The sequence below is a fragment of the Cynocephalus volans genome, chromosome 2 (assembly GCF_027409185.1).
Source record: "Cynocephalus volans isolate mCynVol1 chromosome 2, mCynVol1.pri, whole genome shotgun sequence".
Taxonomy (NCBI): Eukaryota; Metazoa; Chordata; class Mammalia; order Dermoptera; family Cynocephalidae; genus Cynocephalus; species Cynocephalus volans.
The window spans coordinates 193565321-193687216 of record NC_084461.1 but is presented as its reverse complement, the minus strand read 5'-3'; the positions used below and the strand labels follow the sequence as shown (position 1 = coordinate 193687216).

At 45.1% G+C, this 121896-nt stretch overlaps 3 protein-coding genes across 7 annotated transcripts; 2 read left to right on the top strand and 1 right to left on the bottom strand.

The window, feature by feature from the left end:
• The first annotated feature begins 561 nt into the window (after window positions 1–561).
• On the top strand, window positions 562–837 carry HRK (harakiri, BCL2 interacting protein). The gene has a single exon (XM_063085312.1). The coding sequence runs from the start codon at window positions 562–564 to the stop codon at window positions 835–837; it is 276 nt and encodes a 91-aa protein (XP_062941382.1).
• A 24347-nt stretch (window positions 838–25184) lies between these two features.
• On the bottom strand, window positions 25185–92461 carry RNFT2 (ring finger protein, transmembrane 2). Its single transcript, XM_063087894.1, has 10 exons — window positions 92438–92461; window positions 91888–91946; window positions 86063–86529; window positions 83975–84051; window positions 80858–80958; window positions 74476–74629; window positions 36343–36492; window positions 34898–34963; window positions 34656–34757; window positions 25185–25319 (listed from the first exon to the last, which is right to left on the bottom strand). Exons 1-10 carry the CDS (start codon window positions 92459–92461, stop codon window positions 25185–25187), a joined length of 1335 nt encoding a protein of 444 aa, XP_062943964.1.
• A 2086-nt stretch (window positions 92462–94547) lies between these two features.
• Window positions 94548–113661, top strand: SPRING1 (SREBF pathway regulator in golgi 1). Of its 5 annotated transcripts, none has more exons than XM_063087010.1 (5): window positions 94548–94762; window positions 106920–107076; window positions 110647–110798; window positions 111170–111283; window positions 113129–113661. In XM_063087010.1, the coding sequence occupies exons 1-5, from the start codon at window positions 94649–94651 to the stop codon at window positions 113210–113212; spliced, it is 621 nt and encodes a 206-aa protein (XP_062943080.1). In that variant the 5' UTR covers window positions 94548–94648; the 3' UTR covers window positions 113213–113661. The 5 variants fall into 5 exon arrangements, with proteins under 5 accessions (XP_062943080.1, XP_062943081.1, XP_062943082.1 ...); XM_063087011.1 differs by having other exon boundaries at window positions 94548–94826; XM_063087012.1 differs by lacking the exon at window positions 111170–111283.
• Window positions 113662–121896: the final 8235 nt, after the last annotated feature.

Genomic DNA, 121896 nt, shown 5'->3' with positions numbered 1-121896 from the left:
CAAACAAAACAACAGCCTCGGAATATTTTTGAATAGCGCAGCCGAATTCGTTATCAGCTTCATCCAAAACGGCAAACAAGCCTGCTTCCCTCGCCAAATCGGAACCGGAGCTGGATTCAGGAAGAGAGGAAGGAGAAAACCTTCCCTCGCGCTGCACGCCTCCGCGGGGGTCCCCCGAGACCCCTAAAGCCCGGGACCTCCGCCGCAGGCCGCCGTCTCGCGTCCCAGCACGCCGTGCTCCTCGTTTCCCAAACCGCGCGCCCCCTCGCTGCCGGCGCGGCTAGGGTTAAAAGTTACCTCTCGGTTTCTTCTGCCTGCAGCCCCCCCCCCCGGGGGCCGGATGATGTAACCCCCCTCCCCGCGCCCTCCCCGCCCCCCTCCACCATGTGACACTTTAATTAATAATAGCGCCGTCAGCACAACAAACGCACAACACAAGGAGAAACTTGGTGTCCAGGGGAGGCCCCCGGCGGCTGGAGCGCAGCGGCGGCGGGCGCAGAGGCCGGAGGGAGAGGAGGCGAGGGGCGGCCCAGGCGCAGGGAGGGAGCCAGGCGAGCGGTCATGTGCCCGTGCCCCCTGCACCGCGGCCGCGGTCCCCCGGCCGTGTGCGCCTGCAGCGCGGGCCGCCTGGGTCTGCGCTCATCCGCCGCGCAGCTCACCGCCGCCCGGCTCAAGGCGCTCGGCGACGAGCTGCACCAGCGCACCATGTGGCGGCGCCGCGCGCGGAGCCGGAGGGCGCCGGCGCCCGGCGCGCTCCCCACCTACTGGCCCTGGCTGTGCGCGGCCGCGCAGGTGGCGGCGCTGGCGGCCTGGCTGCTTGGCAGGCGGAACTTGTAGGAACGCAGGGCTTCTTGGTGGGGCCGGAGCCGAGACCCAGCCGGAGCAAGCAACAGGTACGCGAGCGAGCGGACGAGCGAACCAGCGACAGCCAGGGCGCGGCAGCTGGGCACTGGGGGCTCTGGGCTGGCCCATGAGCGGGAGAGTGGCAAGTTTGGCTTTCTCCTCTTCCCTTCTCTTTCTTCTGCTCCTTTCTCTCGCAAGGATCTCCGTCGCTCTCTCCTATTCCGTCCCTATCTCTCCTTCCAAGTCCCAGGTCCACCGTTTCTGTTCCCTTCTCTTAGGCCCCTTAAGCGCATCCTGCCATTCCCTCCAGCGCAGTGGCTTTGGGAGGACTGATCCCACAAGTAAACACACAATGCAAGTAAAAAAGTGTGCTTGCTAGAACAGAACTCAGTTACAAGCCACGCCAAATAATTGTAATTTATCGCGGTTTCAAGACAAGTCCCCATCTCCTTTCAAGCCGCCTGCCGTTCCTGAGTCGCCAGCGTCTCCATCACCTCTGCTCTCGACTCCCTTCTCCCTGACACTTCTCCAGTTTCTAATCCCCATTCTCCGGAGCTCCGAGCGCACCTCGCGACTTCCTGTCCCTCCAGGTTCTGGCTGGCCGGGTCTTTATCCCTAAGGCCCGTGCGTTTCGCAGTTTTCCTCCTCGCTGCCAACTTCTTCGCTCCTTCTCCGGTGAGGTGTCCCGTTTAAGGAGCTTGGCCTCCTTTTCGCCAGACGGTGATAGCGGTGATGAGGAGACACCCTCAAAATGAGCTGGAATAGAGGCTCTGAGGCAAACTCCAAGAGGAACTCTTAATGAAAGAGCATTTTTTGATCTTCTGGGTGCTAGGCACTGTTAAGGGAGATGTTTGAGAGCTTGCTGTATGCTAGGCACTGAGCGGGGGTGAGGATGGGAAGCAGGTATTGAGCGCTTAGATGTTTGGTACTAGTGGGAGAAAGGTGCTAAGCCCTTGGGGTGGGGGAATTATTGAGTACTAGCTGTGCGCCTGGCACGGTGCTAGGCTCTTCGGGGAGATCGCCTTTCCGGGTTCTTGAGCAGAGAGGGGAGCTGCAGAGAATAAGGAAGGACGAAGAGAATCAGGCTGAGCTCACCATAGGTGGGTCTAGGGCCGCAAGGTGAAGATCGAAGGTGAGATAGCCAGTGGCACCAGGGCGCCCCGGCCCACGGATGCCGCGCGCTCGGGTCCAGCCCCAGCCCCGCCATGCGCCGACACCTCGAGAAGCTGGCGCGGCGCCCGCAAGCGAGGCCCGAGCGTCTGTGCCCGCGGGGAGAGGCGGCAGCCGGAGCGTGGGGGGTGGCAGCGCCCGGGGAGCTGCGGGGGTGCGAGGGGTGTGAGCCGGCAGCGCGGCGACAGATGTCGCGTGGGCCCGCGCAGCCCGGGCGCTAGCGAAGTGCGCGCTTTGGGGCCCTCTCCTCCCGGCTGCCGGGGGCCGGAGGTTCCATCCGCTTCTCCTCACATTCTCCTGCCCGGGAGGAGAGGCTGGGGTCTCAGACCCTCGGCCGAAAGGGGCTAGGCTGGAGCTGCCAAATCCCAGGGGCGGGACCAACATTTGGGACCGAGCGCGGGGAGCAGAAAAAGGGAGTCGAGTGACAGACGCGACGTCCAAAGCATGGAATCTGGGAAAAGGCAGAAAGAAAGCGGAAAGAGAGGGAAAGAAAAAACGGGCGACCAGATGGGGAGGGAAAGGAAGGTCGGGGGAGCTGGACGAAAAGAGAAACTGCCTGGAGAACAAGATGCGAGATAGTGGGAAAATGAACTTGACGGAAAGATAGGGTGGAAACGGGGAGGGGATGGGACCCGGCTTCCTCCGGTCTTGGGGTCCAGGCTAGATTGGAAAAGCGCTCACTTCCTGAGATCGGGCGGTGCAGGATGTCGGGCGCCCCGCCTAGGACGGGGAGGACTCCCGGCCAAGCCCAGCTGTGTGCGCCTGTGTAGATGTGCGTGTCGGAGGTGGGGGTGCTCCAGGGGCCCTGGAGAGGAGGCTGCCGGCGGGGCGGACAGGGCGTGCCTCTCTATGCCCCGAAGCGGGGCAGGAGTTGGAACCTGGGGACCAAACCGCCGGGGAAGGGGGCGGCGAGGAGTTTCGCTCCTCATGGACTCGGAGTTTCGCTCCTCATCGGCTCGGAGTTTCGCTCCTCATCGGCTCGGGGGTTGGGGGGTGGGATGGTAGCGGTGAGGTAAATAGTTGTCAGCATAGTTTATTTCTCCCTCCTAACTCTGTTTTTGCCCAGAGTTAGTTCCGTGCTGCGTCCTGACCCCGGGCCACCCCCTCTCCACACCTCGGGTATCTCCTCCCGCCTGCTGTGTCCCGCCAAGGCGACCCCAGCAGCCACACCCTCCGGGGTTCTCCGGCCTTGGGCGCCCTGACCCCAGGATGCCCAGCAAGGCTTTCCTCCAGCGCCGCCCTTCACGCCCTCGGGACACTCACTCCCTTCCTGCGTCCCATCCCGGGCTCTCTGCCCCGGCCTGGATCGAGTTCTCTCCCCGCCGCCTACATCCTGACCTCAAAGTACCTGCAGCTTGGGCCTTTCTTGTGCTTTTGGCTTAATTTGGGGAAACTCATCTTTTACCAGCACTGGTAAGTTAGGGAGAAGGGAAAGGAAATCGACCAGAGAAAGACAATTTACTGAGTTCTGTGCTGATGTGGGGTGCTCTCCACTTTTCCTACCCTGGTGGAGAAATGGGAATGCTCACACGGAACCTTAGGTTTTTCAGGGAAGCCTGTATCAACCATGTAAGGCAGGAACCACCACTTTCAATTCTTCTCTTAGGTGTTAAGGGTGAGCTTAGCTATATGCAGGATCAGTAGGTCCGACAAACTTGTTTTGAGCTTCTACTGTCAGCCAGCAGTACTTTTCTCAGAAGTTATCATTAAAAAGAAAAACAGAAATAAAAACCAGACTGAGTTTTCCCATGTATAAAATGGGGACAGTAATAGTACTTAATGCATAGGTATTGTTGAGGGTTAAATGAATTCGTATGAAGAAGCTCCAGAACAGTGCCTGCTGTATAAGAAGTGGGTATAAATGTGAGCGATCATGATTATTATTGTGCTTTCAGTATCTTTCTTTCCCAAAGTAGACAACATTTTACCATTGTCATTGCTGGCAATTCCATGCTGTTCCTACCTGCCCTCTTGGGAAATCAGCCTAGACGAGTCAGGATAATACAATATAGTGGTTAAGAGCGTGGGTTTAGGAATCAGATGGAACTAGATTTAAGTGCCCAGCCACTTGCTAGGCAGTGTGACCTTGGGTAAGAGCCATGCCCTCTTCCAGGTTTGGGAGGACACTTTAAATGGGAGCATCCATTTAAAGTGTCCAGTGCAGTGGCTGACTCTTAGTCATTCAACAGAGGATGTTATGAAATGGTTAGTGTCATTCTTATTATTTCAATGGGGAAACCGAGGCAGAGGGCGTTTGAGTTATTCCAAAGTCAAAAGCGGATTTGGAATTTCTGTCTTTGAGGGCACGCAGCACCGCATCCCCCCCCCATTCCCTATGACTTGGGGGTTGTAGGGGAAGAGTAGGTGCGAGGCTGCATGCAGAGGGGATGGTGCACAGTGAATTCCTGCACTAGTGAGATTACCGTTCTAAGAGCCTCGGGAGACGCTCCTCCGAGGCTCTAGAGGCCGGGAGGAGGATGGGTGTGATTTAACCAGTCATTGCTCAAAGATACAGAGAGGGAACAAAAGACGCTTTATGGTGAGCGCTGGCTGGCGGAGGCGTGAGAGGGAGAAGCTGTCTTGAGAGGGGGCGGAGAGGGAGAGAGAATGGGGCGGAGGAATCTGCCTGGGAGAGGGGGCCGCAGTGCACAGAATCCTGCCTGGGGACCCCGGAAAAGAGAGAAAGAGCGACTCTGCAGGCCGGTAAGGCGACGTGGTCAGCGGCAGGGAAGATAATGGGCCAGCGGGAGCCTGCTTTAATGAATAAATGACGGGCTGGCCCGCCAGCCAGACACGCTAACTGGTTCTTGGCAGGTACTTTGGGGATTAAGTGGTTAAACCTGAAGGCGCATCCCGCAGGCCGGCCTCCCAGCCCGCTGCACCCCTGCCAGGATTACTTTTAGAGCTTGAAAGCCTGGGCTTCTGCTTGGCGAGGGTAGGCAGGACAGCTGTTTGGGAGGAACCCCCCCGGGAAGGAGCCAGATGTGCTGGACGAGGCAGCCTTCCTGCCGCACTGTCCCTGTCTGGAGTCATCCGCTTGCCTAGTGAGAGGCCAGGGCACAAGTGTCTGAGCTGTGGATGTAAAAACAGCCACACCCGGGGATAATTAAATACACCCGAGATGTAGGCTGGATGGATTTGGCAATCCCGCCCCTGGTTTTTGAAAGTCAGGTTTTTAGGCTTACTTTGGAGGGTAGGAAAGGGTCGTGTGGGGGCTTCCGTTTCTCCTCTGGCCATTGCAAGTGTTTTCGTGATAGGATTTCACAGGAACTTTGAGCTACCCCTCGGTGTCCCTAGCCCCTGAGGACTTGCTTATCACTTAGCAAGTGTGCAAAACTATGTGCTGAATAAATAAATCAGTCAGAAACCGTGCAAGATAGTTATTATTGTTTCCCAAATTCAGTTTTACTTATTCAACTATTAATTATTGAGTGCCTACTGTGTGCAGGCCACTGTGGATACAGGAATGCCCAAGACATAGAAGCCCTGGGTCTCATGGAGCCTGCATTTTAGTGGGAAGAGACAGAGAATAATAAATAAAGATTGTTACTATTGCTGTGCAACGAATGACTACAAAAGTTAGTGGCTTAAAGCAACTTTTTAATTTTGCTCATACATTCTCTGGGTTAGGAATTTGGTTAGGGCATCGTTGGGGGCAGGGGGAGGGGTGTGTATGCGCCTGTGACTTGTCTCTGCTCCAGGATGGCTGGGTGCTGGAATCATGGGTGGAGGGGCAATGCCACTTACATGTCTGGTTACTCCACCCCATGGAGGAGTGGCAAGGTTCTAGAATAGCGTGTAGGACAGGAATTACTGTTGTGGCCATCTTTGGGTTATGCGATCTAACATAGAGATAATTTCAGAAAGTGCTGAGGGCTCTGAAGGTAATACACAAAGGTAACATAACAGCGAGTGCCCCGGGGACTCCTTGCCTGCAGTGGTTAGGAAAGGCCACTTTGAGGAGGAACCATGAGAGTAGTGGACTTGAATGACAAGAAGGAGCCAGCCATGTGAAGACCTGGAAGAAAGGAGTTCTGGGAAAACAGATAGCAAATGCAGTGGCCTGGAGGTGAGACTTGGTGCAGTGTGTTTGAGGAAGAGAAAAACAAGCAGTGTGGCTTGGTTGGGGAGCTGGGCAGATGAAGGGGTACAGAGATGAACAAGTGCCCACCCCTGCCCTCTGATGCTCCCACACTCATTCAGAGATGGGAAGCCCTGGTTCTGACCCTCCCCCAACCTCTTAGTAGATGCAAACCAGTTCACCTCCTGCCAAGATCTGAGAGGTCTTGACACCTGAATCAACTCACTGATGCCCAACCCTCAGTGCTCGTGGGAATGTTGTGGACAACAGTTGGATTTCCATTGCCCAATAACTTCCACCATTCAACTCACCATTGTCTCTTGTCTCTCCCTCTTGCCCTAAACTGGTGCCCCTGCTGTTAGGTGGGCTGTTTTAGTCCACATCAGTAAAATGCATCCTTTCGTTACTGTTGGATGCCCAGGAAGCAGAAAGCTCTTTTCTGGAGAGAATATCGGCTGATCCAAGATGTGGCTGCCCACCAAGCTTTAGCCACATTCAACCTCTGTTCCACAAGCCAGAGACTTGGGCAGGATGGAATTTTAATTGCTTTGGGAAACTTTATGTAATATTCCTTTAAAAAAATAATAACTTTTTCTTGATTATAAGAAACATTACAAGTTCATTGTCAATGACTTGAAAAATGCCCAATGAAAGAAAATTGTAGTCTCACCTCCCGAGAAAGGAGGTTTGGCTTTGAGCAGAGGGTCTGAGTAGCAAAACATTGCAGTCCCCCCTGTATAAATGCCAGAGAGCTTCTAACCCTCTCCATTGGATTTGATTTGACCCTTCTATGGTGTGGTTTTCTGACCACCACCTCGTGTCATCACCATGGGCTCCCTAAATGGGAGCTGATCACTTTTTCCAGGTGTTGCATCCTCTTCTTGCTGGATGAGAATTTTGGGGAACCTGATCCCTCTATACATCATCCCTGACCCATTCTGAAAGAGACCCATCCCTGGGGAATGCTCCCTAGAAGACTCCAAACCTCCTAAGCACGCCACTGACATTGCCATGTTGACAAAGCACATAGAAAACATGTTATTCTGCAACCTCACTGGACTTTTCATCTCTGACTTTTCATCCACAGGTTCAGTGTTAAACGTGATAAATGCTGTACTTTGTATTGTTTAAATTACATCTCCCAGATAATGTGAAAATGTTCCATGAGAAGGCAGTGTGATTTTTTTTTTAAAGTAATCACTCCTTTTGAGAAACAACCGTTTCTACTTTAAGTCATATCAGTGAAAAGGTGTATGTGAGAGCACTTCAAACAGTTCATGGAAAAATCCATATTATCTTTCAATTCTCTTTTTCCATGAACTTTTTGCTGTATCCTTGTATGCACCTACAATTTTCCTAATAAAGATCAGTATTCAAATTTAAGAAGAAAAAGAAAATTGTTGTCAATTGTTTTTATCTCACTACCCATTGTTAACATTTTGGTATATTTCTTTCCATTTTGAAAAATGCATGGATACATACTTTAACAAATGGAATCACTCTAAATACATTCTCTGTAACTTGGATTTTTCATACATCACAGACATTTTCCACGTTTTATATTTTTCTACCGTACACTTCTGATAGGTTGGTTAGTATTGTGTTATCTGGCTGTTGTACCACTGACATTCCCAATCCACCGTTGTTGGGTATTTAGGTTGTTTCCGACGTGGTAAAGTGCATCCTTGTGGATAACTCTTTGTGCACATCACAGATAATTTTCTTAAAAATGCCCACAAGGGCTGGCCAGTTAACTAAGTTGGTTAGAGCATGGTGTTATAACACCAAGGGTAAGGGTTTCAATTCCTGTACTGGCCAGCCACCGAAAAAACAAAAACAAAAACAAAAACTTAGAAAAGCCCATAAGTGGAACTTAGATATCAAAGTATATGTTAACATTCTGTTATTAGAAAGGTTGTCTAGAGACCATAAAATTGCATGCTAAAGACCCACAAATGTTCCTTTCTTATCCAGGTCTCAATCATGTCGCTGACCTCTATGCATAATGTGCCTATCAGCTTCGCTCTTGAGCTGGCTGTTACTGTCCTCAGCTAACTCTGTGTTGCCTTTCTGTGGAATGTTCTTCATGCACCACACCTCTAGCCAGTGTGGGAGTGCATGAAAGTGCAGAAGACTCCTATCATGACTGTCCCAACTTCAGAGAAAGGCTCTAAGCCTCAGCAATGTCACTAAGACTTTGGAAAGCTTCCCTACCTGCCTGGCTGTACCTTTCACCCTGGGGGCAGGAATCACATCCATCGGATATGCTTAAATCTAGTGTATGGTAATAAATAAATCCTGTAGGATGCTAGCACACTGAAGATGGGGAAATTTAGACAAAATGGCTTTGGGGGTGGGGGGGTGTTTTCCAAGAGTGGAGATGTGTCGGGGTCATTGAGATGGATTCAAGAAGAGGTACCATTTCCAAAGACAGCCAGACTTAAAATATTTTAGCCTGTTGGCAGACTATGGGCCTAATTCTTGAGTCAGAAAATTTACCCACTAGCAACTTTATCTTATTCACTAATATACTATGCTGAAGCAGGGCAGCTTGGTGGAAAGTGACATGAATCTTGGAGTCAGGCTGACTTTCAGATAAGGTCTTGATCTGCCATTTACCAGTTGTGTCATCTTAAGCAAGTCTCTTTACCTTCTGAACCTCAGTTTCCTCATCTGTAAACTAGAATAAAAACAGCATCTGCATTGGAGAGACATTATATATAAAGGGCCCGGCACGGAGTCTGCCCTCTCTATGTGTGAGTGACTGAGAGAACTGATCCTGTCATATCTCCATTACTGGACAGAGCACTCCTAGGGTAAAAGAAGCATGCTGTAAAGTAATCTAGTACAGTACAAGGCATGTGGCTGATGCTCAGAAAATGGTGAATGACAGTGCAGGTTATGAGTTGTTCTTATTTTGTTATAAAGTTCAGTCCATGTGCCTGTATCCATGGTATGGGTGGGACCTCTTGGGGCTTTTCTGAGCCTTTTGCTTAAAACAGTTGCTAATCCTGCCTCTCCCAATCTGTGGCTCACCAACGGCATGTTTAAGCCAGTCTGCCAGGGCTGGGAGAACCTCCAGGACAAAGCTTCCCAGCCTGGGCAATACTGGCCTCTAGGACCCATAAGGGTGTGACCACCAAGGTCTGTTTTGCTCATCACAGAAGCTTAGTGTGGTGACCAGCACAGAGTAGACATTCACTAACTACTGACTGAATGAATGAATGTATGAATGAATGAATGTGGGGAGGCCTTGGGGAATTTATGAACCCCCTGAAATTAGACCACAAATTGAACTTTACAAATTTTACTTTACAAAAAATTGGCTCATTTCATACTCCTCTGCTTCCTCCCAGAAGAAAGAGAAACCAGAGTTTTGATCCAATACTCAAAAGATATGTGACCCCAAAAGATCACTGTTCTAGGAACATAGCCAAAGCTAGACAGGACTTTAGAGACCATCCCACCCAACTCTCTCACCTTACAGATGGGGAGACTGAGGCCCGGAGATAGTTACGGAGGTGGGCTTAAATACCAGCTAACTCTAAGAGTGAGTGTCCAAGACAGAGGTTGAAAACAGGTAGTCTCCAGCTGAATGCGGCCTGCTGTTGAGTTTTGTTTGAATTGCATGTTTTTTTCCCCCAACACTTAAAAATCTGGCATTTTTAGGTAGAAGCCTGTATTTCCAGTTTTTCTTGAAAAATGGAAAAATTTGACAGCACTGCGTCTGTATTCCCATGTGGAAACAATAGGCTGGAGATGAGTGTCCAAACCCCTTTAGATGGGACACAAACACTCTGGTTACCGCAGTCCCTCCTGGGTGTACTTTATGAGGCCCAATGCATTTCACTTTATAATCTGTGATTTAGGGGACCCTCTCCCAGACATCCTTCCATGCATGCACACACCCACACTTGTATTCTGTTTTCAGTACATGAGCACATACTGTTCATGCTTTTTTATAACCCACTTTTTCTCCTACTAAAAGTGGGTTGTTGAGATCTCCCAAGTCAACACAGAAAGGTTTTCAGCATCCTTTTTAACGGCTGCACGGTGTTCCATTGCTTGGATGGTCCATGATTTACTTATTTGGTTACCTCCCCAGGGACACTTATGCTGTTTCCCACTTTCTGTAATGTAAACAAGGTTGTAGTGAACATTCTTATTTGTAGAACTTGGCAAACAAAAAGTGAAATTCCTAGGTGTGAAATTATTGCTTCAAAGTCAAAGAATGTGCATATGATAATGTTATACATGGGGTCTTCAAAAAGTTTGTGGAAAGACGTTATTTTTTAATTCCACTTTCCATGAATTTTTTGAAATATCCTCATATATATGGGCAAGATTGTGTAGGCCACAGTTTGCTTTATGAAGGGTCTGCCTGTTTTACTTGGTGTCAATTCTGTGCTGAGCTACTTACTTCTGACTCTCAGTATTTACTCTTCTGAAAGTCAAGTTAGTTTGGCATTCAAGGCTCACCTGCCATAACTTCATAGTGGGTAGGAACTATGAGTTCTCAGATGTCTCTCCATAGACCTTAGGTAATCAATAACTATTCACTGATAGCATTGATAACTATTTACTGATAGCAGGGGGCTGGGCCAATGGGAGCAAATATAATACTTCTTCCAGTGGCTCCCAAATGGCCTCTTCCTTTCTCACATACCCCAAACCTAGCCTTCTACTTTTTCAGTGCCCTTACCACAGTCTCCTCAGTGCCCAGCTTCCTAACTAGCCAGCATGAATGACACAGATGGAGATTTAAGTGAAAACACGGACCAGGGCCATCTTCTTCCCTCTAGGAAGATTTTTCCTGGAGAGCTTTTCTTCCAAGCCTTAGGCGCTAGGACCACTGATACCAACTGAACTCCTTGGGCAAAATCAACCTGCTGAAGCCAGTGATGGAAGAGCTGGGAGCTGCCACCTTTATTTACTTCTCGCTTATTCACTGACACTTGACAGATATTGAATTGCGCACCTACTATGTGCTGGGCATTGTGCTGGGCTCTGGGGACATAATGGTAGGAAAAGACATGGTGTCTGTAAATTTACAGAAAATATTCTGGGAGGCTACAGAGCCAGCTGTTAACACCAGCTGCCTCTGAGAAGGGGAGTGGGGCTTAGAGGTGGAGTGAAGGGGGCTTTCCTTTTATTTTTATATGATTCTCTGTTTTGAATTTGTAATTTGTCACTCGTGCAAATAACATGAGCAAAGAAGGTATTTTTAAAAAATTAAAAATTGGGGCCTCTTAGGGAGGAATCCAAGAGTCCTAACTCTTCTCAAACATAGGAAAGTAGAGAGTAAGCCCCCTGCCCATGTAATGCTGCAGTGGAGTTCATGGTTCACAGCTTTCCACCTTCCGTGCCCAATGCAACGTGATGTCCCTGCAGCTCAGGGAGGCGGGACCTTGAACATTCAGGATCTCCCCTCTGCCCGCCTCCTCCCTCCACAGTGTGGGTGAAAAGTGGAAATGGACATTGTTTTCAAAGGCGTTTCATGAATCTCTTCAGTCGTGAGCTTGAGTTGTGAGTCAGCATCTGAGAAAGTTCTTTATGAGCCAGGCTTGAGAGAACACATCCCAGGGGCAGGGCAGTGGCTCACAGAGGGTGGTGGACTTGAAGTTTTCAAAATAGTTTTAAATTGTACAATTACTACTTGCAAAAAACCCCCACAAAATGGAAACTAAAATTAATTAATTAAAAAATTAATTTAAAAAATGGAAATCTAAAATTAAGAAGCGAAGTATATAAAAGTAAAGCACTGTAGGTGCTCTTTTACTCTGTCCCCAAATCCACTACCCTGGGGTAACTTATAGCCTGGAGTAAATAACAACAATAACAAGAATAATAACAAAAAATGCAAACAAATTACTATGTGCCATTACTTCTAAGTGCCTCGCATATGTTAGTACTTTCAGTCCTCACATCAACACTGTGAGATTTGCACTATGATTGTCTCCCTTTTCTAAGGAAACTGAGGCCCAGAAAGCTTTGATAACTGGCCCAACTCATCCAGCTCCAAAGCCTGTGCTCTTAACCATTACACTATTTTGCCTCTCTGTCATACCTTTTTATATGCGCGTGTGCATGTATACACATACACGTGTTCATTCAAGGAAAAGAGATCTGGGATCATGCTATTTGGCCATTTGTTCTTTTCAACTATGTATCACAGCCATTGTCCTGTCTCAGCACATTTAGGTCTATGTCTTTCTAATATGCATGTAGCTTAATTTAATCCACTTTTCTATTGATGGACAGACACATGGGTTGTTTCAAAATTGCTGCTTTAACAAATCAAACTGGAGAGAACATCCTTGAGCACTTTGACATGACTACTACTGTGGTCTAGAGCCTAGGGTAGGGTGTGCAATTTAAGATCCCTGCAAAAGTGTATGCACAGGCCTATTCTTTGACTGTGGGACTTAGTTACACGGCGACCATGGCATGGGAAACACATGCTCGCTGGTGCTGTGCAGAGACGTATTTCCGATGCTCGGGCTTCACTGTGGATACCAACCTGTCACTGACATGTAAGTGAGTTCAGGAATTCATTTAGCAGCCCCAGGAAACCCTTAGAAAGATTCACTGTAGGCTCAATGATTTACAGGTAGGAAAAGTGAAAATTGCTTGCTCATTTTACCTAGTTTTGCAAGAAAATGCCATTCCTTTCATGGATACAGTCAATTACAGTTTTAAAAATAGCTTGTCTCCTCTCTCCTGAGGCTGTTGTTATTTTCCCGTCATCATCTGCATTCAACTAATGAATCTGACACAACCTTAATTCCTACAACTTTCTGATGCAGTTCCCTGCTCATCAAGGCCGCCTGTTTGAGCCATACTCCCCCCTTGAGCTATCCTTCCATCTTTCAAATGTGGGGGAAAATGTATGTGTGTCTTCAAGGCCCTGTTCAAATCCTGCATCCTCTCTGAAGCTTCCCTGGTGAACGTAACACCATCCTGACTTCTGGGCTATAAATACGCTTCCAGACAATGGTCATTTGCAGTACTGGCCTCTGGCCTGTGATGTCTTCACCCGTAAGATTGCAGGCAACCTGAGGGCAGGCACCTGGCCTTATCTAGTGCAGAGAACAATGCTCCGCACAAAATCAACACACTCTGTAGCACATAGTAGTTGCTTAATAGACATTCTTTTCTCTCCCACCATCCCCCTTTTTGTACCTGTGCTTATGGCAGCATAATTATCTTAGGCTAATGCTGCAGGGTTCCACTGTCTTTCATTCTATAAATCAGTCTGGCTAGAAACAACTAAGTGAGAATTTTAGGGGTTACAGAAGCTGTTTTTTCATAAGCTAAATTGAGTGTCTTTATCAACTGAGTTGGCTGATGACTGTAATTCAATATTCTATGAAAACACAGGTTGGCTACACACCATTGCAGAACTCCTGCTCTGCTTGTGCCCTCATGGGATAGGAGGGGAATCTGGGGATAGGCAGGTTGCAGAAGTCATTCATCTCCTCCCAAGCAGGTCAAAAACAACAGCTTTGAAGTCACTGATTTGCGTCCTTGTGACTGTCAGCTAATATAGATTGTGGGGTCCACGTGTTTAGGACTCATCTCTTCCATGCAGTCAGATGTGTTAGTTGGGGTCCAAGTAAGAGGAAGAGAGTATCCCCAAACTGAATGATCAGAAGAGGCTTTAGTAAAGGTTCAATGGCAAAGGTGTGGGCAGGGTTTAGGAAACCAGTGAGGGATAATGCAGTAACCCAGGGTTTGCAATAGAGGGGAGCTGTTACTACCGTGACCTGAAAGGGCAAGGGAAGGGACTAGGACCTGGAACCCCAAGGGGGGGCTGTAGCTGTCCCGAGTTGCCTGGCAGGAGCTGTGGCTGATCTGTGACCAGCAGGAAGGGAGCTGGGGAATAAATAACTGCATCTCACATTCCCATTCCCATTGGGTTTGGCCAGTTTCCCATTTACCACAATAAAAACTATTTAAAATTTCCCATTGGCCAAACCCAGCAGGAAGTCAGAGACCAAGGGAACCTGTTGGTACAGTTCATACAAGTCAATATCCCAGACTTTTTCCAACCTGGAAGTAATAAAGTGATCTTTCTCCCACTTTCTCTCCTATACCACATGGTTTTTATTACTCACGTAGTAGTTCTTATACCACCTGCTTTAATGTGTGAACTGTTTTTATGTCTCTTACAAACTTGTAACTATAAAAGTCACCCTTTTAAGGTATACAAATCAATGGTTTTTAGTATATTCATAGAGTTGTACAACCATTCCATTACAACGATTCATAGAGTTGTACAATCAATTTTGAAACATTTTCATTTCCCTGTGCCCATTAGCAGTCACTCCCCCATTCCTCCCGTTCCCCCCAGCCCTAGGCAACCACCATTTCACTTTCTGTCTCTAACTTTCTGTCTATTGTGAGCATTTCACACAAATGGAAGCATACAGTGTTTGTCCTTTTGCATCTGGCTTCTTTCACTTAGCATAAGGTCATCAAAGTTCATCCATGTTGTAGCAACTATCAGTACTTCATTCTTTATTATGGCAGAATAATATTCCATTGTATGGGTAGACCACATTTTGTTTATCCATTCATCAGTTGATGGACATTTGGGTTGTTTCCACATTTTGGCTATTATGCTGCTATGGATATATGTATACAAGTTTTTGTGTGGACATATGTTTTTGATGCTCTTGCGTATGTGCTGTTTTTTCTGGCCCACCTGTAGTGCCTCGTCTTCTCTTTCTGGCTAGTTCCCTGGCACCCTTCAATACCCAGCAGCAGCTTGCCTCTCTCTCTGAGGAGCCTTTTCTGCTCCCCCTGTGCTTCCTGAGCTGCCTCTCCCCTGGGTTCCCACAGCCCATGGTCCCCCAGGTTGCATATGCTCTTCACACAAAACTGTCATTATCAATTTTTTTTCATCTTCCCCTGTTGGCCTCTGAGCCCCTCAAGAGCAAGAATTATGTCATTGGATCTATAGCACCTAGTATGGTGCTTGACATGTTTGGGAATGAATGAATGAATGAATGGACAAATGAAAGAGAGCAGAGACTCTCCTACAACTCTGCCTTGAATATGGGTCTAGGAAATGAATAGATGAAGGTCCTGTTCCTAATTTGGAGGAGCAAAGACGTAGTGTGGCTCTAGATTCTGCTTTTTTTTAATCTCTGAAGATGCCCGTGTAAATAGTTAGGTCTGAAAAAAAAGGGGTGTGTGTGTGTGTGTGTGTGTGTGTGTGTGTGTGTGTGTGTGCAAATGCCTATCTAGGGAAGGCAGCTACACGGACAGAGCTTCTGGTGGGGGGAGGAGCACCAAGACTACCTTTTGGAGCACCTTTCCTCCAAAATCAGAGCTTTGCATTTGGCAGCTCTTCCCCTCCCCCTCCCCCTCCCGACATCCGGGGGACTGGCTGTGCAGAGACCACCCCCCCGCGCTGACGTCACCCCCATCAGCTGTCTGCACTGACCAAAATACAAATCTTTATTTCTGCAGGTTGGTGAAAACCCTCTGTCCTTGGAGAAAGCTGGTTCCCGTTTTCCCGAGGGGGAGCCCAGAGCTTGAAAGGCCGCAGTTGGCACTTCGAGAAGGAAGTGGAGAATTAAGACGGCACCTGGAGCAATAGCAGAAACGTGGAATGGGGCTGGGGAAGCCCTTTGGAGATCCAGCTGCAGAAACAGACACCCCAATGCTATTTACATACAGCTCTCTCTATATATAAAAAGAAAATATGAATATTACTTATCAGTGCATGCCTGTCGAGGACGTGGCCCCCTCCCTTTCCTGCACCTTGCGATGTGAACTTTGATACTCTGTAGTGTCTTGGGCACCAGAAGAGAGATGCCTGCTGTGTACCTAGAAAATTTGCAAAGACTGGTGGGAATTAGCCTCAGTATCCACCGCTGCCTGGGGATAGAGGCTGGCGGAGTAAGAGGTAAAATTGCAAAAGGCAAGATAGAAAGAAAAGAAAGTGAGAAGGACTCGGGGCTGATTTTGTAGGGGCAGTCTGGGATAATTCCATTTCTGGACCAGTCCTAGCCTCTCTCTCTGTACCTACCTAAATAGATCACTAGATCCCACAGTCACATCAAGAGAAAAGGGATTTTTCCCCCTACCAATCTGGTGTCTCTCTGGTGCTTCACTTAAATTTTGCTGGTGCTAAGTGTGTTCTTGCTGGTGCTGCCATGGTATTCTGTTGAGAGACTTGGAAGGCCAGGGGACAAGAGAGATTTCTATTTTGCTGTTTCAGATTCTTTTTTTTTAATGGGACGAGTCGCAAAAGTGCCACTTGAGAGTCTCTACTCTTTCTCTATGTGAGGACGAATATCCAGAGGTGTTTTGGAGCAAACCTTGGGGTCTGGGAGGGAGAAGGGGAGGGGATGGCTGTGAGGGCTACTGGTTATGAGGTGGAAGCTGACATCCTGTGTGACTTGGTTGCTGTCTCCTCCACCCCCACAAAAGTATCCTGAGAGTTCAGCCCACTGCCTCCCTGACTCCCCAAGGGGATTTCAGGGCTTAGGTTTTCTGGATTACAGAGCTAAGAAATGGCTACATTCTGGTCAAGGGTGATTTATAAGCAAGGGACGTTGGTGGAGGGAGCGGGTCATTTAATTGAAATGCACCAGCATCCCACTGACAGAGGTCTGATTTTTACCCCTGAACTTATTGTCAGAAGTTTCTAGAAGGGCTAAAAAAAAAAAAGGTGTGTGTTGGACTGAGGCTTGGCTGCAAAGACTCTTCAGGGAGCAGTGGTTATTTTTTCTGCTTTCATTTTAAAAAATCCAACAAACACAGGTATTATTCCTCTGTGCAGGGTATCCCACACTGCCATTTTCAAAGCTGAGGTGGTGAGGCGTCCGGCTGCAGATTCGGACAGTCATTCTCCAAGGCTGGATTTTGCAGGTCACCACCACCCAGTACCTATGGATGGAGGAGTCCAGTGGGCTGGTTAGAAGACACCCCTCCAGTTCTAAGAAGCCAGCAGCAGGATCAGCAGTTGTTAAAGTGCATGGGCTGAAATAGGAATTACGCTCCATGCACTTTGCTGAACATTATCAGGTGCTTTAGAATGCACAACCTCTCAGTGCTGCTGCAGGCTAGAAGCTGGGTTTCTTTCTTCTTTTTTGTAGTATATGCCTTATGTTTTCCTAAACAGCCCTTTAAAGAAAAATGCAATGCAGAACTGCTGAAGGCAAGGGGAGCCCCCCCCCCACAGTTCTGAACTCAGCAAAGCATAAAAGAAAGCTTGTTTATGGAGAACTTGTTTCCCTTCATCACTTGAGCCCTCCTCCCAGTTGATGTGTGCAGGGGACCAGTGCATAAGCAGGGACTGCAGACAGCAGCAGGTGACATCCCCACTAAGCCACGAACTTAAAGAAGGCAAATTCATTCAAATGGTGTGAAATACAGTCTCTGATTCTATTTAGTCACTTTCCTATTTTGTCAGTGCATCCATTCCATACACATTTATTGATACTAGTGTTTCCAGCTCACCCCATTTTCTGGGGAGGGGGTTGCCATTACTACAGTCATATGCTATCACAGTTCTCTGCTTCTTTAAGGCTGTACCTTCAAGATCACAATGGGGACATGCTAACCACCTAGACACAGGGGAAGGGTGAAAGGTCAGACGATCCCTTTTTTCGATCCTGACTTGCCTACTAACTTACGACATTTACCTTGGAGGACCCAAACTCCGAATGCTGGGGTTGGCATTTTGTTCAATTTTGATTCCAATGAAGCCACCTTGCTGAGAGAACTGGGCACCTATGAACTCCTGATGGAGCTTTACAGCCAAGTCCCTTGTACATATTCTCATGTATTATTAGAAACCATGTATTTATCTAATCCTGGCCTTTTCTTGCACATCATTAATTTGAGTGCACTTCTCAACTGCCCCGATTTTTGACAAGGGGTTGTTTTTAATGCTTGTTTTTATATGAGATTTGACTTCTGGATGGACATTTGTATTAGGAAATTGAAGCATGATATCTATGTATATATTGTCTCCACCGTCTCTCCGGTTACATTACTTGGATTGCACGAGATAGTGGGGTGGTTTTGTTTTTTAAAAATATATCCACAGTGTGCAAAGTGCTGGCAACATCCCTCCCTCTCTCCCCCCACCCCTTTTCTCCGGCTGCCAAGGAGTCATTGATTTTGATTAGCTTCACTGCAGAGCGTCTGTGAAGAGAGAGAAAGGGAGAGAGGGAGGCTTTGAAATAAATTTTAAAAAAGACCTCATATCAGGTTTCAGCAGACAGCAGAGCGTGTGTGTGTGTGTGTGTGTGTGTGTGTGTGTGTGTGTGTGTTCGTGTTTGTTCGTGCAAAGCAGAGGGAGGCCTCTGAGATCATCATTTAGGTAGCTCACTGCATAATGAGGTGAGGAGCTTTTGCTTCCACATTCTGGATGGCGCTGTTTGCTTTCAAGGGTGGGGGTCCCGGAGTCACAGGGACTGGAGCCTCCTGGGACTTCAACTTTACAAATTAGACCCATTCCCTTCTGGAAGCTTCTCCCCTCCACCCCAACCCCCATAAGCAAATAAGATCTCTTTTCAAATTTGGGGCTCCTTTTCCTATTCACTGTGTAGTTGAAGAACAACTACACAGTGTGCTGTAGTTGAGGAACAACTTTCTTTGGGGAGCCCATGAGCCCCACTGGCTGCTGTCCGTGGTTCTAGACTATGGATAATTCCTGTCTGTTTCTCCCCTTCATTGGGGTACTGGAAATTTCTTTTCTATTTCTTCCACTGGTCTCATTTTGTTTCTTTTCTATTTTGATGAAAGAAAATTGGTGATTTAAACAATACTGTCACAGAGCAATGAAGCTGTGACTGGTTTTACAGTTTATGTAGTTGATCTCGTACTCCTAACTGTATTGTCATGTTTCTGACAGTGACACAATAGCACCCTCCCTTACTGGGAAATTGGGGGAGTCCTCACCTATCCACCTCCTACAGAAGTATCTTTTAGGGACACTGGCTCACTATTGTGGACTTTTTGAGTGTCCACCTGGTATTATAGCCTGCAGTGACCAGAACACAGGTTTTGTTCTTCTGTGTTGATACCAATTTCTCTTCTGAATGTTCCCTTAAGTCAGCCTGGGGCAATTGGGGGGTCAGAAGTTGGTTAGAGAGGAAGTGGGACAGGCTAGACACTCTGCCTAGTCTCATGGGAGCTGATTGGCAGCTCCATGGAGGGAGGAAGTTGATGTCAACGTGTCATTTTAAAGCTTACACTGAAAGTTTATTTTCAGAATGTCCGTTCATTCCATACATATTTATCGAGCATCTACAATGTGTGCCAGATTGTAGAATTTTATCTCCAAAGAGACTTACTTATTGATCGTGGAGGGGCAGCCCTGCTTGGAACCAGATGATGTGAAATGTCCCTTTCCAGTCTGGTTCACAATTTTAACAGATTTGTCAGGTCACCACAGGGACCCCAAACCTTGGTGGCAGATTGTCATATAGTATTTACTGAATGCCACACTATCAGCTGAAGGCGATTAAAAAGCCTGCAATTTCGACTCATTTCAGCATGAAAAGACTGATCCTTGATGCTTTGCACGATAATCAAAGCTGCCGTTTATGGAGTGCTCGCCATTCCTGAGCACTGTGCAAAGTGCTTTACACATCTTCCCCTCCGTGATTCCTCATGCCCCCTCTAGCAGATAGTACTGTTATTATTCCCATTTCACAGCTGAGGAAGCTGAGGCTCAGAGAAGTTAAGCAACTCAGCCTAAGGCCACATAACTAGTGAAGAGGCTGAGCCAAGATTTGGACTCAAGTTTGTCTGACCCCCAAGCCATGAACTGACAGCTGTGCTATAGTGGATCCCTTCATGAAGTGACCTCACAGCACTGCTAGTTCAAGGCCAAGCACATGCGTGTGGCCCAGCAGGGAGCTGGGGATCCAGTCTTAGGTCCTTTGGAAAGAGAGTCACATCTGGGGACACTCAAGGGCAGTTTGGATGGCTTAGTTGGGGATTTTATGTGTTCATTCCCTACCCTTTGTGCTCCTGGTTTCTATAAAGTCACAGGGGGGAGCATTTAATATGCAAACAGGGCCTGTCTGACTTATTTCCTAGGATATGGGAAGCTTTTCTTACCTCCTCCCTGCCCTCTTTCCCCTCCTACACTCATGAATTACCCCCCACCCCCCAAGGTCTTTTGCACTATAAGCGCCAAGGAGCCTGTGTGCATGGTAGGGTTGGCTGTGAGGGTATCTGGAACCTCAGTGAGGCCTCTGGCCCAGCCAGAGGGGCAATAAGCTTGGGGACATTCCGTTCTGGGTTCTGACGTTGTTGGTTCATTGTGCTCTTTTGTAAGAGGAATTTCATACCTTGGAGACGCTTTGTACATATTTGTAATGACTTTATTAAAGAATTGATTGTGCACTTCTAGCCAAAGGCCTTTGTGTTTTCATTTCTTTTTGAAAGGGTGGTCCTCAAAGACTGTGGGAGTGTCTGGCTACACAATAGAGAGAGAATCCCTGCCCTGGATCCTGCACACCCCAACCACCCCCGGGGCAAAAGGCCACACACTTACCTCCCTTCTCTAACTCCTAAGTACTCCCCAAGGGAAGGGTTGGCCTAAACAGTACCCTTGGGTTGGGCAACAGGTTTGGGGAACTTGCCCAACAGTTCAAGGTCAGTGAACAAAACTATAATTTATGCATGGCATCATGGGGATAAACTAATGAGCCTGCAAACTGGTGTCTCTAACTATAGGCAAACAGGCCACTCTGAGTTGGGTACTTTTACCTGCATTTATCTGGTCTGAGACATACCAAGAGACCAGGTTCTAGTTTCTTCCTAAGAATGGTGGGTTGGGGGCAGGTAGTTTTTTAAGATATCAGACCTCTTTTCCTTTGGAGACCCACTCCTTCCCTCCTCTCAGTCCATGGGACTTAGAGGGGCCAACTCCATCCTCCCCACCCACTTCAATCCCCCCTCCCAGGCTCAACACTTGACCCAGAACTCGCCATTGTTCTATATCCCACAGGCTAATGTAATCGGTTTGGGGACAAATGAATGAGTCAGCCTTAGGACTCTTGCTGGAGGCTTTGAGGATGTGGAAGCTCTCTTTGCTGGGGTTGTTAAGCTGGTAGAATATAAGCAGAGCTTCTGGGGCCAACTTACCACCACATGGGATCCAACTGCCTGAAAATCAAACTGTCTCAGGAAAACAGAATTGAGGGATGGAGAGACATGATTCTATATCACCATTGGAGCCTCTGAATCCAGCTGTACCTGAAGCCCATACTATTACACAAACCAAATAAAGTCCTTTTATGTAAACCATATTTGAGTCAGTTTTCTAACAATGGCAGCCAAAATGTTCTGCCTAATGTGGTTTTCATGGCTGGCATCATAAAGTTGCTCCAAGAGGTATGAATTGTCACCTAATGCTATTAATTTGCATTTAAATACCCATCATAATCTGGCATCCAGAACATCCAGATATCAAACCCTTCTTCAATCAGCCTCCACATCTGGGTCCACACCACCTATAGTTAACCCCTGTAGGAGTCACTGCAGGTGCCCCACCCAGGTCCTTTTGGATCTCTTCCACCAGTTCTGTGTTCCCCTCCTGCAGCTTTGTGTGCCTTGCTGACACCTGAGACCTTCCTAGGTTTGCCCTTGGCCAACTGGGGCCTCCTCTGTGGAAAGCCTGAAGCGCCGGGAGGTCCCCCCATCAACCCAGACCCACGACAGACTGGTGTGTTTCTGTGAGTACAAAAACCACGGGTTGGGCCATACTCTGAGATGCACCTTATTTTCCAGAGCTCCCTGCGGGATCAGGCTGAGGCTGGGACTTCACCTGAAGTCTCCCTCTAGCTTGGCTTCTTCCCTTTCTTGTTCTGGTTCACTCCTGCCCTTGCTGGTTTCTTCTGGGAGCACTTCCTTAATAAATCACGTGCACCTTGGCAGGATCTGCCTTGGGGAAACCCACAGAAGAGAACCACACCCTCCACGAACTGCTTCTTCTCATTTGACCTAAAACAGTTCCACATGGCCTCAAGAGTAGAATCAAGACCATGAACATAAGTTGATCAACAGATGATATTTATTGGCAGAAGAGTACTTAGAGACACATTAAAAACACCAACGGCAGCTGTCTGTCCCAGAGCAAAAGTACTAGAAGATTCTGGCACTTGCTTTACATTTCCTCCTTTCAGGCCCATATCCTGGCAGTCTGGATGTCTCCCTAATGCTCTGCACGTTCTTCTCTTTTGAAGTTGATGAACCAGGTACAAAGTTTGCCTTTCTTATTACTTCATATTTATTACTCTCAAGATCTTTTACTTTAAGAAGACAATATCTAAGGACTCCGTGGAACTTGAGTCAGTGAATCATCAAATATTAAGAGCAGGATACTCTGAACCCGATACTTGATTAATCCTGTTTATAACAAAGGAGTTGCAGAGCCAAGCTGGGTAAAGGAGAGTGGTGTTTTTCTTTCCAGTGGGGACTCTTGGCTGCATTTACACCAGTGTTGGAAAACTCTGCATTAGCCACTGTTCCCCCCTAAGGCTGAAGTTAAATCCTCCTACCCAGAAGAAAACCTCCAGATGAGATGTTCCCCTAAGGGTAGGGAATGAATAAATAAAATCCTAAACTAAACCACCCCACCCTCCCCCGAATGTCCCCCACACGTGACATTCTTTATAGTATTAGAGGCATGGCTTATTATTTGCATAATGTTAGAGCATTCTTTTTTTTTCTTTTTGGTGACATGGGTATAATTGGCAAAATCATTGACATATTCATCAATAAGCTACATTGTTAGTTCCCTTGGTTTCAGTAGATAATATACTAGGTTTTATCACCTGCTCCATCACACACCAGTACCTTATAAGTCTTCTCCAGCTCCAATTTCTCATGCATCTTTGATGGCATCTGCAGGCAGGGAGATCTTTCTGGTAAAAACCTGTTCCATGGGCTGGCTGGTTAGCTCAATTGGATAGAATGCAGTGTTATAATTCCAAGGTTAAGGGTTCGGAACCCTGCACCAGCCAGCCACCAAAACAAAACAAAAAATAAAGAACCAAAACACAAAAAATAAAAAGCCAGTGGCAGAAGTTCCCGTTGCTTCCCTTCAGTTCTTCCTTGAGGCGGGGGGAATGCAGCAGCCACATCCACTGGCTCTGTCTCCTTCTGCTTCTCCTTCCTACTTGATTATCCAGACAAGTGGGATTGTAACATCATGGCCATTGCCATAGTAACAGAGCTTGAAAGATGCCATGCTGCCCTGGAAGGGATGTTTTGCTGGGTACCAGGAAAGAGCCAGGGATGTCAAGCAAAGAAAAAGTCCTGGCTTACTGGCACACAGGGGCAAATGCCCCGAATCTATTGTTGGGGGCGGCGGAGGGGGGGGGACAGGACATGTTAATACTGGCTGGCCGAGTTGGCAGCAAGGCTCCCCTATTTCTCCCAGGGGTTGCATGCTAATCTGCTCACTAGCCACACAGATTGCTTTCTCTGTCATATCGCCAGTGCCAGACCATTGTGCTGAGGTTGACAATAAGAGAACAGAGTTGGGAGAGGGGTTGGGTAGGCAAGATTCCAGGGGCTTTGATGTGGTCACTTGTGCCATCTCATCCCAGATTTCAAAGCGGAGAGTTCCACTGGTGGAGAAATAGCTGTTACAGAGATTACAAAAACACAGTTGCTACACTGCCCTATGTGACCACGCTGGCTCATGGAAAAATCCATAACATGGATAATCCCTTTTGCTCTGAAGGCTACCAGGGGAGATGGCAATGTCCACAGGAGCTGTTGACAGGCCTGAGATTTAAGTGAGGGGGACAGAATAGAAGGAGGAGAAGAGAAATAAAGATGGGGGACCAGGTGGTACCCACATCTGGGCCAAAGTTTACATTTCTCGATACCCAAATGGGATTAAGCATCCCAGCCAGAGACCAGGAGAATAACAATTTTAAGGGCCAAGTCTTTCTCTGGACACAAACAGCAGATTTCAGGAGCTAGCATTCACTGTATTATCAATGCAGTTTGTGTTGAATAAGCTATGCAGCTGGGCCACTGGTTCTCAACCAGGAATGGGTATCGAATCACTTCTTGTGCTTTTAACAAACCATGTCTGCTGGGCCCCAGGCCTGGAGTGTCTGAGCAGCACACCAGCACGGTGGTTAGGAGTGCAGGCTCTGAAGCCAGACCAGGCCAGTGTTAGAAACTCCATCCGCCATTGCTAGCTGGGTGACCCTGGGAAAGTTGCCACACCAAGCTCTGTGCCTCAGTTTCCTCACCTGTAAAATGGGGGAACCAACAGTACCTCTTTCATATGGCCGTTGTGAGGACAACAGGAGGTAATCCAAACAGGGTTCTCAATGCTGTGCCGGTACTCACTATGTGTTTGGTACATTAAGTTATTATAGGTTGAGCCCCTAATCTTGGAATCTGAAATCTGAAATGCTCCAACATCCAAAAATTAAGCAGGGAAGGGCGAATATGTTCACAGGTCATGCTCAAAGAAAATGCTCATTGGAGCATTTCGGATTTTGGAATTTCAGATAAGGGATGTTCAACCAGTAAGTGTAATTCAAATCTTCCAAAATCTGCAGAAATCTGAAATCTGAAACACTTCTAGTCGCAGGCATTTCAGATAGAGGGTACTCAACCTGTATAGGTATAGGGTGGGGCCCAGCATTTGTATTTTCAAAATACTTCACAGTGATTTTAATCTGCAGACCTGGGCTCTTTGCAGGGAGGGAGTGATCTCCAGGCTCTTCCGCAGTTTGCAGCCTCAAGTACTGAGTACTAGTGCTCAGTTAAAATAATCAACAGGTGGGAACTTCATGAATTACCAGTTCCTTGACTTGGAGGGGGAATGGAAGAACTATCTGGGAGAAGATCAAGTCTGAGTCTGGAGGACTTCCCTATTCACAGGGGAAGGGCACACACACTGTACAAAGAACAAGAGAGGAAGGTGAAGGTCAGGGGGACAGGGGCCTGGCTTTGGGGTTGGAGGAGCTGGAAGGCAGGAGGCAGGATATCAGTGCTTGAGGTTTTTTTCCAGGAAGCCCCCATGGCTGGATCCAGGAACACTCACTTTCCAGCATCTCCCACGTGTCCTCAGTGTTTAGCCCTAATACACCTGGAAATGTGCCGAGGTGGCCCCATCCTTCCAGCAGCGCAGGGTATCCACGGCAACCGAGCGGCAGAGTGGGCAGGTGCGCTCACGATCCAGCCACAGGCAGAGGCACTCCTCACAGAACACGTGCTGCGGGAACAGCAATTAGCAGGACTGAGGACTCTTTACTGAGCATCCGCCTCAGTCCTAGGAGCTGGAGACAGCAGCGAACAAAATAGACAATCCCTGTCCTTGTGGAGCTTGTACTGTAGTTGGGGAGACAACTGACAAAAGGAATCTTTAAAATACGGAATATATCAGTAGTAAGCACTGAGATGGAAAGGCAGGGAGAGGCAGATAGGGGGCGCTTGGGAGGGTTGTGATATGAAACACTGTGGCCTGGGAAAACTTCCCTGAATGCTGACATTTGGGTAAAATCTGAAGGACAGCACTCCTGGCAGAGGGGACAGCATGTGCAAAGGTCCTGAGGCAGGAATGTGCCTGGTGTGCTCGAGAAACAGCAAGGAGAGTGTGGCTGAGCCAGAAGGTGGGGCAGCGGGGGATGAGAGAGGGAGAGATGAGGTCAGAGAGGCAATGATGCGGGGAGGGATGCAGATCATGTAGGGCCTTGTGGGCCATTGTGAGGACTTTGGTTTTTACTCTTAGAGAAGTAGGGAGCCATGGCAGGGCTTTGAGTAGAGGAGTGACCTGATATGATTTCCAGTTTTAAAAAATCCCTTTGCTGCTTGCTATCTGAGAATAGAACACAGAGGTCAAGAGAAAGACAGGGAGCCTTGAAAGACCAACAGGTTCACCACTCTCTGGCTGTATAATTTGGATAAGTGACTTAACCTCCCCAAGCCTCAGTTTCCTCATCTGTAAAATGGGGATAGTACCCTCCTCATAGGAATATTTACTAATATGTTAAAGCACTTAGACATGACAACCAATTGAATACATAGTTCTTGATTGGATCCTAGATGGGAGAAAAACCCTAGCTATAAAGGACATTCTGAAGGCAACTGGAGTAATTTGAATATATTACCATATAATAGATAATATTTTACATCAATTTTCTATTTTCTGGGCATGCTAGTGGAATTGTGGTTATGGGACAGCATGTCCTTATTCTTGGGAGATACACACTGAAGTATTTAGGGATGAAGAATCAAAATGTGCAACTTTCAGCTGTTTTAGGGAAAAAATTTTATATCAAGAAAAGGCAAATGTGGTAAAATGATTAGTGGATCTAAGTAATGTGGTAAAATGATTAGTAAATTAGTGAATCTAGAAGGGTGTTCATCCTACTATCCTTCGACTTTTCTGTAGGTTTGAAGTTTTCAAAATAAAAAGTTGGAGGAAAATGGTAATATAAAAACCTAAACAAAATGTTTCTTGAAAAGTGAAAAAAATAAAATAAAAAAGAAAGTGCTTAGAATAATGCCTGGCAAATAGTAAGTGCTCTATAAGTGTTAGCTATTATTATAGTAGTAGTTATTATTATCCTATGTCTATTTATTATTATCTGTCTCTCCATGCCAGACTGTAAGCTTCTTGTAAACTCATTTATTCCCTAGCATGGTGTACAGTAGGTGCTTAATTGTAGACAATGCTCTACAGGAGAGCTCCATGGTGCTACGGGGGTGTGTAAGAGAGGGACCAGTTTGATCCAGGGGTAGTCAAGGAAGGCTTCCTGGAGGTGGGGACACTTGAGTTGAAGCCTGAAGGATATTTAGGAGTTAATTGGGTGAAGAGAGGGAGTGGGAATAGAAAATTCCAGGCTGCAGGAAGCCTCATGTGCAAAGCTCCTGAGATGGGATAGCATTTAGTGCGCTCAAGGATGGATGGCCAAGGTAGCTGTAAGAGGGGGGTGTAGAGGAGTGGGAAGAGGAGGACAGCAGTCTACGCAGAGCCCTGAAGACCATACCGGATCCTCACCACAGTCTGAAGGGCAGGACCCTGGGGTCAGCAGGCCCAGTAGCTTCTAGAGATTCTCACCATGGCACCCAGGGTCCTTTATGATGGTTCCCTTTCCCCTCCTTAGCCTCATCACCCAGGGGTACCTGATGTCAGTGATATGCCAAGTGACCTTCAATGCAAGGCTTATTTATGGCTTTGTACAAGTTGTGATATCTGCCTGGGATGCCCTTTCTCCACCCTTAGCTAGGCAGATGCCTACTTCTTTTAGAATACTTGGTTAAGCAATCACACCTTCCCTGTTTTGTGATGTCTCCTCGATTCCGACCCTTTACTGTCTCCTGCAAATGTAAGTGTTGGTCGTATCTTCCCTTTTACCGTATTCCTCCTGGTGAAGACCTCTCTCACACCATCCTGGAATTCTCTGCAAAATGTTCATGCTTTTGGAATTATCTGCCATTTTGTGTATCTCATTCACTAGATTAAGAGCTTTCTGATGGCAGGGATCAGGTTTTATTCTGAGTGTGGTTCTTGCTCACATACTTAGTAAACGTCTGTTGAATGAATGAATGAGACTTAACCATGTTACCATGGGAAAAAGAGGTACTTACATAGAAGAATGCAACACAACCCCCATTCACATGAAGCTAAACTTGAGTTAGGTGAATGGGAAATGGTCACTACAGGGAGTAGTTTTTAAAATTTATTCATTCGACACACATTCATTGAGGTTCTTACACTTCTAATTCAAACATTTTGGTCCCAAGAATCCTTTACATTCTTTTTTTTTTTTTTTTTTTTTTTTGGTCTTTTTCATGACCGGCACTCAGCCAGTGAGTGCACCGGCCATTCCTATATAGGATCCGAACCCGCGGCGGGAGTGTCACCGCGCTCCCAGCGCAGCACTCTCCCGAGTGAGCCACGGGCTCGGCCCAAATCCTTTACATTCTTAAAAACGACTGATAACCTCAAAGAGTTCATGTGGATTAAATCTATCTATACTTACCATATTAGAAATAAAAATTGAGACATATTTAAAACATAAGAACACACAAGCATACATTCCATTAGCCACCACAGCAATGACCTCATTTCAGGTTGTGTAGTTTCTGGAAAACCCCACTATATAGTTGGAAAGAACGAGAATGAAAAAGGCATCTGATGTCAGTATTATTATAAAAATATTTTTGACCTCCTAGACCCACTGAAAGGGACCCCCAGGGGTACCCTGGCCACGCTTTGAGAACCACTATTCTTATTGCTTAGTCAACATCTGCCCTACCCTCTAGGTTTGGTAAACCCCATGACGGCAGCAGCTGTTGTTACTGTATTCCCACTGCCAGCCTTGCCGGCACAGAGCAGGGGCTCTGTCAATGGAGGTGACAAATGAATGAAGATCAGGTGCAGAATTTGGGGATACCAGGCTGACAAAGGCCTGGTCCCTGCCCTCCAGGAGCTCACAGTCTCCTCCTCAGAGAACTGGGAGGGACAGAATCTGGTGCCAAATGAAGGGGTTCGAAGAACCAGGTCCACCCAGGGGCCCAGCTAAGGAGTTCATGACCCCGGATTCCCTCCAGCATCTGGAAAAAGGGATGAGCCCTTGCAGAGGGAGAGGAAGGAGGGGCCCTTTCCCGGCTGGGACACGTAGGATCTGGTGGGTTTATGGCAAGGGGGATGCAGGTGGTGCTGGATTGTTAACTGCTCCCTGGCTGTGCTCCTGGTGCACAGAGCTGGGTGAGGAGCCCTAGGGGTTGACCGACCTCCCTAACCTCATCCTGAATCCCATCCAGACTCCTCACATTTTGCTAAAAGATTCAGAGAAGGCAGGAGAAATGTGAGCTTGGATCAGAGTCCCCACAACCACAGGAGCCAGCCCTGGTGTGAGAGAAGAGGCTTTCAATGCGACAGAGGGGTATGTCTTGACCTGGCACTTGGTGTTTGGTGTGGGCTGAGAAAGAAGGAAGCATCCAGGCCTGGGTCCAGGTGGATGGATGAAGGTGAGGAGGGGAACAGGTAATAATCAGGACCCCTACCCCTTATTCAGTATGAACGCTGGACCAGGCACTGCTAATGTCCTTTATGTGCACTATCACATCCCAGTCACATATCAGCAAACAGATGGATCAGTGAGACTCAGAGAGGGGAAGCCACGTGCCCAAATGCACACAGCTGCTAAGTGGTGGGGCTGGAATTCAACCTTGGGAATGCGGTAGGCAGATTTCTGTTATGGCTCCCAGTGATCACCTCATCCTGGGATTCACATCCTTGTCCCCCCCCTTTGAGTAAGGGCTGCACCTAGTGACTCGATTCTAACCAGTATAACGCAGTAAAGGTGATGGGATGTCACTTCCAAGATTAGGTTACAAAAGACTGTAACTTCCAATTTGCTCACACTCTGTCTCATGCTTCTCACATGCTTGCTCTGATGAAGCCAACTTGGCAAGGAACTTGGGGTAGCTTCCAGGCACAATAGCCAGCAAGGAACTCAAGCCCTTGGTCCTACAACCCACGAGGAACTGAATCCTGCCAACACCCACATAATGGAGTTTGGAAGCAGCTCCTTCCCCAGTTGAGCCAGGAGATGACCATAGCTCTGGCCGATACCTTGATGCAGCTTATGAGAGACCCTGAAGCAGAGGACAAAACTAAGCCATGCCTGGATCTTGATCCATGGAAACTGTGAAGTCATAAACATTTGTTGCCCTAAGCCACTAAGTTTCAGGGTAATTTGTTACACAGCATTCGATAACTGATACAAGAAGTGTCTGATTCCCTAGTGAAAACTCTGGCCCATGGTGTTCTACTATGTACAGTGTTCACACATGGAAAGTGTGGGAAGGGATGTTTGAAGCACTGGATTATGAATGGAATGACATTATTGAAAATGTGACTTCTACCATACAGGGGATATATAGATGCACACCCCTAACCCCAGATCCTCCTTAATCACACAAACCAGCCAGCCATGTCTAGACTTAGAATTAAACACTAATACTGACTATTGAATAACATGCTAAGATTCTCAAAACCCATACATAGCCATACACATCATCACATATGACTGTATTAAAAAATCTGCAAGCTGTCCAGGGCAAGCATTTTCACTCTTGGGTGACAGTTGATATGGAAGGTCAGTGTCACAATAAACTGTGTTGCTCAGGACTATATAGTTAGTGCTGGGGATGCTGTCAGTGCTCAATAACTACCTGATGCATAAATGAATGGACGGAGGAGTCAGAAGCAGGTGGTAAGAGCTCTATCCCAGCTCAGCCATTCATTAAGCCAAAGAGGCAATGTGCACAGGCTTAGCACATTCCCATAGATTTCCAGGAAAAGTGCTCTAGTCTTAATGCAGTGTTTAGGACATCCCAAAGCAAGACGCCAAGCCTTGTGGAAGGCATGGCCGATGGCATGAGAGACTCAGGGTTTGAATCCTGGTTCTGCTACCGAGGAGCAGCAGGACCTTGGGCATGTCCATCTCTTTGTCTTTCTGAGCCCAAATCTTCTCTATAAAACGGGGCTACTATTTCTCTCCCAAGGTTTTTATAAGAAAGGAAACAGATAAGGCCTATAAAGCACAAAATCAAATAGGAGTCACTGTTCTCTTGTCCTCTTTATATCATACAACACACAAAAAACCAAACGCATAGTGACCAAGGATTGGAGGGCACTTTGTTCTCTAAATGTACTCTCACTGTTTTCTTTGGCAAAGGAATAAACCAAGTTTCTGACTTTGTGTTCAAAATGCCCTTTCCCTGACCCCCTGCAGCCTCGCAGGAGGCAAACCATAAATATCTGTGGAGTGACTGCCTGGGCAAGTGGGCTCTGTCTAAGAAGAGTTCTAACACTGAGACTTGCTCAGTGGCTGCCTGAGTAGCTTCAATTGGCAATCTGCCTCCTAGGCCCTAGCTCGGGGGGTAAGGGTGTGTGTGGGAGCAGTGACACACTGGGCTTAGTTTGATGAATCTTTGAAGGGGAGACAGGATGTTGCTTTAGCCTAGTGGGTTATTTATTAATCCCCTCATCCATTTGTCCTTCTGTTCATCCATCCATCTTCCACCCATCCATGCATTCATTTACCCATCTACCTACCTATTTACTCACCAATCTATCCAGCCATTTGCCCATCGCACAGTCACCCACCCACTTATACCTCTATCCACCAAACTTTGTTTTGTTTTTTTGGAGGCTGGCCGCTTTCTGCTTACCTTTGCACTCACCCACCCACTCCTCCACCTGGCCATCACCCTATGCATTCATTTATCCATCCATCCATTTCATCCATATCCATCCTATTCATCCATCCATCCAACCACCCAATATCTACTAAGTCAGTACTGTGGCTCGGCTGCTCAACAAGACAGACATGGTCTCCACTCTCAATTTGCTTGTAAGTTGGCAGAGAAAAGATAGATCTTACACAACCCAATGAACTAAAACACAGGGATCTCTGACCATATAGCTGGGAACATGACTAGTCTGGGGAGGCAGAGCCAGGGAAGACTTTATCGAGGAAGTAACACTTAAGCTGAGTGACTCCTTCATTTGTTTATTCATTCAGTGCACTTAGGAATCAACAAGATCCCTTCACCTGTGCAAGCCATCTCTGCCTTTCCAGGCCCAGCTCACAGGGGCAGGGTAAGGCTGAGATGTGTGCTCTGCCTGGTCACGTTTGTGGTCTTCAACCACCACTGGGTGTGGCTGTTACTCCTAGATCTGGGATAATGGTGTCTTGTCTGACTCCTCCCAAGAATTTCTAATCCACTTGCGGGAAGACATAGTGGTACCAGGAGAAGATTGAAAGAGAGACAACAGACTGAGGCTTAGGGAGATTGCCAGGAAACAAGAAGAAAGACTTTCACCTTGACATCATGTTCAAATCATCCTTGCTACTGAGAGGGAAATACAGATGGCTCTGAAGCAAATGAAAAGATGCTCAACCACACTCATAATTAGAGAAATGCAAATTAAAACTGCGCGGAGATAGCGTTTGTCACCTGTCAGATTGGCAAAGCTCAAAAGAGGCTTGATAACACTGTGTGTCGGTGAGGGAGGGAGCAAGAGGCCGTGTCTTACTCTTCACTGGGAGCATAAGTGGATACACTCTTTATAGAGGGCAATTTAGCAACATCTGTCAAAACTGTGTACCCTCTGACCTCAGAATTCCACCACTAGGAATTTATCCTACCGGGAGCTTGTGCATGTGTGAAATGAAATGCATGCCCCTAAAAGTGAATATTTATTGAACCCTGACCATGTGCCAGGTGCAGGTCCAAATGCTTCACTTGAATTAACTCATTTAATCAAACACGATGGGCCCAGATAGGTGTGATTGATCTCCCCATTTCAGATTGTTTGTACCAGCCATATTCGTAATAACAAAAGATTATAAGCTACTAAATGTCTATCAATAGGAGAATGGTTCAACAAATTGTGGTCTATCCATAAAATGGCATGCTATGCAGCTATACGATGGAAAAAGGAGCGATCCCTAACGCGGAGTTTCAAGTTAAAAGTGAAAGGTGGAGAAAGCAGCTTGAGTAGAATATGCTACAAGTTATGTTTTTTTTAAAAAAGATATGTTTGTGTGTGTGTGTATACATATATACATACACACACACACACACACACACACACATATATATATATATATACACATGAGTTTATATACAAGGGTACTTCAAAAAGTTCATGGAAAGATAGAATTGAGAGATAATACAAATCTTTCCATGAACTTTTTGAAGTACCCTTGTGTATATAAATATGTTTAAATTCTATAAACCATCTCTGGAAAGATACAAGGAAACTGGTAACAATGGTTGCCTGTGCGGGTATACAGGGGATTCGGGAGCTGGGGGACAAGGTGGTGGGCCTACATCCTCCTTTTTATATCTTTCAAAAAAATTTTTTTAAATAAACTTTTAAAATTGGAATAATTTTAGGCTTACAGAAAAGTTGCAAAGAACAGAAAATCCCCATACACCCCTCACCCAATTTCAGTTTCCCCTGGTGTGATCATCTTGCATGACTGTGACACATTTGTCAAAGCTAAGAAATCCACATTGATATGTTTCTATGAACTGAACTCCAGACTTCATTCAGATTTCATCAAATTAGTTTTTCTCCTAATGTCCTTTCTCTGTTCCAGGATCCAACCCAGATCCCTTACTACATTTAGTCGTCATGTCTCCTTAGTCTTTTCATTTTTTTTCTTTTGAATTTTGATTCATGCAAAAATTTACCAGTTTAAAAATAAACAATTAAAATTACTCGCCCCCCCCCCCCGCCAAGTCCCAAACAGCAATAACAAAAAACATTTTGCTGATGCTAAAAAAGGACCCCACCTCCTGTTCCCCCACCCCTGGAAGTGGTGATGGTGGGGCCATAAGCCTTTCCATCACTTCTGGTCTCCAGCTTATGCCTCCTCCAAAAAGCCTCTCCAACCTGGAACTCATCGCTCTCTGTTCTGGTCCCCTGGGACGATGCATGAATCTCTCTTACACAGCACTTATCACCGCCTGCCTTGTTTCATAGTTATTTATGTATGTGTCTGTCTCCCCAAGGAGACTATGAGCTTGCAAAGGAGGGGACGGGATCTGTGTGCCCTCTGCCTCTCCTCCCCAGTGTCTGATAGGATGCTTTGACCCAATACACATTTGCTGAATTGACGCCTAGCCCCTGAGGTCAGGAGGAGGAGGAGGAGGAACACATTTAGGGAGTTAAAGGGGACTGATCAGCCATGGGTTGGTGATCCATGACTAATAATGAAAACAAATGGTAATAATAACTATACTGATAATAATATAGTCATCCCTTGGTATTCACAGGAGACTAGTTCCAAGACCCTGTGGATACCAAAATCTGAGGTTGCTCAAGTTCCTGATATAAAATGGCACAGTATCTTCATATAACCTATGCATATCCTCCTGTGTACTTTAAATCATCTCTAGATTACTTATACCTAATGCAATGTAAATGCTATGTAGATAGGTGTTACACTGTATTTTTTTTGGGGGGGGTAGTATTTTCTATTTATGTTGGTTAAATCCACAGATGTGGAACCTATGGATATGGAGGGCCGATTGTAATTATAATACTAGGAATTTCCATGGTTGAGTAATTCAAGTTTAGCTCTTTCCATAGATGATCCCATTTAATCGTAATAATAGCTTGCTGAAGTAGGTATTATTATTATGGCCATTTTATACATGAAAAAAACCAAGGCTCTGGGAGGTAGAGTGACCCACCTGGATCAAGAATGCTGCTGGAATTCACACTCAGGATATTCTGATGCTATGCCATAGTGAATTTGGCATTTCTACATTTTACTGCTGAAACCAAGGCTCGGAGAAGTGAAGTAGTCTGCCAAGGCCACCCAGCTAGTAAGAGTCAAAGCTGAGATTTGAGCATGGGTCTGGCTGACTCCAGTCTTGACCACATTGCCCCCAAAGACCCATGCCAGAGCCCCAAGATTTGGTCATGGGACAGACTGTTCCATCTTTTCCATGGGGCAGGGCCCTGCTGTCCCACCACCTCAGTTTCTAATGGACCTGCCCGAGTCCTGCTCACCTGGCACAGGAGAATCAGAGGCTCTCGGAACTCGGCCTGACAGATGGCACAGATATCACCGGCTTCTGTGCACTGTTGCCCAGTGGCTCGGACTCCATAATTCTGTTTGAGGGAGGGGAGAGACAAACACAGCTATGGACACTCAGAAGCACTGCGAGATCTGTGGGGTGAGGGAGGGGCCACTGCTGTTTCTGGCTCCTAGTTCCTGAGACATCAGTAGGGACCACCCAAAGCCAACTCACCTGAGAGGTGCACAGAAGCTTCAGGGCTTTCCTAACTCCACCCACACGGCCACAGATGTCGAATGACTGAAAGGAGAACAGGGTGGTGGCTGAAAGGTATCCAAGGTTGTTCAGGATCTCCCACTATCCCTGAACAACCTCCCTTCCCCTCCCAACCCACCCCCTCACTCACCCTACCCCTGTCTTTGACTCAGAACATTTTCAGGGCACTTCTTCCATTTGGAACTCCTCATTCCCATTGGTTTGGCTTAGCTTTTGTCTTGCTGCCTGATATCAGCAGTCTCCCCTGCTACCTAGGCCAGGATAGCAAATAAAGGGCACGCATACTGCACTTTCCCCTCCCATGCCCAGAGCAGGCATTGCTAATCGATCCCAGCACTCTTCCTCTGAGCCCAGCCCGGGCTAATAATCCTTCTCCATCCAGCAATCAGTTGGCCACTGACAGTCGATCAGAATCAGCAAGCAGTAGAAGCCCCAATGGCTGACACTGTGTGGATGGTCTGGCTAGTCCAGCTGGGAGGAAGGAAAGAGAAACACACGCATTCCCCCAGGATTCTCTAAAGCCCGAATAGAGAAGAAAAAAGAAAGTGGAGGATATATTTACTTTTAGGGGAAAAAACCCTGATTGTACTAATGATGAGAAGTGCTGTGTGCTGATTTGAGATGTTCAGGGTATACGATTTAAAAGGGATAATATTTCTGAGGTAAGAGGGACAGAAAACAAAGTCAGTGGCAGTGTGGTTAAGAGCTCTGGGCTCTGGAGGCAGCCTGCCTGGGTTTGATGCTTATTCTGTTACCTCTGTCTGAATAACCTTGGGCCAGTAACTTCATCTCCCTGAGCCTCAGTTTCCTAACCTGTAAAATGGGAGTAATAATAATGGTATGTATCTTGAAGAGTTGTTATGGAGATGACTATGCAAAAGAATAGCATATGGTAAGCTTCACAAGCAAGAAATTAGGGTAGATTCACCATAAAAAGTACTGAGATATCCCACAATGTGCATGAACCTAAAATATATTACACTGAGTAAAAAAACCAGACACAAAGGTCACATGTTGTACAATTCCATTTATATGAAATATCCAGAATAGGTAAATTCATAGGGACAGAAAGCAGATTAGTGGTTGCCAGGGGCTGGGGGAAGGGAAGGTAGAGGAATGAGGAGTGACTGCTTATTAGGTACAGGGTTTCTTTTTGAGATGATGAAATGTCTTGGGACTAGATAGCGGTGGTGGTTGCACGACACTGTGAATCTGCTAAATGCCGCTGAACTATAGCTTTTAAAATGGTTAGTGGTTAATTTCATGTTTTTAAAATTTTATCTCGATTTAAAAAAAAAAGAAGAAATTAGTTTGGGTATTCCAGGTTCCCCAGTAGTATCCCAGGCCTGGCTGGTGAATAGGGCCTTCCTGAGGACAGCTGTCCAGCCCTGGGGCCACCTCACCTTGCAGAGGCTGTAGAGAATGATCAGGACCCCTCCCAGGAAGTAGCTGTTGGAGGACTCATCACCCATGATGTATTTGTACCACAGCTGGATGGGGACGAGTGACCGGAACAGCTGGCTCAGCTCCTCGATGACCAGATAGAACTTTCCCTGCAACCACACAGAAAGCATCAATTATTATTAGCAGTAAAGACCCAAAGGACCAAGCTGGGGGGCACTGGCCTCAGGCAGTAATAACATTCCAGGTCACGGGCAGGCCATTAATCAGCTCTGGAAAGCACTCAGGCCAGCTCCTAATGGGGCTGCAATATGGCCAGGAGATGCGGCCCCTGCCCACTGCCCTCGCCTACCACCCACCAGCCCAGAAGATCAAATAGCCAGGATTGTGTTTCAGGGTGAGAAACTCTACACCTTTGGCAGAGGGTTGGAGTGTGGGTCACTCTCTGGTTCTTGCTGTGGCTTGGAGGGCTCAAAGCCAAATGTGGGGGCACAGTCCCTGCCCCTGCGTCCAGATCACCCTTGTCTCTAGAGGGCTGACTGAGGCATCACAGGGGCACGGGCAGGATGGCCACAGGGTGCAGGTAAGTCCAGGCCATGACTCTGAGAGCAGAGAGACGCTCACCCTCCCCAGCTCCATCCTCGACTATCTCCAAGGTGGCAAGATGAACACCTGGTGAAGCAGACTTGGATACTCATACTGGACTGGGTTTGAATCCTATCTTGCTGCATGGTCATGAGCCTCAGTTTCCTCATCTACAGAACAGGAATCATAATTCCCACCTTATGGGGTTGCTTTGAGGATTAAAGGAGACGAACAGGAAAAGCACCTAGCATTGTGCCTGGCAACGAATTCTATTTCCCTCCCTTTGCCCTTGGGCAAGTCCCTCAAGCTTTCTGTGACCTGTGCTATAAAATGGAGATGAAAATAATCACACCCTGTCATGTCTAATAAAGTTAAACATATACCTACTTTATGACCCAGCAATTCCACTCTGAGGTATCTACCCGAGAGAAATGAAAACATATGTCCACATGTACGCAAATGTTCTTAGCAGCTTTATTCATAAAATCTCCAAACTGGAAACAGCCCAAATGTCCATCAATGAAAGAATTGATAAACAAATCATGACATATTTATACGATAAGATACAACTCAGCAATAAAGATCAACAAATGGCTGATATATGCAGCAGTGTGGATGAATCTCACCAATATTATGCCAGATCAAAGAAGATAGACATAAAAGAGTGTGTATTGTATAATTCTGGTTTATATGAAGAAAGTCCTAGAACAGGTAACAGTAACCCGAGGTGACAGAAATCAGGTCAGTAGTTGTCTGGGGTGAGGGTCGGGGAGACCTACTGCAAGGGGTCATCAGGGAATTTGGGGAGGTGATAGAGATATTTTACATCTTGATTGGGATGGTGGTTACATGGGTGCAAACATTTACCAAAACTCATTGAAATATTTGCTCCAAATCTGTGCATTTTCTTGTGTTTATATTATACTTTAATAAAGATGATTAAAACCAAAAAAATACAAATAACCGTGAACCAGGCATCCATAACCTTAAAAATATAAATAATCTTTGCTCCATCAATTCTACTAACAAAACAATCAGGGATATGTGCAAAGATGAACCAACAGAAATGGCCACTGCGACATTTATAACAGTAAAAAAAAAAAAAAAGTATACTAAATGTACAAAAAGAGGATCTGATTATGTCAGAGATCTTTAATGGAAAGCCATACAGCCATTAAAAAAGTTTCCTAGAAGACAGCAGGTTAGCTCAGTTGGTTAGAGCACAGTATTGCTAACACCAAGATCAAGGGTTTGGATTCCATACTGGCAAGCCACCAAAAAAAAAAAAAAAAAAAAAAATTATCTTGAAAAATAGCAGCTTTATGGTGAGGAAACGAAACACATGCCACGTTAACCAAGTGATCAAGGTTAACATTCCCAGTTAATAGGTCATATAGACACCCTGAACCCCCTGATATGATACACTGAGAAGGACACAGAATCACTTCTGTGGTATTCTGGCCAAAAAGTCATAACCTCAATCTAATCATGAGAAAATAAGAGACAAATCCAAATGAGGGACAGTCTACAAAACAACTGCCCAGCATTCTTTGAAAGTATCAAAGTCATGAAAGACAAAGAAAAGACCAAGGAAGAGTCAGATTGGAGAGGATTAAGGAGATGTGACAAGTAAATACAATGTAGGATTTTGGATTTGATCCTGGACTAGGAAAAAAATGTTAGTGGGGCACTTGGCAAAATCTGAATAAGGTCTGTATAGTAATAGTATCAATGTTAATTTCCTGACTTTGCTAATGGTACTATGGTTATATCAGATGTTAACATTAGGGGAAGCTGGATGAAGGGTATATGGATACTCTAGTACTATTTTTGCAACTTTTCTTTAAGTCTTAAATTATTTCAAAATTAAAAGTTAAAAAAAATCAAACTGATAAAGGATATCTTTTGATGCAGAGAAATGCTCCTCTTATAGTTTCAAGTGGAAAAAATGGAGAATGCAAAAAATACTAGTTTTCTTTGTGTTTTTCTGCTTTTTTCATTTTTTTTGTACTGAGAATGTGATATGTTTAAATTAGAGGGAAAAATGTTATCAACACATGTTGCATAGCTATCAAATGGATGATGTGGGGCATGTGGATAGCAATGTTATATTTATCCCTTTATATTCCATCTTGATGTCCCGGCACAGGCCACTCAGAAGGGGACTCCTTGAAGTAGATGTGCCCACATCTGCCAAGGATCAAGAAGGGCATCCTATCATCCACTTGCTTTTACCTTTGTGACTGTTTGGCTGCCTCCCCGAAGTGAGGTCATTGTTTCCCTAAGGGCTCTCCTCTCCCCACCGACTCCCACCAGTCTGACCCCAGAAACACCTCCCTGGAGGGAATTGCTGGTTTCCTTCTGGAAGCTGTGGGAAGGTGGAGGTGACTCGAGAACAGATATGAGGGTGGCCACCATGTTTGTTTTACATGACCAATGGTACAGCAGCTCAATAGATGTCAAGCTCTGTCCATATCCTGACAGCAGGCCCCAGGCTCTGCAGAATACCCATGTTTTGAACTTTGTTTTCCTGAACCACCCAACTTCAGTTGCTCCATACTTCCCTCATGTCTCCCAAATTGCTCTCGCCCTGGATCTCTCAACTCTTGCATGTTTCATCTCATCCTGGACCAACAGCTCAGTCTCTCCCAACTTCCAATCTTAACCTGCTTTTGTCACTCCTCCTTGAATTCAGAGCACCCCTAGAGAATTTTCTTTTCCTTTCCTTCTTTCTTCCTTTCCTCCCATCCATCCATTCACCCATCTATCCATCTTCCTTTCTTCCTTCCCTCTCTCCCTTATTTCTTCCTTCCTTCCATTTCTGGACTCCCACTATGTACCAGACACAATGCTAGGCTCTAGTGATACTAAGATAACTAAGACCTCATCCCTGTCCTTGGGAAGCTCACTATGCAATAAGGAAGACCTAAGCAAATTATTACAACATGAGGGTACTTAAAATAGTTTGTGGAAATATAGAATTAAAAGACAAAATGAATTTTTCCATCAACTTTTTGAAGTACCCTTGTGCAGTATGATAGAACTCTGCTGGAGGTAAGCAGTAGGGTGCCCCAGAATTGAGGCATGGAGTGGGGGTGGGGGATTGATCAGGAAAGTCTAAGAGAAGGTATCATCGAGGTGTGGTCCATGGACCAGCAGCATCAGCATCACCTGGGAGCTTGTTAGAAAGGCAGAGTCTCAGGCCTCACCCCAGACCTCCTGAATCAGAATCTGCAATTTAACAAGGTCCCCAGGTGACCTGAGTGCACATTCAAGTTTGAGAAGCACTACTTTAATGGTGATTAAGAGCCAGACTGGTGAGGAAATGCAAGCAGAATGAGGGAGGAAGGGGTGTTCCAGAGCCCAGAGGCAAAGGGAAGAATGGCCAATGAGCCCAGTGCCATCACAGTAGGCAGCCTCCTGCTTGGTCTGTCTGGCCTCACAGTGGGGGAGGACACTGCCACCCCGTGAAAGATCCCTATGTCTCTGGGAGCCCCTACCTGCTGGCATCTGGCTGACTCTGGTCCCCTCTCTGCTGTTCCTCATTAGGCTTATCTCCAACAATCAGAGTGGCTTGTGGTTAAGAGCACAGCCTCAGGAGCCAGATAGTCTGGGTTCAGACACCAGGATCATCATCTCTCACCTTATTAATACTGTTCGTGTTTAGTCTTGGTCACTGTCTTTGGGTCCTCCAACTTCTCAGGCCCCCAAGCTGCGGGCTGGTCCCTGGTCCAAACCCCAAACTTCCCACTTGCTATTGAGCAGGTTTAGAATACTTTTTCCACAAAGGCCCAGCTAGAAAATACTTTGGCTTTGCAGGCCATATATTCCCTGTTGCAACTACTCACCTGTGCCATCATAGTGTGAAAGCCGCCTCAGACAACAGGTAAGTGAATGGGTATGGCTGTGTTCCAATAAAACTTTATTGACAAAAAAAGGTAGCAGGATGTATTTAGCTCACTGTTTGCTGACCCTGGTCTAGAACATCAGAACCTAGGTAAATCAAGTCACAATGGGGCCTCCAACACATCCCCAGGATCCCCCAGGAGGCTTGGGTACCAGCTTCTTTGCCCTTCTTTCTGTTGCCTGACTACACCAAGCTCTTCTTTTGCAGGTGGAACAGTGGTCCTCCTGCTCTTTGCTGGGCTATTCATCTTTTGGGTCTCAGCAAACCTCCTATGAGAAGCCTTCCCCAACTCCTTAAATAAATCAGGTGCTCCAATTGTACCCCTTCAGATTGCCTAAATCACTCTCAGAGCATTTCTCACAATGTTTAAAAGATTATTTTAGTATCTGTCTCTCCCACTGGACTGTGAGCCTCATCTTGGAGAAGATCATTTGGCTCTGGGTGTATCCCCAGCATCTAGCACACAGTAGGTACCCATTTAGTAACTGGGGACCTCTGAAGCTAAAGATTCCACCCTTGCTACTCACGTCAATGTCCTAGAGTTTGCTGATGGAGAAGGAGAGTTGGAACATCAAAGAGAGAACTTCTCTTTATAAGCAAGCACTGATGTCACAGAAAATAAAATTAAAGGAATAAGTGCCAACGTGGTACCATGTTAAAGGTAGCAATTAGCTGCCGGGGGGTGGGCCACTTTGAGAAGGAAATCAAACCTCCGGGGAAAATGGGGCATATCCCAGTGAAGCCATCTCTCCCTAATTAAGCAGTTTTTTAATTCCAGGTTTCTTAAGCATGTTATTTCTGACGACCACCAAATGGAATGTGTGGTTTCTCTGGGGTGTCAGAGAACAAGGAAAGCGATCAGATTCTGAGCCGTCTGGCCTCCCTGCCACCCGTGAAGGGGGAACGGTGGCAACTGTTGCAGGACTTGCTTGGCTTCTGATAAAGGGGGTGGGAGCAGTGGAGTTGGGAAGGCGGATTCTGTTCTGACTCCTTCACTGCCAGGATGGGGTGTGGGACAAAAAGCCAAATGAGAAACAACGAAACACAGAGCCGGCTCTGGAAAGGGTTGGAAAATGAAGGAGAGTGGGATGCAGAGAAACAGAAGAAATGAACAGAGAAGGAGAATTTTTGAGAGGAATTCACCTACATGGGAAAGATAGTTTGAAGAACTATGGGGGTGAGGAAGGGAAGAGAGATATAATCAGATACTTGTCAGCAGCTTAAACGTAGAAAGAATGTGTAGACAGAGATGAAAGGTTTTTTCTGTATCAAGATTAATAATGAATACAGCTTTGCCTGTTTATAAATCTCTTTCATATACATTTTCTTATTTACGGAGGCAAGAAGCATAGTGGTTAAGGACACAGGATTTGGGATTCCACGGTCAGATCTGCTGCCTACTAAATTGTTTGATTTTGGACAATTATTTAACCTCCCTGAGCCTCAATTTCCTCATCTGTAAATTAGATTGAAAAAATACATACATGCATATATACACACACACACACACACACACACACACACACACACACACACACACACACACACACACACTTATATTCATACATACATATATCTATGGATGCAGTAGTGTGTTGGCAAACCAGGTCTCTGGGGGAGGGGGAGAGGTCCTGATTTGTGTTTGCCAATTGCTGTGGTGTAAATACTCCCACAAGGCCAATTTCAAGCTACCAAGGTTAACAACTGCTTACAAATTTCCTGAAAATTTAACCACTGACTATCACAAGTCAGTGCAACCTGAATCCAATACACCAGGGTGATAGAAGATGAAATGAGCCAATAAATCTGAAATACAGTTACACAGGAATGGCCCAGGACATGATAGCAGCTAGTACTGAGCCTCCTAATGATCCAGAAATGTGGGCATTATGTTACTGCCACCTTATTTTACAGAAAAGACTATGTAGGTTCAAGAGAACTAAGAAGGTATGCTAGAATTGAGGCAGATGTGATATCTGGGACTTCCAAGCCTAGGGCCTTAAGAGACCTAGTGGCTTTCATGTCCTCCTCTTGCCTCTTCTGCCTTCTCCAGCTGCCACATTGGGAGGAGCCCAGGCTATAAGGAGAGACCAGGTGAGGAGGCTATGTGGGGAGGGAGTGGCTCTGAGACTACATGGAGGACAAGCACAGAATCCAGCCAACAGTGAGAACTGAGGCATCACATGTAGGACCTTAGGCAAGCCATTCACTTTACCTCAGGTATAAGATCTGAGAGTAAAGAAGCCATCTTAGACTGTCCAGCCCCAGCACACATCTTGTGGGGAAGAGATGAGCTCCTGACCCACAGAATCATGAAAAGAAAGAATTAAGATACTTGTCTGAGGCCACACAGCTTGTGCTATGGACTGAATTGTGTTGCCCTCCAAATTCATATGTTCAGGCCCTAATCCCCTATGTGATGGATTTGGAGGTGAGGCCTTTGGGAGGTGACTAGGTCATGAGGGTGGAGCCTTCATAATGGGATTAGTGCCCTTATAAGAAGACACACGAGAGATCACTCTCTTTCTCTGCTGTGTGAGAGCACAGTGAGAAGATGGCCATCTGTAAGCCAGGAAGAGATCCCTCATCATGATCTTTGATGTTGGACTTTGCAGCCTCCAGAACTGTGAGAAATAAATGTCTGTTGTTTAAGCCACCCAGTCTATGGTATTTTGTTGCAGCAGACTGAGCTGACTAATGGAACTGGCATGCAGCCAACCTGTGACTGGAATGTAGGTCTTCTGTTCTGTTCTACTCACTGGGCTCAAATCTTGGCTCTGTCACTTTTTAGCTGTGCAGCTTTGGCAAGTGACTTCCCCTCTGTGACCAAACCCCTGCAAATCACCCTTGAACCTCCTCCTCTCATAACCAACATCTAATGTGTCTACAAATCCTGCTGGAAACAGCTCCCCAAGTGTCCTCCTGGTTTTCTCCTTGTCTCTCTGTGGTTTATTTTTCACATGGCAGCCAAAATGGGCTTTGCAAAATACAAACCAGATCAAATCATTCCTGGGCTCAAATCTTCAAATGTTTTCTATCTCACTGAGAGTCACATCTGAAACCCTCTCCATGTCCTACAGATCCTATATGATCAGCCCCCTCTCTGATGGGGCTTGTTTCTCATAAAAGCCAAGCACAAGTCTACTGCAGGGCCTTTGCACCTGCCCTGTGCTATCCCTGAAGCACCCTTCCTCCTGATATTTGCTAGGCTGGCTCCCTCACTTTCTTTGGGTCTCTTGAGAACCTTTGAATTGTGCAAAGCACCCAGCACACCGTAAGTGCTCAATAACTTTGATTATTATTATCTGTTTCCTAGACTACTCTGTGAGCTTCATGAGTGCAGAGAACTATGTCTTGTTTAGCCATCTTTCTCCTGTGCCTACTTAGTGTGTGTCCCTAGCTGCTGGCTGTCATTCCATATCCCTTAACCCACTGTTAATACTGGAGTCCTCAATTTTTCAGTTGGATGCATAGCTACCTCAAACAGAGACTACATCTCTCCACTTCCTTTGCATCTAGGTGCCACTCTAGTCACTAAGATATAGTATAAGTGTCAAGTAGCAACTTCAGAGAAGCTTTCACCTTAGTCTTCCCCCTTTCCTCCATCCTATTGCCTGGAACTTGGATGTGATGGCTGGTGCTCTCATTACTGTCTTAAACCACGAGGAGGAGTCCCACACCCTAGGATTGGTGAAGCAGTGAGCTGGAAGGTATCACATTCCCAGACTTGGACTACTTACCTTAGGGCTTTACATGAAAAAGGAATAAACTTCTTTTTTATTTAAGCCATATTATTTTGAGTTCTTTGCTGTTACAGTTGATTCCAATCCTAACTAATACAAAGGGTTTGGCACTCGGCAGGTGACCAACAAAAGTTTGTTGAGTGAATGAATGAATGAAGAGATGGAACCAAATGACCCTGTGGTTCACACACCTAGGTGTCCCACAGGCTTGGCTTATGGGAACCCTGATGCTAGGAATGGAGAATGTGCACATAAGTTTAAAACATAGCAAGGCTAGGAGTGAGGAGGGGGAAGGTTGGACAGTGACTGCTGATTTGGGTACAAAGCTACCATGGGAAAGACAGGCTGTGTGGAAGGAAGGAAGGAAGGAAGGAAGGAAGGAAGAAAGAACTGTGGTGTTGGGTGCGAGTCTCAGCTCTGCCTCTTCCAAGCTGGTGAGGCCCTGGAGTCTTAGCAAGTACAATGATGAAGAGCAGAGACTTTGGAGTCAGATGACCTGGGTTTGAATTCTGATTCTATCACTGCTGTGTTACCTGGGGCACCTCACTTCGTTTTATTATGCCTCAGTTTTTTCATTGGTAAAATGGGGATAATAGTAAAAAAAAAAATCCTCCTAGGGTTGTTGGGAGGATACATGAGTGAATGCATGTAAAGTGTTGAGTTCAATGTCTGGCATATGATAAGCAGTCATAAGTGTTAGCTGTAGCACTGCTAGCAGTCTGGCGAAGATTAAACATCTTTCAGACAAAGTGATTTATGCCTGATTAGAGAGGATGGCAGCAGACTAGAAAGGCAGAGTGGGAAAGAACTGATTTTTACATTTCACTTACAATGTGAAAACAGTGTTAAAAATGTGGCCTTTGAAGTCGGGTAGCTAGACGTGAATCCTTGTAGCCGTGTGACTTTGGGCAAGTTCTCCCTCTCTAGGCCTCAGTGTTCTGTTCTGTGTGATGGGGGTGTTGACCTAGCTCTCACATTCTGGGCCTCTAAACACCGTTCCAACTACAGTGTCACTTTTGGCTGTTAGTAACAGCTTGAAGTAGCTTACAAAAAGAAGGAAATGCAGTAGGTCACAAAACTAGGGAGGTAAGGGGTCATTCTGGCTTTAAGTACACCTGGATCCCCGAGATCAAACACTGTAGTGAAAGATTTCTCTCATGTTCTATAGTTCTATCTTTCTATCTCTTGGCCTCTTCCCCATCTCTCAGCTCAGGTCGTCTCTGTCCCTCTGAGTGAAACCTTCTTTCTCTCCTGCCAAGGATGAGCTCTCTGCAGATGGTGATGATCATGACAACAACTCCCTAGCTCTTACTATGTGCTAGGCACCACTCTGCACACGACACTATGAAGTAGGTCCTACCAAAACTCCCATTTTAAAGATGAGGAAACGGAGGCACAGAAAGATTAGGTAACCTGCTCCAGGTGGCACAGCTACAAAATGCTGGATCCACCTGTGTCTGGTAGGAAGGATGGCCACTGGAGGCCCCAAGCCAGTACTCTTACAGCTTCAATTCCCATAGAAAGAGAGACCCTGTTTTTCCCAGGGTTCATGTGCAGGACTTGGATAGTCCTTGAAATCAAGCCTCTCCCTTAGATCCAAGCTCTGAGGCCAACCTTGGTCATAGGGCTCTATGATTGGCCAGGCCTGGTCACATGGCCACGGGGTGGGCGGGGCACCATGACTGACAGTCTCATTCACCACCAAAGGGAGAGGAGGGGCGGTCCCATAACAGAAAGTGGGTATCAGGAAGAGGAGGGCAAAGCTTCACTGGACTGAAGCTAGCTCAAAGCCCTCCTTAAACGTGGGGACAAATAAGCAGGAATTGCTTCCAGCCTCCCGGGCCAGAGGGACCCCTCCAAATTGCAGAGGGCCCCTCGGCCTCCACGGTGATTCCCCCTCTATTCGCTTTTCTTCCCCTGAACTGCTTGTTAGCTCCCGACTGCTACAGGGGACAGGGCCACACTTCCTGCTCCGAAATGGGCGGGCAGGGTCGGCGCTAGGGCCTGAAAACAAAGACTTGTTTTCCTGGCAAGGCGGCCTGCGGGTCTGTTATGATTGTAGGGCTGCGCGGGGACCCCAGCTGACAGCCCGGCAGGACAAAACAGTCCCAACACCGACCTGGGGATGGCTGAGCTGATGAGGCCCAAGCCGGATCTTGGGGATTGATAACTAACTCTAGAGCGGTGTAGCCAGGAATGGTCGGAGAAAGAAATGCTGCTGGGGGGGCGGACTGGGAACTGAAGGAGGGCCAGAGAGGAATGCGGGGGGACCAAAACCGGGAGGAGGGGCAGGGACTGTGGGCAGAAGAAAAGCACAGATAAATGTAAAGGTGAGAAGGAAGGGAGAGAGAGCGCAGGGGAGGGGAAGAAAGTGATATCTTTAAGCACATATCATAGGCCACGAATTGCACATCAAATGCTTCTCTTGTGGGTAGTGATGATCAATTCCCATTTCCCAGAGGGGAAAACTCAACCCCAGAGGCAGGGGAGGAACAGAGAAGAAGACTAAGCAAGTTAGAGGATTACAAGAGGGGAAAGAGAAGACAAAGAGAAGGACTAGGTCTGGCTCATAGTTTGGTGATGAAAGTTTCTCTGTTGAACATTTTGTACCTGCACGCTGCCCCCACACTAACACCACCAGGGGATGGACGCTCTCATTACTAGTCCCGGCTAACAGGTGAGGAAGGGGAGGCTCAAAGAGGTGAAACACATTTTCCAAAGTGGCTAGACAGTTGGTAGACACAGGATTTAAATCCAGTTGGACTCCCCAAAGTCTGCTGCTTTGAGCCACTGTGAGGGACAGAAAGGGAGACCGTAGGAGATAAAGTGAGATGTGGGGAGAGAAAAGATACAAAACGTGTGTGTGTGTGTGTGTGTGTGTGTGTGTGTAGGGGGAGAACTGAAGAGGTATGATAAATGGGTACCCTTGGTGGGGATACTGACTGGAAGGAGGGACGAAAGAGCCTTCCAGGTGTTGGAAATGTTCTATATCTGTCTTGCCCAATACAGTAGCCACTCGTCATATGTGGCTATTGAGCACTTGAAATATGGCTATTGCCAATTGAGATGTAAGGAAAGGATAAAATACACACAGAATTTCAGTCTCAGAAAAACAACAGAAAGGTAAAATATCTCATTAAAATTTTATATTGATTACACGGTGAAATTATAATATTTTAGACATATTGGGCTAAATAAAATATATTATTAAAATTAATGTCACCTGCTCCTTCTTATTTGTTTAATGTGACTACCAGAAAATTTAAAATGGTCTATGTAGCTTACGTTATATTTCTATTGGTCAGCGCTGTTGATATCTTGATCTGGGTGGTTACAGACGTATATAAAATTCATCGAACTTCTATACTTATAATTAGAGCAATTTACAGTATTTCATATAAGTTATGCCTCAATACAAAAAAAAAAAAAGAAAAGAAAATGGAAAAAGAGCGAGCCATGACGAATAGAGGCTGAGCTCGCGGCAGGTGGGGGGCGGGACCCGCGGCCGCGCGTTGCTAGGCAACGGGCGCTGCCGGTGACGTCACCGGCCAGCCGCTGCCATTAATCCCCCTCCCACTGGCGCGGGCTGGCCCGATCGCCAGCCTCCCCCTCCCCGGGGCCCGGATGAGATCACCGCGGCGGGCGGCCGGCTGTCCCCGCGCTCCCAACAACAAATCGACTCCACGGCGAGCGCCGGCATCTCATGATCTCATGGCCCCGCGGGACGGCGCCGGCCGATGAGGTCACAGCCCCGCGCCCCGGGCCGCCCGGCTCTGTGCGCCGCCGGCTCCGGCCGGACCCCCGGGCGCCCCGCCGGCCCCAGACCCCCAGCCTGCGGCTCTTCGGCCTCGGCGGACAAACGAGGTCGCAGTTTGCGAAAGGCAAAGCTGCCTTCTCCATTCTTTTGACGCATCTTCGCGCGCCCACTGCCCGCCCTCTTATTTGAACATTTCACCCCTAAAGCCACCAGTCCAGCAGGGAGTGACCGCAACAGCTCCGCTGAATTGGAGGTCAGGAGCGGTGCGAGGCAACTTGCCTGCATGATTTCACAGCAGCAGCGTGAAGGAAGTTCTATCCTTAGCCCAGTCCTACGGGAGAACTGAGGCTCCGAGGGGAAAAGGGACCTGCTCCAGGTTAACAACCTAGGTGGCGCAGGGACTTGAACCGAGATGGTTGAATGAACCCATCGAGCCTTCCTTTCTTTTCCTTACCTGTACCCCAAACCTCTGCACTTTTCCCCCAGTTCCTCCGTGCTCTGGTGGGAACAGTGATAATGGCCAGGCTTGCTGAGTGCCCACGATGTGCTGGGCACTGTTCCACATGACAAACTCACCGGAGAAGGTATTATATGGACCATTTTACAGATGAGAACAGAAGGCTCAGAGAGGTGAAGTGACGTGCTGCAGAGCTGGGGATTTGTACCCAGGTCTACTTGACTCCACAGCAGAACCTTTCTATTCCTCTACACCACCTTCTCCAGAAAAAGATGAAGCCTTCCTGTTGACAGTGGATACTATACTGTCTCTTCTCTCTCCCTCTCATAGGATCAGCCATCAAACCCAGTCAAGCGGGTCAGTGAGACCCTATTAGAGAGCTTCATAACTCACCGTCACTAACCGCTCACTCACACAGCTCCTCAGCAGATCTCCAGCAACATACACAGCCAGAAACGACAGGGAAGAAGGGAAATTACTGAGCGGCTGGGCTGAACCATGCACTGAGTCAGGGCCTGTTACTAAGGGCAAAGCTGGAAGGGGATTATAATCAGCCCCGTTTTGCTGATGTGAAAACCGAATTTATTTTAACCAAAGTCAGATGGCAAGGAAGTACAGGTTTCAGCTCAAATGAAAGCTTTTCTCATTTCCCTAAATGAGTCCTCCATGAATTCGGGTTTTTTTCTTCCTAGTGTTTATCAAAATTTGATATATTTGTGTATTTATTTGTTTAATGGTGATCTCTCCAACTAAATGAGAACAGGGACTCTGTTTCAGTCTGTCTGTTCCATCCATCATTGTATCTCCACACCTATGCAGCGCCTGTCATTCAGTAGACAAATATTTTTGGAGTGAATGCAAAGAATTGGCGGCTCAAGCTGGTGGGCAGTGCTGATTTTCAAAACCGAGGTTTGTTTGAGTGTAAAGTTTGGGCTCACTTTGCACTTTCTAGGAAGTCCAAGCCTTTTGGTACATGTACTTTATTCACAACAGAGTCCCTCTGGTGCTTACTCAGAGCCTATTAATTCTAAGTTTACAACAGTACTGACAAACTTGATGTCCTGGTTTCCCAACCAGCAGTGTCCTTGCTTAGTAAAAGAGAGGAGAGGGCAGGAGGAGGACCTTGGTAGGTAATTAGGTATGGGAGGTGAAAGGTTATACATCCTTATGCTTGCTCTGGTCTTTAATTATAGCTCAGCAAGGAAAGAGACATAAAAACAACAAAAAGCAGACACAAGGGAAACAAGGGATTGGTAACCACAAAACTCCATGGTTTCTTAGGGGCAAAGGGAGGGAGGGAGATGGCTAGAACCCAAGAGGTGTGCACAGGGGCTTCTTAGGCACTAGTGCTTTTTATTTTTTAAGCTGGGTACACTGGTATTTGTTGTTATTTTTTAAATACCTTACACATGTTACTTATTTATTTTTTAGAAATAGCCTCAAGCCGAAAATTTGCTTGCCCACTCCTTAAATTGACTATAACAACTCCATGAGGCAGGGGGCAAATTATTACCTCTGCTTTGTAGACGAGGGAAGTTTAGTCTCAGTTTCGGAGAAGTTCATCATTTTGCCTAATATCCCAGAGCTAGTAGGTAGCAGAGGTTGGATTGGGGTCAGGTCCTGATGACAGCTGAGTGTCAGCTCTTACCCACTACCACATCTACCTCCTCATAAGCAGACTCTCATCATTAAGGTCCAGCGCTGGTGAAAATGTGTCACCTCCCTCCCCCTCCCCCACACTCCCAATTTCCTATATGGCTTCCATGCCTAGGGTGAGGAGGAGGCCAGAAAGTATGCAGATGGCTGGGATCGCCTCTGGTGCTGTGGCCCCAGGGACTAGCTGACAGAGAGTCCTTGGGGCCTGGCTGAGGCCCAAAGGAATTGTTAGGCTGTAAGTAGAAATCTGCCTGTCAACAGCAGCAGTCAGGCACCCAATTTCATTGGCCATGGTTTGGTTGATCTAAGAGCCTGGGCCCCATGAACAGGAAGGGCCCAGCCCACGTGCCCCAGCAACTGTGTGTCAGGAGCTTCCTTCCAAACAGGGCTCTGCTCCCGAGACCCAGGAGAGGCCCAATTATAAGATGATGATTAAGACCGAAGTGGCCTGGGACCCGTTAGCTGCGTAAAGGAGGCCTCATCCCTCTGTCCCAGTCCCAGGTGGAAAGATGTGCTTATCTGTCCCCATGTCAGCTACAATCTTAGGCACAAGTGCTGTGGATTGCAACTGCCTAAGACTGGCTGCCTCCCAAAGCACTAAGGGGGGCAGGAGAGAGTTTCGAGGGAGGGAGGGAGACAGAGATGGGCAGCGGGTGCCTCCTTTCCTGATGGTCTAGAGCCCATGACACTAAACTAGATAGACATGGGCCCCAATGGTGGATCTGTCCTTTTGCTAGGAAAGTGACTCTGCCCAAGTCACATCACCTCTCTGGGCCTCAGTTTTCTCATCTGCAAAATGGTCAACGTGGTAGCCTGAATAACAGCCCCTCAAAGATGTCCATGTCCTGATCCCCAGAACCTGTGACTCTGTTACTTTACATGGAAGAAGGAATTTTGTGCATGTGCAGATGTGATTAAGTTAAGGATCTTGAGATGGGGAGATTATCCTAGATTATCTGGGTGGGCCCAATATAATCACAAGGGTCCTTATAAGAGGAAGGCAGGTAGGTCTGGGTGAAAGAAGGTGTGACAATAGAAACAGAGGCTGGAGAGATGCTCTTTGAAGATGGTGGAAGGCCAGAGCCAAGGCACACAGGGAGCCTCTAGAAGTTGGAAAAGGCAAGGAGAAGGATTCTACACTAGAGCCTCCAGAAGGAACCATCTTGATTTCAACCTAGTGAGACTGATTTTGGACTTCTGATTTCTAAAACTATACGGTAATAAATTTGTGTTGTTTTAAGCCACAAAGTCTGTGGTAATTTGTTACAATAGCCATAGGAAAGTAACGCCGGGAAGAAACAGTCCCCACTGTTGAAGCATTCCTGCTGTGCTGGCTTCCACGGCAGGATGGGAGGAGGCCATAGCATCCTGGGGCTGGGAGTAGCTTGTAGTGCTGTGGTCCTCTGCCACCTCTCTGACCGTATCTCCTACCACCAGGACTGGCTACATAATTTGTGATGCCCAGTGCAAAATGTAAATGCAGGGTCCCTTGTTAAAAAATTAAGAACTTCCAGATGGTGACAGCAGAGCATTAAACCAAGTGTGTGGCCCTTCTGCACAGGTCACATGCCCATGAAGCTGGCCCTGGACCCTATTCTGCTTCAGCCACACTGGCTCACTGCTCCTTGAATTTGCCAAGCCTGCTTCCACCTCAGGGCTTTTGCACATGCTGTTTCCTCTGCCTGGAACACTCTTCTCCAGACATCCGCATGGTGCACTCCCTTGCTTCCTTCATGTCTTCCCATGAATGTTACCTTCTCAGGGAGGCCTTCCCTGACTACTCTGTCTAAAAGGGCAGCCCCCCCACCATGGCAGTGTTATATTTTTCTCCACCTGACATAGTGCTTATGTATTTCAGCATCTTATTTATGTAAGTCCCTTGAAAGTGTATACTCTGCTTATTCACTGCTGGAGTCCCAGGACCTAGTACTGAACCCATTACAGAGTAGGCAGTCAAAAAATACTGGTTGAATGAATGAATGGATGGATGTAAAGAGCCTAGGACAGTGCCTGGCATGTAATATGTGTGTAGTGATTGGCATCTGCAATATTGCCATGACAGTTATTAGCATCATTTGCTCCTAGGAAATGACAGGGGAGGGGTGGCTTCATGCCTCCCAGGGCCCCTTTCCTCTGCTTTCTTGTTTTTTCACTAAGTAATAAATCATAGCTACTACTTACTGAGCTGCAATGATTGAAAGACTTCATTCACAGGGATGATTTTATTTAATGCTCCCATTGGTAATGATGACTATCCCTGTTACACAGATGAGGAAATTGAGGCTTAGAGAAGTCTACTGACTCACCCAAGGCCCATGGCTAATAAGTGGAGCAGTTGAGATGGAACCTGTTTGTTTGACTGCAGCTAATAGACCCTCGCAACTGACTTCACACTGCCTGCTTCAGAGAAAATGACTTTGCAACCTCTCATTAATTAATTTCAGCAAATGTGTTTTGCTGAGTGCTTCCTATGTGCCATGTTCTGTGCTAGGAGTAAAATGAAATGTACAAGAGACCTGGTCTCTGTTCTCACCAAGTTTGAAGTCTAGTGGGGAAGACAAACCAGCAATCACAACATCGCAAAATGCCTTCAAAACAGAAGTAGCGTAAAGACCGAGGGAGCACACAGGTGAGTCACCCAACCCCACCTGGTCCAGGAATCCTGGTAGAAGTGATATCTAAACAGAGACCTGAGGACTATTAGGAGTCAGGCAGATGGGGCTGCAGGATAGGGAGATGGTATTCCCAGCAGACTGAACAGCCACTGAACCTGGAGGTGAGAGAATGAGAGCATAACACAGTATGGGTGGACTAAGAAATTCAAAACATGTGACAAGTGATGGATGGGATTCAGGCTGCCAACAGAGGTGAGGGTCAGGCAAGCATTCAAAAGGACTCCCTTGCCTCTGGACGGCTGCAGGATTATGGACAAGATACTAAAACTCTCGGGATGATGGTTTCCTCCTCTTAAAATAAGAGCAGCCTAGACACAGAAGCCTGGCTACAGGAAATCCCCCGCTTCATCTAGCGTGAGGACAAGTCTTCTCTGTCAATACTAAGTCCCAGGGGCTTGCAGCAACCTGATCAAGCTTTCGAGGGAACAGAGAGCACGCCCCTCCTCTCCTCTGCTATCCCCTTCCTCTGTGCATGTCTCTGCTGCAGCTGTTCAGCATGTATTTACGTAGGGTTGCTTTGTGCCAGGCACCATGAATAAGGACACTGCAGCGAATAAGTCTCTGTGTTCCAGGGCCATCTCCCTCTGTCCTGTCCTTGCTCTTTTTTGTGTCTCCCCCTCTCCCTGCTCCTTCAGTCCCTTGCAGGCAGGGCTAGGTCTCACCCCTAACAGCTCAGATTGAGCAGGCACTGAAAACTCCGTGCTAAACCTTCTAAACCCATGACCTCATTTGCTCCTCACTGGCCTCCTCCTTGAGATAGGTAGTATCATCAGAGGTGTGATGGACAGATGAGGCAACAGAGCTCAACCTGGGAACTCACTCACCTGGGGAGACACAGCTAGTGGCAAAGCCAGGATTCAACCCAGGCCACCCCATGACCCAGCCTGGTCTGGGCACATGTCGGTAATTAGCAAGGATAACATTTTCTTCCTTCCTTGGCCCATTCAGTGTTTTTACCTTGGCACTTCTGGGCCCTGAGGAGAACCAGAGGCCTGCCAAGCCTCTGTGGGCTGCTCAGCCCCCAGGTGAAAGGCCCTGGCTTTTCACATGAGGGTCATGAAGGAGAACACACAAAAAGAAAACACACACACATTGAGCATCTACACATGCCAGGAAATGCTGAAAGCACCTCCACCTCCATTGCCTCAATTTATTCTTTAGCTCATCTCAAATCTCGCCAAAACCCTGAGAGGTAAATAGGATTATTTCCTTTTTTACACATGTGGAGACTGAGGCACAGAGAGGGGAGGTGACTGGCCAGAGGTGATACCGATGGAAATGGCAGAAATAGGATTCAAACTCAGATCCACCTGATTCCAGAGCCTAAGCACGCTCTTTCTAATCCACTCTGGAACCTTTTTGGACAAGCTGAAGGTTGAGAAATGTCATGGGTGGGCTCCCTTGGCCAAATCTCAGTTCTGACTCCCTATTTTCCCCCTAGGGGAAGAAGAATATCTGGGGGAAATATGGGAGCCTGCCCCACACACCCACATGAGTGGAAACAACAGAAAACCCACAGAGCAGCAGCCCCCGGTACAACTCCAGGGCCCCCCAGGATAGGAGGTGAAGCCAATGCCTCCAAGGCCACCTTGGGGAGCCTGGCTGCCTCCCTAATAATTTCTGAAGAAGAGCAACATAATCAGCACTTAGCTGGCTAATTAGTCCCAGCAGCACCCCAGAGTAGGGGTTGGCACTGCATACCCATAATGTGGTTTGTAACGGTAGAAGAGGGTGGGTCTGGAAGCCAGCGATCAGGCCTCCTGTCTTGCCCTGGAATGTAGATTCATACCAACCACTGACATTCACTCATCCCTTCACTGGAGAGTTGCTGCACACCTACTAAATGCCACTGTGCTTAGCTCCTTGCTCTCATGGAGCTTATAGTCTAGTGGGGATGAGCCGTTCCACAGTTATCTGGAAAAACGCACATGCAAACTGTTTCCCACTTCCATGTGTGGCCCCAGCTGTCCCCTCTCCTTGGCAGGCCCTTTGGCTGTGCGCTGCCTGGCTAACTCCCACCCATTAAAACTCAGTTCCAAGGTCACCCTCTCCAGAGAGACTCTGCTGGGGGCTGGTTTAGGTGCCTCTTTTCTGTTTCCCCAGCAGGACCTAGAGTTACTGCTTCCCTGCCTGCTGCCCCACTGGACTGGGAGCTTTGAGCTTCAAAGTCCTGGGTCTGGGAAGCCCCTATGCCTAGCACAGTACCTGGTATGCTATTGTGTCCAACAAATTTTTGCAGAATGAATACATGAGAGGATAAGTCACGTGACCTGGAACCGGTCACTTCAGGGCCTTGGTTTCCTCATCAGTAGAATAAGAAGGTCTTTCTGGGTCTAACAGTCTTTGAACAAGAGGGCAGGGTGTGGCCCAGCCTTTGAGGAATTGGAGAGGCCTCTGGAATGTCCAAACTGGGCCTTCATCATTCTAATTTGGCTCCTGCCAAAGCCTCTCCCGAAGGGGCTGGTTATACAGTAAATTTCTCTTTACCTGCAAGAACTGAAACTGACTCTGGGTCATGTCAGCAAAAAGAGATTTTGGTAGAATTCTGGATTATCTCAGGCTTCAGAGAAGCACTGAAGGCCAGTTCCAGAAACCTCAGAGCGGAAGTGGAAGGACCTCTCCTCTTGACCAGCTCTTCTCCAACTTTCATAAGCGCATGAATAACCCAGAATCTGGCTAACATGTAGCCTTCGCTACAGCAGGACTGGATGAAGGCCACGATTCCACTCCCAGGTGCAGAAAGACTGAATGCACTCAGCTCTGTGCCCGGCCTCTGTGCTCCTCAATTCCTGGGAAGAGGGCACTAGATGGGTCCTGCTTGGGCCAGGTGCCTGCCCAGAATTATGGGTGATGGGCAGGGGAGAAGTGGCACCAAGAATAGCCATGTCCAGGGCCCCCATTCCTGGTATCCAGTTATTCTCAGAGAAGGGTGGGCCTCAGGACAATACAGGACAGCCACCCTAGGAGGGGTTGACAGCAGCTGGGGTGGAGCCAGGCCCACTCTCTAGACAGTGACCATCTGAGCTGGTGAAAGCGATCATCTTTCAACCTGGAAATCGATTTCCAAAGACCCAGTGCTGGGGGTGGGGGCCAGGGAAGGGCAGGAGAGGAGCGAGAATTTAAATAGCAGCTGTGTTCCTAATTTCCCCAGAAGGAGGCCTGGCTGCCCCTCCTCTGTGCTGAGTGTTTGCCATTAAAAACAAACAGTATCATTTGGTTCAATATAAAATGAATTAAGGGAAATTAAACTGCGGGGGCCATGTGGCGAGCCTTGTCCTCCATTGTTGGATGCCGTTTTTCATCTTCCCCAGCAGGGAACAACAGCTTGGGGGGTGTGGGGCTGGGCAGAACTAGCAAAATAAATAAATAATGCCAAAGCCCCCACCCCCACCCCCCGGTGGAGGCTGGGGTTCAGGAAATCCCAGGTGCCTGCTCCACTTGGGCCCTGTCCCTGCTGTGTCCCTTGGCACCAGAATGTAAGCTTTGAGGCTCTCCCAGGGAATGGAGAGAAGGGAAAAAAACAAAACAAAACGACAACAGCAAAAAATGATGTGTGGCCCCTGAGACAGAAGAGGAGGGTGCTAGGGCAGCTGAGGGACGAGGATGTGGGTCTGAGGGGTGGGTGGGGAGCGGTTTTGACTGTTGTCTAGGTGAGCAGAGAGAGTTGCTGTGGCCACCTGAGCTGTGGTGATTGGTTGGGAGGGAGGGGCTGGGAGGGTGGGTGCAGAGGCAGGAGCAGGCAATGGTTGCAAGTGCGGTTTTTGAAACTCAACTGCCAGAGTTCAAGTCCTGGTCCTGCCACTTGCCTGCCCTTGGCAAGTCACTTACCTTCTCTGTGCCTCAGTGTCTTCATCTGCAAATTGAAGACTTAGAACAGTACCAGGCACAAGAGCTGTTTATTATGACTATATTGTATTATCATATCATATTTATTATTCTATTATTATTGTGGGCCCCTGGAGGTATCTCCCTTGGCATTTGGAAAACCTGGCCTCTCAAGTCATAGCTCTGACATAGACTTGCTGTGTGACCCTGGGTAAGTGAACACACCTTGCTGAGCCTCGGGTTCCTCATCTACAAACAAGGGATAATTATCCTCGCAGAGACTGCTAGCACCTCCAAATATCCCTTCTCCCCTTCCTCTTTTAAAATAAGAATCTCGATTTTTGCTTAGGTCCATTGGTACCCCACTACAAGATGATACTCCCCAGCCTGCCATGCAGCTGGTGCCACTGGGTGGTGGTCAATGAGATCTAAGTGAAAGTGACAGGAGCAATTTCTGGAAGTCACCTTAAACAGGGAGAGGAGCACTTATGAATATAGATGCAAAAATCCTAACAAAGCAATAGCACACAGAATCCAGAAGCATATTCAGAGGATAATACATCATGATTACATGGGGTTCATTCCAGGAATGCAAGGATTAAATAGGAAATCTAATAATGCAGCTCTTCACAATAACAGATTGAAGGAGAAAAATCAAATGCTTTCTGATCACATGGTTTTAAAAATTTCAATAAGTTGGACTAGATGGATACTTCCTTGACATGATAAACATCAGCTTCAGCCCCAAAGCTGGCATATTGTTTAATGGGGGAATGTGATGGTTAGTTTCACATATCAATTTAGCTAGCAAGGCTATAGTAAGCAGTTAAGCAATCAAACACTAATCTAGGTGTTGCTGTGAGGGGATTTTGCAGATGTGGTTAACATCTACAATCAGTTGATTTAAGTAACAGACTGTCCTCGACAACCCAGATAGCCTCATCCAATCAGCTGAAAGGCCTCAGGAGCAAAACTGAGGTTTTCCCAAAGAAGAAGAAATTCTGCCTGAAGACTGCAGTGTCAGCTCCTGCCCGAGAGTTTCCAGCCTGCTGGCCTGCTCTATAAACTCCAGACTGGCCGGCCCCCACAATCATGCCAGCCAATTCCTAGAAATAAAATCTCTTCATGGACATATATTCCACTGGTTCTGTTTTTCTGGAGAACCCTGACTGAAACAGCGATCCTAGAAACATTCGCATCAAAATCAGGAAGAAGACAAAACTGCCCACTTTTAATTATTAGGCAAAGACAGATCAAATATCAAGAAGTGGCCTGCTGAGCACCCGAGGCAGTGAGTGACAGCAAGTGATGGAGCCGGGCTCTGCACCCACGTTTCAATCCAGAACCTCCAAAAAAGGCAATTTTTAATCCTTTCTTCATAACATGCTCCTGGCCCACCTTGGAGACAAGTAACGTTGAAAGCTTGAAGCAAGACATGGAAACACAGAAACTTGTATTCACCCTGGAGCAAGTGTAAATTGCTCTGGCCACTTCAGAAAGAACTGTCTGGTGATTCCCAATAAAGCTGAAGATACTCAGCCCTAAGATCCAGGAATTCCATTTCCAGATGGCTATGTGAGAGAAACTTTTGTGCACATGCACAGAGATGTTCATTATTGTGCTATTCGTAATAGTAAAAAAAATAAACAATTACATAATTGTTTAATCTAAACAATCCCCTGCTCATAAGTAGGGGACTGGAAGAATAAACCAGGTAATACTATACAGTACTTAAAATGAATAAACTGAGAACTGGAGCTACACATATTAATAAAGATCAGTGGTTCTCAAACTTCAGTGTGTATTCAAATCACCCAGGGGCTTGTTAAAGCACAGGCCATGGGCCCCACTTCCAGAGTTTCTGAGTCAGTGAGCCTGGGGCGGGGACTGAGGATCTGCATTTCTAACAAGTTGCCAGGTGAGACTGATGGCTGCTGGTCCAGGAACCACACTGGAGTAGCACGGATATACACAAACCTCAAAACCACAATGTTCTGTAACAGCACAAGTTGCAAAAGGATGTGCACAAAATATCATTTATGTTTATTTGTTATGCACAAAACCAATACTATAATTTTGTTTATGGATGTATACATGTGTAGTTTATAAACTACAAGTGATTACCACTAGGGTAGGAGAAAGAATAAATAAATTTCAGAGGATGTGGCAGAGATACTGCCATGAGTTCCCCTAATCTCATTTAATCTTCCCCGGGTCCTCAGGAAGACAAGTTTCCCAGATTCCCCTGCTGTTAGGTGGGGTCTCCTGACAGGGTCCTACCCTGTGGAGGAATGTGAGTACAACTGACCTGCACCACTTCCTGGTGCTGAAAATCTTCCATGCAATCCTCCAAGCTTTTTCCTCACTGTTCCTCTGGGTATCAAGGTTCCAGTGAGATTACTAGGGCTCAGCCCTTTGCTACTCAAAGTGTGGTCCGTGAACCAGCTACCAGCCTCACCTGGCAGTTTGTTAGAAATCAGAATCTCAGGCTCTTTTCTGGATCTAGTGAAATCAGAATATCTGGGATTGAGACTCAGGAATCAGTGTTTGAATAAGCTTTCCAGGTGATTTTTATGTACATCTAAAGTTGAGAAACACTGTCCCAGGCTTCTTGCATGGAAGAAGCCTGGATCCCTAAATGCCACATGGCTGAGAGGCACTGGACTATGACAAGCTGGAAATAAAACCTTGCTGGGCCGTGCCATTGAGACTTTGGTATTGTTGGCTACAGCACCTGGTCCACCCTAATTAATACAGAGGATGCAAGTGTGGGCAGTTGGATGGGCTTTTATTTCTTTAAAAGGAAAAAGATCTGAAGCAAATATGGAAAAAGTTAACATCTTTTAAATATGAGTAGTAGGTACAGAGATCTCTGTTATATGTTATTTTCTGCACATTTGAAATATTTTATAGTTTAGAAATATTAAAAAATAACCTAAAAATGAAAAATCCCAGATTTTTACAGGCAGTTAGCAACAATTGAAACAAAGATGGGGAAAATTATAAAGCACCACCTAAGAGGCAGGTGATGTTAGCCACATGCCAGGACTTTATGGTTTCCACCACCGGCATCGCAAGACCAGGTGTTTCCTCTACTGTTGTGACCGTTGCTGATGAGAGATGCACCAGCTTCCTTCTCTGACAACTGTAAGTGGCATAACCATGTGTGTATTAGTCTCTTGTGGCTGCTCTAACAAACTACCACAGACTTTGTGGCTTACAACAGTAGAAATCAGGCTTGGCTGGTTAGCTCAGTTGGTTAGAGTGCAGTGTTATAACACCAAGGTGAAGGATTCAGATCCCGGTACAGGCTATGCACCAACCACCCAAACAAAAACAATAGAAATTTATTCTCTCACTTCTGGAGGCTAGAAGTCTGAAATCAGTTTCTCTTAACCAAAATCAAGGTGTTGGATGGACCATGCTCCCTCTGGAGACTTGGGGAGAATCCGTTCCTTGCCTTGTCCAGCGTCTGGTGGCTGCTGGCATTCTTTGGCTGGTGGCCGTAACACTCCAATCTCTGCCTCCATCTGCACACTAACTTCAAGATTAACAATCTTTTTCTTAAAGGATCAGACAGTAAATATTTAGGTTCTGTGAGTCATACAATCTCTGGCACCACTACTCAACTCTGCCACTGTAGCATAAAAGTAGCAATAGATAATACATAAAGATATGAGCGTGGCTGTGTTCCAATAAAACTTTATTTACAAAAGAGGCACTAGGCCCACAGGTTGTAGTTTGCCAGTGCCTGAACTAGGTTCTGCAGCATATTGTGCTCCTCAATAAAAGGGTTTCATGGTTTAATAAGTTGGGAAAATGTCAGAGAAGACAAAGTGAAATGAGTTTCTTAACTGCAGGACTTCTCAGAGCCTTTACTAGGTTAACATGCAAGTGATAAGGTACAAAGCATTTCCCAATGTTATTTGGCCACAGAACACCTTTTCATAAAATGCCTATTAACATCTCCCTAATGCCCTAGAATCATAGTTTAGTAAATGGTACTTTGTTCCATCCTGATTTTGGTTAGATTCTTTCTTGCTTGCTTTAAACTATAAAAAGATGACTGCTAATGCTCTCTATTTTCCTTGAAATAACAATGAACTAACTAGCCAGCACTTGACCTGTGTTATTTTATTTAATCCTCACAACAGTTTTATGAGGTAAGTCGTGCTGTCCCCCTTTTAAAGATGTGGATACCAAGGCTCAATGAGGTTAATCAAAGTCGTAGAGGCAAAAGGTGGTGGAGCTGGAATTTGAATCTAATTTCAGTGTGTGCTCTTTCCAAGATCCCACAGTGCCTCCAGAGAAAGACAATTTCTTGCTTGTCATTCTTGCTTACATGCTCTAGAATCTTCAGAGAGGGGGGGTAAGAAAAGCGTAAAACCCATTAAACATTAGTTAATATCGATATTGCTAACAATTGGTATCTTTGTGGCTGGCTTTCTGTTCTGTTCCAGTGAAACCCGATAATGGCAAAAGGATCAACATCTCCAATAACAGCTGCAGACAGAGAACACCTTCTGGGCTCACACCCTGCCTTTGCTGCTCGCTGGCTGGGTGACTTTCCCTTGCTGACTCTCAGTTTCCTCCTCCATCGAATGGGAATGATAACAGTACCTATCCCACAGTGTTGCTGAGAAGTCCAAATGCGGTCATGCAAATAAAGCACTTTGCACAGTTTGTGCACACTATACACAAACAGGAAGAAAACCTGAGACATATTAGCTGATATTCTTCTTGTTAAGTCTTAAGTGACCCCATCTAACTGGGTTTGAATCCACTTTGCCACCTACAAGCCCAGTGACCCTTGACAAACTGGTTAGCCTCCCCAAGCCTCAGTTTTATCTATAAAATGGGTTTAGGCAAACTTGGCCATCCACTCACAGGATCACTGCAAGGAGTTTTATGAGGTGGGCTACATCAGGGACTGAGACAGACATGTATACGCCCCTTAGAACTTACAGTGCAGTGGAGGAGACAATGACCTGGATAATTACAGAGTAGTAGGCAAGTGCTAGGAGAGAGGAGCCTGTGGGAAAATAAATGAGGTGAACAAACACTGTCCTAAGGGAACCTGGGGGGAAGTGACATTAAGCTGAGTCCTGGAGAACCACAGAGTCAAAGAGGGCTATGCAATCCAAAGCTGACCCAGTGTCTTTAGAAGAATCCCTGTAAAAAATCCTTAATAAATCCAAACAGCTTCCACAATATGCAAACCCAGCTGTTTAAAAAAAAAAAAAGCTAACTTTTCTACATTGCATACAACGAGATGTGCAATTACATCCTTTTGATAATCCTCAGAGGTCGTGTGGTAGGAACCCTCCCCCCCAATTGTCCCACCTTAATCCCCAGGTCTGTGACAATGATGGAATATCACACCTGGGTGATGTTATGGGTCACATAACAGAAGGGATTTTGCAGATGTAATTAAGGTTACTAATCAGTTGACTGTGAGTTTGTCAAAAGGGAGATTGTCTAATCACTTGAGCCCTTTAAAAGTAAAGAGTTTTCTCTGGCTGGGGGCAGAAGAGGAAGTCAAATATGAAGAACAACAAGGATTCAAGGATTCAACACACTGTTTCTGGCTTGAAGATGGAGAGGACTAAGTGTAAGGACCAGAGACTGGCTTCTAGGAGCTGAGAATAACCCCTGGTCAACAGCCAGCCACAAAGCGGGCACCTCAGTCCTACAACCTCACAGAACCAAATTCCGCCAATAATCTTAATAAGCTTGGATGTAGATTTGGCTCCAGAACCTCCAGATAAGAGTCCAACCTGCCTGACACCTTGATCTTGGCCTTGTGAGACCCTTCCCAAAGAACAGAATAAAGCCCGCCTGGACTTCTGACCTACAGAATTGTGAACTAATAAATGAGTGTTTTTTAAGTTGCTAAGCTAGTGGTCATTTGTTAGGCAGCAGATGAAAACTAATATAGGTAGGTGCTATTATACCATTTTATAGATGAGGAAATGAAAGCAAGAAGCGGTAAAATACCTTGCCAAGGTCACACAGCTGGTAAGCAGCAAAGGGTTTTTCCAACAGGATTTGAACACAGGGAGTCTGGCTCCAGAGTGCATGTTTTTAAATATGATGCTGTATTTACTGTATGTATTTACCTGGGACAATCTCAAGATAGATGGCTAAATAAAAAAAAGCAAAGTGGGAGCTGTGTGTAGAATATTACTGTTTGAATACATAAATTTGAGTACAAAGAACATATGTGTTTGTGTCTATATGTATACAACAGCTATGAAATGATTCAGGGATAATATTGTATCTTCTAGGAGGGGAAATGGATGTCTGGGGGCAGAAGAGGAAAGACTACCTTTCACCTTATACTGTTTTTGATGTTTTGACCTTTGAACTCTGTGATTGTATTACCTGTTTAAAAAAATAAAGTACCCTCAATAATTTGATGGTGGTAAAAAGTTTGGGAGACATCTGAATGGATGCAAAAACCATCTCAAAAGATGAAAGATCTGTAGGCAAACTGGTCTGTAGGTGTATTAGTTGCTAGAGCTGCCATAACAAGGTACCACAGGCTGGGTGTCTTCAACAACAGAAGTTTCTTTTCTCACAGTTTTGTAGGCTTGGAAGGCTGAGATTGAGATGTAGGTAGGCTCGGTTTCTTCTGAGGCCTGTCTCCTTGGCTTGTGATGGCCATTTCCTTCCTGTGTCCTCACAGCATCTTTCCTCTGTACATGTCGATGTCCAAATTTCCTCTTCAGATAAGAATACTGGTCATATTGCATTAGGGCCCACCCCAGTGACCTCATCTTAACTTAATTAACTCTTTAAAGACTCTATCCCCAAATATAGCCACATTCTGAGGTACTTGGGGTTGGGACTTTAAATATGAGTTGGGAGTGCACAAGTTAGCCTATAACATTAGGGGAGCTGACCCAGGGCCACACGGCAAACATTTACACAGAATTCTCAACCTCACCTCTACTGACATTTGGGGTCAGATAAGTCTTGATTTGGGGGGGTGCTATATGGGATATTTAGCAGCATCCCTGGCCTCTACCCACTAAATACCAGTAGCACCCTCCCCAATTGTGACAACCAAAAATATCTCCAAAAATTGCCAAATACCTCCCCTGCCCCTAGTTGGGGATCACTGCTTTAGCCCCATCTGGCCCCCTGTGCAGGGAGCTGGGACAAGTGTGGCTGGCTCTTCACCACGTTCTCGTTCCAGGATGGGGCACTGCACCTTTATATGAGGGTACATCAAAAACTTTATGGAAAGACTTGTTTTATCTTTTCATGCTATTTCTCCATGAGTTTTTTGGTTTTTGTTTTTTTTTTTAAAGATAACCGGTAAGGGGATCTTAACCCTTGACTTGGTGTTGTCAACACCATGCTCACCCAGTGAGCTAACCGGCCATCCCTACATGGGATCTGAACCTGTGGCCTTGGTGTTATCAGCACCACACTCTCCTGAGTGAGCCACGGGCCGGCCCCTCCACGAGTTTTTTGAAGTGCCCTCATACACAGGAGGGTGTGCAGCAAGAACCACAGCTTAGGCCTAGGAAACTCAGACCTGCCCTGGCTTAGATAGATGTGTGCTTGGGAGGTGGGGGGAGGGGAATGCTTGATCTCCAGGAGGGAGATGACAGCCACTCAGGGGGCAAAAGTGCTAGACTCAGGGCCCTGAAAAGTAGGGGTTTTAATGGCACAAAAAGCCCCACGAATCCTCTTGGCTCTCACACTGGAGAAAACCACCTTTCTTACTTTTGTCTGCTCTCCCCCAGCCTCCCCTGAACTTTGAGTAAAAACAATAGGGCTGAGAGCTCATGGAATCTCGCCCGATTGGAACTGCCTGTGCAGGGTTATGCAGGCTCAACCAGAACTTTGTGAAGATGATTTAGAACATCTTTTATTTTTCCTTATGGAAAAGACAGCAAGTTCTTTCTTTTTCTTTTTTTTTTGGTGACTGGCTCATATGGGGATCCAAACCTGTGACCTCACTGTTAAAAGGCTGCGTTCTAACCAGCTGAGTTAACCGGTCAGCCCTGACAGCCAGTTTTTTGGAGACGACACCTCATCTAAGCCTTTCCTTGTTTCTTACACAGCTTGTCCTGTACCTTATGATAACCTTAAAGGGAAAAAGAATGGCCATTTTAGAGATGAGAAAGCTGAGGGCTCAAAAGAGTGTCCCAGGTCACCCGGGTAATAAGTGAGGGAACCAGGATTTGAACCGGTTTTGGTGACTCAAGGACCATGTTCTCTGTAATCTGTAGTGCTGCCTCCCTTTACCAGTGACCCGCCGGAGAGTTCTTAGAGAAGTGCCTGCTTTTATGTTTCTCCATCACTACCTATACTTTTGGGAGACTGAATTAAACTGTCCGAAGAATGTTTGAGAACAGTGCTGTCCAATTGAACTTTCTGCATTGATGGAAATATTCTATACCTGCGTTGTCCAACACGATGGCTATGAGCCATGTGTGCACTTGAGCACTTGAAACATGGCTGATGCAACTGAGGAACTGAATTTTAAATTAATTAATTAATAATTCATTCAAATTTAGAGAGCCACATATGGCATGTGGCTCTAGAATCCTGGGCCAAGAGGAATCCATTTTCATAAAGGGAAGGGACAATGTGGACGAGTCAAATGTTTAATTAATACTACTATCAACAGTAGGAGTTGCAGTGTATGGTATGTATGTTTCTGAGATGACACTTGCCTTCTTAACTAGGTTTGGGTTAGGTTAATATAAAAAGTTTCATTTACAGAGAACTGAATGAGTAGAAGAAGGTTAGGATGATGTCTTACTCATTTTTATATTCTCAGCATCTAGGATTGCCCCGAAAGCAAACAGGCCCTGAATAACATCAGTGGAATGGGAGAGGGGAGCAGAGGTGGAGGAAAACTCTGTGTGGTGGGATAGATGCAGGCCTAGTTTTAACCCCCTTATAGACAATTAACATGAGGCTCTTCATTCAGCCCATAGTATCTATGGTGTGCTCCCTGTTCACATGAGTTCACATTCTAGTGGGGAGGAGACAGAGAATAAAGCAAGAAAGACAAAACAATCTTATATTTCAGATACAGATCCATGCTAAGAAGGATATAAAATGATGCATGTTGGAGAAAACCACTTTCAACAGGGTGGTCAGGGAGGACTTCTCAGAGGAGGTGACATTGGAGTTGGGATCTGAATGATGGCAAGAAGTCATCCATGGGAACATTGGGAGGAAACTGCTCCAGGCGGAGGGAACAGCTAATGCAAAGGGCCTGAGAAGGCAGTGCTCGGTGCGTTGATGGCACCAGGAAGTCACCAGTGTGGCTGGCCCAGAGTAAGCAAGGGACAGGGTTGTGTGTGGCAAGGTTGGAGAGGTGGGCAAGAGCCACACCAGTCAAGTCCAAGACATATGAGTATTATAAAAGTTATCTGATTTGTAATGACAAGTGGCAGCTCAAGATACCTGGCCAGTGTGATGGTTTGGGGTCATGATTGAAGATCACTGGTTGCCATCTTTAACCATCTTGGCCAGCCAACAAGCTCTCCTAGGAGGCCCAGGTGAGAGGATTCCCAACAGACCCTCCTGGTTGGGAGGCATATGGGTCTTGGCATTGGCAGAGGGATGATTAAGGAAAGGAGGAAAATGAAGAGATTCCCAACATCCCCAGACAAGGTGGCTCACCCAGCCTCACACGTCAGGACCATCAAGCACATCCAAATACCAAAAGCCCTTCCAAAATCATAATTATAATATTAAACACCAACCTACCCTCTCAGTGGGTGGTGTGGAGGCCCAGGAAGGAGCATCTGTGCTGTGAGCCATTAGAGGTCCCTGACAGATGTGTCTCCCCCCCACCCCCACCGTAGCTGCAGATGAAGACCCGTCCTTTTCTTCTCCCCAGACAAGGATTGATGAGGCATCTCGAGAGCACTCAGACAGGCAAGGAAAGGCTGTGAACCTTTTCCAAGCCTGCAATTTATCTTGAGGAGACCATTCACATCACTTTTTACAGGCTGGATTATGCTCTGACCTGGCACATTAATCTCGCTGAATAAAATAATAATAATCAAAAAAAGGGAGCTGGACAGTTGCCAGGGAGGCATTAATAACTGTCTCCCACACCTCAGTGGTGCAGGGAAGGGGTGGCGGGGCCCATCCCCAGCCCCTCACCCCCAGCAGTGCCTGTCTGTAGAAGGAAGTAAGGTAGCTCTGGCCTGGACTTGGGGGAATTTTCTATAAATGGTATTTGGGGACTTGTTTCCTCAGTGAATGCTGAGGAATTTCCCAAACAAATTCAGGGAACTCACATGGGAGGGAGTATGGGTTAGTAACTCAGAATGGGGGTTCTGGAGTTGGATTGCCTGAGTTCAAGTCCCTCCTTAGACACTTACAAGCTGTGTGACCTTGGGCTACTTCCTTAACCTCTCACTGCTTTTGTTTTCTCCTGCCAGGAATGCAAAATGGTTCAGCCACTGCGGGAAAACAGTTTGGCAGTTCCTCAAAGAGTTAAACATAGAGTTACTGTTTAACCCAGTAATCCCATTCCTAGGTATTTTCCTAGAAAAACTGTGTTCGAACGGATACTTGTACATAAATGTTCACAGCAGCACTATTCACGGTAGCCAAAAAGTGAAACAACCAAAATGTCCGTCAACAGATGAACAGCTAAACAAACTGTGGTCTATCCATACAATGGAATATTATTCAGCCATAAAAAGGAATGAAGAACTAACATACGCTATAATGTGGATGAACCTTAAAAACACTATGTAATTGAAAGAAGCTGGATATAAAAGGCCACATATTGTATGATTTCATTTATAATAATGTCCAGAATAGGTAAATCCAAAGAGACAGAAAGCAGGTAAGTGGTTGCCAGGGGTTGGGGGGAGGGAGGAATGGGTAGTGACTGCTTAATAAATATGAGGTTTTCCTTAGGGCTGATGGAATGTTTTGGAACTAGATAGAGGTGGTGGTTATACAACATTGTGAATGTGCTAACTGCCACTAAATGGTACACTTTAACATAGCTAATGGCTAATTTTATGTTATGTGAATTTTACCTCAAACAAACAAACAGAAAAACAATAGCACTTGTCTTGTGAGCCTGATGTCACATGGAAATGAATTAGAGCCGTGCCCGATCCCACACTGCTCCTACTGCGATCAGTATTGTTACTACAAGGTTTGCAATCTTTGCCAAATTATTTAACTCAGTTTCTTCTCCAGGAAAAGAGATATCAATAGCATCCACCCTTCCAGTACTGTTAGGATAAAATGAGACAATGTCTTCAGTAGGCTACAAACAACATGAGTAAGGAGATTTTTGTCTACTTTGTTCATGGAGGTATCCCCAGTGCCTAGAACACAGCCTGGCCCATAGATGGCATTCAGCAAGTATCTTTTGAGCAAATGGCATTGCTTAACATACTGCCTGGCTCCTGGTAATTGCTCAGCAACATTTAGCTGTTTGGCTGCCAGACTTCTTTGAAAGTCCCTACATGGTCTCTTCTAGCACAGAGACGTGAGTATGCTTGTGGATTTCTGTGTCTTCACAAGACACAGAGGCACCTACCCACCTACCTGTCCATCCATCCACCCCCCCCACCCATCCCCTTATCTATCCTTCCACCACCCACCAACCTTCACATGCAGCCATCCAATTCCTCTACCTATCTATATATCCATCTACCCATCCATCCATCCATTCATCCATTCCCTTATCCATCAATCCACTCATCCACCAACCTTCACATGCAGCCATCCAATTCCTCTACCTACCTATATATCCACCCATCCATCCATCTCCCCAAACACACACATACATACATACAATGAATGCTTCTGAGTGCATAGCAGATGCTGGGGATCCATCAACCAACAAGCTAGATGCATTAATTCCCTTCCGTCACAGAGGTTACAGTTGAGCCGCGAAGGCAGACAATTAAATAAGCAATTACAGTCAGGGTGGTGAGTGCTAGAAGAGGGGAAGTGTGGGGTGCTGTGGGAATCCTCAGTGGGAGCACCATCCCTAGCTTGAAGGAGCAGGGAAGGTTCTAAAAAGAGGGAGATAAGTGAGTAAGGATGCCGGACAGGTAGGTGGGACCGGCGGGGAAGGTCTGTAAAGCCTCACGTGCCTCTTCTCCAGGCAATAACCAGCCCACCCCTCATTTCATCCATACACATTAAGTTTTTTATCTTTGCAGCATTTCAAGAAGCATATTGTTAACATCTCAATTTTCTGCAGGAGGAAACACACTCAGGAATGTTAAGTGACTTGCACAAGGCCTTGTGGCTGGAAAGTGGCAGGTTCAGGAATGGCCCAGGCCCTTCAGCATCCGGTCCATCTGGCAGATGATCTCCTGGCCCTCAGAAGTGGCTGTGGCCTTGGCAGTTGGAAGATTTGGATTTTTATTCTGATTTTGAAACTGACCAGCCTTAGTGTAGTAACTGAAATAAAATGGCCACCCAAACATACCAGTTCCTAATCCCTGGAACCTATGAATCTGACCTTATTTAGAAAAAGGGTCTTTGCAGATGTGATGAAGTTAAGGATCTTGGCATGGGAGGTTATCCTGGATTATCCAGGTGGGCCCTAAATGCAATCACATGTATCCTCATAGGAGAGAGGCAGAGGGAGACTTCATGCACAGAAGAGGAGAAGGCCATGTGAGGATGGAGGCAGAGACTGGAGCAATGCAGCCACAAGCCAAGGAATTCCAGCAGCCACCAGAAGCTGGTCAAGGCAAGGAACAGATTCTCCCCAGCACTCTGGAGGGAGTGCAGCCCTGCTGACAGCATGATTTTGGCCAAGTGATACTGATGTTGGACTTCCACCTTCCAGAACTATGAGAGAATAAACTTCTGTTGTTTCGAGCCACCAAGTCTGTGATAATTTGGTACAGCAGCCACATAAAGAGGAGATAATAAATTCTATCTCACAGGAGTGCTGAGAGCTTTAAAAGAGTCTGGACATGGGAAAGAATGTATGCAGACAGAGCCCAGAATGTAGGAGGTTAGGAGGAACCGTCAAGTGCCTGTCTTCTTTATCTTTCTCCTGGTCCCACTTTGAGGTGGAGCTTGAGTCCCGAAGCTGTGAAGACCCGGGCTGGCATCCCAGCTCTGCCATGTGACAGCCATGCGACTCTGAAAAGCACCTCATCTCTCACCCTCCACTCCCTCATCCATCTGTGAAAGTAATGGTACCTACTTCTGAGGAATATTGAGAGGCTGAGTGAGGTAATTCATACACGAAGTGCTCTTAGCACAGCATCTCGGGTACACAGTTGGTGCTTGATAACTGCAAGCTATTACTGTTATAGCTATTATTATTCCAGGTAGTCAGTGCTCAGCTAGCTTCCTCATGGGCCAGGATTCACCTCTCCTGCCCTCAACAGACATCAAAAAGATTTGCTGTCTTACTTTTATCTGTAGACAGTAAGCCAGAAGGCACAGGGCAGGGACTGAGTCTTACTCCAGTTTCTCCATTACACCACTCTCTCACGCATTCATAGAGTTCTACACTACGACTGATACTGTGCTGGGACTTGCAAATATACTGGTGGGTCAGAACAGACTTTCAGTATAGTGGGAAGGTAGAAGTGGATCTAATAATCACACAAAATAGGTAATCACAAAGTGTCACAAATGCTATAAAGGAACACGACTTGGTCAGGGGGATCTAGAGTGACTTTTGAGCTGAGGCCTCAAGGGTTAGTAGCCACTGGAGAAGCAGCATCTGTGGGGGTCTGAAAGGCATGAGTAAGGGGCTGAGACAGGAGGCAGAAGGGCACAGGAAAGAAACAAGGGCAGAACAGAGGAGTGGCATGGTGTCATGCTGGCATGGTGGGCAGGGGCAGACTGGGCAGCTTTGTAGCCGGGCCTGTGGAGCTTGGTCTTCGTCCTGAGTACAAGGGGCAGCCTCTGGAGAGTTTAAGTTGGGTGGAGGTGACGGGAGGGGACGATCAAATTAGTTGTGTTTAAAAAGACTGCTCTGGTTGCGGGGCAGAATGGAGGAGCCAGAATGGACAGACACCAGGAGACCGCTTTGGTCTCACGGTGGTGAGGACTAGGGTGGTGGCGGTGGACATGTGGAAGAAGGACTGAAAGAAGAAGGACTCCAGAGTCATTTCAGAGGCAAAGTGAACAGAACACGGTTACTGACTGGAAGAAGGGAGGAAGAGGAAGGGTCAAAGTCACTCCCCGGTTGTTGACTTGAACAATGGGGCAAAGGGAGGTGGCGCTCTGAGATCCAGAACAGTGAGAAGAGGTCCAGCGTTGGAGGAGATCCTGAGTTCATTCCTGTCAGTCAGTCTGTTGTGCGCCATTACCTCGTCGGCATCAACCCCCGCCGAGCTGAAAGGCCTCCCTCAGGCGGCCATGTTTTACACGCCCGACGCTGCCTGCCCCTGCGACAGCTGATTGGGTGAGGGGTAGGCACATGACCCACCGCAGCCCATTCATTGGCCAGCCGCTGAGCTATGAGCCGGCTGCTGCCGGAGGTGCGCCGGCCGCCGAGACCCCTCCCCCAGGAGCCTGCACTGGAGAATTCCAAGAGGACAAGGCGCTTGGCAGCGGCAGGCGCTGTAGACAACGAACCATGAGCTGCAGTTATAGCTGCGGAGGCCCTAGGAGGCCTTGTTCGTCTAGCTTTACGTTCTCGGCTCCGAGTCTACTTACGGAGGTGCATTTGAACACTGTCCCTTCTTGCAGTAAGTGGACGGTGCCTCTGTTCCGACTACAGCCGAGAGCCTAAGAGCTCGGACTCGGGGGCTTGCCTTTGCTCCTCTACTTCTAGCTGTGTGGCCTTGGGCTAGTCACTGAACTGCACCAGCTTTAGTTTCTACATGTGTGAAAAGGGGATGGTACTAATCACAGGACCCAGTTCACACGGGGTGTGGTGACGACTCAGTGAGTTACTGTGTATAAAGAACTCAGGACAGTGGCCAGCACATGGTAACTGCCCTGCAAGTGTTTGCTGTTCAGTTGTTATTCCTGGTCCTAACTAGAACTGGTAGAAAAATGATTCATTGTTGATGTGTTTTCAAGTGTCATTTACCACCAACTACCATGTGTTCCAATGTGGGGTCTGCCTCTCTTGCCCCTTTAGTCTGACCCTGCTAAGTGTGGACAGCCAACGAGATCCCAGCAGCTGACAGGTGCTAAGGTAAAGGGGGGGAGGGGTCAGGGGGCACTGCCATATCTCAGCGCTGGCTTCAGCCTGAGCTCCTCCCCAGCCTGGGCTGCTGTGGTCAGGGCTTGGGTCTAGCTGGGTGCAGCAAGGGGTATTATTGCTCAAGAGGGGGTGATGTGCCCTGTGCCTGCAGATGCCTGGGGCCTGTGCTCCCTGCGGGGAGATGGCCCATCTTGACTAAGGTGGCTGCAAGCTGTGCTTGGTCAAGGTATGTGGCCCCCATGAAGCTGACAGTGTAGCTGTTGAACCCTCTCTGGCCAGACCTGCCACTATCCAACAATGAAGTGAGGCCTGCACAGGTACTTGGAGAAGGAGATCAACTGGAAGCTTCTCCCTGCGGTTCCCAGCCCTAGAACATGAAGCTAGTGTAAGGGTACATGAAGCCTGTGAAAGTAATAACCTGGCCCAGATTCTCAGAGTAGACAGCCAGAAGAAACCCCTGGGTTTGGCATCTGGTAAACCTGAATTCAAATCCTGGCTCTGACAAGTGTCCACAAGGGATCTCTGAGCCTCAATGTTTTCGTCTGTAAAATGGGGGTAAGAGTGCCTACCTTGAAGGTAGGATGGTAGTAGCAGTAGGAGGAGGGGTAGTGGGCAAAGCAGTGATTAAAAATGACCATTGTGGTAGCCAGCATTTATTGAGCACTACTACGGGCCAGGCCAGCCCTGGATATTCATAAACTCTTTTCACTCTCCAAACAGCCTCATGAGGGAAGTCTCATGGGAGGGTGAGTAGGGTCCTGGCACACGAAAACCAGGTAACTGAGAAGAGATCAATACATGTGCTATTTACGGAGGTGTGGGCAAGGTTTAGAGAAAGCAACAAGGGATGGTCTAGACTGGAAGGGGTGAGGGGAGGGCATAGTTACCAGACCCGGACAGAAAGCTGTCTGGACAAGCCATCCATGATAGGAACTGTGTGTTCAGACTTGTTTTCCATACCTGATAAAGGGGATGCTAGTAATAACAGTGCCCACCTCGTGGGGATGTTATATGGATTCAATGAGTTAACAAGTATAAAGCACTTAAAACAGTGCCAAACTGTGGTACCCAGAGGGGAGGAAACCAGGTGTGGCATGCAGAATAATGTCCCCCCAGGCCTCCCAAAGAGGTTCATATCCCAATTCCTGGAGCCCATGAAAATGTGACCTTTTATAAAAAAAAGGGACTTTGCAGATGTGATTAAGTTAATGATCTTGAGATGGGGAGATTACCTTGGATTATCCACATGGGTGGGCCCAGTGAAATCACAGAATAAGAGGAATGCGGGAGGGCTAGGGCCAGAGAAGGAGATGTGAGGATAGAAAGAGAGGTCAGAGAGAGAAGAAAGTAGAGAAGAACTTGACCTGCCACCACTGACTTTGAAGATGGAGGAAGGAACATAGCCCTGCTGTCTTTATGCCACTTTTGGACTTCTTGATGCTGCCTTTGGGCACCAGAGCTGTGGCTTCATCTAACAAAACCTCAACAGCTTAGGATTTTGGCTCAACCAGAGAAATACATGGTGGGGGAGGGGAGTGGTGCTAAGGGGTGGGAGGACAAAAATGGGCTGAAAGATTACCCTGGCTAACAGGTTGGATCAGCTGTTACTCAACATTGACGGTCAATTCCAACCTGCTCTTCTGCCAAACGATACCTGGGACAAATTCTGAGCTTTCTGAACTTGAAAGATGGCTAGAAGCAGAGAGTGAAAAATGAAAAGCAGAAGTCTTCAGAGATTCTCCAGTCTGTTTATTTCTGTCCAGATTCCCTTTGGGTGGTCTTATAGAGGCACTGGTAATAATTATATCCTACAGGTGATGTCTTGTCCCAGCCCTGCTCGGTTCTCTGAATTCCAATGGCTATTCCTCAAGACCTCTTTATGCTGACCCCTGTTTCAAGCCTTTCCCTCGTGTATATTACAAAGCATCATTGCTACTGCTCCCCGTCCTGTGTCCATGGCAGACATCAGTAATCGATCATGGAGGTGGGCCCCCTTCACAAAATGACTTCCTGGAAGTCACAAAGAGTCAAAACCTATTAGGGCCATCATCCAGGGGAGAAGCAGAACCCAGGGCATGTTAATATGCTTTCTGCCTCTCAGGTGAAATGCAGATGAATATTGCATTATGGCAACTTTGAACAACAAAACTTAGGAAATGTACTTGACAGATAAAGGTGTGACAGAAAGGTGGTGACAAAAAAGAGCCGTGCTCAGCTTTGAGGAATGACATGAGGTGGTTGGCAGGAGCTACTAGCTCTGGCTCTATTTTAGACTCTGACATCAGCTCTGCCCTCACCCATTCTTTACTCCTTCAGAAGGTGCCTGAGTCCCCTGCAGGTTGGCGTCATTGGGACTACCGGCTGGCCACAGCCATTGCCTACCTTAGACTTGACGGCCAGGATGATCTTGGGCAGGGCCACAATGAAGCACTTGAGGGCGATGGTGATGTACTTCAGCACAAAGTCTGCGATCCCCACAATCCACAGCAGGTCGAAGAAGTCCAGAGTCTCCAGGTTGGGCTTCAGGAATATAAGGCTGGGGAGGGGATTCAAAGAGTCAGGATGTTCACTTAGGGCCAGACCCTCAGGAGCTTCTTCTACTCACTCAGGAGCCTTGTAAATAGTACCTGTAGAAAGAGCACTGGACTGGGAGTCAGACATCTGTGTCCTGTTCTGAATCTGCTACTAACCTGCGGTGTGACCTTAGGTGGGTCTCTTAACCTCTCTGAACGTCAGTTTCCTTCATGGTTAAATGACGAGATTGGCCAGGTGCATCATTAAGGTCCCCTCTAGTTTTATGGGTCTCCAACAGGCTTTACAAGAGGAGGCAAAAGGAGGGAAGGAGGGAAGGAAGGCAGGCCACAAAGACTGTGAAGGAGGGAGGGAAATGGATATGTTCCAGGCATTGTGTTAAGCTCTTTAGTCACTGGCTCTCACTGAATCCTCACAACAGTCCTTTGCAGTGAGCATTGCTTATGTCCACTTTATAAATGAGGCACTGAAACTTGGAGGTGTAGTTGCCCAAGGTCACACTACAAAGCAAAAGGACATTAGTATCAGACAGACATGAATCTGAATCCAGGCTTCTCCATCTGTTGGACCCTGGGCAAATGAAGTATCTCTGTAAGCCTCAGTGTTCTCATCAATAAAATGGGAATCATTCCCTCCCTCGTAGTGTTACTTGCAGGACTTGATAAGAGACATACTATAGACTCTGCCATGCAGCAGTGATGATAACAGTAACTAAGAGGCAGGCACTTTTATCCACCCCATTCTGCAGATGAGAAAATTGAGGCATGGAAAGGTAAAGCAACATGAACAAACATGAAGGGACAGAGCTGGGTCTGAACCCAGGCACCTGGCTGCAGTTAGTGCATTCATCCTTACCCTACAGCAGTGCTACTTGGAGCATGTGAACCTGTTTCACCTGTCCCTGAGCAGGTAAGTTACACTTCATGCTCACTTTCTGTCCTTACCTCCTCGGAGACAGACAACAAGCAGTTCTCAAGCTGACACCGGTCCACAGACCACACTTTAAGTAGTACTGCTCTCCACGACCTCTGAGGATAAGGGTGTTATTCATAATAGTAGCTAAAATACCCTGGCCTCTTACATCACGCTGGGCCTGCTCTCTGTAGTTATGTGTCTTAACTCGGTTCTTTTCCCCAAAGATTCTGGGGTGCTAAGAAGTGGAGTCATATGCCCACGGTGTCTTGGCTGGAACGGGGAGCTAGGATTGCAGCCAGCACCCAGTCTGTGCAGGACATTCTCCTTTCTTCCCACCAGATTACAGGCTCCCAGCAAGGGCCAGACTGAATCCTATCTGTTTCCTCCAAAGCAGAGAACAGTGCACACAGCACAGGGAGGATGCTTTCTAAATGCTTCTGTAAGACTCCACCTGGCTGGGTGCAAAATGAGGCCTCTTGCTTCTAGCATCATGGGAATGGTTTTTTTTTTTTTTTTTCTCTACTGTTATATTTAAAGAGCTGGAATAGGGCGAAATCAATGAAAACTATCTATTCTGGCAGTCGCTCACACCACCTTCAGTGTCCCTCTCACATCCCAGCCCTGTCCCAAGGGACCATTCCCACTATAACAGGGAGGGGCTGGTGGCCCCGAGCTCCATTCTTTGGCCCTGCCCTCACTCTTCCCCAGGATAGCTAGCGCTAGCAGGTTGACTTCCACACTCTGCCAAACCTTTTATGCTTCTGTGATTGCAATAAAATGGAGATCTGCCTTGCATTTTTCCTTGCACTGGCATCTCACAGACACCAGTTGGTGTTGATTCACCCATCTAGGATTTATTCCATTTCCTTAGTGCTCTCTGTTTTTGCCTTTGGTGGGGAGGGGGCGTGGCAGTACCAAAATGTTTTTCCACAGATTGATCCTTAATTCCACTTGTTTCTGAAGTACTCTATGAACTTGAACAGAGTGATATATTTTATTGTCAGTTTTCCTCCTCATTAGGCACTCGCAGCCATAATTATAGTAATTAATCAAAAAAATAATCATGATATGACTATAAGTAAATGTCTTATAGTTTACCCAGTACTTTCTTGTGTATTATGACCTTTGGGCTTCCTAATTAGCCTGTTCAGGTGGATAAGGCAGGAATTAACTTGGTCCGGGTTTCACAAATGAGGAAACTAGCTAGAGAAGGCTCAAAGAGGTGACATTATTTGCCAAAGGGCGCAAAGCTGGTAAGTGGCAGTGTTAAGACTCTCTGCTGTTGGTCATTAGACTTGAAATCCTGAGAAAATTCAAGCTCACTGTTAAGGGCTGCCTTTGAGGCTAAGACTCCTTAGAAAAGGCTTCCTGAAGTTTTGGTTTTCTCATCTGTGCAATGGGATAGCGATACTCTGCTGGGTCACTAGGAGGGTAAAATAATATAATGGTTGTTGGTATCACTTACAAACATTCTCTAGGCTGGTGACATCAGTAAGGACCAGGACTCAGGTCTGTTGCTTTTCTCTTTTTTTTTTATTTGACTGGCCAGTACAGGGATTGAACCCTGGACCTTGGAGTTGTAAGTACCACTCTCTAAGCCAGTTTCTCTTTCTGTACTGTCAGTTTGACTCAGCCCTGCTTTGATGGGGGCACAGAGGTCTGAGCCTGGAAATAGGATCATGCCCAGGAAATGCACGAGCCATAAATTCATCCAGGGTTCTGGGAAAGTCCACCTACACCCTCCACCAGGACCTTAACATTCTGGACCATGCAACTAATGCAGAATGTGAGATGTGTGTAGGTGCCTTGGAACTTAGAATTGCTTTTATGGGAAGACCTCAGAAAGTGGTGAAACTGCTCACTCCTCAAAGTCCATTTTCTAAACAGATGGACATAATCTGAAAGCTTGACTCGAGTTTCACTCCTGTCCTAGAGGCCCTCAATGGCCAACCCTCCCCCACCATCCACAAAAAAAACCCTCCCCTCATTTCTAACAGCCCTGATAGCTTCTACATAGAGTGAAAACATTCTGGTCACATTCTCTTATTCAGTGATTTCCAAACACTTTTTTAAAAATGAAGCTAAATTTATTCCTCTTATGGGGTTGTTCTGTATTTCTAATTGATTCTTTGGTGTTAAAATACCCATTTTAAAATGAAACACCATACTGGCCAACTGCCAAAAAAAAAAAAAGAAAGAAAGAAAGAAAGAAATGATGTAGTGGTAGATGATCATTTTTTTCTAATTATGGTAAAATACACATTACATAATATTGATCCTCTTAACCATTTGTATATACATAGTTCAGTGGTGTTATGTTTATTCACATTGTTGCACAAACCGTCCCCACTATCTGACCACAGAATTCTTTTTACCTTGCAAAACTAAAACTCTTTACCCATCAAACAACTCCCCCTTTCCTTCACCCCCAGCCCCTGGCAACCACCATGCTACTTTCTGCCTCTATGAATGTGACTACTCTAGGTACCTGATATAAGTAGACACATACACTGTTTATCCTTTTGTGTCTGGCTTATTTCAATTCACAAAACGTCCTCAAGATTCATCCATGCTGTAGCATGTGTCAGAATAGCCTTCCTTTTTAAGGCTGAATAATAATCCTTTGTATGGAAATAGCATATTTTATTTATCCATTCATCTGTCAGTGGTCACCTGAGTTGCTTCTACCTTTTGGTTATTGTGTGATGATTGTTTCTTTAGATTTTTTTAATTGCGAAAAGCAAGTTGGCATATACTTGGTGGACCCCTAGACTTTGTTTTGGGCATGCTTTACTGATTTGTGAAATCTCCATGTCTGGGATTTACAAAATTTTGTGTCCGATGTGGATCTGTGACTCTGGTCACCCATAGACCCTTCTACAAACAGTCCTCAAATTCTGTAAAGTAGTTGCCTTTGAAGCATCTGTCCAGCCTGTGACCCTCTGTTCTGAGACATGCTCACCACTACCATCCTCAGGGAAACTGTTCACATTCCCACCGGACCCTGTGACCGGGCCCTTATGGCTACAGCTGCTTGGGACGGGTGGATCCCTGACCCAGGAGAAGCCAATCAGGGGCTTTCTCTCTTGAATCTGAAAAGGAGACTGCCAGTGAAAAGCTAAACCATGCCAAGAGCTGAACATCAGAGTAAATGTCCATGAATTCTGGCTGTCAAATTCCAGGAACTGGGGCTAGCCAGTTATTCAGCAGGTTAGAACATGGTGGTGATAACACCATGGTCAAGGGTTCATATCACCTTACTGGCCAGCCACCAAAAAAACCTCTGAACAACAAAAAACACAACTTCTAGGAACTTCCCCGGTTTCTGCCCTTTCTCAGGCCTGGTTGTCCAGGTATTCTTAGGATTGTCTAAACCCTGCCTGAAGTAATAATGCCTAAGGTAAGAATGCCCTGTTTGCTTAAACTAGTAACCCAAAGGGCCCTAATTGATGTTTTTTTAATATAGTTCTGGGGACATGTGTAGGAAGTGTCAATAAATGCTACTTGCTGATTTAAAATGATATGCTGGTAAAGGAAAAAGAGTTATAAAATGGCATGTTCTATACACTACAACTTCTGTAACAAAAAAGCACATATATGCAGAGAAAAATGTTAACAGGGTTGCTGTTAGGTAACAGAATTGGAAGTGATTTTCATCCTTTTTGTTTTTAGTTGTTTTCCAACTTTCACCATTAAAAATAAATTACTTTTGAAATTACAAAAATATATTCCTTTAAAAATTCTGAGGTACTCATTTATTTATTGGACAAATATTGACAGGCAACTGCTCTGAACTAAACACTGTATGGGGCACCAGGGAAAGTAACTCACTAACAGAAAATGGGAGGCTGGCAAGCAGCCCTGAAAGAATTTGGAAAGGAAATTTTTTGACTGTTCACCATGCTCACTGCAGTGAGTGAGGTTTCGCCTGCTCCGTTTATTTGTTTTTCTTTCTTTCTTTTCTTTTTTTTTTTTATTGCCCACTCCGTTTATTCTGGCAGATCTGTGAAAAAAGCTTCTTTGCTTCAAAAGATTTTCCAGGTGCCTGGCTGCCAGGGTGATGGGAAGGAATATTTCAAGGAAGCTTATGATAAATCAAGGCTACTTAATCCATTCAAGTTCTTTGGCTCTGCTTCCCTGTCTGCCACCATATTGCACAGAACTTGGAGTCAACAGGTCACAGAGAAGAGCATCCCCAATCATATGACATGTGTTTGGGGTAGGGGGAGCAGGGAGCCCGGTATCTTTGTTTCTGCCCAGTCAAACCAGATGGGGTAGACATTTTTATCCCTTAACATTAAAAAACAACAACAACAAAAACTATTCCTATTATTATGTAAAAAAAGCATCCATTACAAAAAAATTGTAAAATACAGATAATTCCAAAGAAAAAATAAAGTTACCCACATATCTAACATCTAAATTTGTTAATATTTTTGGTCAGGAGTCAGCAACCTTTCCTGTAAAAGAATAGATAGTAAATATTTTTGGCTTTGTGGGCCAAACAGTCTTCATCACAACTATTGAACTCCATCATAGCACAAAAGTACTCATAAATGATACGTAAATGGATGGGTGTAGCTGTGTTCCAATAAAATGTTATTAGTGAAAATAGGTGGATGGCTGTGGTTTGCCAACCCCTGTTTTAGTGTGTATCTTTATAGATTTTTAAAAATGTAGACATATATACATTAAAATAACGTCAAAAAGCAATTACATTCATAAGGTAGGGAAAAAAAATCAAACAGTACAAAAAGCCAAACAGTGCAAACTAAAAGTTTCTAATCTTCAGTGCCCACCCCAAAGACAACTATTGTTTCTAGTTACTTGTGTGTCCTTCTGGAAATATTCTAGAACTGCACTGCCCATCCAGTGTCCACTAACCAGTCTGAGCACTCGAAATGTAGTTGGTTGGAACTGACGTGGGCTGTACATGTAAAATACTATATTACAAAGAACGTGAAAAAGAGAATAAAAAATATCTCATTCTTAATTTTTATACTGATTGCATATTGAAATGAAAATATTTTGGATATACTGGTTTAAATAAAATGTATTATTAAAAAGGAATTCACCTGTTTCTGTTTAGTTTTCTTTATGTAGCAACTAGAAAATGTAAAATTACATATGTGGCCTGCACTGTATTTCTACTAGAAAGTGCTGTTCTAGGCATATGTGTATAATAACAGTGGGGTGGAATTTGAAAGTCTCAATGTGACAGAGCTGGTGCATCCTTCTCAAGTGAAGGGGTGTGTGCCCCAAGCCCCACAAAGCCCCCTACTCTCCCACTGGGGGAGGGTCCGACTCCCCTGCTCACCTGTTGTATAGCTGCTGGGAGCTGAACGTGTAGAGCACATATAGAGTGTTCCCAGCCAGAAAGGCCAAGATCCACAAGATGACCAGCACCGACCTCTTCTCCTGGAGACAAATCAAGAGATCTGTGAGGATTCTGTGATGATAAAGAAGCACATGGCAGAACCTTCCAGAATCTTCCAGAATGTTCTCTGATGAGTGGCAACTTTTCACTTTCTCAGAGTTTTGGAGGAAGCGGGGCTGGTCACAGAGAAAGTGACAGAATGGTGGAAACCTGCTTGGAGAACTATCCAGAAAGGCAGGAGAGCACTGTGGTTTACAGCACAGACTTCAGAGCTGGATGACCTGGCTTCAAATCCTTGGTCTGCTACCTGGGAGCTGTTCAACCCCAGGCAAGTTACTTAAACTCTTTGTTATTTCCCTTTCCTAATCTGTAAAATGGGTATATATTAGTATCTACTTTATAGAGTTGTGAGATTTAATGTACATTAATGCTGAGAACAATGCCTGGCATGTAGTGTTAGTTTATTGTTAGGAACTGAGGCACAGAGAGGTAAGTAGCTATTGCTCACAGGCATGTGTTTTAAGCCTCGGTGTCCTCATTTGAAAATGGGGGTGTTATTAAGGACTAAGACAAATTTGTAAAAGTAAACATTCAGCCTGGTACAAACTCATATTTCAGGCTTGGTAAGGAGTAGGACCTAGTATTAAGACTTTATAACCCAGCTAGGTTCAGATCGAGAGGTTGGAGATTTCTGCTCGCTCTTTTTCTAGCATGGACCTCTGGGCTACTGCCATGGATTGACCGTTCAATGTAGGGCCACACTGATAGTATTAAATTCAAATTCATACACACGGCCATCAAAGCCCTTACTATCCAGCCCTGTTTCTCTTTCTTCAGCTTTGTTCCTTTTTAGTCCCCAGGAAAAAAAGCATAAAACCTTCTTAGTTTTTTGTTTCCCAGCATCTTCTCAGCCCGAGGGCAATCTTAGGAAATGTCCAGAGAAGGGCATGTTCCTGCTTGTGTACCCTGGGAGACATATGCAGACCCCGCTACTGTTGATTCTCAAAAGCTTGTCTTTTCCTGGACCAGGCAGCTGCATTGCTGGAATAAGATGAGGTCATAACTTTCCCAGTGTAACCTTCCCTGCGGTTTCGGTAAATGCTCAATACACACTGTCTCCAGACACAGCTCAGCGCCCCACGCACTATTACGACGACGCACATTTCCAGGGAGTGGACGAAACAAATGCATCTCCATCCACCCATTACTCCAGGAGTGGTCAAGGTTAACGACTCAAGAAACCACCTCCAACCAACCAGCTGCTCTTATCAATGTGATTAATCCACTCGGCAACTCTTTTTACTCCAATAAATAATAGATCCCAGTTTAATTCCCTGTACATCCAAACCAAAGGTGGAATAGAAAGAGGGAATTAGCAATGCCCCGAGAAGACATCATCTGAAGGGCAAAGGAGGTAGCTCTCTAGTAATAAGCTGAGACTCTTAGACCATGCAGACCCTTGCTCACAGAAAATATGTACACATAGGCAAAACGTCACCTATCTTCATAGTGTTCAAGGACCCCTGGAGCCCTGTCCATGGATCTAGACATCCTCTCAGCAACTAAAATTCAAGTCAAGGCACCACTGGGATGTTACTGCATTTGAGAGAGAGCCAGCCCCAAAGCCTCCCACTATGGTGCTGAGTCAACCTGCTGTTTTAATAACAGCAGAAAGGGGTTTGCATGAAGAAGATGAGACTAAGGGTCAAGAAGAACCTCTGGCTCTGTCTCCAGCCCTGGACCTCAATGTGCTCATGTGCAAATGGAGACTGAGCTGCTCTCTGTGCCGCATGCAGGCCCAAGTGCTTTTGAGACAGCAGATGACACTATAGAAGTGTCAGAGAAGATGGTGATTGGTATGGGGTCACCTGCACAGTAGAAAGCACAGGCTTTTAAAAAAATAGCTCAATTAAATGTTTCCTATATGCCAGGCACTACACTAACACCTTCTATGCACTATCTCATTTAATCCTCTCCATGGGTCTCTGCGTATGAATAGTCCCTTTACCAGAGGCGGTGCCAGAGGCTGAGATAACTGAAGTAACCTATCCCAGGGCCTGCAGGTGGGTGGAAGAGCTGGCATTTGAACTTAGAATAGGCTCTGGGCTCAACTGCCTGGGTTCAAATCCTGATGCCACCACTTGCACTCACTGTGTGACCTCAGGCAAGGAAATTAAGTGTCTCTGAGCCACTGTGTCCTCATGGGGAAAATGAGATGAGAGTGATTTTGTCTCCCTCTCAGGTTGCTGGGATGAGTCTGCAAGATGAGTTGTGCAATAGGCTGTGTGCTGTGCCAGGCACACAGTGCTAAGCAGACATTAGAGGACCTTCAGGATGCTGGTGGTGAAGCTCTGCGTCCACCCAGCAGCATCAGTGGGATGGCCTTAACTGTGAGGGTGGGTTGGGAGTGAACTAATGGGCTGCATGCCAGGAGAGTAAAAGGACTGGACTAGGGGCATGTAGAAGAGATGCTGCTGATGGAAGGGAGGAGGGCAGAGGAGAAGGGTGGCACATCTGGGATCTGCCCAGCAGTGGTAGCCTGAAGAACAGTCTCCTAAAGATGTCTATGTCCTAATTCCTGGAACCTGCGACTATGTTAGGTGGCAAAGGAGAATTGAGGTTGCAGATGGAATGAGGCTGCAAATCAGCTGACCCTGAGATGGGGATGGTCTCCCGGGTTATCCAAGCAGGCCCAATGTAATCACAAAGGACTTTAAAAGTGGAAGAGGAATTCAGAAGAGGGAAGTCTGAGGGAGATATGACTACGGAAGGATGGTCATAGAGATGCAATGTTGCTGGCTTGAAGAACGAGGAAGGGGCCATGAGCCAAAGAATGTGGGTGACCTCTAGACTCTGGAAAAGGCAAGGAAAGATTCTTCCCCAGAGCCTCCAGAAGGAATGCAGCCCTGTCAACACCTTGATCTAGGCCTAGAGAGACCCACTTAGAGTTCTGCAGATCAGAAGTGCAAAGACAATAGATTTGTATTGTTTTAAGTGACTAAGTTTGTGATCATTGGTTATAGCAGCAACAGGAGACTGATTGGCCAGGTGACTCACCTTGAGAGAGACCTGTTCTCGGAGTGTGGAGTTGGCGTAGGCGAAGGTGCTGGCCATCCCGATGCACACAGCAATGCCTGCGGGACAGAGGAGGGTTCAACACCACCCACTCAGACTCGTCAGGCCCATCCCAGGACCATGAGCAACTCTGGAAAAAGTCACATCCCTGTTCCCCTTGGAGTTGACAGGCTAACCACAGAAGAGAGAGAAAATCCCACTTCTGGGGGATTTAGGATGCCATGTAAATCATTGGGAACCCTGAGCCATTCTGACTATACGCCTCTGATTTAGGGATAGGATTTAGGCCATGGTGGAGATATTTTACAGCACTGAGCTAGGAGAATGGGCTGTGCAGTCTGGTAAGACCTGGGTTCAAATCCTGGCTCTGCTTCCTCCTCTCTGTGTGAGCTTGGGCAAGTTGCTGCACCTCTCTGAGCCCCAGTTTCTTCTGCAAAATGGACAGAATAATAACAGTACTTACCTCGTAGAGGGATAATGCTTATAGAACACAATCTCTAGCAGTTACTAAACGGCGCCTATTATTTCTACTTTCAAAAAGAACCTGAGGTGTGTTATTTGTAATAAAAGCATACATGGAAAAAGAACACAACAACATAAGGAATAAAAGTTTCACGTTAAAGGGGAAAAAAAATCCCAGCTAACAGGAAAACATGACCCAGGCAGATGGGAGAATGGAATTGAATTTAATCCACAACTCATTTAATTGTCACTGTTTGCCAAGCTAACATCTTGGAATTCTCCCAGAATAATGATTTTCAAATCCTACTTTTTGTTACTTGTAGACAGGATTCTGCTTTGACACAATGTGTTTGGAGTTTGTTTACTTTTTTGATAGTATGTGCACTCTAGGTATTTCTCCAGATCTACTTTGAAAAAGATACATTTCTTCATTGAAAACATAGAAAATAAGAACCAGTAACTCCCCAATCCTTTTTCCTACTCTCTTCTTTGATGAAAAAAAAAAAAAAAAAAAAAAAAAAACCAACAAAAAATCTGCCAATGAAAAAGAAAATAAGCATACTGGAGAATAAAACTTAGCTGTGAGTTTGCCAGATTTCAGGGTAAGAGGGATCATGCTGGCTTCCGTGTCTAGGGATAAAAAGGGAGAGGCTTGTACGGTAGCGCCCCAGCAAGGAAGGCGGAGTGGTCCCAGTTGCCTGAGCTCACAAAGAGGGGAAAATAAGAAACAAAGGACAGCCTAATCCCTTCCAGATGTTTCCTTATGGGAAGTGGTGGGCCATGAGATAATTCTTATCCTTACTCCTACCATAGGACTAACACAATACCCTACGAGCCCGGCAGGGCACGGCAACATCATGATCTAACAACAGTAAGAAACAACAACAATAATAACAACAACAGTAAACACAGACCATTTATTGCATGTTAAGTATGTGTCAGGCACAAGGCTAGGCACTTTATGAATCACTGTCTTACATCCTAATAACAACAACAGGTAGCATTTACTGAGCACTTGCTATGTGCCAGGCTCTATGTTAAGTATTTTAATGTGTGTTAATAATGAGTAAAATAAAAATAACAATCTGCACTTGCAAAGCACTGACTCTCTGCCAGGCACTGTCCAAACTGCTTCACACATATTAACTCAAATTCAACCTCACTGCCATCCATGAAGTATATACTATCATAACCCCCAACGTACAGATGATGGAGCTGAGGCACAGAGAGGTTAAGTAATATACCCAGCAGCACACAGCTAGTAAGGGACAGAGCTGGGGTTCAGACACAAGCAGACTGAGCTCTTCATTATTACATGCTACTCCTTCACGTCAAGAAACAAGCTGAGGAAGTCTGTATCACAACCCCCATTGGACAGATGAGGAAACTGAGGCTCAGAGACCAGGTGACTTGCCCAAAGACACACAGTGAGTTGGCCAGGATTTGAACCCAGGTCTGACTCAGAATTCCACACCCTTAAGCACTTTGCACCCTGCTTGCCTCTCCTTCCTTCCCCGGCACCTTGGATGAAGAGCCCCCCACCCCACGGGCTGTGGGGGCTCCATGTTTGAAGCCGTAGGCTAGGACACCACGTCCCCAAGGACTCACCGAGCTTATGCTGGAAGCACACTTTGGCCAGGAGGATCAGGATGAAGGGGAGTCCTTTCTGGAGCCAGCAGATCACAGCCTTCAGCTCGGACAGGGCAGGGGCAGGTGTCCCTGGCTGCTCATCACCCCCCTCCTCCGAGTGTCCTCGGTGGTCCCCGCCCACATGCTGCAGCAGGGAGCTCCCACGGTGGCCGCCATGGTGGAAGTGGTGGTGGGGCTGGCGGTGGTGGTAGGTGCCCCCCTCACCCCGGCCCCCTCCTTCCTCCCTGGACCCTGGCATCTGGATGAACACGTCCCCACCGCTGGCAGAGGACCCCAGCACCAGGCTGGTTGGGAACGGGCTGGCAGGAAGGTTGCCTGTCAAGCCGGAGAAGAGTGTGGGTGAGGAGGCTGTTTCTGCCTTCAGGCTCTCAAAGACCCCGCCTTCGTCCACACTGGCCTCGGAGCTGAGCGCCTGGCTGCGACTTCTGGTGACAAGGGAAGAGAAACCCGACCAAGTCAGGTGGCTAGAAAGACAGAACCCCAGCAGAGGATGGGGGACAAATACTACCAGTGATGTTATGGGCTGAACTGTGTCTCCCTCAAATTCCTGTGTAAAAGTCCTAACCCCCAGCACCCCAGAATGTGACCTTATTTAGAGAAAGGGTCTTTAAAGAGGTTACAAAGTTAAAATGAGGTCACTGGGGTAGGCGCTAATCCAATAGGTTTGGTGTCCTTTTATAAATGAGGACATTTGGACACAGACAGGTACAGAGGGACAACTGTGTGAAGACACAGGGAGAAGACAGCCATCTGCGAGCCAAGGAGAGAGGCCTCAAAAGAAACCATCCCTACTGACACCTTGATTTTAGGCTTCCAGCCTCCAGAATTGTAAGAAAAGAAATTTCTGTTGTTTAAGGCACCCAACCTGCGGTACATGGCAGCTCTAGCAGACTAATACAAATAATAATAGCGATAGAATCATAACCTTTATTGAAAACTTAACTATGTGTCAGACACTTTTTCTAAGTGTTTTTCATTGATCAACATTTAAATCCTATCAACCTTGTGAATTAGGTGCTAGTAATATCCCCATTTTACAGATAAAGAAACAAGACACACAGAGAGAAAGTTACTTATCCAGAGCCGCATAGCTGGTAAGGGATGGAGCAGGGGGATTCAAATCCAGGCAGTGTAACTCCAGAGCCCACGTTCTTAAACACTATACTTCGCTGAAAAGGGAATGCAGAGTTCTATGATTCTAGAATAACCTCAGGAACCCAAAGACCTCTGGCTCTGGAATCTTCAAGTTTAATGACTCCCAGTTCCCCAGAGGGGCGAGCCTTGGTACAGCTGGTATTTGGTGGGCAGCAGACAGTAATGGAAAGACTTAGTAGAGATGCCCACATTTGAACCCCAATCTCTGCACCTGAAAAATGGGCAAAAATACCATTGAAGCATAGAATTCCTGGTGGGATCAAATTCAAAATACCCTTGGAAATGTACCTGACACACAATAGGTGCTCAATACATGGGAACTAACTCTAGTCCCTATGGAAGACCTCCAGAGCAAAATTGCTTTTTCTAGTTCCAAGCACAGGCCTCTTGGGTTGGAATCAGGCAAAGGATTTGGTGGCTCTTTCAGAGCCATTCCTGGAGGAACAGAGATCCCAGAGTTCTGGCTGCCAGTTTCTTCTCTTGAGCTTATACCCTTTGCAAATGGAATCCCTACGTGGAAACTCAGTCTCCACCACAGACACAGTGGAGCTGATTTCCTCAATGTGAATGTGTTGGGGAGGAGGAGGGAGGGCGAAGAGCCCTCCCACTTCTCTCACTCTGGGGTGGGACCCTGAGGCACCTCCACAGACCCTAAAGCATTCCAAATACATCATGAGCTTACTGAAAGCAAGAGCTGAGTTTCACTCACCCTCTGGACCCCATGACCCAGGGCACACAGTAGATGCTTAATGTATGCTAGACATCATCCAGTCACCAAGTAGCAGCAGGAGGGAGGCTGCAGGGAGGTTTTATGCAGCTTTCACACTCGATCCTGTATAATCCACTCAGAGGCCTCCACTCAGAGGCCAGGGTGCATTTAAAAAAACATATATTTGATTATTTCACTCTCCCACTAAAAGCCCTCCAGGGGATTCCCATTTGGCACTCCTTCCTGCAGTCTCAGATAAGCCCTACAGATAGATATTTATGTCATTCTCATTTTACAGATAAAGAAACTGAGGCTCTGAGAGATGAAGGTGCCAAAGGCCCTGGATTATCTGGCTTCAAACTCCAGCCTCATCGTGTACCCCTTTCTCACTACTCAAAGTCTCCTTTCTATAGGTTGTCACCTTCACTGAGATGTCCCCCGAAATTTTCCACCCCATCCTACTTAGGTAACATACACTCATCCATCAGATTTCAGCTACAATCTCTCTTCCTCGGTGGAGTCTCCCCTACCTACCAGACAATGGCAGTGCCCTGCTTCTTGTTCTCACTGCACGCTAACCACACCTGCACAGATGGATGACAGTTGTCATTTTGCTGCTTATCTTTCCCTTGAGACCTGTGGCTCTTGATCTTGACACTGGCCTCACGTTATAATCACTTGTGGGAGCTCCTGAAAAACCCAGGTGCTCCGGTCCCATTGTAGACCAATTGAATAGAAGTCTTTGGGGGTGGCTCCAGCATCTTGAGTTCTTCAGAGTTGCCAGGTGACTCTAACGTGCAGTCAGTGCTGTGAACCAGTGCTCCATGAGGTCAAAGACCATACCTGTTTGCCCCTCACTATATTTCTACCACCTGGCAAGATGTACCTGGCACATAGAACATGCTCAGTGAGTGGTGTTTGAGGGAATGAATGAACGAGCATACTAAAGGCTTTGACAAGGCTGCAATTGAAAAAAATTAACACTGTTTAAAGCTGGTGTTTGCCCAGATTTATTCAACCACGGAATTCTTTTTATCCATGGAAAACCGATTACCACCCTGCAGAACACCTGTGAAACACAGCAGGGGGCATGCTGGTCTGGAGAAGTCTCAGGGTTGGTTTCTCTGGCCTCACAAATTGGGCCTAGGGGTATGTTATTATGAACCTGGTGCAAGCGACAAAACTTGAAGATGGCCACCTTCTCCCCCTCCCCCACCATGCTGCGTCCTTGCTAGCTCCAAAGGCCCAGGAAATGTGTGGTCCTCCTCCCTTTGCCTCTGGATAATAATAATGGCAATATTAATAATGACAACAACAACAAACACCATGGCTATGATCCTTAAGGGGCCTTGAGCTTTTTCTACACTTCAAGAAGCTGAGCTCAGAAAGAGTCCTGGCAGGTGCCCATATTTGCCCATGCGGAGGCCACTCTTTCTCCTCTGCTGCCCCTTGAGACCCTGGAGAGCCCTCCCTGGCCTCTTGAGCTCACCAGCACTCTGAGTTTACTGGGCTCAGGGGGCTTCCAATACAACCAGGGAAGTCTCAACCCACCGAGGGGCTTTTTATAGCTGGCCTCCCTTCCCTGGGCCTCTCCACTGCATCCAACCGGGATTTCAGCCTAAACGGGAAAGAATATTCCTTGGGGGGACAGAGGCTGCACTTCCAACTTAACCACTTAAGGGCAAGAGCTTGAGGCAGCCCAGGAGGAGAAGTGGATTCACCCAGATAGGAGGCAGCTGAAATGTGGTGTCTCAAAATTGATTTTCCGTCCCTGAGCCTCAGCTTCCTCATCTGTAAAATGGGTATAAGAATAGTCCTGACCTCATTGGGCTAACGTGAAGGTGGCAGAGAGTAAGCACTCAATACACAGTGGCTGTTATTTTTTTGTTGTGATCTCTGCCCCCAAAAGATCTCATGGTTCACTTGAGAGCAGATGGCAATGCTGTCTTCAGAGGCTGCAAAAGCTCCAACAGGCACACTTATTCTAAGCTGGATGCTGTGTTTGTGCACTGTTACACTCATTCCTTCATTCATAAGCAACTCTGAGTTTTATCTGCCATTTATGGATGGAGAAACTGAGACCGAGGGGTGAAGTCTCTTGACAAAGGCACTATAGTAGGAAATGGATGAGCTGGGATTTTGGCCAAGGGTTGTGTGACTTATGGCCAATGCTCCTCCCTGCAGAAGAGTCAGGCTTGATACAAAACTTGGTCCAATGTTGGGACTGGTAGATATTATTTGTGATTTTGCAGCCAACACTGGAGTTGCAGGGGACCCAGAATGGGATGTGAGGGAAGAAAAGCTTGTCTGCCTGCTCGTTGGATGTATGTGCTAGCAAGGGGGTGGGGGTGGGGGTGGGGCTGGGAGACACTGCCTGAGAATAGGCCCCAAAGGTGTGCGCTCCCTTGGGTTTAAATGGATAGAAATTCTAGCTCATGAGTGTTTTTAACTGTAGTTTTTAGATTCTGTATTTGTCTGTTTGGCATCCATTAATCACAGAGTGTATTAGTCCTTTTCTGTTGCTTACAACAGAATACCTGAAAATGGGTAATTTACAAGAAAATGAAATTAATTTTTTTCAGTTTGTAGGCAGGGAAGTCCATGGCCTAGGGGGTGCATCTAGTGAGGGCCTTCTTCTGGCTGGGAACTCTCTACAGGGTCCCCTGGCGAGCAGGGTATGGCATGGTGAGAGAATGGCAAGAGCGAGAGTATTGACCTTCTCACTGGCTCTCCTTATAAAGCCACATCCACGACCACCCATTAAACCATCAACCCATTACTGCATGAGTGGGTCAATCCATTCAGGAAGGCATGGTCCTTTTGATCCAGTCACTTCTTAAAGGCCCCACCTTCCACCACTCTATTGGAGGTTAAGTTCTAACATGAATTTGGGGGTTCATTCAAACCACAACACAGGGTCACACTAATAGCCACAGTTGTTTACATCCCCTCTGTGATCCAGAGCCCATACCCCAACCACCTCCTTTATCTAACTTTCACACAGCCAATATTTCCCCTGCTCTAAATCACCAGGGCCAGACACCACATAATCAGAGACCACCCTTACACCCCAGAGCCTACCGACATTACTCAAACTAGCCAATCCTAAGCTGTTTCCCCTGCCTTGCCCTGCCCTGTCTTTCTTGTGGAAAACACAACCAAGCTGTGGCCTCTGCTCTTTCCTTGCTCCTTTCTGCCTGCTGACCAACACTGGTGCTTCCCCACATGGTGCTGTGTGGTGTGGTGTGTTCCCTCCTCTTGGGAAATGTAAGCAATAAAAATCATCTTCCACTGTCATTGGCCCCTCCATGTTGTTACTCAGTGTGATGGTAAATGTTTGTGTTCCATCCAGATTCATATATTGACATCCTAACCCCCAATGTGATGGTATTAGGAGGTTGGGCCTCTGGGAAGTGATTAGGTCTTGAGGGTAGAGCCGTCATGAATGGGATTAGTGTAGTTCTCTTATAGAAAAGGTCACAGAGAGCTTTCTCACTCCTGCACCATGTGAGGACACAGCTAGAAAACAACCATCTATGAATCAGGAAGCAGGTCCTCATCAGACACCAACTCTGCCAGTGCTTGGATCTTGGACTTCCCAGCCTCCAGAACTGTGAGAAATAAATGTTTGTTGTTAAAGTCACTCAGTCTATGGTATTATTGTTACTGCAGCCCAAGTGGATTAAGATATCTCTATAAATTAAAATCCCATTGGTACAATCATTGATACAATGAGTAAAGTAAATCATCTGTCACACTGGCTTTGAGAATTACCATAAAAGCAATAGCCAGTTATTATGCCTTGAGTATTTAGTATAAAGCCATCACTGTGCAAAACGCTTTCCAATTGGATCTCCTTTATGACTCTAACAACTAAGTCTGAGAGCCCTCAGATGGAACAAAACCAGGGGATGCCTACCTTTCAGGTGGAACGTTATCCGTGTTGCTGCTGTGGCGTCTCTGCATTTTCCTTAACACCTGAAAGCCAACACATGGGTGAGCCAGAGTCTCCAAACACTCCCATTGCCTGTCAGCTTGCCAAGGTAACTGTAACGAGTATTTACTACCCGGATCTTACATCCCTAGAGCTCACTGACATATTCCAAACCATGTTTCAATCTTTTACGCCATTCAATCCTCAATTCAACATTCAATCCCATGAGGAAACTGTTATCATCCCATTTCACAGATGAACCTGAGAGGTGGAGGCAGTCGTCATGGTGACCTGTGCTGCAGAGAGGTGCTGGATGAGATGGAGTGAGCAGTGAACTGGTGTTAGGAGACGTGGATTCTGGACTGATGCTGCATGCTTGCTGTGTGACCATGGACAAATCAGTAACCTCTCTGTGGCTTCAAATTCTCATATATTAAATGGGATGAGGTGGAATGGTCAAACCCAAAGCTTCCTTCCAGCTCTCACATTTAATAAAGTGGTAATGAAGATGTGAATTCTCATGGAAACATGTCACCTGGTTCACTGTGAGGAGCCACATGGACTTCAGAACTCCATGTTAACAACACCTGAGGTACGCATTCAGGACTCCTGATGGGGAGGTAAGCACCAGTTCCCAGAGACAGCAGGCCTCTCCCTCTTCTTCCTCTCCAGAGGGATGCACAGGTCAGGGGAGCTCACCAGAGGCTCTAAACCCTGGATAGAACAGAATACTTGGGTGAAGAGTCCACAGAATGCCTTGAATCTGATAATAAGTCTTGAGGCATCCCTGACAGCTATAAGCAGATGATTCCATCTGCTCAGTATTTCTGGGCAGCTTCTTATTGATCCCTCTTTGAGACACTTAAGGATGGTGATAATCTTAATTTATTTTGTCCTGTGGTCAAACTATGAGTCCTATTTGGGGAACACAGAAAATATGTTTTACAGCCCACAATGGCTTCCCATTGCAATCAGAACAAAATCCAAGCTCTGTCCATAGCCTACACGTCCTGCTTGATGTAGCCTCACCTCTTTCCAACATCATTTCCTTCCACTTTCCCTTCTATCACTCCCCTCCACTCACCATGACTCTTCTGTTCCTCTAATATGTGAGCTTGTCCCTGCCTCAGTCTTTGTACTTGCTGTCCCTTCACCCTGGAATGTTGTTCCCTCTGAACGTTGCATAGCTAGCTCCCTCAGGTCAAATGTCATCTCCTCCCAGAAGCCTTCTCTTCTCACCCTCATGACTTCCCATAACATTGCCCTGTTTTATATTCTTCACAGCACTTATTTACATTTTATTTATTTATTTACATGACCTGTCCCCCATTAAGAATGTGAATGTCACAAAAGCAGGGATCATGTCTACCTGGTTCACCCTTCTACCTCAGCATCTAAAATACTGCCTGGCACAGAGTAGCACTCAATAAGTATGTAATGAATAAAACGTCTGTGGCTCTCCCAGTTACTTCTTCTACATCTCTTGCTCCCTGTCCCACCTTTCACCCTAGGGAAGAAATAAAGGACATACACTTTCCATGAATAGGTTCGGCCTTGAATATTTTCTTGTACTGGGACCAAACATGGCATCTGACTCTTAGTTCAGGGCACCACAACTAGCTGTTGAATGACTTCCTGATCCCAATACTCGGGGCACTGATCAGAGAGACAACCCACCAACTAAGCCTCCTTTCTCTTGGAAAATCAGCTAAGAAACGGGTCAGCAGCACCGTCTTCATATACAAAGAGAAGCTCATTACATAAATATTTTTTTAAAACTTGCTATCTCAGCCTAATGCCCTCTCTCAATTATCCTCCAACACGTGCAAATACTTGGGAAATTAAAATACAGTATCCCCAAATTTCCATCCACAAATTTGACACGGCCTCCTAAATGATATGCCCAACACTACTTTCGGATGCTAGCTTTTGAAGGGATTTCAGATGCTCTCTTGGAAGCAGGCCGTACATAATTATTCCAATAGAGAAATCTGGAATAAATCTTTGCACGCGGGATGAATCTGAATGACCGATGCATCTGAACGCCTTTTAACCCTCTGCTTAAATATATCCCACCACATCCCTATGAAGAATCACACAGAGACTTTTCGAGGCTTGCGATGTTCTAAGTTGCGCCCCCAGGCCGTGACATGATTGCACCAAAATGCATGAAGGGGAGCGTCTGCTTGCACTGGAAGCAGGCAGGTGCAATTCTGATACAACATCTCGAGTGCTTTTCACTCTTGCAGCCAACGCACAGCACAAAACGCTCTAAGACTGCAAGAGGAGGAGACGACACAGACCATACCGGGGAAAAAAAAATCGCGTTCTCTTTTTACCTGCCCAGACAATTCAGCAATCACAGCAGCACCATTCGAGTCCAGCCAAACCAATCACTCGCGAGGCCGGGGCAGCATGTGACTTCCGAGAGCTTCCGGCCTCTGGTTCGGTTTATCCTCAAGATTGTCCGGCTCGGCGCTAGGACCCGGTCGCAGCTACTCCAGCCGCACGCACATAATTGCCCGCCCCCTTTCCTAGCCTCAACCAATAGTAGGCCGCCGCTCCGCAGGGACCAATGGCGAGAAGGTCTTGCAGGGCCGGCCGGTGACGCCAAAGCAGCGGAGGCGGGGCGTGGGGCGGGATCACGTGGGGCGGTGCGCTCCGGCGCGGGGTAGCTGCCGGAAGCTGGCTGGGCCGTGGGGCCGGCGCCGCCGCCAGGGATGGGGCTGCGGGGCGCTTAGGGGCCATGCCGCCCGGGTCCCGGGCCTGCCCCGCTCCGCCGCCCGGTCCCCGCGCCCCGCGTCCACGTCGGGATGGTGAACCTGGCGGCCATGGTATGGCGCCGGCTTCTGCGGAAGAGGTGGGTGCTCGCCCTGGTCTTCGGGCTCTCGCTGGTCTACTTCCTCAGCAGCACCTTCAAGCAGGTCAGTGGCCGCCCGCCCGCGCTCCCCGCGTTCGCCTCCCGGCCGCCCGGCTTCTGCAGCGGCGCCGCCTGTGTGTCCCAGCGTCCCGAGAGGGGCATTCCTGCCCCGGCGCTCAGGACCTGTGAAGGGACCTGCCCATTTCGTTGGTGCCTGGAGCGGGAAGGCGTTGCTAGGCTGGGGGCGGAGTTGGACTCGAACCCAGTACTCCGGGTCGTTCAGCTGTGGTTAATGACATTGATGAACGCCTCCGCGCCTTTCACCTGCAGGATCCAGTGCTAAGAAAGGGCGTGCATTTTCTCACTTCATCCTCGCAGCTGTCCTCGGAGGGGTGGGTCTCGCATTACAGCGAGGGAAACCAAGGCTGGGAGACATGGAGGTGGCTGGGCCAGGAAGTGGCGGCCCTTCGTTTAATTTGGGGGCTCCGTGGTCCACCTGGGTGATTCAGCAGGACCCACGAGGTGCCCTTTCTGTGCATAACTTGGTTGGGTGGAATTTTCTTTTCGCCCTCCTCCCCCATTCTTTTTTCTTCCATGTGCAAATTTCTGGGAGAAATGGCAGGGAGCTCTGGTGGGAAATGTTACCCAAGACATTATTAGTAAGTTTGTTCAGAAGTCCAACGTGAGCGCTTGGGTTTTTAGAAAAGGTGAGCATACCGCAGAGTGACCTAGGGATAGCCCTGAATAATGCTATGGTCCTGATGTGGTTATTATAAGCACCCCTTTTCATGCTCAAGGGTTAAGTTCGTAAGTAAAATGTATTTATGAATAGAACATAAGTAAAACTGTGTGGTCACCCCAGCTTTAGCGGATGGGCACGGGAGTTATGAAAAGGGAAGAGAGGGAATTGTATCCCACCTCCCACCTTAGGCAAACAGAGAGGCCTAGTGTTATAAGCCTCTTTTGTTGGCCGGGATGTTTGTGTGATCATGTGAACTACTGGGCTTCTGTGACTTGTGTTTTCTGCCACCTCACAGACACTTCCTCACAGTCACATGTTGTCCCTTTTCAGTCTGGTGGACCTCTGAGTGGTGCTGTGCACCAGGACTCTGTCTTCTGCCTTTCTCTCTACCTGCCCCAGGTGATCTCTGGGGCCATCGTTTAAATACCAGCTGTGTGCTCTATCCCAGTTTACCACTCCAGCCTAGACCTGTCCAGAAAACCCCGAATTCTTATATCTGATTGTCTACTTGATGTCTCCTTTTTTTTCATTTTTTTTTATTGTGATAAAATATTCATGACATTAAATTTACCGTCTTAACCATTTTTAAAGTGTGCAGTTCAGGGCTATTAAATACATTAATAATATTGTGCCACCATCACCTCCATCCATTTCCATAACTCTTCATTTGGTAAAAACTAAAACTCTGTACCCCTTAAACAGTACCCATTTCCCCTTTCCCCAGCCTTTGGCAGCCACCATTCTATGTGAGGTCTATTTTGATTGTGTTGTAGGCTTTTTATGCTTGGCCGAAACACTCTTGATTCTCTTCCCTGAGTCTTCCCAGTCTCACTAAGTGGCATTACTGTTCACCAGGTAGTTCAAGCCACAAATAATTTATTCTTTTCTTTCTCTCATTCTCTACATCCCCAACATTGGCTCTGCCTCCACAGTGTTTCCTGATTCTGCTTATTTCTCCTAATTGTCACCACTGCCACCCTAGGCCAAGCCACTGGCATCTTGTCTGGACTATTGCAGTAGCCCGACAGGTGTCTGCTCCCTTTCTTGCCTTACAGTCTATTCTGTATCCAGCGGTAGCATTGATAATCTTTAAAAAGATGGGCTAATGGTACTCCCCCAGTATAATTCTCAGATAAAACTTCGGATTTCGTTCCAAGATCTCTGCATGGTTGAATCTTTGCTGTCATTTCAGGTCACGCTGTTATTGCCTTAGGCCATAAATGGTGACACGGTGTAAATTACTTCAATTCCTTGCCCATAAACCTGGTTTGTTTTCTTTGTGGTAAGAATCACTAACTGAACATTTCTTGTTCATTTACTTGTTTATCTGTCTTGCCTCATTCTCCGTTTTAGAATATAATTTTCTTGAGAACAGGGACTTTGTCTGTCTTGTCTGTAGATTCTCCAGCCCCTAGAATACTGCTAGGCACTTCATGGGAATTCAAATATTGGTTGAACAAACAAGTGAGCCTTTTTAATTGGGGTGACTTTTCCTTTCTTCTCAGTCTGGCATATTTCCTGCTAATTTTTCATGTTTTGTCTCAGATGCTTTCTATTCTGTGACCTTCCCTACAAACACCTTTTCAGAACTCTGGCACACCATCTTCATTTTTTAAATTACAGTATCTTTTTTTTTTAAAACCTGTGATCTGTGGCCATATTTTTTTTATTGGGGGGGGAATGATTGTGAAGCCCTAAAACAGTTGGTAATATTTTTATTTTGTAAATTTCTCTGAGTCTAATTCCCTCAAAGCACAAGAAACACTGTTCTGTTGTCTTGCTGCATTGGATCATTGCTGTGCTAGGCTTTCTCCCCATTAGATGACTGAATTCATCTAATGGAAAGGGAGAAACAGCAGAGCATTAAACTAAATGCAGGGCTTTTTAAAGGTGAGTTGGGGGAACTCATTTAGGCTGCTATAACAGAGCACCATAGAGTAGATGGCTTAAACAACAAACATTTATTTCTCACAGTTCTGGAGGCTGGAAATCCAAGGTCAGGGTGCGGGCAGATTCAGTGTCTGGTGAGTCCCCGCTTCCTAGTTTGTATCCTCACATGGTGGGGAAAGAGCTCTAGTCTCTTCCTCTCCTTATAAGGGCACCAATCCCATCGTGGGGACTCCACCCTCATGACCTCATCTAAATCTAATTATCCTCTACAGGTCTCCACCCCCAGATACAATTACATTGGGGATTAGGGCTTTAACATATGGATTTTGGGGGGACACAAAACATTTAGTCCATAGCACTGAGTGACCTCACGGATCACCTGCCCATGAAGCCAGCTCTGGTAACCTGTCACATGCTGTTCTACCTTGCTTTTTCTGCCTGTATAATATAGGTCTTGAAAGTTACCCCTTACGGTCATGTTGGCAGGTTATATTGATTTATATGCCTAACAGGTAACAGAGCGCTTCTTTCCCCACACCTCTACTAATAGCATATTACTAACCTTTTTGCTCTTGCAGCTTACTGTATGAAAAACGGTACTTGTGTTTTGTTTTCACATACTTAAGGCCAATTGGATTGCCTTTTCTAAGAATTACCATTTTATATCTTTTGTCTATTTTACTTTTCATGTTTAAATCTTTGATTCATTGGGGATTTATTTTGGTGTAGGATGTGAGGTAGGGATCTAATTTCATTTCCCCGCCTGCCAATTGACTATTAACTCTAATTATTGAGTAATTTTTTTTCACCGATTTGAAATATCACCTTTGTATGCACAGTCCTGCCTAGTTCTCTCTTAATTTGGGGGATATTTTTGGGTTCTTTATTCTGTTCCATTGGTTTGTGTTTTCATATACAGTATTTAATGTTAATATTTAAATTTTAGATAAGGATTTTTAAAATTATGTGTTTAATATCTGATAAAGCTAGCTCTGACTTGTTATTCTCTGTATGTTCCTAGCTATTCTTCCTTTTTTTTCCCTTATGAAGTTTAGGATCAGCTTGTTTAGTATCAAAGCAACAATGTCGATGTTTTTATTGAGTTTGCATTACATAATGATTAACGATGGGAGCTTTGATATTTTATGATGAGTCCTCCAAACCAAGAATATTGTTGTAGGTTAAATTGTTGTTTAGCAAATGTCTTCTCCACCCCACTTGCTTCCGTGGAAGAAATGTATTTTTCACCCTTTTACTAAGAGGCTTGATCGTGTGACTTGCTTTGGCCAGAGGGATGTAGTGGACGTGATCCAAGCACAAGCTGAGCAGTTTGGCTACCCTCTTGTCTGCCTTACTTTCGTTATGAGAAGAACATGCCTCAGTTAGTTCTGGCCCAAGGATGATGAGAGACACATGAAGCATGCATGAGCCCAGCCCTCAGCTTTGCCTAACTGCAGGTGAATGAGTGAGAAATAATTGCATATTATTTTATGCTGCAGAGTTTTGGGGGTGGTTTCTCATGCAGTGTTATTGTGGCAATAGCTAACTGATACAAACATGAATTCCTTTCCACTTGTTTGCCTTCTTTTGTGTTCCTCTGTGGCATTTAAATATTTTCCTTAGATATTTTACAGATTTATTCCTAGTCCTTATTATTTTGCTTTATTTTTCTCTAGCTTTTGGTGAAGTTAAATATCTTACTGATTTTTGGTAATTTGACCATTCAGCTTATTATATTGCCTTATCATATCCTTTGACTATTTAACTATTGGATGTCTTTTTGTCACTTTGTGACAAAAAGGAATTCTTTGTGTGTGATTAGAGATATTATTCCTTTGTGAAGGCTCAGGTTGGGAATCTGATTCAGGTCCACCTGATTTTAAAGCTCACATTCTTAATTCGTGACCATTGGGACAAAGATGAAACAGGTAATGTGCAGTATTTAGTTTTGCTTGCACAGTGTTTTTTAAAAATGGGATTAAAAATGTATAAGATTTCATATAAATCTTTTCTCCTGGCTTCTCTTGAAAAAAGCAGGAGATTTGACAGTGCTAGGTCTATGTTCCAGTCTGGCAGCCATCAGTCTGGGACAACTGAGCTGAGTTGCATCCTTTAGATCCTGGGATCTGCTCTCTCCACTTCCACTTTCACTCACTCGTATGTCTCCTGCCTGACCTCCTGTGGTAGTCATCAGGGTTGATCATAGGTGGTTGGTCATCACCCTTTGGGCACTTGCACGGTGGAATGGACTCTAGCCTTCTTTGAAGGTAGGAGTGGCAATGTGGCCTGCTTTAGCTAATACAACATAAACTGTCATTTCCAGGCAGAAGCTTTGGGTCCTTGTGCCACAGTGATCTTGGAGGCCATGTGTTGAGAAGGAGCCTCCTTCAGCTTTAGAGACAAGAATGAGCCGAACCCCTCCAGTCACCCCTGTTGGACCCGTAGTATGAGCAAGAAATAATCTTGTGTTGTGTTGAGTGTTAACTTCACCTCGGAGGTTTAGTTTTTTAGAATAACCTAGCCTGTCAGTTTCCAGAGTGTGGTCTGTGGACCCCTAAGGGTCCCTTTCAAAGGATCTGCAAGGTCAGAATTATTTTCAAAATAATACTAAAATGTTATTTGCTTTTTTGCTGTGTTGACACTTTCACTGATGGTGCAAAAGTAGTGGTGGGTAAAACTGGTACCTTAGCACCAACCAAAGCAGTGATGTCAGATTGTGCTAGTAGTCACTGTATTCTTCACTGCCATACTTGTAGTTCAAAAAAAAAAAAAACCTTACTCATTTCACGTAAGAATGCAGCTGTGAAAATTACTAATTTTGCCAAATCTTGATCCTTGACTACATATCTTTTCTGCATGATGAAATGGGAAATATGCATAACAAGCACTTTTCTTCATACTAAAATGTGATGGTTGTCTGGAGGAAGAACTCTTGGCAGTGAAGCTGCAAGCTAAACTAGCCACTTTTTCATAGAACACTATTTTCACATGAAAGAACTACCGATAAATCAGTTATTCAGATTTGGGTATTTGGTAGATATTTTCTTGAAAATGAATGAAGTGAGCCTGTTCACAAAAAACATCTGATATTATTTGTTGCCAACGATAAAAATTTAAGCTTTCAAGTGAAAATTAGAATTTTGGAAAATATGTATCTGCTACCCTGAGCTTGATAACTTCCCAACACCCAAAGATTAGATCACTGGTGATATTAACAAATGTGATTTTTTTGATATTATGTAGAGAAAATGTGTCAACATTTGGAAAATCTGCATAAGGTCTGTTCACAGTGCAAGACAGACTTGTGGGTTTTATTTAACAGTGTATGAAAAATTCATTGATGTGGTTTCAGATTCCATATTGTGCTGAACTGGTTTTTTTTTTTTTTTTTTTGGTAACAGTTTTATTGAGATATGAACTCAATAAAATACATGCCACACAACTCACCGGTTTAAGGTGTAGAACTCTGGTTTTTAGTATATTGACAGTTTGGTAGCCATCACCACAGTCTTAATTTAGGACATTTCCACCACCTTCCTACCCCTGCCCCTCAGCAGGAAGCAATCACTAATCAACTTTCAGTTTCTGTAGATTTGCCTATTCTGGATATTTGATATAAATGGAATCTTATATGTGGTCTTTTGTGACTGGCTTTTTCATTTAGCATAATGTTTTCAAGGTTCATCCATGTTATAACAGGTATCAGTACTTCATTGTTATGTCTGAATAATATTCCATTGTATGCATCTATCACATTTTGTTTAGCCATTCATTGCTGATGGACATTTGGGTTGTTCCCGTCTTTTGATTATTATGAACAATGCTATTATGAACATTCGGGTACAAGTTTTTGTTTGGATGTATGTTTTCATTTCTCTTGAGTATGTACCTAGGAGTGGAATTTCTGGGTCAGATGGTAACTTTTATGTTCAACTTTGTGAGAAACTGCAGGGCTGTTTTCCAAAGTGGCCGCACTATTTGCAATGAACTTTGAAGAAATTATACTTGTCAAGTTTTGGTGTAGTATTTGTCAAGTATGCAGTAGTATTATCCATGATTATCTGCAAAAGCTATCATAATACTCCTTCCCTTTCCAACTACACATCTGTGTGAGGTAGATTTTCTTCATATACTTTAACCCAAACAACATATTGAACAGATTGAATGTAGAGGTAGTTGTGAGAATCCAGCTGTCTTCCATTAAGCCAGACATTAAAAAATATTTGCAGGAATATAAAAATATTGTCCCTCTTCTCACTAATATTTTTGAAAAACTGTTTTTTCACAAAAAAATATGTTAATGTGTAATGAGTTCATTATTATTTTAAATGAATAAATACTTGATTTTAAATGATATTTTAAGAATTTATGTTTTAATTTTTATCTATTTATCTTTTTGTCTGCTAGCTGATATGGGGATCCAAACCTTTGACCTCAGTGTTATAAAGCTGTCCTTGTCTTAATTTTTAATATGGTAAATATCCATAACCCAAACTCACATAAACCCACATGTTGGGTTCCTCAATAATTTTTAAGTGTAAAGGGTGCAGGGACCAGCACCTTGAGGCTGTCCCACGAGCACTGGAGCCTTCTGCTCTTGCTCTGCTCTGGCCCCAGTCTAGGTCATCTGCCACTCACTGGCCACATTCCTGGAGGTGAGTATGCTTCCTTTGGCCTAGCCTCAGGTTCTGCATCTGTAAAGTGGAAATGGTGAGGTGGACTGTTTGGAGGGGTGTGGGGGGTGTTTATCGTTAATTGAGGACAGGCCATGGCAACTTTAAGGCTCCATGTGATCCTTACTGTTTCAGGGAGACTGAACTCATGGAGCAGATGTGAAAGCTTTTTGCCTAGAGAATAGTTGATTGTCCTCTGCTGCTTTGAATTCCTCTTTTCTTTGGTTTTCCTGTTAATTAATGCTTTGGGGGATAATTTAAATTGTAGAGATGGGAGTACAGGAGAAATTAGTAACAATGGTGGGGATGCCATTGGGGGAGAGTCTTGGGATTGTTGAGTGGTGCCAGGTGACCTGGGCACACTTCCTTAGGAGCTGTTTAGTGACTACCCACTGTGTACTAGGTGCTGGTCTGCTGGCCGTGGTCGAGAGTGTACAGCAAAGCAGGTAAAGTCTCTACTCTCCAAGACATTGGGGAGTAAGGAGGAGAGAGAGAAAGTAAGCAAAATGATTTCGGGTTAATGATATATGATATGAAGAAAACAAGACAGGACAACATGCTAGAGTGGCAGGGTGCACCTAACTCTGTGAGGCATTTGGCTTGAGATTAAAGAAATTCCAGTCTTGGAGTCAGAAGTGTCCATAGTGCTCCTCTGGTGGAGCTAATTGTTCTCACACTGTTCAAGTGGTGCAGCTCTTTAAAGTCTCAGGGCTATTTGCATAACTCCTTGAAAATATATTAACATCTTCAGCCTTAAAGTAGTTAAGTATGTAAATTGGTGCCAAGTTAGATAAATGTCTCAAGTTAAGTGTAATAAATCATAAGAGAGACTTGCTAATCTGTTTTTTTTTGTTTTGTTTTTTGCTGATTACCAAGATACATATATTTTCTAGAAAGTTTGCACAGCACTGCACAGGGTCGAGGAGGGGAACAGTTACCCATAATCTCACCACTTAGAGGGCTGTACTTTTTACATTTGGGCATATTTTCTTCCTGTTATTTTTCATACTATTTTTTGTTCATATAATTGAGGCATACTATTTCTTCACTTAACATATAAGCATTTCTCCCATCCTTTAAAGTGCTTTGTAAGAATAATTTTTCATAAATAAAATTCTCCATTATCAGGCTGCATTGAGCCATTCCTGAAATATTAGACATTTGGGGTGCCCTGTGGTATTCCCTCCTCCCCCTTTTTTGGCTTAATAAGCATATCTGTAATGATAACAATGCCTTAGGTTTAATTGCTTTACTACTTACATGGGACATTTATGTCATTTGACCCTTAGGGTAACCCTTGAAAAATATACTGCGCAGTTGTTAATATACTAACCTTTTAAAATCAGAGGCAAACTAACATACATTAGCAATAAAAACATTCCTATAGCTCCTTACAATTATGAAGAAAGTTCTCATGTATTTTTTGCTCCTTTTTGTTCCCTCTCTTTTCTTTGTACCCTAGTGTCCCATGTGTGCACATCTGTCATGGCAGTTGATTGCACTGATTATTTATGTGCATACCTCTGTCAACAGCTCTGGAGGCTCTTTGAGAATAGAGAACCTGACTACCTTGGTCTCTGTATCCTTAGCATTTTATAAAAATTCAACATCTTTGAATGAATCTTGACCCAAAAAACCCATATATATCATATATATATGAGGAAAAGCTTAAAGTTGAGACAAACTAATAAGATAAGTGGAGCAGTTTGGGAAAAGTTTAAAACCCCCTATCCCTTGAAGGAATGCCTTCAATGCCCCTTCAACACACCCTTTGCAAGACTGGGCCTTCAGAAAAGCAGCATGTGCTAATTCATTACATTTGCTGTTATGTCATCTGCTCACTTTTACTCACACAATCCTTTTGGCAGAGTCTTGAATATTCATGTTAAACAAGTTCAAGTGCTGTGAGAATTGCTTTCCTGTTTACCAGGAACATGGTTATGTGGCAGAGATCCTTCTGGGATGCACTTGTCCATGAACTCCTGTTTTCTTTCAGGAAGAATAACAGGATAGCTTGGGAGTAACGTTAAGAGCACTTTTAACCTTGTAAGATCTAGTTTACTGCACTTTGACCAGCCTCTTAATAGTTTTTATGGCTATTAATTTATCTAGGGTAGCATTTGCAGCTCAGTTTAGTTTGCACATAGCTTGATTATGCAGTTAACTGATATGGTCCCAGTGGAGCAGAGGAGTAGGAATTTGCAGGTAGTTAAGCAGTATGCACCTAAGTGATTTGTCCCGTATTCCCAAGGCTCCTGCACTTAGCTCCTCTTCTTGCACTAACCAAGGAATACAGATGTTGTTTTTGTATAACCCATCCTTCTCTGGCTAGTGCCAGTTCTTTCTTTTCAAAGAAACAAAAGGGAGTGGCAGAATAGAAATTGAAGTCACCTCAAAGGACTATTTTACACCTAGTAAACTGAAGAACAAATTTCAGTAGTGGTGGGGTTGTGGTGAAATTGTAAATGCTGTTATTTAAATGCTGGTAAATTATAAATGGTAGATGTAACTTTTGGGAAGTTATTTGTCACTCTATAGTATTTACTACTACAAATAATTCAAGAGAATATGTAAGTCCACATTTTCATTGTAGTGCTATCTATGATAACAAAAACCTGGGCCTAGTGTTGAGCTATAGAGGATGTGTTTACTAAATTATGGCACATCAACATGATGGATTATTATATAGCCTTGAAAATGTGATTATCAAGATAATGTAGGTACTTGGAAATGTTTTACTATCCAATTAGTGTCAAGAAGAGTTGAATGCAAAGAATCCTAATTTGTAGTATGTATGCCAGAGTCACAGGCTAGAAGTTAATATGCAAAAACAAATAAGAGTTTTATTTAAGTGATGGGATTATGGGTAGTTTTTGTCTTTAATGTTGGTAATCGTGTTTTTTTTAAATAAACTTTTTATTTTGGAATAATTATAGATTTACAGAAAAGTTGCAATGATGTACAGATTTCCTGTAGAATCTTCATTTAGTTTCTCCTATTGTTAGTGATAATCATGTTTTTAATAACATTTTCGTCATTTTATTTTAAGTTAAAAAGATGAATATTCCAGAGATGATTAAGGGTAATTTTAATAATCACCTATGTTCCTCCCCGGTTAATAGTCTGTAGTATATCTTTCCATACCTTTATTTCAGCTCTTACAAATCTATATGTGTATATTATTATAATTATTATTATAATATAATGTGTGATAATATGCACATTATTCTGCAACTTGCTTTTTTTTTTTTTTTTTTTTGTCTTTTTCGTGACCGGCACTCAGCCAGTGAGTGCACCTGCCAGTCCTATATAGGATCCGAACCCGCGGCGGGAGCGTCGCTGCGCTCCCAGCGTCGCACTCTCCCGAGTGCGCCACGGGCTTGGCCCTGCAACTTGCTTTTTCTTTGAATAATACAGTGTGGACATTCAGTGGTCTGCAACCCTATCACCTGGGTACTTTAAAAATGCTGATTCCTAGGTCTCATCCACAGAGATTTTTCCTCAGTCTGGAGGTGAGCTCAGAATCAGAATTTATTTTAAGTTCCTTATGTAATCAAATGTGCAAATCGGATTTAAGAACCACTCCTGTAGATAAATAGATATTAATTGTATCTACGTTTGGTTGTAATAGTATGGCTATACCAGTATTCAGTCATTTCTGTTGTTGGGTTTCCAGATTTTTTTCTGCCATTTAAACAATGCTGTAGTAAACATCCCTGTGCGTCCTTATACATTGATGTTTTCTATAGGATGGGCCTCAAAAAAGAGTTTGGGCCAAAATGTGTGTGGATATGTGTATTTTAAATATTAATAAGTCTTCCCAGATTACCTTCCTAAAGAAATCTTAGTAACTATAAAGATCTTTTCCATTTTTAAAAAAGTATGTAAGCTTTGGCATCAAAATTTTAAGGTTATTCCCTTTTGCTTAAAAAGTGACATATCGACAGATCGTTCTTAATAGAAAAGCCATAGAACTCTATTAGAATGGCAGAGTGATTAAAGGACATAAAAAGCCTTTGGGAGGGAGTCTTTTATAATTGTTTTGTTTTCCAGTAGTAAATTGAAGCATTCAGAAGATGGCTGTCTCATGCTTGGCTTATTTCTGGCACTTGGGCACTTTCTTCCTTAGTTTCTTTAATAGTGTAGAAAAGGCAGTTTTGGAAGCTCAGCTACTACCTGGCATGGCTTCAGGGCAAGAGAAATGGTCTGAACGCTTGCCTCCGGGGCAACTCTTCCTGTTACATGTCTGGGTAAAGTGCTGGCTGGCCAGGATGTCTTCTGTAAAGAAACATGTTAATAAGGGTTGCATACTCCATATTCTTTCATAGAAGAAATCTGCGAGTTGACATGCTTCATCTTGCCCTAACATCATCCTTCTGGTTCAGTTTTCCTGTACATGTATTACCTAAGTAAATGAAAGGGACCTTATATGTCCAGCTGAGATGGCAGTCACGAAAAAGTTTCCTCTTCTATTTTTAAAAGTGCATTCAAATTTTACATTCTGTTCCACAATGTATTTGTATTAACATAAAAAATATTTTAAGTGATTTGCCATCAGAAAGAAATTCTAAGCTTTTCCCCTTCAAACTTGTTAATAATTTAACACTTTTATACACATTTGATAGTTGCACGTCATCCAGGGGCCGTGCATGGTAAATATTTCAGTTTTGAAGCATAGGCCTAAGTTATTTTATCACTTTTTCCTAAAGGTTCTTTTTATGATTTTGGCTCAGTGCAGATTCCTATAGTGCAACCTTTTTGTAGTCTTTCTGTCCTCTTGCTGTAGTTTCTTTGAAAAATTGGTGAAATTGCAAGAAAAGATACATATACCTTCTTTATGGTCTCTTTGTAGGAAGAGAGGGCAGTGAGAGATCGGAATCTCCTCCAGGTTCAAGACCATGATCAACCCATTCTGTGGAAAGTGCAGTTTAATCTGGGCAATAGCAGTCGGCCAAGCAATCAGTGCCGTAATTCCATTCAAGGGAAGCACCTCATCACAGATGAACTGGGTAAGGCTGAATTCCTGGTGGGGCCATTTGTAGGGTTTTTCTTTTAATACGGATTCCTCTACAGTGCGTTTTCCCTTCTCGCTCATTTCCAACATTTCTCACATCTTCTTTGTCTTTCTTACCCTACTTACCACTTAAGGTTCCCTACAACATCAGAGAAGCTAGTTTGATAACTCTAACTCTTAAAAGCTCTTGTGCCTGAAACTTACAGTGTTAGCATTTTGTCATGCATCAGCCCCTGCAATGCTTCCTGCCGGTCTCTCTCCAGCCCCAGTATTTTATGATATTGCCAATCTTTTTTCCATCTTGATGGTGAACTTTATATAGGATAAGAACTCTGTTTTCCTCCTTGGTAACCTGAATAAAATCTTCATAGTGTTGACACTCAGGAAATGTACTGGTTGACTGAGTAACCAGGTAATTTCAAAAGAATTATAAACACATTCAGAATATGTTATTCTTCCAGTGAAAACATCAGTGTTTGATAAGGTTTTCTCACTTCCTTTTAAGCTATAAGAAAGGAGGCTCCTGCATGGGTGAGGTGGTTAGGCTAGACACCTGCTAGAGCTCTTACCATTTTAATGTTGCTAAGTCTTGTCAAAGAAGGAGTCCTGCTAGTGCTTAATCTACACTGATTATGCTCTTACCATGTGCTGGTCATGGGGCTAAAAGTATTCCTTGAATACCACACTCAATTTTTGCAACAGTCTTGTGAGGTAGATGCTACTATCCTCAGTTTATAGGGGAAGACATAGGCACCAAGAGGATAAGGAACTTGCCCAAGTTGCCAAGGCCTCTTTTATGGACCGTAAACACAATACCATATCACATCAAAAAAAGTAACAAGTTCTCCTTAATGTCAAGTATCCAAACTGTTGAAAGTTCACTGATTGTTTTACAAATTGCTTTTTCTTTTTCGACTGGTGGTTTGCAAATAATGTGTTTTTTTGTTTGTTTGCAAGAGTAAATTTTACCCTATTTTAAAGTGTCTCAGAACAAGTGGATTATAACCATGACAATACTGAAGCTGCTACAGGTAATCTTATATTAGAATCTCTGTCTATGCATGATGAAGTTGAGGTAAATGAAGATACATGCTGTCTTTAAGATGAAAACCATGTGCATTATTGCTTTAAAAAAAAAAGTTTGCATTCTCTACAAAATTTAAAAAAAGTTTTCAAAATGATTCCAGAGTCATCAAACTAGAGATGAAATTATTTGGAAATGAAGAAAGGAGTCAGCAGAAAACTACCTACTTAATGTAGAAAAGCTGGAAAATTTTGCACAAAAATGCACTCACTACCAACTGAGCCATAATGCCAGTGACACGCTGTGTTTTTAAGATCACGTTGAAAAAGCAAATTATATTGCAAATAAATTTTTTTTTTTTTTTTTTTAAGCAGAGTGAAGTTAGCAAAGTGAAGTTTCTAGATGATACAGCCAGTCAGTAGGCTGACCTGTGACTAGGACTGGGTGCCTTAACTTGGAATTCAGGGCTTGTTTCTTACAGACTGTGCGACATTCAGTGAGAAAATATGAAATTTTGTGCCTTGATTTTAATATTTAGCATTAAAACAAAAAAATAGAATAATGATAATATTGAGCATTGAGTTATGAACAGGATTTGTCATTTTATTTTATCATAGCTAGCAAAAGAATACTTTTCTTCTGATTAATTTAGGTTAGACAGACTCTCAGATTCCTTGAGTAAAAATTTCCAACAATCAGGTAATAAATAAACATTCAAGAGCCATAGGTTTTGTTTTACTTCCGTGAATATGGGAGAGGAGTTAAGTACTTTAAGAAAACTTGCAACAATGTATGCCTTTTAGCAAGCAGATGCCACCATGAATATTGCCAGGGTAACACATTATTAAATAAGACAACCAATTAGAATTACAAACTTTTCAAAGGTTGGAAGTTAATTTCCCAGGCAGTATCAACACATTTTGAGGTTGTGATCTTACAAGACTTCTTGTTGGAAATAATGTTTGCATGAGTAGATTGATGATGCAGAATGAGAGATCTTGATGAGCTTGCTTTCACCAGAAGTTGGAAAGACCTACAGTTTCAAGGCTAAATACTGCAAGTTGGCTCTGGGAAGAAAAAGAACACCAGAGCTGTTGACACTTATAATATGAAAAGGAATGGGACAAAAGAAAATTTCAACAAGTGGAGTTTAGGCCACATAATATTGTACATCCTCTTTACATAGGGATGGTAGAATTGCTGTGTAGCTATCATTTTTGGCAGAATTTTGAGAAAAATGCTGACTTGGATTTTTTTTGTTTGTTTATATAATCCCTGTAAAGAAAACAAGTAGGAATAGTTAGGAAGAATCCCAGAAACATTTGCTATGGCATTAGAATCATCTTCTTTTTATTTAGAAGACAGAACACTACAGTTAAAAAACAACAAAAGTCACTAGTCCCTGGGTAACTGGGATATGGTTCTTTGGAGGCCTCTGTTTCCCAAGAGTTAAGTGAGGCCCCTTTTAGTCTCGTCCATTGTCATTATTCTACTGGTGCCTCCTGCTTTTGCACAGACTTTGTTTTCCAGAGTAGTTTCTGAAAACAACCTTGTACTTCACCAAGTCTAACTCTCTGAGGATTAAGAAGCTGGGGCATTTGGAATGGAATGATGCTAGGAACAGCTGCCATGCACCTGTGAGCACCTATGGGCCTGAATGTGCACCTGTGAACTTGTGCATACATCTGGGGGTTTCCCAAAGGCCAAGTGGTGGCCCTTGTGGACTTATCGTACATTTTTCTGTCCCGCTCCCAGAAGGATGTAGAGAATGTCTGTTTAGCAGCTCTGAACAATAAATTAGCTCTTGTAAGGAGATTCTTTTAAAGTTGGGCATGAGTTAACTGGTTTGAAGGGGATGTGTTGATATAGATGATAGGATTTATAAGGCATGGAGGGAATTATTAGGAGGTTTTCTCTTCCTTGGGTATTTGAGAACTACATTCCCTAATGCAGAAAGGTAATTGAGTCCCTGGCATGTACATGTACCAACAGCCTAAATCAATTTATAAAGGTTAAGTGTGAGTATTTCTATTTTAAAAATCCTCCAAATTACTAAATAAATAGCAAGCACTTAAAAGATATTTGTAAAGAGTGGTTTGTTTGTTAAATCTAGAAGGATCTCATTTTTGTGAATGAATGCATTGGTTTTTCCTATTTTTGATTTTTGTTTGAAAAAGAATGACCTTTTTCTTCAGCCGCAAATGAAAGATTGGCTTGCCTAGGTTAGAATAGGAAAATGTAGGTGTGACTTGACATGGTGATGAGATCAAATATGGGACAGCAGACTAAAAGGTAGCTGTAGGTAGATTATGACGCCCATCCTCGTGATGGTAGCCGAGTCCCTATGTCCTGTAAACTGCAAGGAGGGAAAAAGCCCTAATCACATTATGTCCAATTTCTGGCTCTTTGGCGCTTAGGATGCGCTCTCCTCCAGCATCTGTCTCTGTCCTTTGCACATGGCACTTTAATTGCTGCTTTATGGTCACCCCTGGTAGGTGGGGGGACTGCTGGTTTATGCTGAGGGTAGTCTCTGACTTTCAGGACATGTGTGTGAAAGGAAGGATTTGCTGGTGAATGGCTGCTGTAACGTCAACGACCCTAACACAAAGCAGTACTGCTGCGATGGCTGCTTGTCCAACGGCTGCTGCAGCGCCTACGAGTACTGTGTCTCCTGCTGTCTGCAGCCCAACAAGGTACGAGAGCTGCTCCTTATTCCACATCTTCCTCTGTTCTTTCGGCCTTTATCTTATGATGAGCATTAGGCTCTTCATGTGAGGTTCTTTTGAAAGTAGAACTTAGAAAGGAACTTTGTAAGTGTCAGAAATGGCTACTATGCAGAAGCCTTTGTCTGCCAGGAAAGTTCCTTGTTACTTGAATGGTTTGTTTGCAGAATGGACCATTGTATTGATAATAAGATATCTAATGAATAAGATACACATCTCTCTTCCTGCCTCCATCTTTTCTCCTTCTATCAGCATTCTCTTAGTTTAGGAGAGATATTCAAGGTTACCTTGTGCTGGCTTAGTCTGAAATTTATTATAGGTACTAACTTTTGTTTCCATAGCAACTTCTCCTAGAGCGCTTCCTCAACAGGGCAGCTGTGGCATTCCAGAACCTCTTCATGGCCGTTGAAGATCACTTCGAATTGTGTTTGGCTAAATGCAGGACCTCATCCCAGGTCAGAAACTGGGGGATGGTGATTGGAGTCAGGGGCTAGAAGAAAACTAGAAAATAATATATACACTGGAGTCCTTTTGGTGGGGTGATAATGGAAAAAAGATTCAAATGAAGTCATGCTTTGTTTGAGTAATGATAATATTTCAAATGTGAATGTGAGATTTATACAAGTTAGGGGAAGTAAAGTATTTATATCAATCAAGATCTGATCAAGTTGCATCTCTCCTATCTGATTGGTATGTCTGCACTTTAAGTGGGAGCTTAAAATTATTTTTAAGTCTGGATGGAGACTTAATAGTTGAACTCCTAAGAGAAGTTCTCTACTCCCTGTCTGACTGAAATTTGACTAAGGCTTTCCAGTCACCACTACTTTAGAATAAGTAGTCATTTGTTCTGGGACAGAGCTGTGGTTTATTTTAGAATTCAAGGGGATGGGGCAGGTGGGTGTTTAAAAATGCAGAAATAAATCTGTAGGTTGTCAAGCTCTCAATCCGTATTAACATGCTGTCATTAAATGCTTTGGCCTTTGGGCATTAAATATTGCACCTGCTGCTGGAAGCGTCTGAAAGTCTTTTGCCTTTCCATCACTCTGTGTCCTCAGCTCTCAGCTTTTGTGGTTGGGCAATTCTCTTCGTAAAATTCCAGACATGTTTATTATACAAGCACACTTCTTCTGGCTTCTATTTATGGTTTCTCCAAGATTTTACTGGCTTCATCTGAGATGACGGACACATTTGTCATTCTCTGGCACTCTTATACCCTTGGCCAGATTTCTGTAGTCTACCTTTTGATTTTACACCCCTTTTTATGTATCTGGTTTGTTCTGAGAGTATTCAGTATGATTGGGTAAATGTTTCAGGGATTCTGATGAGCATTTGAAAACATTAAGAAATTCCTGATGGTCTTGTTTTGCTTGAAGAGCTTTCCACTTGAATGGGCTTTAAAGAGAATGTGGGGGATTGCTGAACACATGACTCATTTTGATTCAGATTCTCTCTCATTGTGAGAAATGCTAGAAAAGTCGAAGTCTTTTCTTTACTTAACTGATAAAACCCAGGAGTTATTTCCAATTTTTAGTGAAACTACTGTACTTTTTGACTTTGTCTTTTTATTGCAAATAGAGATTTCCCAATTGCCATTCACTGTGTTTTGATAACAGTTTCCTAAGGAAGAGAAGATTTGACTGTATGTCTATTACTTTGCGTTAATACTTAGAATTTAGCCACTGGTCTTGGGCTAATTAATGAACTCTAGCCAAAAACTCAAATTGCTTGTAGGAAAACAAATTGCTGAAAAATTAGCCACTGGGGAATGATTGCAGTAAACCGTACTTCCAATTTGTTTAGCCAAATGAGGCTTTCCTGGTATTGTAGGATTTGGCTGGTGTGCCAAACTTTTAGGTACATAAACTTTATGAAAGCGGTTTGAAGTGTGTCACCTTAGTGTCTCTTCAGGGTTCCTTACTAGGAACTAATTTCTTTGAAGCACAGGACCAGGTATACAACACCCATTGGATCTTATCCTATTTCAAATAATTGGAGAAAAAGTAGTTGTCTTAAGTCGCCTAGGTCACAGCTAGGTTGTTAAAAAACTCATTTGTGTACCTGAAAAGAAACTGTCATGCAATGATGTTATGTATTTTCTTGCTCTTCATTTGCATTCTGTGCTGAGAATTCTTTGTTCCAGAAAGTACCTTGGAGACTTTAGTGACATTTGGAGGTGGACGTGGCCAGCCTCCTGCAGGAGTGTCAGCCAGCAGTTCTGCTCCTGCTCTCAGTCTTCTGGGAGGGAGATGTGTGACACTCTGCTCTCTCTTACCATGCTCTTCTCTTCCTTTTGCCAACAGAGCGTGCAGCATGAGAACACCTACAGGGATCCCATAGCAAAGTACTGCTATGGAGAGAGCCCCCCTGAGCTCTTCCCCGCATGACAGGCATGGCAGACTTGCCCAAACATGGGTGAGGGCCCCTCTGAAGAGCTTGCCTCCTGGAACCAGACCACAGTGCTCAGGCTAGTCCATTTGAAGAAGACAAAGGCAGCATGAAGGAACCTTGGCTTTGACCACTGCACCACCACCACCGAGGCTTACCAGATTGAACTCTTCTGTAAAGCAGCGTGGAACCTGTATCCGGTCCCCTCTGGGAAAGACATCTGCAGGCCAAGCTCGTGGTGGTGCCGACATTCTTGGATGACTTGAACTTGGTCCTTGCATAGGGACCTGTGACTTGTGTTCATCAGGGGCCAGGTGTTCACTTCCAGTTTTGATCCAGGCCCTTTCACTGTAAAATTATTTATTGAATTTCTCTGGAGTAGTGGGACAATTGTGTTTTATGTAGGAATATGCGTTTCTGTTCTAGTTGAATATATTCAAAGAAATTATTTTTGTTGTTCTTGTGTTCTTGAGTTTCATTAGTTAAATCAACCCTTCCTCAGATTAAATGTTTTGTCTTTTAGAATGTGGATGTTCTCTCTAGGTAGTTATTTTTGCTTTTGTTTTAACAACATCTTTTAAGAGTGGGCCCTGAACACAACCATATCCTGACATCTAGAATTATCTAAAAACTCAAAGACATTGTTCCATTCTAATCCTGTGCAAAATATCTAGCTGTTGGCACCATGTGCCCTCAGCTTCTTTTCTAGTGGTGTTTGTATGTGTTCATATACCTTATGTGAGAGCACTGTTTTAACTGGAAATCCTGACGTATTGTCCTGGAGGAGTTCGTTCTAATTTCCTATGCCACTGTCAAAATTACTGTGGTCTGCTCAGCCAGGGTAGAGCAGGAACCTTAGGAAAATCATAGGCACCCTCCTCCCCATGCCCTGTCAATAGAAACCCAGTGTTAAGGCAGTTCCTAATTGCAGGTGCATCTAGCAGTTTGCTGAATGTGTTCATTGTTTATTGCTTTCAGCTGCAAGAGGTGTAACAGCTACAAACGTTCTGTTTCCCTATGATTTGCAAAGAAGAAGAAACCCAACTTTCTAACACAGGGCTGTCAGAGATTCTTACATCTACCCCCAGTGGCAGATGCAAATGATCGTTACAGCTTAGAGAATGCCACACATGTAGTTTGCTGGTGTGTCCTGGGTCCACTTGCTTAAAGTGCTCCCCATTTTTCTACTGAGTCTCTCTGGCTCAAGGCCTAGAGTATTTGGTCCTGAGATGAAGACATCATGCTCCTTGAATGGTGCTGCTCTCTGATTTCAGGAGTCACATTAATGTACAACTCTTCCTGGACTCCATTAACCCTGGGATTGGGCGAGGTCTTTTTCATTTTTTTTGGTTGTTCAACTTATTGACCTGGGAGCAAGATGCTAGCTTTATAATCAGCTTCCAACATTTTTTGTTCCAGTGGAGTTTTTTTTCTGGGCAATGTTTGCCTTACAGCAAATCTCTGCAGTATGTAGTGGTAATTTCGCTTAACTTTCTCCTATTACTTCTTACACTTGTCTTCCCAAAGTAATTTGCCCCCCTACATAAGTTTTCGTAGAGGGTCAACTGTCAGGCAATTGTTTTTTAGTGTTAGATCTCAAGAATTCTATTTGCATTGGACTTTTCAGATTCTATGTGTATTCAACAGTGCTAAAGCAAACTCTGTGTGGAAGAATTGTGGCATGTCTGCATGTTTTATTGATTTTATCCTTTGGCAACTCAGTATGGAATTTGAGCATCTGTCTTCCCTTGGTTGACATTGGTATCAGCCTCTCCTTTGAGCCTGTTAACTCTTGAGCAATATAACATAGATTTAATGTGAACGATTTATATCAAAGTTCAGCCCATGTCTATTTACTGTTTCTCTCCAAGTTTGTACTCGATCAGCACATTTTCTATTTTCAGTGCTTCCACCAACAGTAACCACAGCCTTATGGTAGAGAATTAAGCTTGCTTATATTTCCACTTTGTAGATGAGGAAATAGTGAGAGGTGGAGTGACCTCCAGAGTCCCTACTGAGATTTAATGACAGAACCCAAGTGAGAACTTCATCTCCAATTCTAGATCCAGTATTCCCACAGCTTCTTACCAGCTAGTGCCAACTCATCTGTCAACCTCTCCCCTGAGAGTGTATATATTTCAGTTGTCTGGGCCAAAAGAGGGGAGAGGTGGCATAAATATCCAGATTAGGTCCATAACCCGAAGGTCATTTTCATTTGGACATGGAGTATGTTTTTTGTACTTAAGTCAATTAGGGGTGTGTGTTCACTGTTTTGGAAATTCATGATGCTTCAGACTATGTAATGAATCCTGGCCCCTGAAGCACCTGGCACGTCACCCAGCCTCCCAACCCAGGATCCCTCGTGCTGTCAACTGTGGTTTGTTTTCAGTTCCCTCAACTAAGGCTTTCTAGAATCAGGGACTTCATCTTAGTTTTATATGCCCAGTAACGAGCAAAGTGTGTAATACATGTTGGGAGTTTAGGAAAAGATCACAGAAGGGATGAGAACACCTTTAGTTTAGAATAAAAATGATTTTCTTTATTTTTGGAAAAAAAAATATTGAGAATTTTAGGCTAAAGGTAATTGGGTAATTCAAAGCATTTCCCCCAATTCTGAATCTCTTATTTGCTCATTGCTGTAAAGATGAGATATGCCCTAATGGAAAGAAACACAGTAGAGGGTGAAAAGGGCTCTGAGCCAGGCACATACAAGGAGGGGGAGTGATCTACCTGCACAGGGCCTGGGCTCAGGGAGGCCCTAGACTGGGTGATGCTGGAGCTGTACTGAAGGGTGAGCTCGGCAGCCCTGGAAAAGTGGAGGATAGCACTTCAGAGCAGTGGTCACCCCTCTCAGCATGCTCCCCAAAGCTGACTTGGCCTCCTGGATGTGTCTCAGTTGGCATCAGCTCCAAGGGAACTGTGGGGAACTGTCGCACAATCTGCAAGATTCTGAGCACAGCTTTTTCCCATCCTTGGGATTTTCAGATAAATTGTAAAGGTATGGAGATGTTATTTGTTATACTCTTCATAGGCAGGATACAATTCTGCCTCCGAGTTAGTAACTACCATAGACAGTCCCTGACTTACGATGGTTCAACTTAAGATTTTTTTACTTTACGATTCCGCAAAAGCAATACACATTCATTAGAAACCATACCTTGAGTACCTGTACAACCGTCCTGTTTCTCACTTTCAGTACAGTATTCAGTACTGTTACATGCGATATTCATCACTTCATTATAAAATAGCCTTTGTGTTATTAGATGATTTTGCCCAACTGTAGGCTAACATAAGTGTTCTGAGCACCTTTAAGGTAGGCCATGCTAAGCTATGATGTTCAGTGGATTAGGCAGAATAAGTTCATTTTTTACTTAGGATATTTTCAATTTACAGTGGGTTTATCAGGGCATAATCCCCCTATTGTAAGTCAAGGGAGCATCTGTACTTACTAATGGTGTGGCCTTCTTTCCTCTTCTGAGTCTTAGGCCTTTCATCTGTAAAATGGGATCACAGCGTCTGCCTCTCATAGGGTTGCTGTGAGGTGTCAGCAAGAGTAAGGGCCTGCTGCTTGGTGAGAAGTCGACATCTGCAGCTCAGCAGAGAGCAACGTCAGGTATAGGCAAGGCAGGGATTACAAAGATCTTGTTATTATTTCTGTTACTATTTTAAAAAGGACTCATGCTAAAGATAAAGAACTTCAGATAATTCAGAAATATGTAAAGATGAAAGTAATGATCATACAACCTAGAGAAAAGCACCAGCCATTTTCTCCTTCCCACATGACTTTTTCTAGGCAAAAATGAGGGCACTTTTTCCTCTTGAAAACAGTCCTATAATGAACATTCTTTTATATAGGCCTATATAGTTTTAATGGCTACATGGTTATTCAAGTTCATGGATATACAATAATATTAATCCCCTGCTGAGGATATTTAGCTTGTTTCCAGGGTTTGTTTTTGCTACTACCAATAATACATCGATGATATGCTTTTACATGTTTGTATGTTTATTGGAACTATTTTCACCAATTTGTACTCACCTAATGTATATGGGAGTGTCTGTTTTGCCATATCCTGCATCACCATTTTTAAACTCTTTGTTGATGCATGTCAGTGTTATAATTTGTATTTATTTAATTTCTAGTGAGATGAACCCCCTTCCTTGTTTTGATTGGCCATTTATCATTCATATATGATAAATTCCATGTTTGTGACTTGGCCAATTTTTTCGTCTTTTACTTACTAATTGCTACAGAGCATTTTTAAATGAAAGAAGCCCTCTCTTTTCTTTTTCAGTCCTATGTTGCTCAGAAACAAGTAGCTCACATATTCACGAACTAACTTTTCCAGATGATCTAGAGCAACGTTCTCAACCAGGGGCAATTTTGCCCTCCAGGGGACATTTGGCAATGTCTGGAGACATTTTTGTCACAATTGGGGGAAAAGGGGATGGTGCTCCTGGCATCGAGTGGGTGGAGGCCTGGGATGTGCCAGGCCAGCCCCGGCCACACAGAGTGATCTGGCTGCAGATGCGAGCAATGCTAAGGTGGAGAAGCCCTGCTTTGGGGTCATGTCTCCCTCTCAGTTGAACAGAGGAGTTCCCAGCAGTTGAGTGCTGACTTCATTATTTCCCTGGCCTTACTTTCTGCTGTGCTGAAGTGCCGCTGATTAAATTACCCTGAAATCCCCACAGGACATGTTACTTCCTCACAGGTCTCTACCAGCCCAGTGCTGCCTCAAGGAATGGCATCATTACCCTGCCACTGTGTCCTCTCTGAACTCACAGGACCCTTTAGGTGCAGACACCCTCCCGTCTGCAGGTTGAACTGCAGGGTTATAAGCGTCACCCCTCCCCTCCACGACAGATCAGCTCTCCCCAGCACCCCGATGGCAGCGCTTTGAATGGAGTGACTTTGGGTTTGGGGTAGGAGTTGGGAAAGAGGGGTGGCCCTGTCCTTACATATTCTATTTAGAAAACTAATCATTCTACTAAAAAGGTATCACGTAAGTAAACAGTAACAGTAAAAACAAATACAAAAAGAGATGGATCATGAGTTTTCTTTCCTCTGTAGCATGTTAGTGCATTGCCTTCCCAGCAAGGCTCTTCCTGTGTGTATTTTTTGGCGTAGTTTGTTACTGTGTGAGTGTGATTTTGTGTACTAGCATCCACATTTTCACTCACTCAGGTATCTGCGATGTTGCTTGTGCACTTTGCTTTCACAGACATGAAGTGACACAAGAGCCCAACGTGGGTCTGCAGCTGAGCTGGGGAGCAAGGTGGTGATGTCCACGCGGGCCGGCTCTGTGTCTCAGTGGAACCTCGTCGGTTATCTTCGTATGTACAACTTGATTAGTTTCTTGTTTATACAATGAAAGTACAGCCTTTAATATTGCAGCAAAGAAACAAAACCACTTGCCAATTACAACCAATGGGAGGTTCAGATATTTATCAGGAATCCGGTTTTACTGTTTCTATGGACTGCACATTCTGTGAGAACAGAGGGACCAAAACATATTATTACTAGAAATGCATTGTTTATAAGTGGGCACTTTCAAAGTTTTTGATAGGGTAAATATTTTCAGTCTTTGGATTTTTAATTTTTTTTGGAATTTTTTAATTTGCAAATTTTTTATGCAGTGTAGAGTACATAAACTTCTGGTTAGCTTGTATCCAGGTTATCCCAAAATCAAAAGTGGTGTTGAATAAATGAGAAATCATTGTTTCAGTAACTCAAAATTCCAGATTGTGTGGACTACACCTCACTACTACTAAGGAAGGGTGTGTATGTGTTTTATCCTGTCCTGTAGGGATTGGGGTGTTCTATTAAGTTCTATTGGGGAATGTCAAGATAGAAATGTTGAATAAAATAACTTCTGAATAAATATCTGATCAGTTGATGCTAATTTGAATGGCAAGTGTGATGACATTATATAGATTCTCTGGTATGTCCCTCTATATTGTAGGTAACACAGTGATATGCAGTACGTGAATAGCAACCTAATTTCATTAACAAGAGCCCAGGCATTAATGACCTGAAGTAAATTAACCTTTCTGGCACTGGTTTCCTCATTTGTCAATTGAGGATGATTGCTAAGCTATCTTGCAGATCCAAAACTGACATACATGACTAGCCAAAGGTGCCACCACTGTTAAAGCAAGAATAGAACTTGTGTCTCATGTCTTGGTCATAGGCTTTGATTTCTCACAGCATAAATGGAGACCAACCATCTGGAGCCTGTTTTCCTCAAACCAGGGCTTCCCTGCTCCTGTCGTGACAATTTCAACTGGGTCTAACCATTGTCTGCCTCTTCATCCTCCGATTTTAAGTAGACATCATATCCTTCTCTGTTGGGACCAACTTATCACGTATTGCTGCTCCACACCTGTGAAAACAGCTGCTGTGTTTTCCGTCACAAAACAGCTGCCTTTTGGCAGGGAAGCACGGAACTGTATTATATATCTGCACCTTAATACAGTGCTAAATTATTTAGGTGTACTTAACCTGAGATACCCAGAGCATCTTGGAATTTCTAAGCAGGGCTTCAATAGGCATTGCTCAGTAAAAGGTTTTCCTTTCATTGCTTTTGTGATTACAAGGCAGAATCCTTAAAATGTGTGAACTAATGAAGAAAAAATTGTGCCAAATTAGATTCCTAGCCCCTTAAAATAATCACTAATTAAAGTTTGGATGGAAAGTTTTGCCTGTATTTTGTATTGATACGTAAATAAAAGAAGAATCCTGCTGTACATATTATTTTAAAATAATGAGTTCCTGTTAGATTGATTTAATCCAATTATAGCTAATTCATTTGCAGAGCAGGAAAGTGCACATTCTACTTATATCATCCTGCCTCGAAAATTGAAGCCCAGTTAGAGGTTAAAACCCTTTTAAAATTGCACACGCGTTTGGCTTTGCATTTCGGCATCCTTTTTCCTTGTCTGATTTTATGCAGCGGGGAAAGAATTCTTTTTGTTCTGCACAAATAAATTATAGGCATTTACCGTAGCCAGCGTTGACCTGCATTAAGCAGGCTGAAGATGAAACCTATCATGGCAGGCTAGCATCTTGAGGTTTGACTTCCACTTTCCTGAGAGCTAAGAGAGACAGATGGGGAAAACTCCACTCCGAACCTCCTAAACATGCCATTTATTCTCGTGAATCACTAAATGCAGAAATTCAAAAAATAAGATTGGGGAAGGATCCATGGACTGTTTTAGAGTGGTGTGATGAAAAGATGATCTGAGCTCAAGGCAGCCCAAATTCGCCCCAATGCCAACTCTGCTCTGTCAAGTGCCTGGTCTACCTGGTGGTTTTTCAGGGATACCAAAGACCTGTTTTTCAAGATGTTCCTAAGAGTGGATGTGGCATCCGCTGGCAGGCACTGTTTGGAGCTGGGATCTGCTGTGTTCTCCAGAGCACGTGCTGGACTCAGTTTCCCCTGGAGGTTTGCATTGGGGCAGCCCTTCAGGGTGTGCTCCTTGAGCTCTGTCCATGACATCCACACCTGCCTGCGCTTTGCCTGCAGCCTGCTAAGTGCCAACTTGGAAGCTGAGATAAATTGTCTTGCAGGAGCTTAGCAGTCGGCTGGGCTAATTTATTTGTCACAAATAAGCTCGTTGACCTGATTTAGCACCGGGAGGAACTACAGAGTCAAATGTGATCTTTAAAGCCCTTTCCTTTCACGGCAGCTTTTTCAGATCTCACAGGACAGCAGTGTGAGCAACCCTTGTGGATGCTCTTCGAAGAGAAGAAGGAAAGAGGAGATAAAGAGATGGAAAGAGAGAAGGCAGTGCTGGTGGCACAGACACCAACAATTGCTTTCTGTGCCACTTGGTGGCACCAGTTCCATAGGTTTTCTGTCCACAATGTGATCCTTGTCTAGAGATTGTGGGCCCCGTGCCTGCGTGAAGCTCCCTCTCCCGAAAACAATGAAGCTGTTTCTATAGATGGAAAACCATTTGGTGGTGATGACAAATCAAGACTCTCCAGGTCCTGGCAATTTTGGGGACAGGGACTTAGAGAAGTAGCTCTTGGGGAAGAGGGAAATCAGCCTGCTGCTAATGCCGTAGAAGACCCAAGTTAAATAAGTGCATATGACTCCCCCTTTCTTCTGCCTTTCTCATCTGCTAAGACAAAAAGTAGGATAGGCCTCTTAACGATTCTACCTGGACAAAGAAAAACAACATTTATGGAGCGCCTACTGTGTACCACTCTGCGTGTGCACCCTCACTTTGAAACTGCCCCATCCTCTGAAGCAGGCGTTATTTTTCATCTTCATTTTATAGAGGAAGACTCGGATGCTCAGGTTAATTTTTGCTCAAGGTTACACTATTAGTTGGAGGAGCCGTGTGCAAACTCTAATCTGAGTGCGGGCAGGTCGAGTGGGCACTGCATTGCCTCGGCGCATCGTGATAACAGATTGTCTTCTAATCGTTTCCTGTGCTAAAAAGGCTTCTTATTTAATAATCCTCACAACAAACCTTATGGGATAGGTAGGTTGTCTTATCCTTATTTGAAAGAAACAAACTCAGAGATTAAGTACTTTGCACAAGCACATGCCACCTTAGTGGTTTAAACCAGGGTAGTAATTTGAATGCTGGACTTTCTTGCCTTTGAACCTGGGCTTTTAGCCCCTACAACATAGTAAGTGCTGCACTGGGCTGTGAGCACTAAGGAGGAGAG

Coding starts and splice junctions, on each gene's coding strand:
- HRK (XM_063085312.1), top strand. CDS start 562: ATGTGCCCGTGCCCCCTGCACCGCGGCCGCGGTCCCCCGGCCGTGTGC.
- RNFT2 (XM_063087894.1), bottom strand. CDS start 92,461: ATGTGGCTCCTCACAGTGAACCAG. Junction 86,530..91,887: donor GATAACGTTCCACCTGAAAG/GTAGGCATCCCC, acceptor CCTTGTCACCAG/AAGTCGCAGCCAGGCGCTCA. Junction 25,320..34,655: donor CTCTGATTCTCCTGTGCCAG/GTGAGCAGGACT, acceptor CTGTTCCCGCAG/CACGTGTTCTGTGAGGAGTG.
- SPRING1 (XM_063087010.1), top strand. CDS start 94,649: ATGCCGCCCGGGTCCCGGGCCTGCCCCGCTCCGCCGCCCGGTCCCCGC. Junction 107,077..110,646: donor CCTCATCACAGATGAACTGG/GTAAGGCTGAAT, acceptor TCTGACTTTCAG/GACATGTGTGTGAAAGGAAG. Junction 111,284..113,128: donor AATGCAGGACCTCATCCCAG/GTCAGAAACTGG, acceptor TTTTGCCAACAG/AGCGTGCAGCATGAGAACAC.